The following is a 144179-nucleotide window of genomic DNA, read 5'->3' as shown; positions in this document are numbered from 1 at the left end:
CGTATTTTCAGGAAAGACTTAATATAAAACCTACTGTGTAATATGACATACTTAGAGAAAGTAGGGAGCTTGGCTTGCTAAGTTGCCCATAGACATCTTTGCTATTGTTGTTATTGTTGTTATATCCTCAAATATCCCCTGCTACCCTCTTCCTCCTGTCCCACCTCCTGGGCATACACTGAGGACAGAGCACAAAGGTATCTAGCTCTCCACAGCCAGGAGAGTGTCCTCACCAGAAAGCAATGCTGCTGGGCCTGACCTGTGACTTTTGCACTATAGAACTGTAAGGAATTACATTGTTCTCGTCTGACCTATGTGAATGGAAGTATCTATCTTTCGTGGCAGCCCACGCTGCCTATATCATGAATAATCGTGGAAGGGGCATACCAGGCAGGCTTGGCACATGGCTGTCATGTTTCATGAAGCCTCATGGCTGTCATGTTTCATGAAGCCTAGGTACCCTCAGCAGCTGCTGCTGTTCCATGGCTGGTCTCACCTCTTCCTCTGGGGAGAGCAGCTGGCTTGACTTATGAGTAATTCATACATATTTTCAGCCCAGCCTTGTTACCTCTGGCACATGTAAGTGGATTTTCCTCTTACTTGGCCACCATCACTGCAAAGGGTACTATTTTGGTCCCTCTGACTTGCTCTTTGTTTCTTTTCCCAATTTTAGTTTCTTTTCCCAATTTTATTACAGTAGGGATATCAGGAAGGATGCTATTTGTTGAGCCCATGTAACAATATACAGCATACAATAAAAATAGCAGCCAGAGTATAACACATTTGATACCCAGAAGGCCTTTCTTTCAGTAAAGATTCTGGTTATTCATCATCATTAGAGTCTAGCTAAATCTATTAGTTTTCTAAATTCAAATGACATTTTACTTTTTACATTTCCTTTATTTATTGTGGGGAGGGTACATGGGTCATTGCACATATGTAGGGCCAAAGGAAGACTTGCAGGAGTCTATTTCTCCTTCCATTATGTGGATCCCAAGGACTGAACTAAAGCTATTTGGCTCAATGGCAAGTACTATTACCCATAGGGCCACATCACTGGCTCTGTGAGTTATTTTTAAACACCATGTAGACTAGTATTAGCAGTTTTCTTTGTAAAAATATTTCAACTACAGAATGTTCTTTAAAAGTGATTTGAACTGGGCAGTGGTTAGTTCCAGCACTGAGGAGGCAGAGGCAGGTGGATCTCTGACTTCAAGGCCAATCTGTCCTACGAAGTGAGTTCCAGATTAGCCAAAAAAAAAAAAAAGGAAGGAAGGAAGGGAGAAATGTGATTTGAAAATAAATTTTAAAAATTTGCCAGGCAGTGGTGGCACACACCTTTAATCCCAGCATTTGGAAGGCAGAGACAAGGAGATGTCTGTGATTTCTAGGCCAGCCTAGTCCCCAGAGCTAGGTCCAGAACAGCTAGGGCTATACAGAAGAACTCTGTCTCAAAAAGCAAAACAAAACAAAATTAAAAATTCAATGGATATTGATTTTAATAGAAACAGTTCAGATGTAATTGTGAGGATGTGACCATGTGTCTGCCTTTAAAGTTATTTTTAAATATTTCTCGAAAATAATCTAAAAACAATAGTCAAAAGCATGTAACTTCACCCATACAAAGTAGAATAATAATCTTCTAAGCAATCTTTTTTGAAAAAAGTTGCTTTCTAAGCATTTTATTTCCTAATGGAAGCCACACAGTAATTTAATATTCATCTCAGAATGTGCATCTGCCATGACTACTTGTTATATATATATATATATATATATATATATATATATATATATATATATGTGTGTGTGTGTGCATGCGCACGTGTGTGTGTGTGGGGGGGTAGTGTAAAATCAGTCTTGCAGAGCCTTTGCTAAGATGTTTGTTTGAGGCAGGGTGTCATTATGAGTCTTGGCTAGCCTGGGATTCATTATGTAGATCAGTCTAGCCTCAAACACACAGAGATCCTCCTGCCTCTGCTTCCCAAATGCTGGGATTCAGTTGTGCACCACCACACCCAGCAGATGTCTTTTTTTTTTACAAAGAAGAGAAAGAAGAATTTGGGAAGTTCTGGACACAGTGCTCATGCCTTTAATCCCAGCAGTGGCAGAGGCAGGAGGGTCTAAGTTCGGCAGGACTAAAAAGTCAGTTACAGCCCAGCCATCCAAGACCACACAGTGAGAACCTAGCTCCAAGAATAATAATAATAGCAATAACTTGGGAACTCCTTTGGTTAAGTGAAAAGAACACAGGTCTCAAAGGTCTTATCCTCAACCCAGCCTCAGTACAGTTAACTAGCTACATGTGTTTAAAAACCCATTGATTTCATCTTTCTCTAAATAAATACATTAACAATGGGACCATCTTACCCCATTTAGTCTGCTGGAACAGCATACAGACTTGCTTTTCACTGTGTCCACTGCAATGAAAGCTTTGTTTGTGTGTGTGTGTGTGTGTGTGTGTGTGTGTGTGTGTGTGTGTGTGTGTGTGTGTAGTCTGCTGGAACAGCATACAGACTTGCTTTTCACTGTGTCCACTGCAATGAAAGCTTTGTTTGTGTGTGTGTGTGTGTGTGTGTGTGTGTGTGTGTGTGTGTGTGTGTGTGTGTGTGTGTGTGTTATCTGTAAAGTCCAGGGGACAACTTGCAGTGTTGTTCCTCAGGAGACATCTTCCTTTAGTTTTTGAGGCATGGTCTCGTCTCTCATTGGGACCTGGCCCTTGCTGATTAGGCTAGGCTGCCTGGCCAGTGAGACCTCTGTTGTTGGGAGTACAGACCTGCACACCATGGCCACCAAAGCTGGGTCCAGAGATATCTCACTGTGCCCTGGCTTGCTATTCCTGAAAGCTTGGAATTCTAAGCCAACCTAATGGAGACTTTCAAATTCCAGGCTTTGAGAGACACGCAGATGGGCCAGACTGACAAGTTCTTCTCCTGTGTTCTATATGCATTTATTCCTTTTCTGGTTCCCTATAGTGTGAGGCTGCCACAATCAAACTCTCACTCTGCACACACCTAACACAAGGGTAAACATTAGAAGACATGCCTGGAATTTTGTTAAGATTTAAATTCTTTACCTTCGTCAACAGAATCTGAAGTGCTGCTTTTGTCCAGAGAAAGGTACTCATTTTTATTCAAGTCCAGTGATTTGGAGGGCGTTCTACTTAACCTCTTTTCTGAAACTAGTGAAAGGCTTTTTTTCAAATGTTTCTCACTCTGGGACTCTTCTTTTCCTAATCCCTAAAAGACAAACAATTCAGTTAAAAAGTAAAAACAAACAAACAAAAATAACTTATTTAAGCTTAGGTCTCACAGTAAAAACTTTAATAGTAAATATTAAGAGTAAAGACATGAAATGATGTTTTTTGAAAAATATCTAAAGCATTCTGTTAAGATTGACTGCTACCCTTGACATAGAGATAATATAGGTCCTCCCTGAGGTGTTCTCATGCAGTATGAATGACACATTTATGAAGAGAACCATGTAAAAGGGATTCAAAGAAAGGTATTAGCTTGTGAGCAGCTAAAGCAGAAGGGAAGGGAAAGGAAGGGACAGAAGGCAAAAATAAGAAACAATCAGGCCTTTGGGGTGGGTAAGGGAGAGAGGTCAAACCCTGTTTGTTTATTTATCTGGTGTCCACTTCTCACCCATCTCTCAAAATCAATAACTAAAATAGAAATGGAAAGAAAATAGAGAGATAGAAGTAAGTCACCTAGGAGTGTGGTGGGGAGAGGAGTGAGTTCATAGCAAACTGGTCCTAGAGATAAAAATATTAAAATATACCAAAATTTGACATGTATACTTTCTGGGCATATTTAATAAGGACATGTCATTATTAAATGACAGACATTAAAAAAATGACAGACATTAAATAAAAGTGTTATTGCTATGTTATAACTCAAATAGAACTAACTATAATTAGTAAGATAAGTAAAGAATCTATATTAGAAAAAAAAGAATCTATATTAGCTATACAGAAAAATTCCGTTTTGTACTGTGTGTACACCGACAAAAGACAGCACAAAACATGCATCCAGCCCTTCTCCTTTCTGCCCTAGAAGATGCTTGCCTAGTCCTGAACTCAGCTCTAGGGAGGACACAGGTTTCCACTGGCCAATGGGGAAGCTGGGTGGTAAGTGGAACCCAGGATACATCTTACTAATGAGTTACACTACCCTACCCAGAGAACTGACTCTTCAAGCAGAGCAGACTACAGCTAAAATCAAGAGGTGATGCATTTGGGAGTTCCACAGGAGAAAGCATTATGGTTACTTAGCAGACCCAGGGCCTCTCAAACAGCTGAGCAGAGCTCCACACATATATTTCTCCCATTAACTAAATTGTATTTCCTATTATAGGAATAAAGATACCTACATGAAAGGTAACAAATGTTGGCATCTGTATTGATTTTATCTCCAGATATTTTCCTGTATTTTCCAAGGAATATTAATTTTATAATGAGCATGTTTCCATTGGAAAACAGTTGTTTCTGGGTTTTTTTTTGTTATTTTCAATTTGATGACAGTAAAACATCAAACAAAGTGAAAGATGGACACCATTTGCTGACCTCTGAAATCGGAGAGTCTCACCATAATGCTCCTGGGGAAAAGACCCAGCTTCCAAAGCCGAAAACCTCTGTCCTAAACATCAGCAAGTAAGTAATCAGTCTATTGCACTCTTTTACATCCCATTCACCATGAAGAGAACAGGCAACTTATTTTTGGACATAACTAAAGGTAAGATCCAACAGACTAAGTATTCCAAGAGGAGCCACAGAAGACTGAGGAAGTGGAAAGGACTAAGACAGACTAAAGTCCTGAGAACCCACTCCTCAAAGATGGACTTTGATAAATGGGTAATGAGACTGCAACAAGTCCCCCATCTTATTACCTCCCCTAACTGAGTGTTTCACATGTAAATATTAACTTCCAGAATGACAATCCTTGTGCAGTACTAGATCCCTAAGTGTCCATGTTTATAAAACTTATACTGAACAAGTTTTATAAAAGTAGGCTGACATAGAGGTATGATGAAGGATGATTGTCTAAAACAAGTGTAGAGTTCAGGGACCTTTCACATGAATAAATTCTATGTCAGTATTTTCCCAAAGGTGTCTTAAAAAAGAACCATTACTAACTACATGCAGGCTCACTTTCAATTACAACAGCCAATGGTTTTAGGACACTCAGTGAATGCTAGGAATTGTTCTCAGTACCTTAATAGCTTTCTTTCTTTCTTCCTTCCTTCCTTTCTTTTTCTCAAGACGGGGTTTCTTTGTGTAGCCGTGGCTGTTATAGAACTAGTGCTGTAGACCACTTAGACTTATGACACTTGAAAAAACTGAAGCTCACCAGCTAACTGAAAAGCCAGTCACTAGCTGGACTGTCATTTTTAATGTGTTACCTAAGGAGTTTCTACTAAAAAGAAATGGATGTGTCCTCTGTGACCCAGCTATGCTCAAAGGCCTGTCTCTCCCTATTTGAAACAGACTGTCTCCACCACATGCATTTCCTTCACATGGGGAAATTCTGCCAACTACAGATTTCTGGGTCCTGTTATATTTTAAGAAGTATTAGTAGTGTCTTAACATGTTGCTCAGGGGCCTGCACCTTAGCTATCTTTGAAGAATACCACATTCTTTCCCCACATAACGTCTGCTACTTAGAGATACATACTCTTTTTCTAAAACAAAGCAGCAGCTGGACAGTCTAAGCTTTTCAACATTTCTAATACATTGCATTTTTTTACTTGCTCTCATGTAGGTGTGGGTTTTAGGGAACAGCAGATACTAACTCTCTTCGGTGAGTTTCCATCCAGGGACTCGGTTTCTGAAACTCGGCTAATTGACTCCTGTGTAAAGCTGATGGCCTTGGAGAACTTTTCATCTCTTTCCCCAGAGTCATCCACACTGTTTCTTTCTGGACTTCTGTAGGAAACACAGCATTAGGGAAGCAGAAGGTCACATCCAGGCACACAATCCTCGGTGCTCCTCTCTGAGGTCTTTGCAAGTCTAACAAATCATCTCAACAAACAATAGATTGTTATGCTGTAACCAGCTCCTGTTATAACAAGCTATCCTCTTAGAAACATCAGCTGACTTCATTCTTGAAAATAAAACATATACTCCTATGCAAATCCACACATTTCAGAGACGACTAAAAGTATAATGAAATACAAGTTGCCCCAGCAGTAGCCAATCGGACGCTTGTTTAAGGTCGAGGTATAAAACCACAGAGCTCTGAAAGTTTAGGAAGATGTCTGGGTCAGATGCCACTTGGCACCTGAAGTCAGTCTTACAAGTCTTGCTTCTGATGTACTCTCAGTGGAGGCCGCCAGGCCCTCTAGGAGGCACAAGCTCCTCATGTCTGAATGCAATGGTCATCAGTCAGGCTAAGGCTAGATACAAAGACATTGGATACAAAAATGGGGGAAAGTGGGAAGGGAAATAGGCCCCTCATGCTGAGATCTAGTTTGTATTTCCTTCTAGCTGGGTGTCAAGAAACTTCAAAACAAATGGACAAAAGCAAAACTGCTGGCAAAGAGCCTCATGTAGTGGTGCACACCTTTAATTCCAGCACTCAGGAGGTAGAGGGGGGCAGATCTCTTTGAGTTCAGGGCCAGTCTAGTCTATGGAGCTGGCTGAATTCCAGGACAGCCAGGGCTACACAAATCTTGTCTCAAAAAACAAAACAAAACAAAAGACTGCCTGCAAAGAAAATACTAGTTTTCCTACAGACATCTCAAACAAGGCCGTTCAAACAAACAACCATCTATGTTTAGTTAGGATGAGAATGTTTATGGCCTGAGGCTTAATTGTGCCAACATTCCTCTCATCCCTGAGTCTAAGCAACACACCACATAAAGTCACATTAGAGTTTCTTTTAACAAAAGAAAATTCTTTAAGTGAAATAAGTAAACCAGCTCATATCTTCGCACTTGATCTCTAAAGCTTAGCTTTTACACTTTGTTCATCTTTAAGCTTTGTAATGAATTATATATGCCCTTTAAACAGTATAACTTTTTTAAATGACAGTATGAATACATGTATCCACTACAAAGAAGACTAAGCATGACTCTCTTGAGAAGCCCCACACCCATGTCTTAGATGTGTTCTTTTTTCCTAAAAGGTAGGTCTTTCTTTTTGCCCCCCACAACCCATGCTTCTATCTAAGCATGCACTTGCTCCTATCACCATATCTACTTAATAAACTTGTTTTATTCTGGTTTGTCCTGAAATTCTTCTCTGTGATGAGGATTCAGCTGGACCTGAGGTGAAGTCCCTAAGGGTACTGTGGGCTCCTCAGGCTACTGGCTGCTTAGAGGCGTTTTCTTAATTGAAGTTCCCTCCTATGGTGGTTTGAAAGAAAATGTCCCCCAAAGGGAATGGCACTGTTAGGAGTAGTGCCCTTGTTGGAGGATGAGTGAGTTGGTCAGCCGACTTCCTATTGCCTGAAAGATGTAGAACTCTCATCTGTGCCAGCATCACCATCATGATGATAATGGATTCAACCTCTAAACTGTAAGCCAACTCTGTGGCGGTGCATGCCTTTAATCTCAGGCAGATCTCCGTGAGTTTGAGGCCAGTCTGGTCTACAGGGCCAGTTCTAGGACAACCAGAGCTACACAGAGAAAACCTGTCTTGAAAAAAAAAAAGAAAGAAAAGAAAGAAGGAAGGAAGGAAGGAAGGAAGGAAGGAAGGAAGAAAGAAAGAAAGAAAGAAAGAAAGAAAGAAAGAAAGAGAAAAAAAGAAAGAACTGTTTTCTTTATAAGAGTTGCTGTGGTCCGGGCATTGGTGGCACATGCCTTCAAGTCCAGCACCCAGGAGTCAGACACAGGTGGATCTCTGTGAGTTCAAGGCCAGCCTGGTCTAAAAAGTAAGTCTCAGGATAGCCAGGACTGTTTCACAGAGAAACCCTGTCTCAAAAAACCAAACAAACCACCAACAAAAAGGAGTTGCTGTGGTCATGGTGTCTCTTCACAGCAATAAGCACCTTAACTAAAAACCCCCTCTCAGATAACTTTAGCTTGTGCCAAGTTGACAGAAAACTCATCAGCACAAACCCTATTTAACTCTGCCCAAACAATGGTTAGTAGACTGGCAGCCAGCTCACTCCTTGATAGGCAGAACAGTGGAGCTCAGTAGGGACCAAGAGAAAAAGGAAGTATGGATCCTTGAAATAGCTTACCATGTGAGTATAGCAATCTCCAGAGTTTAAGAAGGATGGATACAAGAACAGAGAGAGGAAAGGAACAGAGGGAAAGCAAATATGACACTAGAGAAAAGAATATGGAGAGCTGAGGAAATATAGGATTGAAACGGGTGTGCTGTTTTCAGACAAAGAGAGAACAAAGCATGAGGAACCTGCTACATGTTCTCTTAGAAAACGGTCACCAGGAGAATGCAGCTTTTGCTAGAAAGATCACAAGTTGGCAAAACTGTAAAGCCCCTGAATCTAACTGCCTCATGTTCACAGATGATTAAACCAAGCATCAGAAGTGTCCAAAGATTTGCATGAGATATCTCAGCTATAAGCCACAGCCCAGATCTTATTGACCACCATCCAAGGTTCTCTGCACTAGGAAGCTGCTTTTCATACAGTTTTGATACCCGAGACTAGTAAACTTTATGATGTCATTGCAGTGGGAAAAAATTAAACTTTATGGAAAAGTGATAAAATATGCATGTGCAATCATGTGAAAAAAAAGACTATAAAATATTGATATAAGCTGAGACAATATAGGTTGGAGCAGCAGAACAGAAGACTGCCCAGAGGAGGAAACATTTGTGTATGTATTAAGACTTTCAACATATTTACATAAGATTTGGAGGGCTGGAGAGATAGATGGCTCAGCCAATAAAGGCTAGACTCACAACCCGTCAAGATCTGGTCTTTGAGTCTTGGCTTCTAAAACTAAGCAGCATGTTTGTTATAGAAATTTTAATGTATTACCCTTGTTTTTATTGCTGTGGCCTCAATTAACATTGAATAAGGCACATTTTTACTTGCACAGTTTATAAAATGTTCACACTTCTTCATGAATATATGTCAACATGGTCTGCCTCTAATAATTTCTTCCTCACAGTGTAGCACCACCTGACCCCTGTATTATCACTGCTCTTGTCCCCACCGCACTGCCATCTCCTTTCACTAATGTGGTCAATGCTTACTGAGTGCCAAGCACAGGTCACTATGCTAGCCAGTCCTCGAGAAGTCATGAAACCACTCATACTCTGCACTTACAGTGTCTCCTATAGCTCAGAGACCTCCCCAGTTCCTACTCCAGATGCTTCATAAAAGGGATTTCTAAAATGAAGCAAGTCTTAAGAGTCATGGCTTCATCAATATGCCTTCACTTCTGCTTACCAATTTAGTACATGATTCTCTTCTCTCCTACCTGAAACCCTACTCCACCAACAAGGCAAACTGCACCAAAATGATAAATTAATAGAAACTCAAAATTAGGAGAACCTAAAATAATTCCATTTTAATGGTTCATAATGCACCTTGACATTTTAAGTCACCTCACTGTACCTTGGCTGCACATTTTCTTCTATTGATAATGACAAGTTTTCCATTTCTTCAGCATTTAAACCCAGTTCCGTGCCATAGTTCTGCTGCAGCAGTTGCCAGAACTCCTGTCTGGTCAGGCTCTAAGATAACAGAAACATTGCATGTGTATTGGAAAATACAACAGATAACATATAGCAATTCAAAGCACAAAGGGCAAAGTCAAAGCAAGCATGGCAAGAGCATTCAAGGTGTGGCTGTGGTAAATTTTTGGCCTATTTGTCCCTCTGTTTTCTGTTTTCTATAAAAATGGGTTGATAAGCGCTGGGCATATAGCTTAATAGTAAAGAGATGTGTAGCATCCACAAGGCTCTGAGGTTAATTCCCAGGGCTGCAAAAGAATTGTTAATTATGACCATCTAATAAGACTTGAAACAGGTGGTGGTGCACCCCTTTAATCTCAGCACTCTGGGAGGCAGAGACAGGCAGAGCTCTGTGAGTTCGTAGCCAGCTTGGTCTACAGAGTGAGTTCCAGGACAGCTAGGGCTGTTACACACAGGGAGCCTATCTCAAAAAACACAAATACAGTTGATACAGGAAGGCTGGAGAGATGGCTCCATAAGAGCACTGGTTGTTCTTCTGGAGGACCTGGGTTTGACTCCCAGCACCCACACGGTGGCTTACAACCATGTATAACTCCAGTTCCAGGGATCTTCTGACCATCTCAGGCAAACAAGTGGTGCATAGGCCTATATACAGACAAAAATTTAGTAAATAAAGAGTTAATACAAGAAATGGATAAACAGTTATAATGTTTCCCCTGAGATGGAGTTTAACCGTGCTGCCCAGACCGATCCTGGGCTCAAGCTATTCTCCAAACCAGTTGGGACTAAAAGGCACATGCCAATTAGAAAATGGAGGGTTTTCAAATTATGCAATAAAAATAGCTATTATCAACAGGAAGTAAAATGCTTAAAGTGTTCTTTTTATAAAAGTAGGTTATTTATCATTCCTAGCAATTACTGATCTAAAATCCACACAACCTATGATCACCATTCAGAGTTCTAAATGTCAGCTCAGAATCGAAACTTTTAATCAATACTGTATCTGAATATTTTAAGCATTTTTAGAACTTTGTACACCAATGAATTCTATATTTTCCTAAAATAGAGAATGCAAGAAAACCACCTTCAGAGTACTAATTTACTTTTAATAAGGTCCAGCTTGCATATAGATAGCATATCAGAGTTAAAATCACCAAATACAGCAGAGAAATGGCTACGTGGTTTCAAGGGCTGACTGCTCTATCAGAGGACCAAAGTTTAGATCCTAGCTCCAAATTAGGCGGCTCACAAACACCTGGAATTCCAGCTCCAAAGGGATCTGACACTCCCTTCTGGACTCCATGGGCAACAACACACACACACACACACACACACACACACACACACAGAGAGAGAGAGAGAGAGAGAGAGAGAGAGAGAGAGAGAGAGAGAGAGAGAGAAATTTTTTAAAAATCTTAATCATGGCAAGCTGTGGTGGCACACACCTTTAGTCACAGCACTCAGGAGGTAGAAGCAGGTGGACCTCTGTGAGTTGGAGGCCACCCTTGTCTACAGAATGAGATCCAGGACAGCTGGGTCTACATAGAGAAACCCTGTCTCAAGAAAACAAAACAAAACAAAACGAAAACAACTTAATCACCAAATATAGCAAGCTGTAAACTGTACAGCAAAACAAAAACATCACTTTCTAGTAACTAACAGACTGGATCCTAGAAGCATTACAGTTAATTATATGATTAAACAAGACAAGAGAGAGACAGCGTGGTACTTGAAGCAACTGTCAACAAGATCTTTCATCCATTCCACAGCTATTTATGGGGAACGGAATGTGTGGCACCGCACTAGATTCTACGGGTATAAAACAATCTCTGCATCAAGTCCTTCTAATATATTTCAAGTGACGTAGGGCACAATTAAAGAGGACACGAGTGATCATGGGCTAATGGGCTGGTAGATTCAATGGGATAGGGAAGAGAGAAAGAAGAAAATATTTCTGAGGACCAGGCTGGCCAGATGAAGCTCCATGGTGGAGAAGGGCTTCTGGGTAAGAGGAAGGAAAGATGGATGTGGGGAAGGAGAAAAGAAAAGAGATGGGGAGAAGGCAACCAACACGTAAATGGAGAGGCAATGCATGACTGTAAGTAATGTTTGTTACAAAGCTAGTGTTTCATTGGTTAGCCCAACTGGAGAACTGTTTTAAAGTTAGGAAATAGACTATAAAAATATTTAATGGGGTCAAATGTATGAATGCCCTAAATCCAGGCCTGATATTCCCTACAGCAAACACCACTTCCTTTCTCCGGGCGCCTCTGCCAGCAGCTGTACATCCTTGATTCACTAGATGAGCGTCATTACAGCTCATGGAACCAGGAGCTGAAAAGGAAACCTGTGCTTTCCACCGCTATTTGCTGAGTCCAGATGACCAGACGACCACAGAACGCTTTATGACAATTCAGATGTCATTATCCACATTTCAAAATGTCAAAAATTATCCTGCCAAATAACTACAATAAAGGAGTCGAGATAATTGAAAAAGGACAAGCCTCTTTGCTCGGAGCTGATCATATTAACACAGAGTGGAAATCTCAGGTTGGCCAACTCTAATTGAAAATAACACATCTAGAAAACAGAACATTTGTAATGTTCACTGTTTACTAAAGCTGTCTTCTTAGTGGATGAAGTCTTCTGAAGCAGAATATCCAGGGAAGAAAAATACAAAGGCCCATTGCTGACAGTTAAGGAACTACTGTCCTTGGTCCTAAAGGAACTTGACTTCTACCCCAGAGATTCTGGGTAGACTCTGTTTTCATAGCAATAATTCATACTGTGAATTAACTAAGTCTTTCAAAACATCATCTTTGAAACACTTTTCATGTCATAAAAGGGTGCTTAGTTTTACCAGAAGAAGATGATTTTTCTGCACACCTGTGTTCGATTATTAACCTGTCACAAAAACTTTTTTTTTTAAATAACAGACATTTCTAAAGATAAAAACTAAAGCAAACAACAAATCAACGGTGAACACTCGGCTTCCTAATGGTGAAAGAAAGGTAACTTTCGAGTAAAATACTAAGAACAAAATACTATTTAAGTTAATTAGAAAGGTAATTTCAACATATATTTTGATCCATTAGTTAAATGTAAATACATACTTGGTTAATGGAGAACAAAATAAGACTCATTTAACTCATGGTGATGTAGATTTGCTGTGTTTTTTTTTTTTTTAATGACTATTTTTGCAAGGTTGTCCAGCTGTCATAAAAGCGTGGCTATTGACAATCACACTGTTCAAACATACTCAGCCTGATAGTCACAACTTTTTCAGTATTTAGCAGCCAAACTTAGGCCAAAAAAAATGACCCAAATATTACACGAAAGCTGACCACCTACCGGCAAAGATGCGGATCCGGGGTCAGCCTGCAGATACTTGAGCAAAATAAAGATGAACCAAGCAGTAATGCGATAGGACTCAAAGTCAGCGGATCAATTTCTGGCCCAGAAAGCTTTGTATTCTAAGTATTCTCTGAAGTCTTTATCCACTGTAGAGCTTCAAAATTTCGATAACAGCTAAGCAAAATCGCTACTTCAGTTTTCTGTTCTGCTGTAAGGCACTTAGCCATGTAAAAGCCAAGTTCGAGTACAGTTGGAAGCCTCAGCTGTGGCTTCCGGGTTGGGAGCACCAGCCCTCTTTCGGAGGGGCTGGTCGGAATGCACAGCTGAAGTCACACCTCACTCCACAGGTTCCTAAGCCACGCCCACTAGAGGAGGCTAGGTAAACAGTGTTTTATTAAAGGGACAGTTCCTAATTTCTTCTGTTCCACACACAGATTGGAGGCAGGCTGCAAATGAAAAGATCTCACCTGTGCTGTAATGGGAAATACCTACTGCAATATTATTTTAACCCCACTTGAAAACAAACTATGTTAAAACTTAAACTTCCCCATGACAACACTTTTCAATTCAACTCAAGCAAGTCACTAATATCTGTTCATTTATCACTTACTGACCAGTATTCCCACCAGACTCTGCCTTTACAACTAGAGCAGATCCTACACTCCAGAGTCCATATAGATGGAATGTCAGGGAGGAACAGGAAGGGCCAGCTATTCGGGTAAAGCATTCAGCATGTCTTTCGACACTGAGAAGTTTAAGGTGACATCTTGCTTACTCAATAATTCCTTCCCCTGAAAATATTTCTGGCTATAGTTCACTCAGAATAACTTCCTGGCAGAGTTCTGGACTATAATAAATAGGGAAGAGAGTCTCATCTACCAATTCTAATTTCTACCAAGAAGAAATGTTTTAAATGAAAAATCAGAACTTGCCCTAATTTCTACCAATCCCCGCCATTAATTTAGTCACGCGTACAGACAGGTCAAATGTCACTTGATGAACTACGAAAACCAGCTTTTCAGAATACTTAAGTCTTATGGCTTTATCAGAATGACACTGAAGAATTCTACCCACTCCTGTCAGTCTGGTGTGGTAGTACACACACTTTCAAGCCCAGCATTCAGGAAGCAGAGGCAGGTGTATCTCCCAGTCTACATAGGACATGGTGAGTTCCAGAACAGCCAGAGCTACATAACAGAAAGGCCTTATCTAAAAATAAAATAAAATAATAACTCCTCTCCTTCCTGTGAAGGAGGAACACTGGAAACAAGCTTCCACTGTGAAATCTGGTTGTATTGTACTAGGTTCTCATTGGTTGAAACTGTAGGTATATATACTTCCTCTGCTGACCAAATAACTGTAAGAAAGTTTATCTGTAATTGGTATCTGTGTACCTCTCTCACTAACTACAAAACTCCCTAAAGAAAAACAAACTTACTGGTAGATAGAACATATCTAAATTTAATATGCTTAACGGAGAAAATAGAACCCCCCTCCCAGAAGTTGGACCCTTAAGGAAGCCCAGGATGCAACAGGTAGATAAGAGTAGACATCAAAAAGGTTCAGGGAAATAACAGCATTAAGAGAAAAATCCAGAAAGACTGACATCCTGGAGGTCAGGTGTTTTCTCACAGAGGAAGTGGACAAAGGTGCCAAACACTGTTCAAAGTCAAGTAAGATGAGCATGTGACAAGTAATGTGTGGCAAATGCCAGCATTCAGAGAGTGGGGCCACCTGGCACTCAGGTCACTGTGACAGAAGGATGTGTGCTCTGAAGCTGGAGCAACATCCAGGTCATGGAGAGCTCTGTGTGCCAGGCTGACTCGAGTGCCCTTTATACTGTGGAACATAATCGCGTGGTTTCCTGCTCCCAAAAAACACTTCTAAAACTCTGCTCAACAGCCCCAAGGATAGATCAGAGTGTTAGAGGGAGCCATGTGAGTAAACAGTGAGGACTTTAATGACAGTAGACATGATTAGCAAAGAAGATAAAAGAAACGAGGATTTGTCCAAGGTTCTGGCTGGGATGACTGGGCTGAAGATAGGTTCAGTTCTGCAACCAAAAAGGCCAAGATAGCAACAACAACAAAAACAACAACAACAATAATAATAATAAATAGTAGTAGTAGTAATAAAAGAAGGAACAATACAGGAATACACATTGTCTTAGTTAGGGTTTCTTTTGCTATAAAGAGATACCATGACCATGGCAACATTTAACTGGGGGCCATTTACAGTTCTGAGGTTTTTAGTCCATTATCATCATGGTAGGACATGGTAGTGTACAGACAAACATGGTGCTGGAGAAGGAGCTGAGAGTTCTCCATCTTGAGCAACAGGCCACAGAGGGAGACACTGTGTGCTACACTGGGCACAGCTTGAGCACAGGAGACCTCAAAGCTCACCCCAACAGTGACACAAGGTCACACCTCTAATAGACACTCCCTATGGGCCAGCATTCAAAACATGAGCCTATGGCAGCCATTCCTATTCAACCCACCACACATACTTTTACCCTGTAGGCTATCAATTTTGATTATTTTTTTTCTTGGTTTTTTGAGACAGGGTTACTCTGTGGCTTTGGAGGCTGTCCTAGAACTAGCTCTTGTAGACCAGGCTGGTCTTGAACTCACAGACATCCACCTGCCTCTGCCTCCCAAGTGGTGGGATTAAAGGCGTGTGCCACCAACGCCCCGCTTGATTTTTTTTTTTAATAAGGTAGGTTTAAGCTGGGCATGGTAGCATATGCCTTTAATCCCAGAACTCCGGAGGTGGAGACAGGCAGATCTCTGTGAGTTCAAGATCAGCCTGGTGTACAAAGCAAGTTCCAGGACAGTCAAAGCTGTTACACAAAAAAACCCTATCTCGAAAAACAAAACAAAAGAACATTTAAATGCTGTATTTTTAAGATTTAGACTACCACCAGTACCACCAGAAAAGTAACTTAAGTGCCACATAACTACCTGCAGAACAGCTTCAGCTCTGCCAACGTCCTGGGCTTGGGATCAGGCGGGCTGACCTTGGAGAGACAGGTTCACACACTGCAGATGCTCATCCAGCTGGAAATGACCACCTGTATCATGGGGACTCATGCCCTGCTAGAGATTAGAAATCTCCCTGCCTGCCACTCAGAGGGAGCCGAGCAGTCATCAGAAAGTCAATGATAAGCATGACTGAGCAAAGGGAGCTCTGGCTCTGAGGAACAACTTGCTGATAGTTCATCTCTGTCTTGCTTCCTTACATTTCTATAAGGATCAAAGTCTGCCTGGGCACCTGCTTTTCTGTCCTATGTGCCTGGCCTTTGTCTGATGAAGCATCCATCACGTTGATATGTTCTGTCTTTATTTTTTTATCTTATTCTTATTTTACTTATTTATTTAGCATTTTATTTTATTTTGGTTATTAAGACAGGGGTTCTCTGTGTAGCCCTGGCTGTCCTGGAACTCACTCTGTAGACCAGGGTGGCCTCAAACTCACAGATCTGCCTGCTTCTGCTTCCCAAGTGCTAGGAAATTATAAGGATTTAGCATCTAAACCAGAAGCATCCCTAATTAATAAAATATTGGAATTCTTTTTGTCCAGGGAAAAAGCCAAGGATTGAAAAAAACAATTGTTTCAGAACCATTCAGGGTTCAACCTAAATTAAGTATACAACTTATTACCCAATCTGTCATACTGTAGAGAGGAAGGAGATACAGTTGATATTGATTCTGACCGATAAATAGGGCCTGACAGGTGGAGACTGTGTGAAGTAAGTAGAGATGGATGTCACCAGCTATGTGGTAACACTGAGCTTTGTCACTGAATATATGACAGTGAACAAGATAGGCATGGCCTTTACCCTCTAGATGTTTATATCCCAAGCAAGGAGAATGAAAACCAAGAGTTGCAATTGCAGCGAGTGTTATAAAGGAGAAATGGAAAATGGAAAAATAGATGAAGGCTACTTCGGATTTATTAAGGACAGAGACTGCAAGTTGCAGGCAGAGCATGTGTGAAGATTATTGCACACTCAAAAAAAAAATAGAACATTTAAGAGGAGACATTTGAACCATAGCTGGAGGGGTGTCCTGGACTCAGATTGTGTAATCCCTATGTAAACTTTTGGGTATGGCAGGCATTGGTAGTGTACACCTTTAATCCCAGCACTTGGGAGGCAGAGACAGGCAAATCTCTGTGAGTTTGAGACCAGTCTGGTCTACAGAGCAAGTTCCAGGACAGGCTCCAAAAGCTACAGAGAAACCCTGTCTCAAAAAACAAAAACAAACAAACAAACAAAAAACTTTGGGGGCAGCAATTATTAAACAAGAAGCTAAAACTAGTCCCCATTACCACAAAATAAAATGAAACAAAAAAGTAACAAGAAACAAGCCAGTCTCAGGCACATATTTTAAAAGTACAACTTTGGCTATAGTATTGTTGAGGGTTGGACAAACTGTCTGGAAAGGGCCATATAGTAAATTATATGATTGGTGAGCTATATGGTCTCTGTTGCAAATGCTCAACTGCTGGTGTCATGTGAAAATATAAACAATTGAGAATGACTGTGTTCCAATAAAACTTTATTTATGGGTATTGAACTTAGAATTTCATGTGATTGACAAGTATCAAGAAGTGTTATTCTTTTGTGGTGTGTGTGTGTGTGTGTGTGTGTGTGTGTGTGTGTGTGTGTGTGTGTGTGTGTGTGTGTGTGTGTTTAGCCACTTAAAAATGTAAATCAACTGGGCATGGTGACATTTAGGAGGCAAAAGCAGGAGGACTACAAGTTCAAGGCCAACCTGGTCTTCAAGGTGAGCTACTGTCTCAAAAACCAAACCAAAAAGGCACAAGAGACAGGGCTGGCTGACTTGCTCCCATAAGGGAGATGAGCTGGTTTAAACAGGCAAATGAGTTGAGGATGGGGTGGAAAAGAGCCTGGGCCTTATCTTGAACTATGGTTGCATGGTTCATGACAAAAGTCTGAGAAAGCACTGATTGTATCACAGACAGGTGCTGCTACCATCATCTGCCCCCAGAGTCCCAGGAACTCAGTGTGCTGTTTAGACATGCTAAGCAGGGCTAAGGGCAAAGGCTGTAGAAACTGAAGTGCTATACATCACTTCAAAAAATATGAGCAGGCTGACAGATAAACATGCATATAGACATTGAAGACTCCTGTCGTGAGTTAATACTGGAAGTATACCATCATTTCAGATGTAGTGTAACAGTCTTGAGTTGGAAAAAAAATAGCTCTACTAAAAACATTTTCTTTCTTTCTTTCAATGAGATCTCATGTACTCAGGTTGATCTTGAATTTTCTATCTTGAATGTAGTTTAGGATGACCATGTACTTCTGACCCTCCTATTGGCATGTGCCCAGTGCTGGGATTACAGGGACTCAGTACACTGTACACGAGGCAAGCCTTCTACTAGCTGAGCTACACCCTCAGCTCTATAAACATTCTTTTTCAAAGGCACTAGTATGTGTCTAGCTCTTTCCCTCTTCTGTGGATTTTACTGAAAACAAAATAAATGAAACAAATGCTGCTTAAAACATAATTTGGTCAAATAAAAATGTTTCTTTAAGTCAAGTAAGGTGGTGCAAACATTTAATCCCAGCACTCAGGAGGCAGAGGTAGGTGGATCTCTGAGTTTGAGGCCAGTCTGGTCCACATAGTGAGTTCCAGGATAGCCAGGGCTATTCAAACAGACCCTGTCTCAAAACTTAGAACCAAAAAAAAAAAAAAAAAAAAAAAAAATCTTTCTTCCAAATCAATTTGTTTTTACAGTTTTCTCATTGAAAAAGCAAACAAAATCTATGTAATTATATTTAGGAATTCTTCTTTGTTTTTTTAGAGTATCACACAAGATCAAGAAATCGAGAGAGCCAGGTGTCATGGCACGCACCTTTTGTTTTTTTGGTTTTTTTGTTTTTGCTTTTTGAGACAGGGTTTCTCTGTGTAGCTTTGGAGCCTATCCTGGCACTTGCTCTGGAGACCAGGCTGGCCTCGAACTCACAGAGATCAGCCTGCCTCTACCTCCCAAGTGCTGGGATTAAAGGCGTGCGCCACCAACACCCCGCATGGCACTCACTTTTATTATCAGCACTTGGAAGGCAGAGGTAGAGGATCTCTGAGTTCTAGGCCAGCCTGGTCTATAGCGAGTTCCAAGCCAGATAAAACTACATAGTAAGTCCCTACCTCAATAAAAAGAAAATAAATCTAACTCATGGGTATTTTATCAATCTAAAAACAAAATTAAGAAAAAAACTGAAAGCAAGTTCTGACATTTTAGTTAGGGTTTCTATTGTTGTGATAATGACTGTGACCAAATCAGCTTGGGAAGGAAAGAGTTGATTTCACTGTAGAGCTCTCAAGTCACACTCAGTCACTGAGGTCTGTCAGGGCCAGTCAGTCTCTTCCGTCTTAGCTCCAGTTTTGTTTTGCTTTCCTTCTCTTTCTTTGGTTTGTTGAGACATGGTCTTTCATAACATACCCCAGGCTGGCCTTGAACTCTGGAATCTCCTACTCCAGCACCCTCAGTATCAGAATCATAGGCATGCACCACTACTCTATGGATGCCTTTTTGCTGTTCTCTATTTCACTCATTTCTGCTCCGATGTTTATATTTTTTGATTCTGCTCATATGGAGTTTATATGCTCTCCTTTTTCTAATTTCATAAAGCCTAAAGTAGGTTATTGATTCAAGATCATCCTTTTTAAATCTATAACAAGTGTTCACAGTTATAATTTCCCTTCTAAATGCTACTTTAGCTGTGTCCCGTGAGATTTGGTATAGTTTGTTTTCATTTAGCTTGTGAAAGGATTTTTTTCTTAATTTCCCTTGTGATTTCTTCTTTTCCCCAGTGGCTCTTTAGGAATGTTCTGTTTAACTTTCACTTTCTAGTGAACCTCTGGTTCCTAATTTCATTCCACTGTGATCAGAGAATACATTTTTCATTACTTTAGTCCTTTTGAGGCTTGTTTTATAATCCAATATTATGTCTGTTCTGTAGAATATTCACATGCCCTTGAATATTCTGTATATTCAAATGTATATCTGCTATTGTTGGATAACTCCATAGGTGTTCTTTGGTCCTAGTTAGTTTGTAGTGTTCTTCTGTTTACTGTGGAACTCTGACCAGTTGTTCCCATCATTGAACATGGAATTCTTTTTATTTCAGCTGTTATTTCTAAATTGTTTATTTCTTGCATCAATTCTGTAAATTTTTTCTTTATATACTTTAGGGCTCTGTTACTAGGTACATATGCCCTTATAACTTTTATGAATTCCTGATAATTTGACCCTTATACCAATGCAAACACACTCCTGTCTCTCCACTTTAGTCTTAAAGTCTACCTTGATGGGGGGATGTCTTTCTGTATATATGTTTCTCTTATTGGTTGATGAATAAAGCACTGATTGGCCAATAGCCAGACAGGAAGTATAGGCGAGGCTATGAGACAAGAAGAATTCTGGGGAGAGCAGATGGAGAGAGGTTGCCAAGAAGAGACTCCATTTTCTGGTAAGATAAGGCCATGTAGAAATGCATACATTAGTAGTTATGGGTTAATAATTAAAAGAGAGCTAGTCAGCAAGAAGCCTTTGGTCAACAGTTTTATAATTAATATAGCATTGTATGTTTATTTGGGGCAAGGTGGCTGCAGGACCAGATGAAACAGAAACCCCCATCTTCACTACCTTGTCAGGTATTACTTGTCAATACTGTTCTCTGTTTGCATGTAATATTATTTCCTTCTTTTACTTTAAAGGTATTTGTTCTTTGAATCTGTTCTGTCTCTAACATAACACATAATTGGAGTGTATATTTTTTTATTCCATCAATCTTTGGATCTTGACTGCACTGTTGGTTCCTTTATAGTTATATGAGGATTTATGTAATATCTAGTAAAATAATATTTTAGGAAGTGTACTGGAAAATTTTGTGTCAATTTAACACAAGCTAGAGTGATCAGAGAGGAAGGAGCCTCAGTTGAGAAAATGCCTTCATAAGATATAGTTGTAGATAAACCTGTAGAGCGTTGTCTTAATTAGTGACTGATGGGCAAGGGCCCAGCCGACTGTGGGTGGTGCCATCTCTGGACTGGTGGTCCTGAATCCTACAAGAAAGCAGGCTGAGCAAGCCATGAAGAGCAAGTCAGTAAGCAGCATCCCTCCAAAGCCTCTGCATCAGTTCTGCCTCCAAGTTCCTGCCCTGACTTTCTTTGATAATGAACTGTGATGTGGAAGCATAAGCTAAAGAAACCCTTTCCTCCCCAAGTTGCTTTGGTGATGGTGTTTCATCACAGAAGTAGAAACCCTAAGACAATGAGTGTATTTTATTTATCAAATGTATGTTTCCCTTTATGTTTCCAATTTTTTTTTTTTTTTTGGTTTTTCGAGGCAGGGTTTCTCTGTGGCTTTGGAGGCTGTACTGGAACTAGCTCTTGTAGACCAGGGTGGTCTCGAACTCACAGAGATCCGCCTGCTTCTGCCTCCCGAGTGCTGGGATTAAAGGCGTGTGCCACCAACGCCCGGCCCAATATTGACTCCTTATGTGTTAAATACGTATTTCTTTTTTAGCTATCATTTTACTTCCATTGGTGCTTCTTTTACTATTTTTTTTCTTGGTCAGTATTCTAGGGATTACAATTGGCACAGTAGCACAACTATAGGGATGAGGACGGAACTCAGTGGTACATAGGGGAGGCTCTGGATTTGGCCACCAGGACAACAGAGTCTGGGAAGACAGCTCAGAAGATAAAAATGCTTGCTGGACGAGTATGAGAACCAAAGTTTGAATCCCAAACACGCCCCATAAAATGCCAGGAATGGCTTCACATACCTACAGCTCCAGCCCTGGGAGATGGAGACAGACAGACAGACAGACAGGTCTTGCACTGATCAGCCAGCCTAACCACAACAGTCAACTTCTGGAGCAGTGAAAGCAGTAAGATGGAGAGTGGCCAAGGAAGACATCAGACATCCCCCTCAGGCCTCTCCACACATGTGCACCTCCACATACTTTCATGCATGCACCCACTACAAAACTCTTTTTAATAAAAATTTGTTAATTTGCCTTTTCATTGCACTTATTTATTTTTGAATTCAGGTCATCAGGCTTGGCGGCAAGTGCCCAATCCCTAAAGTGTTTAAATTTTCTTCCTTCCTTCCTTTCTTTACTTTTCTTTCTATTGGGAGTTGGGTAGGGTCATTTTGATCAAGTCTCACTATGTAGCTCTAGCTGTCCTGGAACTTGATCTGTAGACCAGGCTGGCCTCAAACTCACAGAGATCCACCACACCCAAATCGTCATTTTTTTTTTAGTTTAAGTTTAAGAAATAACTCAAAAATAACTATAGATCATTTGCTTTAAGAATTTGGATTGTTAGCTGGGCGGTGGTAGCACACACCCTTTATCCCAGCACTTAGGAGGCAGAGGCAGGCGGCTCTCTGTGAATTCGAGGCCAGCCTGGTCTATAGAGCTAGTTCCAGGACAGCCAGGGCTGTTACACAGAGAAACCCTGTCTTGAAGAACAAAAACAAAATAAAACAAAAAATTGAATTGTCATCAGAATTAGATTCATGGAAATAAGAAAGGCTCTACACAAATTCTACTTAGGCACACATTGGCCACTAGTGTGCCTTCTTACAACATGCCTCTGGAATGAATACCTTACCTTATCTACCTTATCTTACCTTATCTAATAATACATTCTGCCACAACCTAAATATGCTTAGATAACTTCTGTCTCTGGCACCGAAAGATGTAAAGAAGAACTACAAAGAAAAATAAGGAGAGAAATTAAGCACTGCAAAAACTAAGGACACACACACATTTGATAGACAAAACATACTTAGTATCTTAGGTTTTCTTTTGTTGTGATGAAACACCGTAACCAAAGCAACTTATCAAGGAAAGGGTTTATTCAGCTTGTGCTTCCATGTCACAGTTCTGTCATGAAGGATGTGGGGTCCTGCTGACCAAAGCCAACCACTACCAACTCACCATGATGTTTTCACTTACCTCTGTGTTAAAGGAAAAATAAATAATTGTTCCATAAATGAGATTTCTCTATAAACTGTACTCTGTAACAATAGTATAAAATACAATGTTGTTCCTCTTTTCTAGGGAGATGAGCTAAAACTAGACAGCTGTTTATATCTATCCTAACTTTCTCAAATTAATCTAAATAAATTTATAGAAAAAATGAAAGCTTTTTATTCTGAACTTTGCAATATGAGCCTGTCAATTGAGTCACATAGACTAAGAATACAAGTGGATTTCAGAAATGTATATATTAACAATATGAATTTTAAGTTATGCATTTTTTTCAAGTGTTAAAAATACTCCAAAAATATTGGATCGATGAGCATAAAACACTCAAGTTAAACTCCAAGGCCTCTGATGTTATAGAAAACAATAGAATGCTCCATCTATAATTCTACATCTGTTTTTAGCCTTATAGATTTCTCTACATTTACCTATTTTTGTAAAGTCATGTATTTAAAGTTGATTTCAATGAGAAAGTACAGCAAGAGGCATCCTTAGACAGAGTCCCAGTGTGTCATCTCTTCCACTGGCCTACTCAGTGACCACCTATCACACAGTGCTTATCTACAGGGAGGAGAAAGCTAGTTCTATGCTGGAGTGATTAAGAAAATTTCACACAATGATTAATATTTTCACAGACAGATTTTTCAATTCATTAAGCTGAGACCATATATATATATATATATATATATATATATATATATATATATTCCCTTGGGGTGGATGCTGTCAAGACATGGTTTCTCTGTGTTAGCCCTGGCTGTCCTGGAACTCCTACTGTAGACCAGGCTGCCCTTGAACTCAGAGATCCTCCTACCTGAAGATCAAAGGCATGGCCCACCATGCCCAGTTATCGATAGATTTTCTTTGTAGAGGGCACATGCGAGCAATCTTCAGACAGTGTTGCATACACAACGTGTGACCAAATGATTACTACTGTCTTTTTTGGATTTCTTTCTTTATTTTAATTAGCATGCAAAAGAAATGGATTTAATTGTGACAACTTTATATATGAATAATTATCTTTTGTCTTAGTCATCTCCCACTGTCCCTTTCTACCTCCCTGTTGCCCTCTTTCTCCTATGCAAATAGTAACCATTTAAACATACAGGAACCTGTTATTGAATATCTCATGTCTCCACAAGACCCTGTAGCTTCAAAAACTACCTACCCTCCTGGGGCTATCAGTGTGAGACAGGTCTCCCAGTTATTAATATGGCAAAGTCAGAAAAGTCCCTCACCTTTTCACCCTCTGTGATGATCTGGATAGCATTTGGGATGAGTCGAGCAGTTTTCTCCTTGGTCATAAAGGTTATATTCTTTAAAGCAATGGAAATCTAAACACACACACACAAAATACTTTTTAAGAACTGAAATGCGTATTTTCAGAAGCATATACAACCCCAAATACCAAGTGTTATCTCAATCTAATCCAGAGTATTAGCAGGCTGAAAGGCCTGCTTTAAGAGTTTACAAGCAAATGTGTTCTCTATGAAAATCAAGGTCAGCATTCGGAAACACTCCCCTCAGCATTCTGCCCATAGATCCCAGGATCTAATGTTAGGGCTGGGTGTCAAAGACACGTGGGAGTTCAGGCCCCACATTTAAACTCTACACAATGTAGACAGTCTGTCAAGTAACTGTGGCTTTGGCAGTCAAGCCCTTCCAACCAAACTGTAGTAAGTACAAATGGGGCCTGATGTATTGAAATTAGAAAAATACATTACACATTTACACATGCATAAATACATTATACTTACATAAACATAGATATACAAATACATATGATTTTACTTTGGAATCATCCTCAATACACTGCTTTTAAGAGTACTGTGTATATTTCTGACTATGCAATTATTTCTATCAACAAATCAAATGCAAACATATCTTACTGTAGTTTCCCATCTGAAGATGTTGCTATAGAAACACAGCCAGTTTTCTGAAAGGTACAGCCTCCCCTGAAGCAAAATATCTCTCTGAAGGGCACAAGCATAATCTATACAGACAAAAATGAGAAGGTTATTCACAAAAATCTGACAACTGAATAAACCTTATACTACTTTAGCCCATGGAAAGTCATCACTGTTCACTCACTCACTCATTCATATACTCTATGCCATCTGTTTTGTTATGCGCTAAGTTCACCAGAAGTATTTCTTAGCCTCATGGAATTTTGTAAATGAAAGGTATTTAGGTGTGATGGTTAATATTGGCAACCTGCTAGAACCTGGAGACAGGCCTCTGGGCATGCCTGTGAAGTAAGACCCACCCTGAATGAATGTGGGTGGTACCATTCCATGGGCTAGGGTACCAGACTGCATAAGATGGAGAAAACTCACTACTTTTTGAATGTGAGTGCAATGTAACCAGCTGCCACCAATGCCTGCCACTGTGCTTTCCTCCCTTCATGGACTGTGAACCAAGATGAAGCCGTTCTCCAAGTTGATTTTGCCAGGGCGTTTTACCGAAGCAAAGGAAAAGTAACTAATACAGTCAGGAAAGTAGTTCCTCATGTCAGGGAAGGCAGGTCGTGGTGGCAGATTGGTCAGGATAAAGAAGCAGAGAAAGGGGATGCCAGTGCTTAGCTGCCTTTCCCCATTTTCCCTTCTTGTCCAGTAGAGGACTCAGCTCATGGGATGGCGTGACCCATATATAGGGTCTCCACCCCCAGTTAAAACTCCTAGAAATTTACTCATTGACACATCCAGAGGTGTGTCTCCTAGGAGATTCCAAATCCAGTCAGGCTGACTATGAAGAGCAACCACCAACACATCCAAAAAACAAGTATGATGATGATCAAAGCACAGAGAAAATTACAAAACACATAGAACATTATCAGGAGTGACTTCCTTGAGTAAGTGTTCTTTAAAAAAAATAATCCAAATATTCAATTGGGGGGGTGACACATGCCTTTAATCCCAGTACTCAGGAGGCAGGGCAGACAGATCCCTGTGAGTACAAGGCCAGCCAGGGATATATAAGGAGACCCAGCCTCAGAAAAGAGAATGGGTGGAGGTGGGGGGGAGGGGGATACCAGTAGAATCTGGAGAAGATGGACTCATAGGTGGAAGGAACATAGTTAGATCTATCGTTTTTGGGAGAAGGTTTTTTGTTTGTTTCTTTGGTTTTTGGTTTTTTGAGACAGGGTTTCTCTATGTAGCTTTAGAGCCTATTCGATCTATGTGTTAAGTACCACTTCATTCAGGCTGTAAAAATGGGCTTTTGCAGTGACCTTGCACAACCTTAGAGATGGACCTAACTGGGAACAGGGAATGAAGAAACCACACACACACACACACACACACACACACACACACACACACACACAGAAAAGCTGAGGTCAGGAGGTGGGTCATGCACTCTGATGGAGATGCACCAGCAGGAGACTGGAAACATCTCTTCATTTTATGCACTGAATCAAGGCAGGGTTATTATATACAACTGAATAGGAGGCTGGTTTAGTTAATCTTGGGGGTTCTGTAGGGGACCAGTCTCATGTTACAGTCACTGAGGAAAGGATGCCGTGGTTGATTGTTTCTGCATATACTGTTTTAGCTAAAGGTCAATCTGCGGTCACCACTCTTCTTGGACCAGGGGAAGACTTTGCATTTCCCTGAGCCTGACCCAGAGAAGGCTTTGCCATTACCATGAATCTGAGACATTGGGAGCTATGCTCATGTCAACAATACACATTCATTCAGGACTCCCCTTCCCCCTCAGATTCTGCTAAGGCAACTACACGTCTTGGGAAAAGCTGATGGTGCCTCAGACCAGAAATATTAAGATTCAGAGACATTTAGAAAATAGTACTAGTGGTGATTGATCAGATGTTGGATAAGAATAAGAGAATGATCAGAAAGCTGTATGAAGCTAGAGAACATGCTAGTACATATGATTAGCATCCTGAAAGCCCTGGCTTGTATCCCCAGCACAAGCACACACACACACACACACACACACACACACACACACACACACGTATACAATTTAATTCAGTTTCAAGGCTGATCCTGTCCACATCAACATTAAAATCTTGTAAAATCAAATCTTCTGTTAAGAAGGAGAGGAAGGAAGAGGAAGAAACTATGGTATTGCCTACCAAACAAGTTAATGATACCACTGTGATAGTTTTAATTGCCAATTTACACCATCTAAGAAAAGAGTCTCAATGAGAGACTGTCTAGGTTGGATTGGCCTGTGGGTGTGTTTTGGGGGATTATCTTGTTGACATTAGTTAAGGTGAGAAGATTAGACCATTGTGGGTAGCACTGTTCCCTGGGTTTCAGTCCTAGCCTGAGCAAATGCAGGCATACATTCTCGACTCCTGGGATGTGATGTAACCAGCTCCCTCATTGTGACAGATAACAACCTGGAACTGTGAGTTGAAATTAATCCTTTCTTCTCTAGCTGTTTTTATCAAGCTATTTTGTCTTAGTAGCTGAAGACGAAACAAAGATTAGTTTGCTTTCAGTTGTTATAAACACTGTGACCCAAAGAAACTTGGGAGATGAGGAAGGGATTCTGAGGCTTACACTTCCCTCACAGTCATGGCAAAACCTGGGGCAGAAACCAGGCAAGAGTACTGTTTTCTGGCTCACTTTTTAACTGCTAAATTTTAAAACTGCATCAGGTAGTTTTTTATTTTAAATAAAAGTTGTCAGGTATGGTGTTATACATCTTTAATCCCAGCACTCAGGAGGCAGAGGCAGGTGGATCTCCATGAGTTCAAGACCAGTTTGACACGGGGAGCTCTAGGACAGCTAGGGCTATATAATGAGAGCCTGTCTTAAACAAAACAAACAAAATCCAACAAAAATGTTGAATAAGCTTCAAAATATTTAACCGTAGTTGTGTTAAAGTTCTAGGCAAACACTAAAACCTGAGCAAGGTAGTCAACCTTTTCACACTGCTTCCTTCAGGAAAAGTAAAATAAACACACAACCAACAAAACTGAGATGCCGCCAAACAAAAATTCCCAGTAAATAACTGAGCAGATCAGGTTGCTCATTTACCAGCATGTGTCTCCCAGATTGACTGGATTAAAGGTCATCTTCAGGTGCCATGACATTTTTATCCTAGCCACTGAAACATTTTTATCATCCAGTGCTTCTCAGACATGAGAAATACCTGTGATAACAGAGTGCCAGTCCTTTCCCACAGTTCTGATTAAATAGGTCTGGGGCAAGGTCAAGGGAATGTGTCACAGGCTGTCATTGGTGCCCACCTTGCTATGCTGTACATCACCTGCACTCTTTTATACTAACTACACTGAAAGCGACAGCACACACCTGCAGTATTTTAGCCAGAGAATACTTGGTATACATTGACAGACTTTTCAGTAACTTTAAAATGCAGCTTCCCTGAAATGTGAGTTATCATAATAAACACCGACCACAGTAAAATTGCTTAAAATTATGGCAAAGAAAAAATAGATAAACATAAAACATTGCAAAGGCATTACATTATATCACACACAAGAGATAAAGCATTTTCTTCTGCCTTTGTGGAGAGGTATTCAAGGTTGGAAAGAGAATTTGTACTGGATTATATGCCCTCAATACAACATTTTTTCTGTTTGTACCTCAATCTTGTTCACTTAGATAATCAGAGAACTCAAAAATAAATTTTGAGCAATAACATCACCTAGAAAAAGAATAGTCTCCAAAACAATTCTTTCAAAAGGGGTAAAAGTATGAATACCATTACTTAAAAAAAAAAAAAGAGCAGTGTGTAGAACTGGTAAAAGTTGGAAGGGATATTAGTTGACATGTGTTCATTTCCTTCCCCTTCTACAAACTTCTTTTGAGATGACAAACAAGACATTTAATCACTTAACTTCAAAACAGTGCTGAGGGTGGGGAGGTACCTTAGCAGGCTGAAAGATCATATACAGTTTAAGAAGAGAGGAAGCAGGTTCCGATGAATAAACCCTCAAATAAAATAAGTGAATAAAAGCAATGAATGGAGCTTTGGCTCCAAAGTGCACAGGAGAAGGCTGCAACAGAGGGTGTTCTCATTCCCTATGTCTGCACAGAGGTAAGTTTACAACAGGGACAGACACACAGTAACGGGCTGACAGGCTCCTACAGCAGACCTTAAGCCACACTCATCTCCTCTCCAAACACTGGCAGCACCAGTTGCCCAGGTTTTATATAAGAAAAACAGAAATTGCAGACCACATGAAGAGAGTGCAATGTTAGTGTCACAGGGTAGAAATCTTTTGACTTGCAAGAATGGGAGGATAGTGTATTTGAAATCTCACATGTCATCCAAAGGCCATGTATTCAAGGCTTGGTTCCCAGCCTGCAGCACTACTTGGAGGTGAAAGAACCCATGAACTGGGGGTGGGGGCTGGGGAATCTATTGGGAGGAAATTGGTTCACTGTGAAGTGGTAGCTTATGCTCTGTCACAAAGTCCCTGCAATAATTAACTGCTTCAACACAGCTCTAAAGCAGTGGTGACACAGACCATGGATGGGAACATGTGAAACCATGAGCCAAAGTGATGGGGGATGTCCTTCTGTATATATGTTTCTCTTATTGGTTGACCAATAAAACACTGACTGGTCAGGCAGGAAGTATGGGCGGGGTGATGAGAGGAAGGAGGAGGCAGAGAGAAGCGTCTAAGAGACGCCATGTAGCTGCCAAAGGAGTAACAGGTCTGGGCACTCTCCGGTAAGCCAAGACCATGTGGAAATACATCAATTTATAGAAATGGGGTTAATAGTCAAAACAAAGCTAGCCGATAAGAAGCCCTAGCCAGTCCAACACTTATAAAATTAATATAGCATCTGTGTGTTTATTTGGGGCTGAAGATAGGCAGGACCTGGTGGAAAATAAACTCCAGCAACACCAAAGTAAGTCTTCCTTTCTATTCCACATTATCTCGGTGTTTTGTCATGCATAGAAAATGGCCCACGATATTGGTCCGTCAGCATGCCTCTTGCCACCTTCCCACAAACAGCAAGAGTATATACCACCCCTGCTGTTTAAAGTCTAGTCCTTCATTCACAACCATAGACTACATAGTTCATATATTTCCTATATACAGTCTCCCCATACCAGCCTAGCCTGCCACTCAGACGAAAATCATTCCAAGACTAAAATAACAAAAACAAAAAAAAAAAAAAAAGATGGAGAGGGGAAAAAGGAAAGTTTTTCCATTGTGTTAATTTGGGCCATCTGTTACTTCAAAGTTGACTACAACTATCTGGGAAAACATCTGGGCAGACTGTACAGGCTTCTGACTAATAAAACCTAAAGAGTCAGGGGCTGGAGAGATGGCTAAGAGTGGTTAAGAGTACTTGCAAAGGACCTGGGTTCTATTCCTAGCACCCACAGAGCAATTCACAACCATCTGTAAATCCATTTGAGGGGATTTGATGCCCTTTTCTGACCTCTGTGGCACCAAGCACACACATGATGACATACATGCAAATAAAACCCACATACACATAAAACATAGGCTAGTTTCAATACATTTCCTTCTTTTCTTCCTTTTTTAAAATTATTTTTCAAGACAGAGTTTCTCTGTTTAACAGCCCTGGCTATACTGTAATTTACTTTGTAGACCAAGCTGGCCTCAAACTCACAGAGATCCTCCTGCATCTGCCTCCTCAGTGCTGGGACTGAAAATATGCATCACCACTGCCCAGTTTCAATACATTTCAATACATGCCCAGTTCTTTCTCTCTCTCTCTCTCTCTCTCTCTCTCTCTCTCTCTCTCTCTCTCTCTCTCTCTCTCTCCTTTTTCCTTTTTTGAGATAGGATCTGTGTAGCCCTGGCTGGCCTCAAACTCACAGAAAATCCACCTGCCTCTGCCTCCTGAGTGCTGGGATTAAAGGCTTATGCCACTACCGCCCAGCTGACTGTGGCTACTCTTATAAAGGAAAATATTTAATTGGGGTTATCTTACAGTTCAGAGGTTTAGTCCATTATCATCATGGCAACATGCGGACAGACATGGAGCTACACAAGAAGCTGAAAGGTCTATATCTTGATCCAAAGACAGCAGAAGGAGTCTGTGTACTAGATGTACCTTGAGCATATGAAACCACAAAGCCTGCACCCACAGTGACACATTTCCTCCAACAAGGCCACACCTACTCCAAAAGGCCACACTTCCTAATACTGCCACTTCTGATGGGCCAAGATTCCAAACCCAAGAGTCTATGAGGGCCATTCCTATTCAAACCACCACAGTGCTCGAGCAGTTTCTTCAGGAAGAGTGACTGCAGACATGTTCCTTGCTAGAGTCTCAGCAGTCAGAGATAGGGAATAGACAATTGGAGTCCGCCCTCCGTAGCCATGGGTTCTACCTCCTTAGATTAAATCACAAAGGTAATTTTAGATGTTTCTTTTTAAAAGAACTACATCTGTACTGAACAAGCACAATTTTTTTCAGTCACTATTTCCTGAACAACACATATAACAACCATTTGCATATCATTTACATTGTGTGAGCCATTAATAGCAATCCAAAGATGATTTAAAGCACACAAAAGAATGTGTTTGGATTCCATGTAAACGGCATACTATTTTACATAAGGGCTTGAGTGCTGTGGAACTACCTTTGTACATTGGAAATATGTATTGCTGTCATTGTTAATAAAAAGCTGATTAGCTAATGGCTAGGAAGGATGTTGGGACACAGAGAATGCTGGGAAGAAGGAGGGTGGAGTCGGAGTCAGAGGAGTCAATAGCCAGATGGAAAGGAAGCAGGAAATGCAGAAGAGGTCAAAGCAATGAGTCTCAGAACAGTACATAGATGAATAGGTTAATTTAAGTTGTAAGAGTTAGTAATAAGCCTGAGCTATTGGCCAAGAATTTATAGTTAATAATAGTCTCTGAGTGGTTATTTGAGAAGCAACTAGAGGAACAGAGGTGATTGTGGTCCCAATGAGAAACCGCCTACACTTGAGTATCTATGGACCTTGGTATCTGAGGGGACTTCCTAAACCCAATTTCCTGACATATCAAAGGGCAAACCACTCTTTTTTTTCTTCTCCTTTCTTTTCTTTCTTTTTTTTTGTTTTGTTTTTCAAGACAGGGTTTCTCTGTATTGCTTTGGAGGTTGTCCTGAACTTGCTCTGTAGACCAGGCTGGCCTCGAACTCACAGAGATCTGCCTGCCTCTGCCTCCTAAATGCTGGGATTAAAGGCCTGTACCACCAACGCCTGGCTCCAAGCCACTCTTGATGGAATCATTGCACTCATTTATGACACAATTAGTTTCATCGTTACAATTAGCATTCTATCCTGATACATTGGTTATTAAAATTTTTAAACAAGGGGTGGGGAGGACATGAGGGAGCTGGAAGGTTGAGTTGGGGGAAGAATAGAGGAGAGCAAGATAAGAGATACCAAAATAGAAGGAGCCATTATAGGTTTAAAGAGAAATCAGGCACTAGGGAAATGTCTGGAGATCTACAAGGATGACACCAACTAACAATGTAAGAGGAGAGGCTACCTTAAATGCCCTCCCCTGATAATGAGATTGATGACTAACTTATATGCCATTCTATAGCCTTCATCCAGCAGCTGATGGAAGTAGAAGCAGACACCCACAGCTAAACACTGAACTGAACTGAAATCCAGTTGCAGAGAAGGAGTGATGAGCAAAGGGGTCCAGACCAGGCTGGTGAAACCCACAGAAACAGCTGACATGAACAAGGGGGAGCTCTTGATCCTCAGACTGATAGCTGGGAAGCCAGCATGGGACTGATCCAGACCCCATGAACGTGGGTATCAGTGAGGAGGCCTCGGAAATCTATGGGGCCTCTTGTAATAGATCAGTACTTATCCCTAGCATAGGAATGGACTTTGGGAGCCCATTTCACATAGAGGGATACTCCCTCAGCCTAGATACATGGGAGTGGGCCTAAGCCCTATCCCAAATGATATGACAGAGTCTGGAGATTCCCCCATGGAAGGCCTCACCCTCCCTGGGGAGCAGAAAGGGTATGGAATAGGTAGGGGTTAGTTGAGGGGGAGCAAGTGAGGAGGAGATGAGAGGAAACTGGGATTGACATGTAAAACAATCTTGTTTCTATTTAAATTTTAAAAATGGAGAAAAAAATTTTTAAACAACCAAGTGCCTCAGAAAAGATGTGACCAATGAACAATCATGAACCACCACCCAAAAGCCATGTGACCAGTGAACAGTTATGTAACCACCACCCAAATACTATGTCACCAATAAACAGTCATGCAACCATTATCAAATACTATGTGACCAATGAACAGTCATGTTAACTACAACCCAAATACCATACAGTTCCAGCCCAACACCCCAAAAAGTTGCCTGTGTAGCCACTCTCCCCTGTGTAGCCTGTGTAGCCACTCTCCCCTTCATATCAGTTTCTGGAACATTAAACACGTTTACTTTACCAGTCAGAAAAAAATGCAAATATATAACTTCTTGAAAATAAACACACACACTGAAAAAAATGTATGAAAGACAAAATACTAGCAATGGGGAAGAAGACAGAAGGAATGTAGCAACTAGTGAACTTCAGGTTCAAAGAGAGAGTGAATTGATTTGAAGATGTCCAACATTGGTCCCTGGCCTCCACACACATGTGATGGGGTTTGTCCATATATGAATAAACCACTGATTGTCCAGTAGCCAGGCAAGATGTATAGGCAAGGGTACCAGACAAGGAGAATGCTGGGGAGAGGAAGGCAGAGAGAAGCCACCAGAGAGAGACGCCATGTAGCTGTTGGGAAGATAGGACACTGGACTTTCTCTAGTAAGATAAAACCATGTAGAAATACATAGATTAGCAGTTATGGGTTAATAATTAAGATAGAGATAACCAGTAAGAAGCCTGAGCCATTGGCCAAACAGTTATACTTAATATAAGTCTCTGTGTGTTTATTTGGGGCTAAATGGCTGTGGGACCAGGTGGGACAGAAATGCCACCTACACATAAGTACACCTATATGCCAATGAACCCACATATATGTAAGTACATACACAAATACACACAATAAAGCATTTCTGTTATGAAAATGACTAAATTTGCTACCCCAAAGCCTACTGCATACAAAAACTCTACATGGACTATAACATGAAGAATGGCTTATTCCCAAATGTATCCCTAGAATATTCTTATTAAACCTATCTATCAGTACACTTGTTGAAAAGTATATTTTCCTCAACAGAGTTATTATATGATGAATATCAAATCTAAATGTTCCTTACAAAGCCATATATGGAAGTACCAGAAGCCATAAGGGCATATTTCTTCTTAGTATGTAGTATCTCACAGGTAGGAAATCACTGTTGCCCTGTCTACACTCAGCTTAAGTTTGTCTGACTTAAGTTTAAAAGACGATACTGCTTTCCTTACAGTGTTGTAAGTAATAGTAGCGCTACATCTCCTTAATGCTGTCCCCCTCTGGGATGAAGCCCTAGTTGTCTCTCCATTTGTCATTCATCTGCATCTGAAGAGCTCTGAGTACCTGCTATCAACTTCTCCGAGTCCGGCAGGTGTGTGAACTGCTGTTTGTATTCCTCATTCCTGTCTTTGTAGGTGGAACTGGAGATCTGAAACAATAAAACGTTTACATTTCTGTTTACTGCCGCTTGTAACAGCTTAGAAACGAAACTTCAAAATCATGTACTTTCTGTCAACATTGTGCCCTTATATGAAAGAAGCACAAACATTTCAAAAGCCATTGGTGTGAGAGTTCTGAGGGTGTGGGACAGGCTGTTCAAGCTAGCAGCTATGTTGACAGAGGAGGCTGGGCTGATGTGGAGAAAGCAGAAAAGTTGTGTTAAAAGTAAAAGGGAAAACCCTAACATCATCTGGGCAGACTGAGGGTCTGGTCCCAACTGGAACAAGCCAGGTGGAGATTAGCAAGGTCCTGGACAAACAGACCTAGAAGGAAATGAGTGGGTTTGACACTGTCTGCTCAATCCTGATCAAACAAAGCCACAGATATGTGGAGGAGACACTAGAGAGAACCTGAGCAACACATTCCTGCCTAGCAACACAAGAGATGTGAGAATCCGTAGAAACAGGGACAAAAGAGAAGAGTTTGAACTTTGCCCACATTACCTAGTGTACACACCGGTCTGTCAGTAGGAGGAAAAGCCTTTGGATCTTTGTATTTGAGTATATCATTTAGTAAACACTGACCAATATATAGGGTGGCTCCTAGAAAGTCATCCTTAAAAAGAAAAGAAAATCAAGAATAAATACAGCAGAGATATTCGTTCTCACACACCGTAGGACAAACCCAGATTTACTCTAGTCAACAAACAAAATCAACAATGACAAGCCTTTGGGCAGGGAGAATTCAATCAGAATCCAGAGATGCTAATGAGGCAGGCAGTAGGGTGGAGGTTCAAGGCCCAGAAGGCCTTATGCAAAGCCTTACAAAACTGACATATGGAAAAAGCACTCTGGCAAAGAGGAAGGCTGGACTCCCCACCTGTTGCAAACCCAAACTGGCTCGCACAACTGACACAGGTGCAGAGGCACTCCAGAGGATCTAAAGACAATCCATGGCTCATAATACTACTAAATCTCATCCCAAGTAGTGGGTTAAGATAATAATGACATGTCTCACATGAAGTTCTATGTGTTGTGCTACCTATAACAGACAAATTGCACACAGAAAACCCCAGGCCCTTTGTAAAATGGCACCCTTGAGCCTGCTCCAGCCTGCCTCCTCCTTTGCACATTCATCTTAGTTCGCTTGCTACTGTCAAAATGTCTCTGGTGAATTCTTTGTAGCAGGACTCAAGAACCTGGACCTCACTGGACATACCCTTTAATTTCCGGTATCACTAACACTGTTAGAGTTATCTAACAAGCAGTGAAAATTATAAAACATGGGGAGCCACAGGAAAGAAAAGGTCAACAGGCAATACAATCTTTGATGGTTCCAGGAATTGGATTTAAGAGCCTAGGACATCAAAGAAATTATCAGCCAAATGTTCAAAGAACTAAAGAAAACCATGCTTGACGAACTTAGGGATTTTCCTAGTTTCAACTGCCAACTTGACAACTTAAAGCCACCTGAGATGAAAGCTTCAATTGAAGAATTGTGGAGATCAGATGACCTGTGGGCATGTCTGTGAGGGATTATCATGATTATCATGAATTGATGCAGGAGGGCCCAGCCCACTGTGGGCAGTGCTACTCCCCATCAGGTGTCTCTATGATTCTAAGAAAGTTGGCTGAGCCTGAGCCAGCCAGCAAGGCAGCAAACTGCTTTTTCATGGTTTCTGCTTTGAGTTCCTGACCTGACTTCCCACAATGATGAACTATTACCTGGAAGTAGAAGCCAAATAAGCCTTTTCTCCCTGAGTTGTTTTTTGTCATGGCGTTTGTCACAGCAACAGAGTAACACTAGAACAGCGTGTAAAGGTACTACTTGCTGCTAAGCCTGATGACCTGAGCTTAATATCCAGGACCCAAATGGTGGAAGGAGAAAAGAGACTCCCACAGGTTGTCCTCTGGCCTCCAGATGGAGACTAGAGGAGCAAATATAACAAGAAATGAGAAACAGACAACAAAATGTCTATTTGTAAATCCAACCATATCCTAGGTATTAATGTAATCAGACTACATGACAGAGGTTAGGATAAAAAAGGAAGAGGGGAAGGTCTGGAATGAGCTAAATGCCATGCTCAAGAACTCAGAAGAGGAAAAATTCAATTTAAAAAATAGGTAATAAAGAAAAGAATAAATTGTTTTTTAATTGAAACACACACAAAAAAACAATAGGACACATAAATGAGAGAGATCATTCTTTTAAAACAACCAAGTGGACAAACTTCTATCAAGACTAATGAAGAAAAGCAAAAAAGAGAATATATGGATTATTAATTATTAAAAAGAGAATAACGCTGTAGACACTACACACTCCGATACACATAAATGTATCACCTTGTAGGAACATCCTGGTTCCTCAAAATAGACTGACTACTACAGCTCATTTAGTAGGAAATAGTTCATTTAAGTTGGCCCACAACCTAAAACGAAACTGAATATATGATTTCAAATTTCCCAAGACAGAAATCTCCAGGCCTAGATAGTTTCACTGGAGAAATCTTGAATGTTTAAAAACTCAATTCAATTCTGAACAATCCTTCTCAAATATTAAATTAAAAAAGAGCAGATCTCAATTCCTTGTGTGTAGCAAGTATTACTCTAATATCAAAACTGGATAAGAGATATTACAAAACTGGAAAATGATAGAAAAATATCCTCAGGAGTACAGATGCAAAACTTCTTAAAGTGTGAACAAATACCCTTCAGCGATATGAAAATCCAATAATACAGCATGACCAGGGACCCATGGCTGACTTAATAGGCAAAAGTTAATCAATGTGATCCATATCATTAACCAGCTGAAAAAAGAAAAATCACAGCTTTTGCTTGATATGGACATAAGTCATTGTCCACTTGTCATTAAAACAAACAAACCTCCCACAAAGCACAAACACAAAGGAACTTCAACTTGAGAAAGAACATCTACAAATCACCTGTAGTTTATAAAACACTGTAGTGGTGAAAAACTTGATTCACACAATGAATTGAGATTTGCTCTTGTTAAATCTAAATGTTGGGAAAGATTATGCAGAATTAAAATTTAATTTTTAGATACTTTAAGATTTCTCAGTGAAACTGTCTTCAAGTCTCAAGACTTGGAGATTTCTGTCAGGTGTTTTGGGATGTTGGTGAGATGGTTTAAATTGGTACCTCAAGTTACATATTTTAGAAACAATCTGCAGCCTGGAGTGGAGCCTACACCTGTATTTCCAGTACCTGAGAGGTTGAAGCAGGAGGGTCACCACAAGTTTGAGTCTTGGGATATCTAGTGGGTTCCAGGCCAGATTGGGCTATAAATAAAACTACACACACACACACACACACACACACACACACACACACACACACACACACACTAATTTCCAGGACTGGGGATATAGTTTCATGGTATAGCATTTGTATCGACCTGGGTTCAATGTCTAGTACTAAACAAATAACTCTCCCTCTCTACTACAATAGTGTGTGAGAGATGGTGACACTGGTACTGTTGTCATTGGAAGTAGGTTAATTACAATACAGTTGACTTCTTATGAACAAATTTGGCACCATTTGCTCTCCTGTCCTTCTACTTGGTCCCAGGCTGCCATAGCAACAAGTGAGACACAAAATAAGCAAATGGGACTCCACACTGCAGGCTCACCGGCCACAGACCCTCAGCCTGTAGACCCTGCTAGTTTCTGGGACTAAGAGGCACTTTTCTTTTTCTTCTTTTTATGAATTAGCTTGTCCATGGTTTCATTATAGCTACATAAGGTAAGCTAACAGATGATTGCTTGTTAGCTATGTTTTTACCCAAAAGATGTTTCCCTATAAATTTTTTCATACAATATATTTCCATCTTATTCTTTCCCTTCCCCAAACTCGTTTCCTGCCCACCCAACTTCATGTTTTCTCTCTCTCAAAAAAACAAATAAACCCAAAAGAAAGTTGAAACAAAAAACCCAATAAAAATGTACCAAAACAAAATAAAACAAAACAGTGCCCCCCAAAAATATGGAGTCCGCTTTTTTTCTATCAGGCCCCCAGACCTTAGCATAACTGACTCTATGACAGAAGTACCATTCAAGCTGTAAAACTCAACATACAGACAGCACCACCTGCCAAAATTAAAACAAAGGCATAATTCATCAAAGTCCATAGTTCTGGGGATGTTTCTAAGTGCACTAACCTTGCTTTTTGGCTTCTGTAGTTATGCTTCTGTGGATAACCCACAACAGTTTTGTTTTGGCCAACTGCTCCTGAGCATGGGCCTGCTCTGGAGTGTGGTTGATATACCCAGTGACACTCCATTAGAGACAGCTGATTTTTCCTTTTCAAGCCGCCAAAAGGTAATTTTAGTTATAACACGGTCATCCTTACAGGGGCAAGGTTTTTAATAATTTATGAATTTTCCTCCCCCAGTCCTTTATTTCTTTGGAAAACTACATAACAAATTTTACACAGGAAAATCAGAACCACTATCCAAAACCCAGTGTGCCAGTCGGTTTCTGCCATCAAATTCTACTTTTGCAGGGGAAAGGATAAGACAGGGTTTCTACATAGCCTTGGCTATCCCGGAACTAACTATATTGACCAGGTTGGCTTTGAACTCACAGAGATCCATCTGCCTCTTGAATACTTGGATTAAAAGCATTAACCTCCATGACTAGTCAAATCATACTTTTTAAAAAAAGACTTATTTTTAATTATGGGAAGGGGAGTTGTACACATGAGTGTAGGTACCAATGGATTTCCTGAAGCTGGAGTTATAGGTGGTCATGAACAAGGATGTTGAGAACTGAACTTCAGAGCGTCTACAAGAGCAGCACACTCAATGCTGAGCCATCTCTCCAGCCCCAAACTGTATTCTTTAATGTCCTTAGCAACCCCATCTTCAAGTCCACAAGCTAGCTCTCCAGTCTTCCCTAACAGAAAATAGTGTGCTGCTTGTCCTTAACACGCTTCCTGTCCATACCTTTGTGAACACTGTGGTTTCCTCTTTTTTTCCTCATTAGCTAAATATCAGTTTCTTTTGTTAATTCCTATTCTTCCAAATCTGAGATTCTAAACATCTAAGTTCATTTCTTCCTGTCATATTGTGCCTTAAATGTCCCCATCCAGTCTACAAACCTTCTCTTCAATATCATTCTTCAAGTTTCACAAATTAATTTCATCTTTAACCTTTCCCAAGATGTAAGTCATTCATCCTATAGCTTACTAGATCTTTCTATTCGAGTGATAAATATGCATCCCTGTTTCTCCCAAAATCCCAAGATGTAAGTCATTCATCCCATAGCTTACTAGATCTTTCTATTCGAGTGATAAATATGCATCCCTGTTTCTCCCAAAATCCACTGCTCTGGTCTTTCCCCTTCCCTGAAGGTGCTCTCCTTTACGCAGTTGCACTGAAATATCCTAGGACCAGTCTCCTCAATCTTTCTGTTTCCCTCACTCACTATACCCACCTCCTCAGCAGGCTTCAAGTGAGCCTTCTGCATCAGGACCCTTCCACGGCCTGAAAACCATTCCCCTTTCTCCTGCAAATGATTCGGTCCTCTCCCCTGCCTCCAGCACTAGGGCCTTCCCAGTGCAACTTTGCTTGGGCCTCCTAACTAATGTTAATTCTCCTTCCTGTTGATATTCTGTGTTCTGTAAAATATCCACCTTGCACTCCGACTGTAACCTCTAGGGTGGTTGTCTGGTTCACTTAGAACATGATATAAATCAAAGCCAAAGACAATCTTCATCTTCACTCATTTGCTGTGTACATTTACCATGTTCTAGCTCTGTTCACATGTTCTTTAGGTTGTCCTGTTGGGAGGGTCACCGAGCCTCCTGGTTCTCCAGCCCCTTGCTCATTTACCATGTGCACCTTCTGAAACTCCCTTTGCGGCCTGTAGATGTCCACGGTCCCCTTACATCTATGCACCTTCTGAAACTCCCTTTGCGGCCTGTAGATGTCCACGGTCCCCTTACATCTATGCACCTTCTGAAACTCCCTTTGCGGCCTGTAGATGTCCACGGTCCCCTTACATCTATGCACCTTCTGAAACTCCCTTTGCGGCCTGTAGCTGTCCACGGTCCCCTTACATCTATAGCTGCTCTCTTGAGCACTCTTTCTCAGTGAACTTTGAGTTCCCACTTCACCACTTAATCATTGTTTCAATGAGCATGTATTTTCCATATAGCCCTTTGATTTGTTGTTTTTCAAATATGCCTGGTGCTTGAAAATTTGTTACCCATTCATATTTTTATCTATTTCTGTTAAGTCCTTGCTTGGAGGTTTTTTTTTTTAAGATTTTATTTATTTATTATGTATACAACGTTCTCCTTCCATGTCTATCTGCACACCAGAAGAGGGCACCAGATCTCATAACGGATGGTTGTGAGCCACCATGTGGTTGCTGGGAATTGAACTCAGGACCTCTGGAAGAGCAGTTGGTGCTTTTAACCTCTGAGCCATCTCTCCAGCCCTGGGTTTTTGTTTTTGGTTTTTGTTTGTTTGTTTGCTTTTTTCAGGTCTGTGTAGCAAAATCTGAGGCTATGTGCATGCAAGTCAGTCAGTGCTTTCTGCTGAGCTACAATCTCCCCCTGCTACTCCATTGCTGTAGCCTGTAAGTTTTGGAACCCCAGTATGTCATTATCAATGTTCCTTCTTCTCACTAATAGAGTATTATATGCAATTCCCAAACTCTTGGGAGAAACTTACTCCTACCTGTGCCTAAGCCCAGGCTTAGCTAGACAAGTTTCTTTGTCTTGAGTTTGAAGATGTAGGCAGATTTCTTTCCTTGCCAACATTTCCCAGAAGGAACAGCTCTTCAGGAGTCATGGCCCCAGGAAGCATTCTTGGTCCTAACCCATGTGAGGTCGAGGCATCATCTCCTATCCCGTGTCACGTTAAACTAGAAAATTGCTCAGGGCTGCCTTGACATTAACCCACATGCCTATAACTCCAGTATCATTTCATTCTTCATTTTAGCTCCTAAATAGTTTCTTTGTTATTTTGTAATCTCAGGTAAGCATTATAAACACGTTGTAACAGGACTGGGAAGATGCTGTGGGAAAGTGTGCTCTACAAGCATAGTACTTCAGATCACCTGCATCTAGATGTAAGAAGCCAGGCATAATAGCACACATGTGTAACCCCAACTCTGGGGCGCCGGGTGGGTGGGGTAGTCTGGCAAAAACAGGGAGCTCCAGGTTCAGAGAGAGACCCTGTCTCAAAAAATAAGGTAGGGGGCCAGCAAAATGGCTCAGGTCGTAAAGTCACTTGCCATCAGGCCTAGTGATCTGAATTTGATCCCTAAATCCCACAAAAATAGAACAAATTCACCCAAGTTATCCTCTGACTACACACACCATGGCACACATGCCCACACACATACATGTGCACACAGGCAAAGTAAATGAAATTTTAAAAATTAAATCTGGTTTAGAAAGGTGGCTCAGCAGTTAAGAGCAGTGGCTGGTTTTCTATCAAAGTAGGGTTTGATTCCCAGTACCCGCATGTGGCTCACAACCTTCTACAACTTTAGTTTCTGGGGTCTGATGCCCTCTTCTGGCCTCCTCCAGGCATTGCATAAACATGGTACACACACGCAGGCAAAGCACCTGTACACATAAAATAAAAACAGTAAGTAAATCTCAAAATATATAATTTAAATCTAAAAACATATACTAACATGGAAAATAGCCAAGGAAGTCACCCAGTATCACCCCCTGGTCTTCACACCTATATACTCAGGTGTGTGCAACCACACACATAGGCTCACACACAGAGTTTACAACACTGTAGCTAGCATTTCTAGATATTTTTACTATAATGATCATTTAAGTTAAACAGCCCTTCCTCCTATTGCCAGAAATATCAACTTATGTTTCTTTATAGTTAAATCTAAAAATACTAGTAGATACCTCAATTTATGAAATAGTGATTATATATATATATATATATATATATATATATATATATAGTAATTTTCAAATAGAATTAAGTTTCTTTTGGGGAGGGGGTTCGAGGCAGGGTTTTTCTGTGTAACTGTCCTGGCTGTTCTGGAACTTGCTCTGTAGACCAGGCTGGCCTCGAACTCACTGAGATCCACCTGCCTCTGCCTCCCAAGTGCTGGGATTAAAGGCATTCATCACCACTGCCCAGCTTAGAATCAAGTTTCTTAAAAAAACAATAAGATGTTATGCTATTCCTATCCCTGAGATACCATCTTACTCCTGTCAGAATGGCTAAAATCAAAAATACCAATGACAGTTTATGCTGGAGAGGATTCGGAAAAAAGAGGAATACTCCTCCACTGCTGGTGGGAGTGCCAACTTGTACAGCTACTGTGGAAATCAGTATGGCGACTCCTCAAGAAAATGGGAATGAGTCTACCACAAGATCCAGCAATTCCACTCCTAGGTATATACCCAAAAGAAGCACATTCATATAACAAGGACATCTGTTCAACCATGTTCATAGCAGCATTGTTTGTAATAGCCAGAAACTGGAAGCAGCCTAGATGCCCCTCAACTGAAGAATGGATAGAGAAAATTGTGGTACATTTACACAATGGAGTACTACTCAGCAGAAAAAAAACAATGGAATCTTGAAATTTGCAGGAAAATGGATGGAACTCGAAGAAACCATTCTGAGCGAGGTAACCCAATCACAAAAAGACAAACATGATATGTACTCACTCATATGTGGACCTGCTTTATGATACATAGTAGTGACCATGCTTTATCAGAGCTGTTTTTAATGATGTTGCTCAGAATGGTTTCTTCCCAGATGATGACTGAGAAGCTAATTAAAAAAAAAAATGGTGCCAAGTACCACAAGAGTAACAGAACTGAGCTGTTTTCTGGGATTTTGTTTTTTACGTTTTTGTTGTTGTTGTTTGTTTGTTTTTTTGTTTTTGTTTGTTTTTTGTTTTTTTTTTAAATGGAGTGTGCTGGATGTCTCTACAATTTTGTTCAAATGACTGCAGAACCTGGAAAAGCTGTTGCTGCTATTGATGCATAACATATTGCCATTATCGCTTTTATATAAATATAAATATATATACATATACATATAAGCTAAAAAAAATAAACTGAAAAGCAACCTCATTCTTTTTTTTTTATGTCATCCTAGTAAAACATAGCACAGACTTTATAGGTTTGAGTAAACATGGTCTGTGCTTGCCCTAGAAGACAACGTGACTGTAGGGCATCTTTTCTCCAAACTTGCCAAAGTATGTCACAGACACACTAATTAGTCCTCTGGGGCCTCCTTCAACAAAATAGATAGTACAGCATTAATTAATCCTATGTGTGCCACTACATCGGGCCTGCATTGACTTTCATCCCGACTTTTTAAGTAGGAAAACTTAGCTGTAAGTACTGTGAACATAACCACAAGTCAGTGAGCAAGACAGATCTAAGACGTGGTTCTTTGGACAATCAAAAATACACTGGACTGCGACCTAGAAGCTGGTTTCAAGCTTTTTCTATGCTAGTTAATATAGTGTTTCAAAATGCAAATGTTTATGTTTTAGAGCAAAAAGACATTATTAATTTGAATTCTAATCACTCTTAAAATTCTCCTGCTCTATCATTTTTCCTGTTTCTCTTTCTAAATCAAATATCTAGGATTTACATTACCTCTATTCTATGAATATTAGTTAGGATTATTAAAAATCAAAATTATTTAAAAACTATAACTTTAATTTTAGTTACAAATTTCAGAGAACTATAATTTTTCACTTTTAAAATAAAATCATCAATTAAACTAGCTAATAAGGAAATGAGACTACACAGTTGACAAACATTTCAAAGAGGAACGTAATGAAATACTGAAGAAAGAAAGAGTGCCTAATGATCATCACCATATCCGAAGAACTATTGCACCTAACAACCCCGTAAAGTCATGTCATTTTTTAAACATGCACAAAACAAAACCCCAGAGGCTCCTTCCTACTCCCGCTAGTCCCTAACTGCACATCACTAAGAGAACTAACTAAACAAACAGACCCATGAAGATCTGTCCACTTGTCCTCTGGGATTTTTAACCCACATAGGATGTATCATTATTTTAGCTGGTAAGGAAAAATAAAACTTTTGTTCCTTTTGCTATATACTTTTTACTAATAGATAAAAGAGAAAAATCATAACTACTTATTTGCCATTGACTTTATTTTCTATCTCATTTGTTATCACTTTTGTTCCATGGGGTATAAAAGTCAAAAATAAAAGTCATTTCTCATGTTCTAGGGCTAAACATTGTGGTTTCTAAAAACAAATAAATAAATACATATTAGAGTCCTAGCTTTGATAACTAGAGTTAAGTAGAAAATCTGGAGCTTTGGCTCTCGCTGTCATCTATGGAGATTTAATCATACCGGTACCCTGTCTTACAAGAAGAAAGACAAATATTAACCCCTCAGTTTAACCGAATGCCTGACTGACCTAAAACACACTGATGTTGTCAGATTGTGACTCAATCTCTATTTTACAAATGATGCAACCGAGGACAGGTGGGTGGTGGGAAATCCTAGGTCACCATACCTAGTAAAGTCACTAGGGTGGAACAGGCATTATTTCCTGTGTTCCATTTTCAATCTAATTCATTCCTTATATCACACTGCCCTCTAAGTTCACTACCTATATGAATTATTCTACATTACTGATTTCCCTTAGCTCTTGAAATATCAAATTTAAGTTTGTGACCAACATGTTTATCAGACACTTAGAGCTGTGCCACAGCTTTGGTAATGACAGCAGCTCCTCCCACGGGCATGAAGGGTGCCAACTAGCCTATCCCACTGGGGAACCAGCTCTAGTTGTACATCCCCTGTGGGACTGAAGGATGGAATCAGAACTGCAGATGTTGGGAAGAGATGCAGCAGGGCTGGAGACACGTTCACACACACTGAGAGCACCTAGCAGGCTGGGGATGTAGCACAGTGGGACAGAATTTACTTAGCATTGTTAAGTCCATGGGTTAGATCCCTGGAATTAAAAGGAGGAAGTAAGGGGGCTGGAGAAATGGCTCAGTGGTTAAGAATACCTTCATTCAATTCCCAGTCAACCACATGGTGGCTCACAGCCATCTATAATGGGATCTGATGCTGCCCTCTTCTGGCCTGCAGGCATACGTGTAACAAGAAGTACAGCCCCACCTAGCACTGCATTCTGGGAAGAAATTTTGGTAGCTATGTGTGTCACATGAAACCAGACCCTTCATCGACTTTTGCCTGAGTCAACTCGGAACGAAGGAATACAGCCTCAATTCCAAATTACAAGAGACTAAAAAAAATTCTAATCCTTCTTTATGTGTTTTCCAGAGCAAACTCTTGTACTAATTCACTGTGGTTAGATAGTCGTTAGCAAACCAGAATACATTTGTATTTTCTGTCCCATGCTTCTCAGCCCTGTGCTTTGTTCCTTTACAATTCATTCCTTTATCAAGCAAACCTGATGGATTGAGGTGTGGAGCCCAATGCTAAACCACTGACCTAATATGCCGTAGGGCCTAGGTTTTACTTCCATCCATGAAAATAAATAAATAATAAAATAAACTTTTTAGAGTTGTATTTTTAAAGAGACAAACAAATGTAACTTTCGTAAAATGAAAAGACACAGCTCTGGATCCTTTGAGTCTGAACATTTATGGCTGACATTCTTGATTTTGGTTAAATCAGGTCACATGCCTCAGGGGGACATTCCTGATATACTACCAGGACATCCTCGTGTTGAGTTTCAATTCTGTGGACTCAGCCTCCTTAATTTATTGTACCAATTCTGACTTTGTCAGCAGAAGAATGAAGAAAAGAAAAAACAGCAACATGGTAGAGTTCGTGGTAGAAATAGATGGATTTAAGATTGTTAGACCCCCAGAAAACTCAGGTATCCGGGGTCCCAGGCCATGACCGAGGTCACCCCAATCACCAGGCAGATTCGAGAGCTTGCTGCAAACTGCATGAGGCTTTATTGTTTTTTAACGAGCTAACCCCATGTTAGCACCACCGGCCATGGCAGATGGCTCTCAAAAGACAGTTTGAACCAGCTGCCTAGAGATCTCTAGGGCAGCGTAAGGGGAGTGTCTAGGGGTACGCACAGGCTCACAATTGGTGTTCCTCCAGGCTTGGAGGGCTTGCCCTGTGTTGAATGATCAACTGGTTGTTATGGCCCATAGGCCCTCCCAGGGTTGTTGCTATGCTCTGTGCGTCATTGCTGTGTGCTTGTCCGTAAAGTACACCCACGGTCGTAAAGCATAGCGCCACCAGCTAACATATGATTGGTTCCTTGTCACAAGGCAGGCACCTAACCTCTAGTGACTAAGACAAGGTCATAGCGAGCACGTGTTACTGTCATGGCTGCCGAAATGGGGAGCTGGTCCCTTCAAGATGACTGTAAATAAATTTTCTTTTTGGCCTCCTAAAAGTCATTTCTCTTGGTTACAGTACAGCTGTGTGCTGCATAGTGAGTTTCCTCACCAGTAGAATATTTAAGACACTATACGCCGAGGTGGTTCGTTCCATTAGATTATAGGGAGCCAAAAAATTACTACTCTAGTAATATTAAGCAGTCTTAATGTCACATTGAAACACATTTGTGGCAATGATACTGCAAACAAACCTGCTGAACTGCCCGTTGAATTAAGATATAACATGCTTATCTATGGATGGTGCATCATAATTGATGGTGCACCAACTACGTGGTGTGGGTCTGTGCACTAACCTTTATAACCGGTTAACACTATGTCCTTTTAAGTCTATTCTCAAGGATACAGAATACCCAAGAAATCGGGTTTCTGATAAACCAATACCGGAACTACGGGTGCCGTACAGTGCTCTTTAAACCCACTTCTGGTTGTAAGGCATTATATTTCTACCAAATACCAAAATCCTCATAGGAATTGCTGGCTTCAGAAAGAGCCCATTAAAATAACAAATGTTAGTATTCACACAGTGACAGACATGTTCTCCTAGAAGACTCTACAATCGCAATGTGTCTACCGGGAAGTCACAGTCTCCTTTTATGTGGGGAAACTGGAAGGATAACAGTTACACTTAAAATGGATCTGAAACTCCTAACTTAAAAACCCATCTTCCAGCCATTACAACTGCAGAGCATTCATTGTTAAGCCGCGTTTGCCACAGGAACTGATTCCTTAAATGAAAATTGCATAAAATAGCTTGTTTCTCAGTAAGACTTAGAAACATAGTTTATGCAATGTTAGCTTCTTGCCAGTTCGGCTGATAACACTAAGTACAATCCAATTGTGCCGCAGTGTTTTCGCAAGGAAACTGAACCTGACCATTACATGCCATCAACCAGGCAACAGCGCCTTCTAGTGGCCATATGAAAAAATAATGAGAACGATCAGTGGGTCTCTAAAGTCACAACATCTAACATCTAGAAGCTAATCAGGGAAGGATTATATAAACTGGTGAAGAATTTGTATTCAAGATTAAAATATACTACCCAGAAGCTCCAGTCACCGCTCCAATTATGTGTGCTCGGTCCCTGTTTTTTGGCCGATACTATATTATTCTCATCCACAACAGGGCTAGGATTTTCTTCAGCCTCTTCCTGTAGCTCCGTGGCAACGCTTGAGTCCCCTTCATTTACTGCCTGTGAATAAACGCCAACAATCTAAGTTATTTATTGACAAATGACATTTGGAAAGAAAAACATGTTCCAAATATATAAATTACTTTCAAAATTCATTTGTTGTTGTTTCGAGGCAGGGTTTCTCTATATAACTTCTCTGACTGTCTTGAAACCCGATTTGTAGACCAGGATAGCCTCAAACTCACAGAGATCAGTCTGCCTCTGCCTCCTGAGTGCTGGTGTGCAACACCTCTGCCCGGCGAAAATTCATTTAAGTTTTCTGTTTAAAAACATTTTAAATTAGTGTGTGTGTGTGTGTGTGTGTGTGTGTGTGTGTGTACAAGTGAGGGTCAGAAGACAACCTCCAGGGCTCAGTTCTCTCCATCCATCATGTGTGTCCCAGGGATCAAACTCACGTGGGCAGACTTGGGGGTAGGCACCTTTCTTTACCCACTAAATGATCCCACCAGGCCCATAAGTTATTTTCTTTTTTGGTGTTTTTTTTTTTTTTTTGAAACAGGGTTTCTCTGTGTAGCTTTGAACCTGTCCTGGAACTCGATGTAGACCAGGCTGGCCTTGAACGCACTGACATCCGCCTGCCTCTGCCTGCTGAGTGCTGTGACTATAGGCATGTGCTACCACCACCCGGCCCCATCTAAAGAAAAATGTTTAAACACTTAAAAGATGAAAATTAAGGCTGAAGAGATGGCTCAGTTGACAATATGCTTCCTGAACAAGAATGAGCCTCCCCCCTTAAGTCCCAGAACCCACATATAAGTTGGCCATGTGCTGGGACAGGGTACAAGTGGACCTCTGCTGTTGAAATGGTGATCTCTGTGTTCAGGGAGAGCCCTGTATCAAAAAGTAAGTTGGGGAGTGATTGAGGCAGACACTCCACATTGAACCTTAGATGTATGCACATACCACAAACACATGTATGCACACAAAAGACAAACAGATGTTTTGCTACTAGCATTCATCATTCATACATGTAGCAAATATCTTCCAACCACTACCATTTTCCAGGTAGGTTAGTTGGTACTAGAAACGCAAAAATAAGAATAAGTTCTTAGCCTCCGGAGGTTCATGGTCTGGGGAACAAACAACGAGACCATTTTAAAATATAATGTAATACAGGTGGTTGTGAGCCCTATGTGGGTGCTGAGAATTGATCCCCTGTCCTCTGTAATAGCAAGTACTCTTAACCAGACTCTGTCCTTAAAATAACTTAACAAAAAGGTTGACTTTTGTGTCTCTATAACATAGAAGTTGAAGTTCTGAATTAACGTCGACATCTACTGAAATACATCCACTAGCAAATCTTTGTGGCCGTAATCAATACCAACTAGGTATCACTCATGTTTGGGGAGTTACTCAACACAAAACAAACAACAAAGGTTACTGGACGTGCTTCACTTTGACTTTGGTCATCAAAATCACTGCCCTGGGTTAGTGAATGGTTCAGCAAGTGATGGCATTTCGTTGCTAAGTCTAAAGACTTCATTCAGTTCAATGCCCAGAACCCACGTGGTGGAAGAAGAGAACCAACTGCACAAGTTGTCCTCTTACGTCTACACATGCAACATGGCAAGGGCATGAGCTCATGTTTGCACGCGTGCATGCGCGAGCACACGTGTGCGCTCGCGCGTGCGCACACACACACACTAAAAATAAATAGTGACATTTAAATTCTTTGTGGTCATCTGAGTCCATGAAATGTTACTACCCACACTTTAGGTGGGTTTGTCTAGTCTAGCCTTTCACAGACATGCCCAGTGCCTTGTCTCTTTGGTACTTTAGATCTGTGAAGTTGACAATCAAATCAGCTGTAACACCATCAAATGAAGACTTTAAAGGCAAAATCCCAACTGAGCCAAATCTGGGCTTTGTGGCATAATTACTGCAAGAGGGCAGGGCCTCCCCTGACCTCACTGCTTACACAGAGCTCATAGTACTGGAAAAGGTCACTCCTCTCTTGGACTTTATCTTCCAGAGAAGCAACTTGGTTTCAATGGAGTGAGCAACAGCAGGCATTTGGACACTTTCTGAACAGCATTGAGCAATACTGCTACAAGTGTTAGCACTCTGTGGAGGACTATCACTTTCTCCCTTAGCCAGACATCACCCTGGTAAAGGGCAGACCCAAGGGTTTGTCCAATGGATTGAAACTTCAGGAAGTCCTCTTAACACTAACATGGAAATGCTCTGGCTAACAGCTGGCTGCATCTGTACATTTTTACAGATTATCAGGCCATTGCCTGAGTGGTGCCCCAGCAGTCGCACTGACCCCTAAAGTATGAAGCAAGCTCACACATGTGATATATATATATATATATATATATATATATATATATATATATATATACTAAATCTATAAAAACAAAGGCCTCACCAGTGACTCTTGACCCTCTTCAGGGTTCTAGATATACTCATCATGCCCAAGGCTTTGTTTATCAAAATAGGACTCTGAGCTCTTGAGCAAGGTTTTCCATGGAACATTCACTTTTCTCACTGCTTCCAGGCTTCAGGTCACTGAGGGAGCATAGTGGCTTTCTTACCATAAAATCCAGTTAAATAGTACTGGAGAGATGAGATACTAGGTTAGGTGCTTGCCAGCCAGGCTAACCTAATCTATAAGCCCCAGGTCAGTCAGAGGCCCTAGCTCAAAATGTCAAGGTGGTATCTATCACCTGTGGAACGGCATGTGAGGTTCACTTGTGACTTCCATAGTGACCGGGCAGCTGCATACATGTGCGTACTTGCATACACACACAATGAAAGTTCAATTTAAAAAATGGTACGTTTCGGTCACCCTCGAAGCCCTGGGTGACTTAGAGTAAAGTGATTCAATTTTTTTGTTTTCCTGGAAGCTAGTTTTAAACCTCACCTCTCCCTCTTCCTTTTCTGGACAACTCGATAAAGAAAGCCTGTGTCCTTTTCCTGTGGTGTGGGAGCCATAGTCACACAGAGCACCCCTGTTCAACTGCAGAAACTGTCACCGAGATGATCTCTTTCTGTAGTCTAGATAGTGGAGCCTCTCTTTACCTTGTGAGCCTTCCCTGCCCTTCCCAGATGGCCCCTCCCCACACATCACTTCACACAGGCTTGAGCTCTGTATTAGCTGTGTCACTCCCTCACATTCAACCTGTCTCCTTAACCCCACAGAAGGGATAACATCCCACAACCCACACCTCGGTTCAGTATCTTATCCCGACAGTTGACGGATAGAGTTCACCTGTATTCTATTTCATAGTAATGTTTGTGAATCTATTGTAATAATGCATCCATTCATTTGTTCATGCAACAACTGTATGAACTGCACGCTTCCCTACGCTAAAATACTTCTCTAAAAGAAAAATGTTTACACACAACCACCGTAATGCTGCGAGGACAGTGTTGAGCAAGTATCCTGCAACACAAGGCTTTCACCTCAAAGACCAATCACCAACTTCTTCCATGTGTCAGATCAAGTGGTAAACGACAGTACTGGTTGAAACCAAAAACTCGGTTGAGAGCCTGGGGATTAAAGTTTGTGAGTCCTTTTAACCGAGGGCTGAGGTTGAAGGGAGGCTGGTGACAGAGATTTCAAGTCAAAATCACAACAATGGAACCAGACTCACTGGGGTCTGGGATTGCGACATCTGGGGCTTTTCGGGTACCAAATTCAAGCACTTAACACTCGGTTCCCTCCGTCGCCCAGCCGGGAACTGGCTCGCGGGAGACACAGAAAACCGTTTCCTTGGTAACAACTTTTCGAATTACGCCAAAGAGTACAGGGGAAAGGGAAGGGAGGAATTCATTATCATAATCGGAGCCGGTTAAAACAACTATGCCGGGGAAACTGCCGGCGAAGCCACCTCTCGGGAGTCTGCCCCTCGAGGCCGCTTACCTGGCGGGCCCTCAGAGCGCCCTCCATCGCCGCACGCTCCCGCGGAACCCCGCACGCGCGTCCCTGCGAGCCCCCGTCGGGAGGGCCGGCCAGGCGCGTGCCCGCCGCGCGCTCCCGGCTCCGGCCCTCGGAATCCCACCTCCAAGTTCAGCCCGAGAGCTTTGCGTCCTCTGGCGGCAATTAGTGACTATTGCCTTTGGCCAACTCCTTAAAAGCTAATTGTTAGCCAGGACGTCAACCACATTTTAGAAGGGATCAGTGATGAGTCTTGACTCCTGACACAGAGTCCTGCATCTGTTGTGAAAGGCGGAGGGGTGTTATTCTTCTTGCTCTGGGACTGGAACTTCAGTTTGGGAAGCTATTGTCTTGCAGATAGAAGGGTTGTTTTCCTGTATGGATGTACTCGACGTCACTGAACTGTACGCTTAAAAATTAATAAAACAGGCAGGACAGGATAACACATGCCCATAAAAACCAAGCAGAAGGGAGGCGGTTAGACCATGAATTGGCCAGCAGCTTGGGCCACATTGTATGTAGTTCAAGGCCACATGAGACTCTGTCTCCCAAGAAAAAAGTAAAACAAACAAAAACCTAAAAAGCCTCTAGTAAAACTTTGTTTCTCTTGTATACCTACAAAACTCACCAAGCAAGCACCAACAAGTATTAGAAGAACCAGAACTATATACATTGAACCCTGTGGAGAGGCACAGCCTGACCTCTAGCGTTACCAGACTATATTAAAAACACGAGGGAGTTGGAGCGATAGTTCAGTCCTTGAGAGAGCGTTCATTTCCCAGAACTCTCATCAGGCAACTCACAGCCTCCTGTAACTCAAGCTCTGTGGCGTCCTCGGCAACACTGCACTCAAGTGCACAGCCCTGCATTCAGATTAGAATCTGAAAACGAGAATAGACATTCACCAACTCTTGTGGTTTCCCTTGGTCAGAAAAATGGAAACAGCACAGGTAGAAAGTTCTGGCTCATGGTCTCTCACAAGACTGCCCTAGGCGATCACGTGGCACTCCAGCCCTTAGACCACCTCGCTGAGCCTTACTTACAAAAAGCCTTACTTACAGTGCTGGCAGCCTGGTGCTGGTTATTGGTCTGGGGCCTTGGTTCCTCTCCGTTAGGGCTTCTCCGAAGGACAGCTTGAGTCCTCATGTTGTGGCCGTGGCTTTCCTTAGAATGTATGATCCGGGAGACCTAGGTGAAAGCTACAGAGCTTTCTATGACCTAACTTTAGAAGCTACTCACTGTTGCATTGCATTCTACTGGGGCCAGCCTGCTTTGTGTCACTAACAGGGTAAGTATACTGGACAGGAGCACAGCTACCCCGGGTGACACTGGGGAGAAAACAACCTGTGTGGCCTACAGAGAGACCAAGATCCTCAGAGGAATGCCAGGCAGAGGGACTTTAGAGAATTTTCATAGGAAATACAGAGAACTTGGAATTAAGGGGATTGTGTTAATGTTTCCCCTTGAATTTCATAGAACACTAATGAAAGAGGTTGGGCAGGAATTGTCGCAAAAATATGGGTTGAAAGAACATGTGTGCACTGCCAGGACTACACACAATCATGGGACTTCCCACTTACCTTATCCCAGAGGTCCATAGGTATTCTATATGCTGTAATTTTACTCTTTACTAAGTGACAGTTCCCTGAAGTACAGCTCTCTAGCAGACATTTAATTCTGTGAATAGTTTTAAGGAGTTTAGAAGCTTCACATTTATTTTAAATTTATCTTTATAAGACAGGTTGTCATTATGGAGCATGTAAGTCCTGGGAATCTTACCTCTACCTCCCAAGTGTTGGGATTACAAGTGTGCAGCACTATACCTAGCTTCAAAAATCCTTAATATTCTTCATTGTGATTAGCTTTGGTCCAAAGTTCTGAAGACATGACATATTTCTAGTTTTACTATCGAATCAAAAGTGAGCAAATGCATGGGGCTGGAGGGATAATTTACAGGTTAAGAGCACCAATATATTAGCTTCCAATGGTCTCTAATCCCATTTCCAGGACATCTAATACCCACTTCTGGCCTCTGAGGGTACCAGGCACACATGTGGTACACATATAAACATGTAGGCAAAACATTCACATACATAAATCATTTTAAAGTGAGAGAATACAATCTGTAGATTAGTTTTATTCTTAAAACATACCAAAACTAAAGAAGAATTGTACACAGACAGAAAGGACAAGAAAAGGTAAAGCAAGGAATTCTGTAAGCTGTGAAGTCATGAAACGAGTAGCAATGGTTTCATACAACCAAGAAAGCCGAGTCCCAAACTGAGCCAGGGGAAAGCTGAGGGCCCAGCTGACTTGTACCAGAGTGCTCTAAAGCCTGAGAAACAGCTGCATTAACACACCTCTGAAACTGGAGACAAATGACAAGAGTGTATTCCTGGTCATTTGCTCTCGCCTAGCTCCTAACAAACTATACTTTTATATGGACAGTGTCTCCTTCAAACCACTGAGAAATACAGCATTAGACAAACTGTTTATTGAGAAATAAATGAAAATAAAATGTGGAATGCAAACAATGGAAAACAGTGGCAGAGTGATGAAGACATTTGCCAAGAGGATGCTGAAGGCAGTCTCCAGAATGGCCAGTGTGGACTGGCCATGGAAGGTGACCAGTTCAGACTGGAGCAGGCCCACCCAAGAAAGAATCCAGATGAGCAGATCCTCTCTCCGATCCTGTTATCCTTTCCTGTCCTTTCACAGAGGACAGAATTCTCCCACGAGCCAGTACGGGGTCCTTTCATTTCTATTTCCTTCATGGTCTGCTTTACCCCACAGATTGCTTCCTGATTGCTCCTGAAAGCAGGAGGTAGCTGTAGAGGAGGAGGAGGCTTAGAAGTAGGAAACACCAGATAATCCATTCTCTGGCCATATTTTTGCCAAATATGCACATTTTTGTCAGTTGCTCCAAGTACCAGGGCCTTCTGCCTTCCAGGACAACTTCAGGCCCCACACACTTACTTTCTTGGAAAGACACATATGAACCCTCAAGTTACTGAAGTCAATTCAAGCCCACAGGCACTGGTAGGTGTTATTTTCTCTGAATGTCTCTAATGTTAGTGGCAATATCAGCCTTTTTTTTATTCAGTAAGATTGGTGCTTGCTATACAGTTCTGCTTTTTTTATACATGAATATACTTAGAGATACATGTGTGGATGACCTAGCTTTAAAACAACTACTGATTAATACAAACTTCATGTTTATCTTTGGGGGAAAAAAATTGGAAGCAATTGGGTAGGAACATAAAGAGGATTTCTATGTTATCCCAATGTTCTATTTCTCAAGCTGAGTAATGGGTGCATGCACTGTTTTTAAATTATTTGTGTAAAAATATGTCTTCTACTTTTTATGATATATCTCATATATTAAACAATTAGCAAAAGCAATGGTCTTTTAATTTAGCTATTGATTGGAGCTGTTTTATTTTTGTTTTGTTTTGTTTTGAGGCAGTTTCACCATGTAGCCCTGACTGGCCTAGAACTTTCTATGTAGCCCAGGCTGTCTTCCAATTCAGAGAGATTCACAGACCTCTGTCTCCCAAGTGCTAGGATCAAAGGCAAGTGCCATTATGCTTGGCCTAGATACTGCTTGTTGGACATTGATTGACAAAGTTTTCCTATGCTTTGGATTTTGTAAAATGACAGAACTTATTCATAATCTGATAGGAAAGGGTCAAGAAAGAAAAGAGGTTTAAAAGAAGTTGAGTGGGCAGAGGTAAGATTTCCTGGGGTAGGGGCCTGAGTGTCACTGGACAGAATTCAGAATGCTGAAATGAGGTATGCTTGTGTCCCATGGAGCTGAAGTTAGCATTTGAGTAAAAAGGAAAAGGGAAAACGCAAGCCATAGAGTTCCCAGGTCACTTGCTGTAGGTTTCTGGATTCATGTTTCATTAAACTGTGAATTATTCAAATCCATCCTGAGCCAGTTTCTAAAGTGAGATGCCTTATGCCATCTAATGCCGCACTATGACATCTGCTTCTAAATAAACAGGCTAACAGGTCAGCTAACCTGACCTGCCGTTTCTTTCAGCCCTCTCGGATCCTACTGCCTCAAGGGTTTCTATGAATCGTTTAAGAACTGCTTTGCTACTGCAGAGATATAAGCTAATGTTTCCTAATAAACTATAAACGGTATAATTACAGAGATCACTTAATGTGTTGAAAATGTTTTTTTCTAGTTTTATTCATTCTTTGAATTTTTCATACATGTGTACAATGTACCTTGATCATATCCACCCCTCATTCCAGCTTCCAGTGTCCCCCAGGACACCCCTCCTCTCACCCATCACATCTCCCTCCTAACTTCATGTTCTATTTATTTTAGCTCACTGAGACCCATTCGTGCTGACCATATTCACAGGGTGTGGGGTCGGTCACTTGCTGGGGAATGGGAAACCTACAGGTGGCCACATTCCTAAAGACAAGTGCCTGTCCCTTCCCCCAGAAGCCAGCAGCTGCAAACAGCTCCTTTAATTCAAGATTCTTCCTAGAGAATAACCATCCTCAGAAACCATGTGATCTATTTCATTGGCTCTAACATGCCATTGGAGTACTATTCAATAAAAACCTCTAGAGACACCATTAGCAATTTAGCAGTTAAAATTCATGGGTCAATGCTAATTCTGCCTAGGGAAGAATAGAAATCATGTCCACAAGAGTAGGAAGATGGCTCTGTGTGTAAAGAGCTTGTGGTACAAGCTTGAGGACCTGAACCCAATCAGTGGACCCCTCCTCTCTTTTTTGGTGTTAACGGAGAAAGAGAAACTTAAGGCAGACAATGGGATATGGAGACTGAATGTCCGTCTGTCCCATTTTCCCTCCCCCTCCTGCTTTCTTTCCCTGGGGTCTATGGATTTATTACCTGCCTGTCACCCAACCTCCCCTGCTATATTTTAAAGCAGGAATGTGCAGGTATTTGAAAGAATTCAGGGAAACTAGCGAAAGAGGAAGTTATCTGTCCTTTCCCAGCTCAGAAAACTGTGATTAAAATGGCTTGGGTTTTCTGAATTTCCTCCGAAGCAGGTTATCTGAGAGGCACCCTACTTGCACCTGGAGGAAAAGAGCACGTTTATTTTTTGAAGGCAAACTGTCCCAGAGAAGAGCCTGAACAGGTTTCGGAGCCTCCTCTGTCCAGAACAACTGGACCATAATCCAATTTTCCACTCTAGGAAGATACTTAGGTACTTAGGCCCACTTGTTTCTTCAGGTCCTCATGTACTTTTGAGGCCTCTTGCATTACATAAGACTTACATTAAATATCCTTGCTTGCTTCCCCATCAATCCATATTTTGTTTCCCTACAGCTTAACCTACACAATGAATAGACTATTTATTTCATAAAGGTAAAATTTAAAGAAAAACCAGTTTTGTTTTTATGTGTGTGTAAATAGATTTTTACACAGGCATGCAGTACCCACAGAGACCAGAAGTGGGCACCAGATTCCCTGGAGCTGGCAATACAAACCACCAGACATGGTTGCTGAGAAAGGAACCATACAAGAACAGAATGTACTCTTAACCAATGAGCCACCTCCTCAGCCTCTCCTAAAAGTCAATGTTGGGACACGGTACAGGTAATTCATGCTCACAGAACAGGCAATTGTCTTTCTTGTTTGCCCCTTCCTCCCTAACTTCTTAGTTACTTTTCTCCTGTCATAAGACACGGCGGCCAAGGCAACTTATAAATGAAAATGTTTATTGGGGCTCCTGGTTTGAGGGTTGGAATACATGATCACCATGGTAAGGAGCATGGCAGCAGGCAAGAGCACCAGCTGAGAGCTTGCATCTTAACCCAAAGGCACTAGGCAGAGAGAGCTAACTGGGAACCTCGTGGATTTTGGAAACCTCAAACTGCCCCTAGTAATACATCTCCTCCAATGAGGCCACACCCCCATCCTTCCCAAGCAGTTCCACCAACTGGGAATGAGGTATTCCTTTTTGTGTGTGACAAGGTCTCAGATAGTGCAGGCTGATTTGAACTACCTCTATAACCGAGTCCAACTTTGAATGCCACCTCCTGCCTTCACCTCCCAAGTGATACGATAGCAGACATGACACAATGACAGGCTACGGCCATTTTCTACATGAGCTCAAGTCCGCTGTCATTGAATCTGGACTGAGTATGACTTAATGCAAGCAATAGGGTTCATGCAACATTTCCTTCGGGAAGCTTAAGGTACCTCAAAGGGCAAAGCCAGAGCAGCAGGGGCAAGGGTGCATCTGAAGTTGTGTTAGTTCCTACCTAAGGACTGCTACATAATGGGGGTTTGTTCAATTCTAACTTAAAATTCTCTTGAGCCTGTGTGAGTAAATGGTCAAAGACTACTTAGCAACAGTCTAACCAAAGTCTTAGTAACACCCACAGGTGCTCCTACAAGAAAGAAATGGATCTGAAATGGTGTCTGTTTATTTTTACTTTTAAAAATTGTATCACTTTGACTAACAATCACATGATTCAAATATCAAGAAAAATATACTTAGTTTTGAAGTACCCTGTCTTAGGATTACTATTTCTAGAAAGAAACACCATGACCAAAAGGCAAGTTTGGGAGCACAGGGTTGGCTGGGCTTAACTTCCATATTGTAGTCCATCACAGAAGGAAGGCAGGGCAGGAACTCAAACAGGGCAGGAATCTGGAATCAGGAATAGCTGCAGAGTCCGTGGAGGGGTGCTGCTACTGGCTTGTTCCCCATGGCCTGCTTAGCCTGTTTTCTTTCTTTTCTTTTTTCTTTTCTTTCTTTCTTTTTTTTTTTTTTAAGATTTATTATGTATACTTGTATGCCTGCAGGCCAGAAGAGGGCACCAGATCCCATTACAGATGGTGTGAGCCACCAAGCCGTTTCTGGGAATTGAACTCAGGACCTCTGGAAGAGCAGTCAGTGCTTTTAACCTCTGAACCATCTCTCCAGCCCTTAGCCTGTTTTCTTCTAGAACCTAGAGCCACCATCCCAGGGATGGCACCACTCACAGTGGGCTGAGCCTTCCCCATTGATCATTAATTAAGAAAACATTCTACATCTGGATTTTATGGAGGAATTTTCTCAATTGAGGCTCCTGCCTTTCAGATAATGCTAGTTTGTGTCAAGTTGACATAAAACTAGCCAGGACATAACCACATCTGAAGTTTTTAAGATTTTTATTTGTGTGCATGCATATACTGGTCCTATAGAAGCCAGAAGAGGGCACTGGATCCCTGGAGCTGGAGTCCCAGGCAGCTGTGAGACTCCGTACCTAGGTGCTTGAAACTAAATTCTGGTCCGCTGCAAGAGCAGCAAGCACTTTTAACTGTTGACACATTTCTCTAACTCCACATCTGAAACTTGGGTCAATATTCATGTGGCAGCCTTTTAAATATATATTCAGAGTACTTTTACATTTTAACTGATGCTAACATAGTTAATCTGGATTTTAGTTTACAAGTACTATTGCTGAAATTCCTGTTTGGGGCCTTTTATGACTCTGGGCCTCTCCTCTTATGATTTCTGTAATCTGGGAATGAAGGGGTAAGGAAAAGCAGACCTGGCCACTTCAGGGTGAGTCTCAACTCTGGCAATACTTACCCCAGAGCTTGCACCGAAAGTGGCCACATATAAGTCAAGCTGCTTTGTATATTGACTTCTCTTCTGCCTCCGCTCCCTTCCTTCCTGAATTGTTGATTCCTATTGAGCAACTTGTACCCCAATTTCCATTTTAGTATTTGCTTCCAAAGAGCCAGCCTGCAATGTAATGCATGGGAAATACAGCACTAAATCACTTTTTAAGGGACTGCGACAAAGGGGGGTCCATAACGACTTTAAAATAAAGTGCTCGATTTGAAAATAAAGGCTGTGAGTATGGTTTTATGTGATTGAAGGCAATTTAGAGCTTTTACACAAGGTGTCCCAAAACTCTTACAGCAATTTTAAGTCATCAAGTAAATGCTAAATGTACTAGTTATTTGGGAGTCATAAAAATAGAAGAGCTATTCAGATGATGGTTAAAATCTGAACTAAAAATCATCATGATAGAGTAAAGAAAAAGGAATTTTAAATCCCGGACAAATTTTTAAAATGGGATTAAATTATACTCCGTGTAATTATATTCATGAACTAAGCCTTCAGAATTGTATCCTTTTGATCCCTTTTAAAATCTCTTGCTTCTACAGACGTGTGTGGAAGAGGAGCTGCTAACCCATTAAGTGTATTCCCGAAACAATCATGGAATCATTTGAAATCCATAGGTATAAAAACACTGCTCAACTTTCATGATTTCAGAAAACTCTGTCCCATTGCCAGACAGTTTTGAGTCTGAGCCAACACATGTGACTCAGCACAGAACTGTCGAGAGCTCATACCAACAAATGTCAAGATAAATGGTAAAAACGGTACAATACTGAGATTGTGATAAAACTAGCAAACGTTTGAGAGCATACTTTTTTCAATTCAAGTCTCTTGTGTTACCCTTTATAGCTAAGTATTGAAGCTACACATTGTCCCCAGACTTACCCCATTGTAAGAATTCCCTGAGGAGTGTATTAACATTGATTTTTCCCACCCCTTCCGGAATTGAAAAACACCTCCCCTCCCCCCAGTTGGTTTAGGGTAGGGCCTAGGTTATTAACACAATACTATATGCCTCTTATCTTTAGACAATTAGGAAAATATCTAATTAAAGCATATACTTAAGACATTAACCCTGTTTTTAACAATCCACTGTTACATTGAGCTCGGAAGGACACATTCATAGCACCCGAACTCGTACTTATGTGCAATTGCCTATACCACTGCAGGTGAGACAACTTAGCATGCCATGACTGTGTGGCCTGAATTCTCAAAGATGAGTTCTCAAAGTCTGAACAGTTACCCGACATAACAGGCTCCTAGTTGCAAAGAAAACAGAAGGCTCCCCAACGGTGACGTTAAGGGGTCTGGATAGAGCACTTGCCCACTATGCCAGGAAACGGAGTTTGATCCCCACCACTAAAATAAATGAGTAGATAAATAATTCAAATTTAATAAAGCTAAATTCTACCTCTGGTAGAAAAGAGCAAGGTAAAAGGCCAATCAAAAGTAAAACCATTTTATCAGGTAAACAATAGTATTTTTAAATGATTACTGTCTTTGTTAGTGTGTGTGGCTGTGGGCACGCCACATTGAGGATATGAGGTCTGTTAGACCCCCGAAAACTCAAGTATCCAGGGTCCCAGGCCAGGTTCGAGGTCACCCCAATCACCAGGTGGATTCGAGAGCTTGCTGCAAACTGCACGAGGCTTTATTGTAATTTAACGAGCTAACCCCATGTTAGCTCGGGTCTTTCACCCACCCGCCATGGCGGACAGCTAGAAAAGACGCTTGAAGCCGCTGCGCATAGATCTTTATAGGGCAGCATAAGGGGAGTGTCTAGGGGTACGCACAGGCTCACGATTGGTGTGCCTCCAGGCTTGGAGGGTTTGCCCTGTGTTGATTGGTCATAGGCCCTCCCAGGGTGGTTGCTATGCTCTCTACGTCATTGCTGTGCGCTAGTCCGTAAAGCACACCCAGGGTCGTAAAGCATAGCGCCACCAGCTAACTTCTGATTGGTTCCTTGTCACGAGGCAGGCATCTGACCTCTAAGTGACCAAGGCAGGTTTATGGCAAGCACGTGTTCAGCTGTTATGGCTGCCAAAAGGGGAGCAGATCCCTTCAAGGTCAATGCATACATAGTCAGTTCTCTTCCACCTTTATGTGGCTCTGTGGATCAAACTCAGACTGTCAGGTCTCCATGACAAGGGTCTTTTAATCTGCCTCTGATAGTATTTTCTGTTTTCTTCTTTTTAAACTAATTTCTGTGTCTGATTTCACCTGCATGTGTGATTGTGTACCACGTATGTGGCTGGTGCTTGCGCAAAGTCAGAAGAGAGTGTTGGATTCCTTGGAACTGGGATTGCAGATGATTATAAACCACCATATGGATGCTGGCTAGCAATCCCAGGCTCTCTGCAAGAGTAAAAGTTAACTGCTAAGCCATCTATTAAGGTTTTTTTTTTTTTTTTTGGTTTTTCCAGACAGGGTTTCTCTGTGTAGCTTTTATCCCCTTCCCTTTTATCCCCCCAAACACCCCTTCTTGCTCTTGCAAATTTATGGCCTTTTTTTTTTCATTAATTATTCTATACACATATGTATATACATATATTCCTAATTATATAAAATAAACAACCTGCTCAGTCTATCAATAATGTTACTAGTATGTATATTAATTGAGACAAACACAAAAACTATTAGGTCTCGGTACATGCAATACAAGAATATTTATTAAGTTAACATTCATTTGCTGGCAGTACCCGGAATATCACTAAAACCCTGAAACCCTCTTTGAGACATTTCTGTTATTTCCCTCTTTTCTCAGTGTGTGCAGCTGCTATCCTGACCTCAGATTTTGGCTTTGAATTTTATATAATAAATTGGGAATTTTTTTTGCTCTGCTTCTCTAAATATTATGGTTGTAAGAGTCATGCCTGTCATGTTGAGTCTCATTTATTTCTGTGTGACTATACACAACTGCATTTTATAGGCAGCGATTCTTTGTCTTTGAGGGAACAACACTCAGTGGAAGACTGGCAGGGACTGGCTGTCACCTCTAACTGATGTACTCGGCCTCCTTGCACACTTGGTGGATACCTGAGAAGTGTGTCTTCCTCTAGTTCCCTGAATTCCCCAGCAGTACTGTGTTGGCATAGGCTGAGGTTTGTTAACTTGCTTGACAATGACTAATTAGTTTTTTCTATTCTGTCCTCATTTTGGGCCCACTCCTCACTGGTGTTTCCTGGAAAAGCAAAACTCAAATACTCCTTTCAGAGCCAACTTCCAGGGGAAACGAACTCTCAAGTCAACTTCAGAATCATTTACCACTCACTTGAGAAAACTGGTTCCTTCATTTATACTCTAACAATTGTTGTGATACATTAAAATTAACACACTGAAGACATTGGGATATTATCTAGCTGACTAAAAATAACCCATTCTAATGAATAGGCCTGCCCATGAATTTTTAAGCATTCCTCTCTGTAAACTTGACAATCAGTAGCAATTCTGTGTTGTCCGATCCATGTTGCTTCGTTCCTTCAGAAACTGTTAAAAACTGACATGTTCAAGAAATAACATACATTCTAATCCGATGACTATTCTTGATTATCAACTTGACTACATCTGGAATTAACTAAAAGGCAAGTGGCTCGGTACCCCTGTCAGGGATTTTTCTGGGTTGGATCCTTTGAGGTGGGAAGACCCCCTTCCACGTGGGCCACACCTGGTGGCAGTCTATTGCATAAAGTGCATGGCTGAAGGAAGCGCTTGCTCTCTGCTTGCTCTCACTCTCTGTTCATTCCTTCACATGTATTCTGGTGTATCCGTAACACCAGCTGAGGCATCCAGCCTTGTGGACACACTTAACAGTCTACTGGAATCTTGGACTTTCCATTGGGAGACAGCCATGTTGAATAGTTGGACCATAACCTGTAAGCCACAGTAAGTCCTACATATATATGCTATCAGGTGTTTCCCCAGAAAACTCTAAAACACCTTGTGTGATGGTTAACTGTGGTTGCCAGTTTGACTGGCTTTAGGATCAATGAGTCAAGCATGTTAACATACCCGATGAGGTTTTTCTGGATTATATTAACTGATCTGGGCAGTACGTTCCAGTGGTGACCCAGGTGTGAGGCCCAAGGGGAAAGAGGTTTGCTTTTTTACATGCAAGTAATCTACAAAGTAGAATTTTCATGTTGTGCAGGCAAACTCATCTACTCTGCTGCTGCCATTGTCACTGTTGCTATCATTCTTCATGGACATGAGAATTCAGTCCCCTTGCCTTTCCACATGACTGAGGACTAGTGGACTCTTGAGCAACCTTTGGACCTTCAGCACCAGACTGTGATGAAAAAGCTGTAGCCTGTGGACTGAGCAGTTACCATATTCTAGGCATATCCAGTGTAAGACAGCCATTTTTGGACTACTCAGTGCATATTGTATAAGCCAAATCATTAGTGCCCCTCCCCCCACTTTTTTTTTTTTTTGGTTTTTCAAGACAGGGTTTCCCTATGTAGCTTTGGAGCCTAGAACTAGCTCTTGTAGACCAGGCTGGTCTCAAACTCATAGAGATCCGCCTGCCTCTGCCTCCCATGTGCTGGGATTTAAGGCGAGCGCCACCACAGCCCAGCTTCAATAATCTCCCTTTATGTACATTGTTCCCCTGAAGAACCCTGAGATGCCTATATTAGTAAAGCACATTTCTTGGTGTGACTGTGCAGCCATTTCCAGAGATGGATGGATACCAACTAAGGGAAAGGCCTCCCCTAAATGTGGTTGGCATCATCCAATAGGCTTGGGGTTTTGGTGCAACAAAGGCAGGGAGAAGCCAGTTAGTGCAAATTCCTCTCACCCTGAATGTCTGTTGCTGTTGCCATCACCCACAGACGCCAGACTCCAGCTTCCCCAGCCTTTCCACATGGACTCTCAAGGAAACTTCTCGGCTGTCAGCCTTGGCCTGGGTGTGCTTTCATCAGTCCCTCTTGGACTGAGGCTTCCAGGTTCCTGGGCTGAGTAGCTACTGGACATTGACTGTTGAGCATGCAGATGGCCACTGTTGGACTATGCAGTTCCAACCATGCAAGCCAATCTAATAAACCCACATATACACATCTAGATAACATACTGGAGAGCAGCAGAGGATCTAAAATTATTTGCATTGCACATTATAAGACTTAGTTCAAACTGAACAAAAACTAAAATGAGCACCATGGATCACTTTTAATTTTGAAAAAAAAAAAACAAAAAACCCACTCACTTAAGGCAGGTCAGAACGGGGTAAGATTCTGCAAACTGTACTTCCCACCCACCGTGAGCTATGATTGGAGGATGCTGTGGAGACTGTTGGGAATGCCACACTCCAACTTCACGATGCAAGTACTCTATAACGTAAAACATTTTCAAAAGGACATATTGTAACACTAAGTCAAAATATAAAGTGGAATGTTTTCTAGGAGAGCTTGTTCCTCCTCATCCTCCCACCCCCGAAAAAAGGAAAGTAAAGTTAATTTAAATCCACTTTTTATTTTTCATAGATTTTAATAATTATACATTACTCTTGACATAAAGACGGTGAAATCTTAAGGATAAGGAGGCAATTTATATGGCCTCTTCTATTTGTTGTCCAGCATGGAAGTTTCCAAAGGGTGTAGGTGTGAGATTTAACACTGGAAAAATACTTATGAAACTTGTTTAACTGGCTGCACTCATGTCCAGGCACAGCACAATAAATAGAACTGCATAATCTTTTTAAAAGATCACTGAATTTTAACATATCCTTACTAAAGAAACACTATCAGTGAACAATCCAAAACTCTACAATGTGGATAAAAGGAAAGTTACAGTGGAGATCTGAGCAACATTTCTCTAGCTTCTTCACACTCATACATCAATATTCTTAAAAGGAGAAATAATGCACATCCCAAATCCAGAACAACAAAAAACAAACTTGGTCAAGTAGTTTCTTTGGATCATTCACTCTGATCACAAACCTAGTTTGCTGGTAGGTCTAAGTAGAAAGGTTTTGAAATCTTTTTCATTTCCACTAGTCAGGGGCCTCTGGATACAAAGCCACATTGGAAGCAAACTGATTAAGCAGCACCATTAATCCATATCTCAACAAGTCATTGCATAATCCACATCTGTCAACATTGTTCAACAGTTTTTAAAATGTGACCTGGAAGAGCATCCTTCCGGAACAGCAGTCCACTGTGTAAAGACATGCACTGTGCAAGGATTTACACATTATGTCTGAACTGTAGACTGACTATGTCTACCCAAAAGACCAAAAGAAATGTACCACCTAATAATTTAAATAACATACCAAGGCTTAAAAGAAATACTTTGTTATCACACTTGTGTACTTGAGAGTGTCAGACATGTTCAATACCCTTCCCTGTCCTGAAGAGGAAGTATGGTGTCAGCATTATCAGCACAGAGAGTGATCAGGGGGCTAGCTCTCCAAGCTCTCAGAAATGGGCCTCATTATGCAAACATGGAAATTATTATTTAAACATACTGAAACAGTGAGACAAAATTGATCTTTTCCTTTTTTTATGACCCAGTTTTTGCTACCAGTCAAATACAAGAATAACTTCATCTCTGTCAACAGAATGGATACAGTCATGCTACTATGACCACAGACCCTTTGAGAAGCTTTCTGAGCCAGTGAATAAAAACATAGAAAAGTAATATTTTCTGCAATTGGTAGACTGTTTTTCAGAATTTCATCAAGCAAACAAACATATGACACATGTACCTTGTAAAAATAATGCCACTCTGGCCCCAAGAAATACCACAGCACAGCTGGTTCTTACAGGGGCAAACTGCCTGTAAGCACTACTACGTTATTTGTGACATGCCAGTTCCCACTGCCACTCTGAGAAGCTTGTCCACCTAAGTTTGAGGAAAAGAATGGCTATGATGTGGATCACATTTTCAATGATTTTTAAATTGTACTTAAAAAAAGATTTCTTGGTAATTGAGTATATAAAAGTCCTTGATATTGAATTTCTCTCAGTGAAATAAAATATGCTTTAACAAGATGATGTTAATTTAAGTTTGACCACCTGGCTCTTTTTTTCTTTCTTTCTTTCTTTCTTTCACACTTTCAGAGGGAACTGATTTATCTATTATGCTCAGCCTTGCAAACGCCTGTTATAAAGACAAAATAGTTCCCAAGTGCCCCATAATCTCTCCTGATTGATAATGGGGAAGCTATGCATAATTGGAACATTAATCTTTTATGTTTCTAAATGGAAATATTTCTTGCAAAACAGTTACTCAACAGTTACTCAACAAAACACTAAGTTGCAAGTGGTCTGACTCCAAATGCAGAGTCATTTCCTCAGTACCTATCCATAGGTACAGAGATCTGGCCTTCCATTCCCAATAGAGTCCATGCAGTAGTCCTGTTTACAGTTTAATGGAGATGAGGGAAGGGGTAGTCACCTTACATACAGGTTTACAGTAGCATAGCCATTGTGTACCATTGTGTACCATATGCACTACATTCACCACTCCAGATGAAGGTCAGGGAGCCCCTTCAAACACTGGCACAAAGGAATGTTTGTTTTAAAGACCTACCAAAGAAACAACAAAACAAATGATAACACACAGAGGCACTAGTCTCAAAGCTGCACAATAGGGAAGCAAAGGGTTTGAGATGAGAAATTCAGGGAAATATACACATGAGCTTGCTGAGGAGGAGGAAAGAGACACAGTCTAATCTTCAAGGCTACGGAATGCGTTCTGCATATCTTCAAGAAGTTGTGCGTAGTCAGCTTTGATCCTTGCCTCGCCATCTTTCACAGGATCCTGAGAAATAATACAAATTTAATTCACCTATTGGAAATAATTTTCAAGATGTAAGATAGGTTACTTATTAATACGGAGTACCAGGTTAGTTGAGGTACACTGGTAAATCACAGGTAGGAGTCAAAACTACCCTATTTTCTTTTACAGTGGAAATGTGCAAATAGACTGAAACAAAACAAAATCCATTATTTCATTTTTGAATCTTGCCTGTAGTTGATGCTCAATGATCAAACCTCAGCAATGTGTATGTTAGTGGGAACTTCGTAATATCATGTACTAGACACATGTGTGTATACAAGAACTGGAAGTTAAAATTCAGTGAATTTCCTGAAGGCCTGGAGCATCACTCGAAGACGGAAAAGTGAGACTAATAGAGCACATTTAACGGAATCCGGGTCATTAGGTTTAGTAGCAAGTACCATTACCCACTAAGCCATTTAGTGGCCTCCAGGTCTGTGCTTCTACAGTACAAGTATGCTCAAAGCATCGTTTTCAGTGGGTGATTACTACATGTGCCTATGCGTGACTTAGAAATAACACTATGTGCCGGGTGTTAGTGGCACACACTTTTAATCCCAGTACTTGGAAGGCAGAGGCAGGTGGATCTCTGTGAGTTTGAGGCCAGCCTGGTCTACAGAGTGAGTTCCAGGCTTCAAAGCAATAGAGAAACCCTGTCTCAAAGAACAAAAAAAAAAAAAAAAAAAAAAGAAGTAACACAATGTAATCCAACTCATCAAATATTTTAAAACACTCCTATATCTGGGTTTCTACTGGTAAGTTCACTTAACTGGTTAAACTTTGTTTATGAGAAAGTGGAGGCTAGATGAAATAATAGGCACTTTACTAAAGTAACTGCTGTCCAGCTAGGACGTTACTCTATGCTGACTAGTAGCTAAGACAGAGAGCAAACACATTAGAATTTATTTTAGACATGGCATACTATAATATTTTTTTAATGTGTATGTGTGTGTGCCTGAGTATATATCTGTACATCCTTTGTGTGCAGTAATCCTTGGGTGTCAGCAAACTCAGATCCTCAGAGTTTCGGTTGTATCCACCATATAGGTGCTAGGAGTTGAATCCAGGCTCTCTGCAAGAGCAGTAAGTGCTCTTAACTGCTGAGCCTTCTTTCCAACCCTACAAACATGACATAGTACAATCTTTACCACTGGAATTCCTGCTTGAACATAACTTGGAAGATTGTTCTGGTTTTATACAACCTAAGTATTATAAAATGAAAAATGCAAATTTCAGGAACATAGAGATGGCTCAGCAGTTAAACTTGCTGCTTTTCCAGAGGACCCAAGCTTAGTTCCCAGCACCCACACTGTGTGCAGGCACCAGCTCCAGGTAATCCAACAGCCACTCTGTACTCCACAGGTGACCACACACAAGTGGCACAATACTTACAACAAATGTATCTATACACATAAATCAAATGAAAATAGGTCTTCAAAAAGAAAAATGCAAATTTCATACCTCAGGTTTGGAACTCAAATAGGACAGGAAGGAAGGGAAAGTGAAGAAGGGAGGGAGAGAGGGAGGGAGGGAGGAAGGAAGGTTGGCTTCTTGCCAACAAAGGTCAGAGTAGAAAGAAACTATACCTTAAATTTCATGGAGGAAAGTTTATAGAGGATCTCCCCCATGTGCTCACGGATAATGGACCATGTGATTTTATTGTCACTCTGGGCAGTGGTCTCAACAGCTCTACGGGCCATATCATAAAATGAAATCATGTTGGACAGCATCCCCACTGTCTTATAGAATGGACAGAACCTAGGGAAAATGAACAACAAGGCAATTAGCAAAAACAACCTACAAAGCAAGTGCATATTTTTATTATATGAAACTTCATGAATTACCAGCCATTAGTTTCTTTAAACATATATTCTGCTTCCAATTATTGAACAGAAAACAATGAAGCAGTACTGCCACACTAATGACTTGTCAGCAGTCTGTTTGGGTACAAGAAGTTAAATATGTAACTCAAGTGGAAAAACAACTGAGTTGTAAGACTCCTTGTGGCCAGAGTCAAGGTTTAATGAATAATAGGAAAGCAGAGAATTGCAAACTTGCTAAAGTTACCTTGTTATCCCTCCCTCCTCCGTGTACTCAGAGCCTTGGGTATCCCAGGTAAGCTATCACCCCCTCCCCAAGCCCCAGCCTTCAGTTCTCTTTAGTATACTCATTTTTATCTGCCCATACCTTTTAAAAGCATACACACTCAAGCACATGCACGCTCGCAAGCAAACACAAACACACACACACACACACACTCAACTCCATGTATCTTATTATAGTCATTCTGAAGAATTCTACCCATTCTCTTTATGTGGTGTTTCAGTTCAGGACAAATCAGACTTCTGAGGCTAACTGACATATTGGCATTCTGGTCAATCCTATTTGCTCAGTTTTCACCGTGGGTATCAGTCCGTGCCTTCCTCCTCCTCTGAGACAGTCTCGGCAGTCTACCACTGTGTATGCCACACTAGCTTCCTAGAAGTCCTGTTTCCAGCATCCTAGGACACAGATGTGTGCTACTGTGCTTGGCTTTGTGTGGATTTGGAGGGCTTGAAATCAGGCACATCAAGCCGGTTCCCTAGCTCTTTTTAGTCTTGGATGGAGTCAAATAGGATTTAAGAGAGAGAAGGCTAGCTTAAGACAAAAGGATCAAATTCTCATGTTCCAAAGAAACAGGTTTTCTAAACAAGCTACATCAGCAGCAGAGAAAATGAAAACAGGCAAGCAGTGGGCAGAGAAGGAAGAAGGTGGGAGGGACTTTCAACAAGTCTTTTGTATCAAGAAACCTGGGACCCTTGTGAAATAAGGCAGGGAAGCACAGAATACTTAGGCAAGGACAGCAGAATGCAGCAGGAGATGCCCTGTAGGTCTGCGAACAATGCCATAATTCACTCTAATTATAGATGTTTGTGTGAGGGAAAACATGGTCAGAATTTCACTAACAAAGCAAATTCAGACAAAGGGGCATACTAGATGCCTGCTATAAACACACAGAACAAGCAATATACTGAGTCAGAATGCACTTGTATGGGAAAGTTTCCAACATGCAGGCAGCTTCTTTGCCAAAACACAACAAAAAGTCTTCAAACGCCTGTAACTCCCAAATTTGACCCCCTCACACAGACATACATGCAGGCAAAACACCAATCAATGCACACAAATCAGCCAAATAAAAATACATTATAAAAATAAGGTAATTAGGCCTGTTGTGGTGGTGCCCACCTTTATCCCAGGCACTCTAGACACAGAGGCAGGCAGATCTCTGAGAGCTAGAGGCCTGTCTGGTCTACAGAGTGAGTTTCAGGGCAGTCAGGGCTACAAAGAGAAACCCTGTCTCAAGGGGAAATAAAAAAAAAAAAAAGAAATTAGCATAGCATACCTGTCATAAGGAGTGTATCCATTTTGTTGCAGGAAGTCATCTTTGATAAGCTTTGCTACCTCCAGAGTGATTTTATCTGTCTCTGCTAAAGAAGCCTAGAAAACAAAAGGGTACTTTAAGAAATTTTATTTCATTGTGTGGGATCAATAGCAACAAATCAATTGGCAAGCAGACATCAACATACAATTACTTATCACTGATAAATGCAAAGGTTTTGGTTGTTTTTTAGTAGTGGTAAAACAGAACATGACACAAAATTTCGCATCTAGAAGTTATGCATGGTGACTCATGCCTATGATCTCAGCACTTGGCCAGCTGAGAGGGAGGACTGCAGTAGTTCCAAGGTAGGCCAGATGGCAAAGTGAGCTTTAGGCCGGTCTGAGTTGTACCCCTCAAGGTTCCTCTGTAATATAAAGCACTATCACGTTGTTATGAAACATTTTCTCTTGTACACCTGAAACTCTAAGCCCACAAACTCCATTGCTCTTCTCCCTACTTTAGACATCGGATATGAGTAGAACCATATACTATTTCCTTCATAACTAGCTTATCTCATTTAAAATGTCCTCATCATTCATCTATGCTGAAGCAGGTGACTAATGTATTTGTCCACTAGTTCACTAAAAGGTGGACATTTGAATCACTTTCACTCTTGGCTATATAGATAATACTACTATGAATATGAGTATGCAAGATAATTAATTTTTAAAAAAATCATTAATTTATGTGTATGAGTGCCTTGCCTGCGTGTATATGTATTATGAGTGTGCCTGACTCCCAGGGGTCAGAAGGCAATGGATATCCTGGAACTGGAGTTACAAATGGTTATGAACCATCATGTGAATACTGGGAACTGAACCCTGCAAGAACAAGTGCTCTTAGCCATTGAGTCACCTAACTAGCCCTGATTATTCTTTAAAGGCATCACGTGTATGTGTGTACGCCTGTGTGTGTGCCACCACACCACCTCCTGGCCTCACACCCATTTTATAAAGTACTTTTTTTACACCATACCTTGTTGCTATTATTTGAATTCAGTTTTTAAGCTTGATTGACAGAAACCTAAATAGTCCATAGTTACTTTGTTGTTAACATTACAGGATGTTTAGAACAATGATGGATAGGTAAGTATTTGCTTATCTGAGTGCTGTTTTTTTAGTAAGCTAAGTTACACAGCTGCCTCAACCTCTAAGTATCACTGCCTCAAACGCTCTGCTGTTGGCAGCTGCCAGGCCAGCCATGAGACAATACCATTGTTGCTGGGATGACTAACAGGAGGAGGAAGGACAAACAGGAAGTTCCAGGCACTCTGGGCTGACTAGGTGCATCAGCACCTCAGCTGAGGATCAAGCCTTTCACAGCTCTCTCTTTAAAAAGAAAAAAAAAAATCTCTTTCACCTCTATTTCTTTCTTCAACCACACTTAAATATTAAGCATCGTTGATGTGTTTTTGTTTTAAATTATGGAAAAATGTATATTTTGTTTTGTAAAAATACTTTTTCACTATTTGAAACATTCTCCAGTGTCTCTGACTAGCTGATTTTAAGATCCACCATGCTGTTCTGTACTATACAATTCACTTCTTGCAACTCCGGCAATTACATTCTGTATGCACAGCCTCCATTCTTTACCTTGTATCTCTGCCCCTGGTAGAGGGCACCAAACTTTCATCAAATTTTCTACTATTATAAACCCTAAGGACTCAAGGCACCCAGCTCATTCTGTCCACTATGGCCACTCCAAATGATATATCTATCAATGGTATTCCAGTACTTGGCAACCTCCAGCTGTATAACTTTTGCCATTCAAACTAGTATAGATTGGTATGTCCTTGCTGTTTGAAGGAGTATCCACAGGTCTGTAATATTTCTGGCTTCCTTCTCTCATCTGTCTGCTCTACCCTGTGGTTATCTTTTAAACAGTCGACCATTGATTTTATTTACTAAAAACTTCCTTTAAAATTTATTACATTTAATGCCATGTGCATCAGTGCTTTAAATGCATATATGTCTGTGGTACCCAGGGAGCCCAGAAGAGGGCACTGATCCCCTGGATCAGGAGTTAGAGCTATGAGCCCCTAGGTGGGTGCTGGGAACCTTTGAAAGAGGAGCAAGTGCTCTTAAACACTGAGCTATCTTATCTCTCCAGCTCCACTGCTGCTTTCTCTTGAGGAAAATTGCCTATAACTCTCTCCGGGGGACCAGACACCTCTGGCTCCCAACAGCACATGCACTTTCACGCACACATCCACACACACAGGCAGGCACACATACACAAAAAATCTTTTAAAAATTGTATTCTACTAACATGAAAGTGTTTCCTCTCATACCTAAATTTTTAACCTATTTGTAGTTTACCTTCATATGTGGAACTGGGAAGCAACCCAGTTTCATTTGCTTTAAACACCTAACAGTTTTTCCACTGCTGACTAAAACAATCCATACTTCTCCCATTTGATCTGTGAAGCGCTATGCAGTATCAAGGATCCATGTACATATAAATCTATCCCGGCTCTGTCCATTGGTTCGTTTGTCTGTTATCTCACCAATACCACACTGTTTTTACTATTAGAGTTTTCTGTCAATACCCAGGAGGAGAACATCCCCTCCCTATTTACTATTGTGTTTTGTTTCCTAAGAGCCAATCTCTAGGACAGTAAATGAACTTCAGAATGACTGCTGATTTACTCAGAAGATTCAGCTACGGTGGGCTGAGATGTAGCTCAGTAGCAGGGTGTTTGTTTAGCACGCCTGGGGTACCATCTCCAGCACTGAGAGATGCAATCAACTAGAAATGTGGTTGGTATTACACTGACTTTATAGTTCAAACAGAAGTGGTAATGCCAAAATTTTTACTTACTTGCTTATTGTGTGTGCACGGTGTGCATGTATGTGGTGTGCACGCACATGTAGGCACGCCACAGAGAGGTGTGGGGTTGGAGAACAACTCTGTGGCATTTCTTTTGTCCTCCCACCTCTATGTAGACTCTGGGGTTGAATTCAGGTTACCAGGCTTACGAGGCAAGCAGCATTACCTACAGAGTCATCTTTCTGACCCTTGAAATGCCTCCTTTTAATCCACTCCCAAGTGTGGACTGTTTTTCAATAATCTCCTATAATAGTTTTAAAATACTTTTGATAGAAAAAAAGTATGTCTTTTTACTTAGTTCACACACAACTTTTTTTTTTTTTTTTTTTTTTTGAGACCTTAGTGTAAAACATAGAAACATACAAACGCAGCTTTACCATGCAGTCTCTGGCTTGCCTGGAGCTATGTAGACTAGGCTAGCCTCTAACTCATGGATAAGTCAGCCTCTGTCTCACAAATGCTGGGATTAAAGGCATGCCACCATGCCTAGCTATGACCTCTACTGGGAACACTATATGTAATACATGCTATAAATGTTAGCTAATATTATCCTTTGTTGGAAAAAATTAGGAGGCTATTTTATCAGATATAATAAAAATAATAGGCCCTGGCATGGTGATACACACCAGTAATCTCAGTACTTGGGAGGTAGAAACAATTGAATTATGGGTATGAGCTAGCCTGAGCTACATAGGAATAATCTATCTAAAGAGAGGGAAGGGGTTAAGTCCTGGCTAGTCCTGTGGATGACCTGAGAAATCATTCACTTGTGAGATTTAGTTTGACTAAGTTTATTTACAACATCTTCCTTTGAATATCCAGACATAGGCTCTAGAATGTAAATGACTCGTTGAAGGTCACATAGCTAATTATTAGAGGAATTAAATCTGGCCCTTTGATTCCCAGTTCTAGTGCTCCTACAAAAATGATGTTAACGGGCCCTAATTTTATATCGAATTGACTGGTGATGGGTGTATTGTTTTCACCTCTCATGGCATGGAATTTTAAAGGTTCAGCTGGTTTGAAAACCACTGCACATTTAAGTTTTTTATTTGTTTTGAGACATGATCTCATACTCACAGCCCACAATAACCTGGAACTTACTATGCAGTGCACACTGGACTCATAATTGTGGCATTCTCCCTACCTCAGGCTTAGTGCCCAGATTAGTCATGAGCCGTTATACCAGCCAAGCAAGCACCTGCATACCTAAGTTTCGGAAACCAGTACGGTACCTTGGTACCCCAGGCGGCCCCTGCTCTAACTCACCTTCCCCACAAGCTGCACAATTTCTGCCAGGTCCTCTTCTTCCTGCAGAATCTCCTTGGCTTTGGTCCTCAGAGGAACAAACTCTGTGAAGTGTTTGTCATAGTACTCATCCAGGGCACGCATGTACTTGCTGTAGCTGATGAGCCAGTTGACAGAGGGGAAGTGCTTGCGTTGGGCTAGTTTTTTATCCAAGCCCCAGAACACCTGTTTAAAAAAAGAAAAATTAGACTTTTCTTTTTACTAAGTAGTGCAGTATATCTATTTGTCTCCAATAAGCACTTCTTAAACTCCTTGGGCCAATTATGTATCATATTAGCATATATAAATATAATTGAAATAGAATAAAATGTGCAAAAACCAAACTTAGCTAAAAAACACATTTCTCCATTTTGAGGGTGGGTAACATCTACAAATCAAACTTCTCTCAATTTCCTTAAAACTAACTACATCAAATGTGATGGCAAAAAGGAAAATGGGTGCAATTGAAGATTATTATGGTATAATAAGAACAGAAGAACAAGAAAGGCTGATTGAGATGGAACAGACATTTACTTTGATTAAAATCTTTAAAATGTTCTGATGAATTCAAGTCTCTATCATTGTGAGTCAATTAAATAATATTTGACATTCATTTTCTGAGGCCAAACACTCAGATGCTTTATGCATTAATAACTTTGCTCCATTTCCCCATACAAATTAAGATCCAAAATTTAGCAAATATTAAATACTTTGATGGGCTGGAGAAATGGCTCAGCAGTTAAGAGCACTAGCTCCTCTTCCAGAGGTCCTGAGTTCAATTCCCAGCAACCACCTGGTGGCTCACAACCAACCATAATAAGATCTGATATTGTCTTCTGGCATGCAGGTGTACATGCAGGAGGAACACTTTCTACCTAATAAATAAATAAATCTTCTTTATGGGGGTGGGGGAGGAGGGATGGGGGTGAGGAGAGGGAGAGGGAGAAGGGACTTACATGTGAAACAAGCTTGTTCCCTAACTTGAACTAATTAAAAAAAAAAAAAAACTTTGATAACTATAGATTTAGTCCCTACAATTTCATCTGGTACTGGCAGAAACCAAGAAAGACTTTTCTTACACACAGGCATACTTAGGGGCACTGTTTTGCACTATTGATCTGATTCACAGACACATTATTTAGGCTTCTTTAATGACTAGCTCTCTCCATTAAAATTTATGCCTTGATCCAGGCAGAAACTGTCCAGGCAGAAACCACATTTTCCAAGCTTGCTCTCACCTGGTAGAGTTAACAAAGGGAGCACAACGACCATCTCTCTCTGAAGCCCACAGCTGAGTGTGGCTGTGCCTTTCCGGCGGTTTTCCCTTGTGGAAGCCAGATGCAGGAGACTACCAAGAGCCAGGCTCCAGTTGTGACTGCAGATGCCCACTTTCTGATGGGACCATCTGCCACAGACTAGACCGTGATATTCTGTCATTATGAAGCGTGAGGCCTATTTAGTTCTATAGTTAAGAGTTAGTTTATGAGTACCGTAACTTTAACATAAAGAAAACTTTGGGACCTAGATGTATTTCTGGACTTCTGTTATGTTTATTATAAACTGTTAAGAACTAAGAAAAAACAGGATGAATTAAACTTTTATAATGTTAAGGATGCTATTAAAACATTTTTTTATTGCTACCAATTCTTTAGTGACTAAATTAAACACTTGATGATTACTTAGTTAAATTATAACTGCAGCATGACAGAGGGTAAAAACATACCTGAACAATACCCAGAGTAGCAGATGTGACTGGATCAGAAAAATCACCACCAGGTGGAGAAACTCTAGATTAAGAACAAATACAATCATTAGAAATGGTGGAGAGGATAACCTAAAAGCCCTTCCCCTAAAATGAGATCCATGACTTCTCTTTATGCCATCCTAGAGCCCTCACCCAGTGGCTGATGGAAACAGAGACAGACATCCACAGATATACTCTGAGCTGAAATAGGGAATTTAGTTGAAGAGAGGGAGGAAATGAAGAACGAAGGGGTCTGTACCAGGTTGGAGAAACCCACAGGAACAGTTGGCCTGAACAAGGGAGAGCACATCGACCCCAGATGCTGTCTGGGAGGCCAGTACAAGACTGATCCAGACCCCTGAACATGGATGTCAATAAGGAGGCCTCTGCACTCCAGGGAGCCTCTGGTGGTGGATTAGTATTTTTCCCTGGTGCAAGAAGGGACTTTGAGAGCCCATCCCATGTGAAGGGTTACACTCTGGCCCTGGACACATGGGGAAGGGCCCAGGACAGCACAGGAAGATTTGGTGGACTTTGCAGAGCCCCCATTGAGGGCCCTACCCTGCCTGGGGAGTGGTGGGTGGATGGGGTGGGGGGTAGGCTAGGGGTGAGGGAGGAGGGATGGGGGTGAGGGGAGGGAGAGGGAGAAGGGACTTACATGTGAAACAAGCTTGTTCCCTAACTAGAATAAATAAATAAAAACAAAAAAAAAGAAAAAGAAATGTTTATGACCAGGTGGTGGCTGCACATGCCTGTAATCCCAGCACTTGGGAGCTGTTATCTCTGACTTTGAGGTCAGCCTGGTTTACAAAGTGAGTTCCAGGATAGCCAGGGCTGCTAAACAACCTGGAAACATCCCCCCGCCCCCCCCCAAACCAAATGTTTATGAAAAATAATCAAACATTTGAAATACAAAGACATCTAAACACTCATAAAAATAATATTAACATCTTCCTTTGGTTTTGGTTTTGTTTTTTTTTTTTTTGAGTTGGGGTTTTCTCTGTGTAGCCTTGATTGTCCTGATCTTGTAGACTAGCTGGCCTCGAACTCAAGAGATTCAACTGCCTCTGCCTCCCGGTGCAGGGATTAAAGATGTGTGCCACTACTACCTGGCTGAAGGTCAACTTTTAAGAAAAGTTGATTTGGGCGCATGGGAGGAAAGAAGGGAGAGGGAACTGGGATTGATATGTAAAATACTAGATTGTTTTTAATTTTTTTTTAAAGTTGATTTTGTTTTTGTTGCTTCATGCTTAAGCACCTAAGCTAGAAGCACACCATACCCCACCCCTGTCTAAAAAAGACAAATAAAAAACACAGTTTTTGAGCATGCAGATTTGCAGAAGTGGGTGTTTATGTACAAGAGAACACACTTGGAGGTCCGAGGAACACGGGGTGTGTGTGTGGGGGGGGGGGTGTGGTGTCTGTCTTTGCCTTCTCCCTTGTTTGAGATAATTTTTGTTTGTTGTTGCATATGCCGTCTTGGGGGCTTCTAGATGCTCCTATCTCTGCCTTTCATATTGCTGTAGGGGTGCTAGGATTAAAAATGTGTCCTACTAACTAGGCATGATGGCACACACCTTTAATCCCAGCACTCAGGAGGCAGAGGCAGAACCATCTCAGTGAGTTCGAGGCCAGTGTGGTCTACAGAGTGAGTTCCAGAACAATCAGAGCTAATCAAAGAAACAAAGTCCCCTACTATGTCTTGTTTTAAGTGGGCTCTAGAAATTCAATGTGGCAAACATTTAACTTAGTGAGCCATTCCCCAGCTCCTAGTCTTAATGTTCGAATATATATATAACTTTAGAAGTAAATGACCCTTGGGAAGAAAAATTTTGTTGAAAATAAAAATGACAATTATTGAATGTCACCCAGTATGAGAAATGAAACTGTCACTAATTATAATTAGTTTCATATTCTAATCAACAAGATGAACTAGGAAAGTTTTGAGAATAAAGTATAGCTTTATGGAGTAATCATAAATCTATATTTTGTCTTCAGCTTGATATAACCTCATCTTAACATGTCTACAATTTTTAAAGTTACTCCTAAGATACAGTGATTTGGCTCTACTAAATCAGGAAAGTTACACCAATGAACCCAAAGATACAGAGCCAGCCTGAGTCAGGTCACAAAGTGCCCTGAAGCTCTTCCTGCAACTCTACTTAAGAACTGCCACTCCCAGAGGAAGGAAAACATACTCCCCCTCCCTTGCCTCTGCTCCTGTGGGGACAGGTGGATGTGCATGGGAAGGCCAGGGGATGACTTAAGCCATTGTTTCCTGGGAGCCACCCACCCTGGTGTTTGAGACAGACTCTCACTAAGCCTGTGGCTTACAAAGTAGGCAGGGCTGGCTGGCCAGAAAACTCCAGGGAGTCACCTTTTTCCACTCCCTAACGCCAGTTTTGGGATTAGAAGCATGTGCCAACATGCCTAGCTTTTTTCTTTTTAGTGTAGATTCTCAGGATCAATCTCAGGTCCTCTTGCTTGTGTGGTAAACACTTTACTGACTGAACAATTTTCCTAGCTGGTCTCTTTACTTTTGAGAAGTAAACAGCATCATCTGGGCATGGTAGTATATGTCTATACTGAGCCCACACCCCCTCTGAATAAATAAACAAACAAATAAATAAAGGACAAACAGTTCGGCTGCTTACGCTCCTACAATGCTGACACTTCCTTCTCTCTCAGGGTTTCCTAGACATTTCACTCTGCCTGCTCGTTCATAGAAAGAGGCCAGCCGGGCACCAAGATATGCAGGATATCCACTATCTGAAAGACAAAAAGAAAAGTTTAAAAGGGAGTTCTAAGCTAGCCCCTAAATTCTATCAGTGACAACCAACACAAGACTTACCTGCAGGCATTTCTGCTAAGCGACCAGAGATTTCTCTGAGGGCCTCAGCCCACCTAGAGGTAGAGTCAGCCATCATACTGACGTGGTAGCCCATGTCACGGAAATATTCTGATAGTGTGATTCCTAAATTGAGAAGAACACTGTTGAATTACACCGGCAGAATACAAACTACTGACTGTTTTGTCTCTAAGAATGTTAAAACAATGAGCATATTAAGTATCTCATTAGCCATTTCCCCAAGTTTGTTCTAGGTACACAACTTAGCCATATTTTCAAACATCTTCTCCAGTTAAATAATACCATGTAACTGATCTCAAGCTAACAGAATGTGACTAAAAATTATACATTCCATGGCCAGGCAAGTTATGCATTTTTCTAGACTTCCCAAGGCCCCAAAACATGGGTGAAGACCAAACAGGCACTTTGGGCCCAGGTTTCAGCACAGAATGAAAGGAGTCCCCAGACACTGGAAATAGCATAACTTGAGGACTTTTTGATACCATAACCAACCCCTCTCTATACATTCTAAAGACCAAGAAAAGGATTTATGCCCTGTTCTCTTTTATATAGTTAATTGAAGTAAATTTCTAAGTATAACTTGTCTGTACCATACACCAGGCTATTTAACTAAGCTTGTTGACACGAGAAATATCTCAAGTCTCTAAATCTCTGATGGGCAGACCCAGCCTGTCCTAGAAAATAAAACATCAAGAAAAAGAAGTGTCTTTGCTATTATTTATCTCAGCCAAACCTTTCTAATCTAATCTATTAAGATGGAATAAAGCCTTCCCTATATACTTATATACATTAAAGGAAATAAAATACATATAAACAATTTCCAAAAATATATACTATATACAACTCTAAGGTAATAGAAATGTACAGCTATGGTTATATTGTCAGCGTCTCCAAACTCCAAGCCCTGATCTTTGTTTTAGCAAGGAAAAAAAAGGCTTATGTAACCAAAGAGAAAACGTGGCTGTAAATCAGTTCTTTATTGTGCGCCACAGTGCATGATTCAGAATAAAAAACACTAAGGAAAGATTACTTATTAATATTAGGCTTAAAATCATATCAGCTATTCCGACCTAATGTTTAGAACAGACTTTTATGTAGGCACAGATGTGTTGTAGGCCTGTGATGAAATGCTACTAACACTTGCATGTTTATATCAGATACTTCATAGAGAAGACAAACAGACACAAGTAATCAAGACCTCTCTCATGACCTACATACGAATTTCAGAGCCTACAAAGAAAAACCAAAGGGTGAAGCTGGGGTAGTGCTGAGGTAATACAGTTTGGACCCTAGCACCGGGAGGGAGAAAGGGGGGGTAAAAAAAAAAAAAAAACAAAAACAAAAACAGAGTTGCATTAATAGATTTAGAAAAAAAAAAGCAATATCTTCCTTGATCAAAGAGCTTTCATAAATCAATATGAAAGACAACCACCATCCAAAAGGAAAACCGACAGCAGGCAGTTTTTAAATGGTTAGCATGCATGGCAAAAGAGGTTAGTTCATTTTATATTATAGGCTGACTAGGATGTAATAAAGCAGCAATTGGTAAAATGTCAACCATCAATTCCAGGTGCTAAGTACTTAAGTGTTCACTGTACTAATGCTTCATGTTTTCTCTCTGTTTCCTAACCAAATTAAAATTAGCATTGGTGAAGTTGAGAAACAGGATCCTTCTCTTATTTATTGCACCACTTGGATGGCTATCAGAATTAAACTATAACCCAGTGTTCACCACAAGATGCTGGTTAGGTTAGAGCACTGAGGCTAGAGAGACAGTGCAAGGTTAAGAGCACTTACTGCTCTCGCAAAGCATGCTGTTTCAGTTGCCAGCACCCAGCTGGATGGTCTAACTCCACTTCCAGGGGATCTGGTGCCCTCTTCTGGCCTCTTCAGGCACTGCACCCAAGCACTACCATCCCATAATTTAAAATACCAGTATCTTTTAAAAAGGATTATGCTTATGATCTATTCATATAAAGGGGAACTGCAGACATATAAAAGAATAAAGTATATTTCCTGTCTTAAAATGGGGAAAAATAGTATTACAAATTCAGAGGCTAAGGCAAAGACACATTTAATCCTGTGCTGAAATAACAAGGAATCAGACAAAAACAAGTAAACAACAAATACAGATGTGAGGGAGTACCAAGGATTCACCTGAAGCCACACAAACTCAAGATGGCCAATGGCAGAAGTTCCTTGGGCCCATTTTGGCATGGAGAAGTAGAAAGATGGAGATAAAATCCAACACATGCAGGCACTCCCTATTTCCATTACATAAGATGGGCGAGGCAGGGTAGAGAAGAAAGAATTCACTATCAATGCTAGCTGTTCACTGAAGAGAAATAGTAGTTACACAACTGCATGCCGTAACAAACTTCACAGGGAACCGTGAAGAATTCCTGCTCTCCTGCACCAGTCACTGTCAGTTCCACCCATCTCTTCCCAAGATGAGTAATGGTAGTAAGTGTCAGTTCAGGACACTTACGGAAGTACAGTGATGGCAAAAGAACCTGCCCAGGAACAGATGACAAGTGTGACCACAGTGAGCTATGAAGAAAGCCTTAACCATCCATCCTTCTTTCCGCAGCGTAAGATCTCAGGGATACCTAACAAGATGAGCTGCTTTATAGGCCGACAGAACTCAACAAAGAAAAATAAAACTACCTACTATAGAAATGAAGGTGTCGTTAGAAGCAACACTAAGAACAAGCACCATTTATTTGTGTACATATGGAAGTCTAAATAAAAGGACTGGATGGGAATGGTAGAGCCAGAAAACAGAGGAAGGAGGCCCAGGATGTCTAATGGAAGAAAAGGTTTCAGATGCAATTCTCAAAAGTCTTTCAAAATAAAAAAAAAATACATTCAGAGACTGACAGGGTCCACGGCTTAGGAAGAAGTCTCAAAGCTATCAGTACTGCTGATGTCCCAAGAAAGCCATGAGACTTCAAATTTATGGAGAAATTCCTTGAACCAAGAAAAAAGTCACCTCTACAAGGGGGAGAATCAGTCTTAGATTTTGTCCTCAATATTAATGCTTGAATAAGTGTTATCAGGAAAAATAATATTGATCCATTTTTTTTTTGAGACTGGCTTTGGAGGCTGTCCTGGAACTAGCTCTTGTACACCAGGCTAGTCTCGAACTCACAGAGATCCACCTGCCTCTGCCTCCCGAGAACTGGGATTAAAGGTGTGCACCACCACGGCCCGGCTGATCCAAAAATTTTATGCTTAGCCAAACCACTGTTAACATTTGGATAGGTATTCCCTCTACTTTAGAAATGAAGCCCACTTTTCCATGAAGAAGATAAATGTTACTACATTAACCCAGTAGATAATAAATCATGAAGTATATGAAAGTAAACATATATTGGTAAAAACTACCAGGCCACAAAAAATACTGGTCCAATAATTTTAATTCAGAAAACAACTGTTAAAGTTTAAAAGCAACAGAAAGAAAATCTGGAGACTTAAGAAGGAAGAGTTTAAAGAAAATAAAGATTTACATGAGTGTTTCTTGCAAAATCTTTCAAAAGACAGGTTTAGTCAAACAAGAAATAAGGAAAGAAACTAGCCACAGAATAGCTAGATCTATTGTTTTAGAACAAAATGGAAAGCTAATAATTCCTGAAAATGGAGGATTGAAGGCGCTAAACAGTAAGGTTGAAAGAGCAAAGGTGAAAGGTTAGTGCACAAGTATGACAAATTTCTTATCTTTTTATGTCCCCTAAAATAGTTATAGAGGCATAAATATATCTAAATATAGCACAATAAAGCTAAAGTGAATATAAATGAATCGTTAAAAAGAAGACACATGGCTGCTGGTGGTGGTGCACACCTTTAATCTCAGCACTTGAAAGGCAGAGGCAGGTGGATGTCTGTGAGTTTGAGACCAGCCTGGTCTACAAAGTGAGTTCCAGGACAGCCAGGATTGTTACACAGAGAAACCATGTCTGGGGAGAGGGGAGGGAGGGAGAAAAAAGAAAAGAAAAGGAAAGAAAAGGAAAGAAAAGGAAAGAAAAGAAAAGAAAAGAAAAGAAAAGAAAAGAAAAGAAAAGAAAAGGGCACATGTATTGTTTTATTGTTAAGAGAACTGGAAGCTTGGATGTAGCTCATGAGTGCTTCTTGTCTGGTATGTGCAAGGCCCTGGGCATGCTGAACAACAAAAAGGCAGGGGTAGGGGTGCCAAGGGGTGAGGGAGAGGAGGAGGTAAAGAAGTCAACAAAGATGCCACTGGGGCAGCTCTACAACTAACTGTCTTCTGTTTGGGACTGAGAGATAATGCGAAGATTAAGAGCTCCCCCTGCTGCTGCACAGGACCTGAGTTCTGTCCCAGAACTCAGCAGCGGGGCAGCTAACAACTGCCTGTAACTCTAGCTCCAGGGGAACTGACACCCTCCTCTGTCCACACACACACAACCACACACACACATACACATCTTTTAAAAAAAATATGTTCAATTATTCTCACGACACATATAATAAATTAGGTATTTCTTCAAAGCTAGCAATGTGACTATACGGGAGTTTTATAGAATGAAGTTGTAAAAAAGGAAAGGAAAATTGGGTGCTAGTGCTTTAAATATAGGTGCTAAGTTCTTTTATTCCAACTCCTAACTCACCAGTGTAAATAGAGGCTTCTCTCGCAGCCACAGGCATATTGGAGGTATTGGCCACCAGTGCTGTCCTCTTCATGATGGATTCTACTTTACCATCAACTTCCATAGTGAGCTAAAAGCATAAAACCCATTAGTGATCCTCCAGTTTCTAAGTATAACATTTTAACATTTTAAATTCTCCCCACTTTAAAAATTTATGGCTTGCTCATGTTTAATCAGTCAGAATTCCCAAAGAATATCCCCCATTGTGCCAACACCTCTTGCCTGGTTCACAGCACTGTTTGACAAATGGACAGTTTCATCAAGTGAACAAAGGAAACCCATTATTTTGTGAAAAAGGAAACATTACTACAGTAACCCTAGATCACAAAGCCCATTTATATGTCTGGTTTCTTATTTAGACACTATCTTGTGTAGTCCAGGCCAGCCCTGAACTACTGACCCTCCTGGCTCTGTCTCCCAAAATACAGGAATTGGCGGCATGTGCCACCACACCTAGCTAAATATAAATGTTCTATTGTTTTATCCATCTCATTTTTCTCAAGTGAGAACAAAGATGAGAAATTTTAGGTGTTTGACTTTGAAGAATTCATTTCATTTTTTTAAAAATATACAAATTGATCACAAATAGCTATTTAAAATTCTTCAAAAATATCTTGACAACTGAAAGCACTTTTTGTTTTTTTAACCCAGCCTAAAACTATTAATTGCCAACGACAGCTAACATGCTGTATTTTCTCTAGAAGATTATTGACATTCTCTACAGACAGACCTCGGGGAAGTCCCGGAGAACTTCGGACATCTCATTTCCTCTTTCTCCACATCCTACATAGATGATCACGTCACTGTTGGAATACTTGGACAGCGACTGTGAAATCACTGTCTTTCCACAGCCAAAAGCACCTGGAATAGCAGTAGTTCCTCCCTGAACACACCTAAAAGACAATAACAACAACAACAACAACAAATCAAAACAAACACCACCAAAAAGATGGGTGTTGCAGTTCATGCCAGTAGCCCCAGCATTTGGGAGATTGAGGCAGTAGGATCATCATGACTGGATGTTGCAGGCAAGTCTGAGGTACAGAGTGAGACACTGTCTCAAAACAACAAAAAACAAATTAGCAAATATTTTATTATCATTAATCTTCTCTACCATTTACAGTTACATTATAGATGGAAAGTGAAAATGTATTCCATAAGGCACCCCGAGGAAGAGCTATATGGAAATAGCGAGGTAAGCAAAATAGCACTAATGACATTCATGTTTATATAAGTGTGATCATGAAAAGAACACCTGGATTAAAAGTATAAGCAACATTTGAAGCATATTTCCTGAGGAAATAGGAAAGTAGGAAGCCCAAGACATACTGAAGCTTACAGGAGTTGTGTCCACATGAGAGCAGGAACTTCACAGAAGGCAATGTTCAAAGTTGTGAGGAATTAAAAATACTGACATTTGTTTTTCTTTCTTTTTTTTTTTTTTCCTTTTAATTTTTCAAGTCAGGGTTTCTCCACGGAGATCTGTCTGCCCTGGAACTCACTCTATAGACCAGGCTGGCCTCTCACTCAGAGATCCGCCTGCCTCTGCCTCCCTGAGGCTTGATATTTATTTCTTAGGTTGATCAAATATGGGAACAATGATGACAGAAGTGAGACTAGTTAAAGGGAATAACAATGCCAAGGGCAGGGTAGAGTGGATTTACATGGGAGAGAGGAGAAGAGGTAGTATCATGTGTATTCTTTCTAATTTGGCCATGAAGATGAGGGGGAAAGTAGCTGACAGGTGAACAGGATCAATAAGGAAAGCCTACCTTTTTTCTCCTCCCCCTTCCTCTCTTTTTCACTAACCAGGACCTTTATAAGAAAGCATAAGGGCACTAGGGGTGGGAAACGGAAGGAGCGGCAAATTCAGTCTCCAGTTTCTCAGTGAAGGAGAAAGGAGAAGAAGGAAGGATGGAGTTGAATATTGGAAATATGTAGAGCAGCATGAACAGCTTCAGAGAAAAGCAGAGAATCACAAGCAGAGGACTGCCATGCAGCAGTGTGTGTGGAGAGCCGGTCTTTCTCAGGGGTATGTGCAAAGCAGGAGGAAACAGCTGGACTGACTTATACCTGGGATTTTGTCAGGTGAGTCTGACAGAATACAAAGTTTTCCTACACCACTAGGAAGCATTCATAGGAATCAGTATGTGGGGTCTAACCTGAATAATGAAGGACATAGGACCATGAAGAAAGAGATCTTCTCAGGAAAAAGTAATAAATAGTACAATAGACTTTGAAGAGTAAGAGACTCTGAGGTCAGTGGCAGACTGTAGGGAGGGCTGGGGACTGAGGTCAGTGGCAGAGTGCCTGCTTAGCCACTGTGAGGTTGAGGGAGAAACCAGTCTTTTTTTGGAAATTAAACGATGAGGGCCTTATAGAAAGCACAGCAGAATACAGTGAAGCCCATGTCTAGCAAAAGAAAATAAAAGAGCACACTATAAATCACTACTCCTGGCAGCATACAGAGTCCATCTGGTTTCAGAGATTAACAATCTATAGTAATCCAATCTACTAATTCAAGGACAATTTAAGAAAGACAGTTATATTCTTTTTTCCCAGAGTCTTTTGGAAATTTTATTTTTCAGTAAGTTTTCAAAAATAATGCTATTTGTCACTGCAGAGTAAAAAACTTTGACTCAATTATTGGCAGCAGATGTACCTAACTCATCATTGTTACCCTATCACAGTATTAAATACAAAGAATTCATAACTGCAAAGATTATGAAAAGACAGGGACTTATACTAACTCAAGGGTAAATGGTGGAACACATCAAACTTACGGGAAAAGTGCATCCAGAACTCTCTGACCAGTAAGCAAAGGATGGTTTGCTGGTAGCTTTTCAGTGACAGGACGAACCTGACGCACAGGCCATACTTGGACCATGCTGAACTTCTCCTTTATACCTTCAAATTCAAGTTCCAGGACGACATCCTGTAAAAGCAAATGAAAACAGCAGAATTTTAAGGGTGGCTAAATCTGTGAATCCTTCTTCCAAAATGTAAGCAACCCTGGGTTCCTCATGTGGCTAGAATGTGGAAACAGCAGAATTTTAAGGGTGGCTAAATCTGTGAATCCTTCTTCCAAAATGTAAGCAACCCTGGGTTCCTCGTGTGGCTAGAATGTGGAAACAGCAGAATTTTAAGGGTGGCTAAATCTGTGAATCCTTCTTCCAAAATGTAAGCAACCCTGGGTTCCTCGTGTGGCTAGAATGTGGCTGTTAAACAAGAAGGGAGATGTGCACTTTCTATGGCCATGCTTTTTATACCAGGTGCACTACCAGCTCATTGAGTAATAAAAAGTATCGAAAGAGGCTTTTGGAAAGCAGCTACATAAATTGTACATACATGTTCTTAAAGGACACATGTTCCTCGGATTGGGGAAAAGATGGAGGTTTCACATTTACTTTTCATCACATTTTATTATAGCAATCTTATAATGCTTTAATGAAAAATACATGTTAAAAGCCCCCAAAATAAAGCTAGACAGTGGTGGCACACACCTTTAATGCCAGCACTTGGGAGGCAAGAGGCAGACGGATCTCTGGGAGTTTGAGGCCAGCCTGGTCTACAGAGTGAGTTCCAGGACAGCCAGGACTTCACGGAGAAACCCACTGTCATAAAACAAAAGGAAAAAAAAAGAAAAAAAAGCTCCTCCAAATTTAATACTAATTTTTATTAGTATACTTAAAAAAGAAAGTGATAATATGACAGCATCTATGAACACCGAGTCTGTTTCAATTATTCTCAGATTATTCCAAATTTCACGAGAAGCCTATAGTTCGGTTAACAAATGAAGGTCTGTGCTAGGGCAATTCTTCCACTGGGAATGGGTGAGTCTCTGAGTCAGTGAACAACTCCAGACAGCTGTCCCAGAATCCCAAACCAATTGTGCTCTCTGTATTATCTTTCACAAATACTTTTTGAAAAACTGCTTACTGCATTTTTCTAGTGGGACATTACATGCTATCATGGTTTTCTCAATAAAATTATCTTCAGATTCAAAGACTGCTATGAGTCTATCGTGTCTGACAGTATGTGACATAAATAAAATTAATAAACTAAGTTACAAATGGTGCACTGTTGCAGGATATTTGATTGTGCTATGAAACCCTGAGACTGTGTTAATGAAATTAACCTTGGATCGGGAGTGGAGCCAGTGACTAGCTGACAAGAACTAGCCATAGAGAGTATGGAGGACCCAGAAATACAGATAGCTAGACACAGGAAGGAGGAGGGAAGGACTTAAGAGTTTCATGGTCTTTTTTGTTTGGGATGGTGTGGGGAGGCTTGCTCTCTGGCTGGGTCAGCTGGTTGCTTTTTGGCTTCTCTGATCTATCAGGTTTTCACTCCAACATCTGATTTCCAAGTCTTCATTGGTAAATAGAACAACTTAGATAAAAACGACAGTCACTCTGGTTCTGGTGGGACTGGAAATGCCACCGGGCTGAGGTCTGGGCAGTGTGGTAAGACTGAGGACCTTGGGGTGCAGACAGTAGTTAAAATATCAATAGATTTAGGTGTGGCCGCTAAGCACAAATAAAACAACAGCACACTTAAAGTAATAATTCACATAATCTATTATGTAATTATTACGTAAATACTGATTGACAGTTAATTTCAAAGTCTATTCTAATTCTAATGACTATGAGATTTAGGCAAATTCATCAGGTATATTCTGCTTCTTGTATCCTCAAGTCCAGGTCAAAACAAAATCACCCTTAAAAACTTACATAGCTCAGTGGTAGAGTGATTATTTAGCATATGAGAGGCTCTGGACTTGCTCCCTATCATCACAAAAATAAATAAAATAAATGAATAAACAAATAAAAAACTTAAATTATTAAAAATGGTTTAATGGTTTTAGGACACGGAACTGGTAACCACCATATATTAACAGGCTGCTGTGTAGAACAAAACCTACACAGTACTTACAGAGGCGTCGTAATTCCCAGGTGGTGCGATGTAGGTCACACTTCCTCTGTTGCGTGGGGGTAACATGATTTTGTGTCTGATGAGTGAGTTCTCATTGACAATCCCATAAATATCTCCACCAGTGATATGACTACCAACCTAAGGAACAAATGCATTCATTCTTTAGTGCTTGAATAAACCAAGTGGACTTACCCTTATTTTGTAATTTAAATCATTTGCCTAGCTTACAAATAAAGCATTAGTTCAATAGTACAGTAAGTGCATAAAAACTAGACAGTATATCCATGGTTTATGCTTATTTGGACTAAGAGTATAAAACAGTTCACTAAATACACATTTCAGTCTTACACCAACATTAGGAATTCCTGGTTACACAGACATACCCGTAGGTTTTTGCTTGGTGTAAACTCCCATTTGATATCTCTGCTAAGAGCAGACACATTTACTCCTCTGGGAATGTAGATACTTTGGGTCTGATTGCTGATATCCGACAGGGGTCTCTGAATACCATCAAAAATGGCTCCCATAATGCCAGGACCGAGCTCTACTGAAAGGGGCTTCCCAGTGCGAAGTACAGGGTCTCCAACAGAGACACCAGCTAGAAACAGCAGTTGAGGAAAAGGTAAAACAAAGTTTGAAGATACTATTAATAGGAAGCACCAGTTTAAAAGGGGCATGACACTTAAGGAGATAAATTATAAGTTCCCAAGTTTCCGATAACCTTGATTTCAGTAATATTTTGCAGTGTCCAAGGATGAAAGATATACTTAACATGTCTAGTTATTAAGTAATCATATCCAAAGAATTTAATAAATATGTGTATCCTAACAACTGAGTATCAATGAGAGACTAATGTGTAAACTGGAAACAAAAAAAATCAATTTCAGTCCTAATAACCACAATTCTAATAAACAGAATGGTGTAGATAGTTTTTGGATACTGTATATCTTTCAGTAAGATGGAAACCTACTGCATATTTATGTCTACCTCCTTGGATTTTTAGCCCAGTAAGCACCAAAAGCTCAGCCTCCCAAACATTCATAAAACCAGTGACAAGAATATAACACAACCAAATACTAAATGACTAGTCATGTCTGATGAAGTGTCTGTTATTCCTGTGTGAATCTCAGGATGTTCTGGGCACTGCCTGAGTCTGCTGCAGCTCCCCAAGTGCCTCTGCAGTTAGGAGTCACAGGTTTAAGAACAAGACACAAAAGCCTCTCATTAATTCATCATGTTGAACACACTGCTGAAGAACAGTAGTCTTCTATAAAGAATAGTGATACTTAGACAAAAAGATCAAAAATTTTGAGAACTAAGGAAATGTGTTAGAAAGAGCAGAAGCCTAAAATTGAGCATAGATAGTGAATCTGCCTTGTTGTACAGTATTTATTGACAGAACAATCAAGAAAACTTTCATTGAGATTAACTTAGGAATATCTCTCAAAATTAAAAATGGTTAGAGCACTGTTTAAAAGACTACAAATCATCAAAATGTATACTATTAAATGCAAAGTCATGATAATCCTATGTTATGGAATTATATATAGCTATAAAAAAGGAGTAAGAACATCTACAAATTATAGTAAAAAGGTCATTATTTGTATCTGATAGGAATTTTATTAAACCTACAATGAAGTTCAAAGAATTTTTCAAAAAAAAAAAAAACCTTCCTTTCTCTAGATTACATCATTAGCATTTTACCATATTTATCTCATTATCCTCATCTTCTACGATCCAAGTATCTTAAAATGGTAAACAGATAAAGACTAGTCTACACAAAATGCTATCTTATGGGAAGAAAGGACAAAGACTTGTTTGCATTTGTAAAGATATATGATTTAAATTAGAACAAAATATAATGATATATGTGTATAAAAATGCCTTAATGAATCCCATTATGTTATATGCTAAGGCAAAACAAGAGAAACCTAGAAGTACAGAAGGATACACAATAATTATAAGTAACTATCAAAGTAGTGCTATGTGTCTTGAAATTGGCCAGATAGAGGCCAAAACATTTAGGGAGTATTGTCACTTCATACATTTTCATTAACTTTAAGTCAACAAACCCTGTGAAAAAGAGAATAACTATGGGGTGAGGTACAACTCAGTATTAGTATGTGTGCTTGCCATGTATTCGGGTCTGTGTTAAATTCCATCTGTCTTTCAACTAACTAGATAAGAGATAAAGGTTATCAATAAACACATACACTCCCAAAACTGTTTTAGCCAGGACTTCATGCCGACAGAGACTTCTAACTGGTTCTGGGGCGATAGCTCAGTTATTAAAGTGCTTGCCTTGCAAGCATGAGGCTCTGACCCAATCTTCAGAAATGTGTTAAAATGTACATCTTCCGATCTCAGCCCTGGAGAGGCTGAATGGGATTCTTGGGGCAGGAGAGCCAGCAAGTCTAGACTCTTTGGCAAGCTCCATGCAAAGTGTTGGGTGGTACTTGCGGTTATCTTCTGGTCTTCACCCACGTGCGTCCTCACATACATGTGGACCTGCACGCACGCATGCAAACACAGAGACTTCCAAACTTTCTTAGCATTCCTTTACTGTGTGTGCATGATGCAGGCATGGAAAGGAGAGGACAGCTTTGTGCCGTCAATTTTCTCCTTCCACCTTTGCTTGAGTCCAGGGACCAGAATCATCTTGTGAGGATTGGCACCATGACCTTCACAGGCTCCACTATCTTACCAGCCCCTCCTCTATTTTTACAGAAAATTGGAAATAGGTATTATGCATAAAAGTCAATTTTGTAGTAACCCAATAGTAAGGATTTCTTAGTGATAAAGCTATAAATATTATTCAATGAAGATTGAGAATGGTCAATGATCTATACTTATTATTTTAAATAAAAATCATGACTGGGTAATTTTAACCAAGTAAGACAATATTATTATTGTATTTATGCTTTCTTTTGCAGTAAAAAACCTTCTGAACAAATTTCCAACTGTATTCCCCAAGTTTGTGACACCAAACGTTAAGAACAATGAAAATTCAGAATGTAATTCCAATTTCTTAATTAAGAGCACTAATTCCCAGTAGCTCTTTCTTGAATATATTCCTTTATGGTATGCACATTTCTCATGCACTGCCATTGGTTATCATTGCTGCTTCTTTGCCTTAAATCCTTAAGCCCTGTCACACAGCAAGTGGCAGGAAACTGAACAGAAAAAGGATACAAGTTTCTTCATACACCTGAATGGTAGCCATGTCACCTTCCAATCGAATAATCTCTCCCACCAGCTCGCTGTGACCCACTCTCACCAGCTCATACATGGCTGCACCTGCCATGTTACAGGCCGTAACCACTGCAAAGAACAAGAGATTGTTGACCCAAAGTTCTGTGAATAATTAGTTAATTTCAACATCCAATAAACCCAATAGCATGCCTTCTCATTTATTCATATGGAAGAAGACTCCCACTATGGAGTAATCTTTACAGTTTCACATAAAGATATATTTTTAGTAAATGATACAAAGAAGGAAACAAAACAGACTTTTAAGCTAAGGTTATTGACTAATGCAACACAAAAGCAAACTATTTAAAGCACTTGAAGTCCCACAGGAAAACTCTTACCTTGTAGTATTGAAGTACGTTCTGAACAGCCCAAGTTACTTTAATATATGTAATGAAGGGTTTTGAAACCATAAGCAAGCAAGCAAACAAACAAGCAAACAAGCACCTAACATTGGCATTAAGAGCTTTAGGATGTCATACAGTAACTAGTTTATTATGCTGTTATCCCTTGAGAGATAACAATAAAGCAAGATTCTTGCCTCTCATTACGTTAAACCAGTGATTCTAAAGTTTCCTTAGATGTGGACCTTTAGGACCTTTAATAAACTGATAATTCTAGAATTAAAAAAAAAATTCTTATACCTAGCCAGATGGTATGTATAAGAGAAAGATAAAGGTACATGGGCTAGGAATGTCATTGGTTAATTTTATTGAGGGAAATCATTTACATGTGAAACCAATAACCCAGGTCAGCTATGAACATCCAGTCTCAGCAGCTCTCCGAGCCCGACCAAAACCCGGAGAGAGCTGCACTTCCTTTGCCCAGACCTATATCCCACATGTCCTGTATGCACCTGTGACCACGCCAGACAGGTACCTAGTAAGATCTCTCCCTACAGGTACGCATTTGGGAAGCAGAGACATGAAGATCAGGGTTTCAAGGTTGGCCTTCCCTATATTTAGCAAGTTCTAGGCCAGCTCAGGTTACTTGAAGCCTCACATATGCATAAACCATTCCTTTCATTAAACAATAGGATGTTTATAGTCAGTCTCTCATCACTGGATAAACTTTCAGTTAAGAAAGGACCTCTATTTTTAAACTTTCTTTCACAAGCAGGAGTCAGAATTAAAACTTGCTATTTTGGATCATGCTGTCTAGCAAGCAAAAATTATTTTCCTGGAAGGAAGAGACATTTGTAGAAATGTATAAGAATGAACCCATTCTTAATACTTAGCCCGTGATACAACTGATTGCAACTACATGAGAGGGATTATTGCAGTGGGAAAGGATAAATGTTTAATTAACCTGATCTAGAAAACTGAAGATTTATTCATTTTCTACTTACTTCCAAATCTAAAATGTAAGAAGAATTACAATGCCTTGAAATATCAGATAATGAATTTAAAAATCCCATTTCATAAAACCCAAAGGTTTTCTATTACAGAGGTTCTCAACCTGTGGTTTACGACCCCCTTTGGGGTCACACATCAGATACCCTTCATATCAGGTATTTACAGTTTTATTCTGGAATAACTTTTGGTTGGGGGTTCCCACAGCATGAGGAACTGTACTAAAGGGTGGCAGCATTAGGAAGGGTGAGAACCACTGCTCTACTAAGACGTACTTAGGAATTAAAAAAGGGATCAACAACAATGAAATGTGTACTCTTTACTTCTTGCCAATGAGCCCAAGCTCATTTAATTCTTGGAGAGATAAAGGGGGGTACATTAACTAAGTCTTCATTTGAGAAACACCAAAAAGATGCCATCACGTTCACTGTGATTAGAAGAAAACACTGCAGCATGAAACTTAAAGGAAAGATTTTTTTTTTGGGGGGGGGGATGTTTTGAGACAGGGTTTCTCTGTGGCTTTGGTGGCGGGCATTGGTGGCGCATGCCTTTAATCCCAGCATTTGGAAGGCAGAGGCAGGAGGATCTCTGTGAGTTCGAGGCCAGCCTGGTCTCCAGAGCCAGTACCAGAATAGCCTCCAAAGCCTCCCTGTCTCGAAAAACCAAAAAACAAAACAAAACAAAACAAAACAAAACAAAAACAATGAGCAGGTTGTACCTAGGGAACTATAATTCATATTTTTAGTGATATTAAAAAAACTCAAATACTAAAATGAGATGATTATCTTAAAATACAAGGTTTGACAAAATGGATATAAAACTACTTTCTATCTCAGTATCAGGCCATCAGACTTCTTTCTCTCAAATAGCCAGTTGTGAAATACCTGGAATAATCATTCAGATAGATGTATAAACACAAAGAGGACAGGTTAACATTACTAAGAAATGCTCTGAAGATCATTAGAGCATTTAATGCTCTAAATAAGCAAGAATACTTATTTTACATAAGGTGCTGTGTATTAAAAGCTATAAACCAGGCTGGAGAGATGGCTCAGTGGTTAAAAGCAGACTGTTTCTCCAGAGGCCCCAAGTTCAATTCTCAGCACCCATATGGCAGCTCACAACTGTCTTATCTATACGCAGGCAAAACACCAATGCCTATCAAATAAAAATAAAAAAAAAATTAAAAGCTATAAACCTTAAAGCTTTTTAAATTTCAAATTTAACAAAAAAAAATTAAGTTATATTTCCTTAACAAGCATGGTATCACAAAGTTGTGTATCAATGACAGACTTTCAGATGTGTATATGACTAGTGCTTGATGAACCATTACAATGGCTACATTACTTCATTCCCATAGTCACTACAAGATCTTAAAGTGACAAACAACTTTTGTGGGTCAGCAAGAACCTGTGTTTCTCCCCAAGGCACCTTGGAAAGATCACAGTGAGTCATCCTTGCTCTTAGATAACCATATATTACATACCAGGCCCCGAGACTCCATGTACATAACCAAATGTGCTTTCTTTATCTTCGTCACATACTTTGGGGAGCTTGGAGAAATCCATTGTGTTGATTTCCCTAAGACAAAAAAAAGAAAATCATAATTACAAATTCTAAAACAATAGAATTAACATAGATGGTATATTCTCAAATTATAATACCATTTCAGAATAAAATGTAGCATAAAATTCTTAAAATTTGGTTAAAAGTACCTCATTATTTGTTATAATAACCAAACTGCATTTTTACATTTCATATTCCATAGAAAATGTTAAAAATCTCCAGTGATTTATTTAGCCCTTTAAAGCTCATTCCCCTCCAATTACTCAATTACTCATTCCATAACGTCTCAGAAATCTGTGGAGGCTGCTGCCTTTGTCTCAGAGCTTTTCTGCTAGGTTACCTAGTCCAGTAACTCTTTAGGCCTCTATCAAAATGTCATCTTTTTCATCAGGTTGCTCTAAGCATCAATTTCAATTGTGACATATTGCCCCCTCCTTTATTTCTCTATACTTTATGCATCTTTTAAAAATCTTATGAGTGTTTTCCCTTAATGTATGTATATATGTGTACTACATGCATACCTAGTGCCTGCAGAGGCCAGAAGGGGTGTCAGATCTCTTGGAACTGGAGTTATAAGCTGTTGTGAGTCACTGTGTAGGTGCTAGGAACCGAATCCAGGTCTCCTGCAAGAGCAACACAAGCTTGTAACTACTAAGCCACCTCTCTAGGACAAACCTTGTTTTATTTATTTTCTTAAATAATACTTCTCATAGTGTAATGAAACAAACTAAGTATTTCACATTAAAATCTATCTTTAAAAATGCCTAGGGGCATTTTTCCTTTTTTCTTTTAGTAGAACACAGAACCTGTAAACACTAGTACAGGGACCAGCCTGTGCTACACAGAAAGAGATCCTGTCTAAAAACAACAAAGGACACATAAAACAACACCAAAAAGGAAAATCGGTGATGGATTCTGGAGCTAAGAGTTTATTTTGGGGCTGCTGATTTAACTTAATAATTATTAATGATTATATCAGGGCAATGGAACAAATACTTAAATGTGTGAAAAGCTAAACAATGCCCTCCAATCAACCACAAACTTAGTCTTAAATCATTCGGCAACAAAGTGCCACGTCATATGCATTTAGTAAATGTTCAAAGACTACAGTGTTTAGTGAAGCTATCTTGAAGGCCAGGTAGTATTGTGTACAAAGTAGGAAAGCATTCCAGATGGGGGCAATAATAGAAGAATGGAAATAAAATATTCAAGAACAGCAAACAGACCAGTCTCGCTGGTATAAAAGCTTAAGTTAGGGCAACAATAGGGAATAAGTATGCAAAGATATATGATACTAATTTATGGGTCTCTAACCGAATGTCTTCATCCTGTGAACAAAAGGAAATGAGTGAAGACTGAAGGAAGAATGGTGTTCTGTTGCTGTAACACATTAAATCAGAAAAGAGACTGCAAGTAGGATGAGAGACTGAAAACTATGTACTGAATATTTACTGCGTTCCTCCCAAGACAAAGGTCCTGTGTTAAAGCTAGAGAATAAAAGCTGCAATGAAAACATGTGACTATTTTCAAGGAGCTTTTGCTGGTTTACCCAACTGTACTATACAGAAAGCTATAAACACTGTATTGGGAACAGAAGAGATGTGGACGCTACCATAGAGAATGTGGGTCAAGTGTAGATCAATATGGGTAAACCATATATACCAAAAAAGGTAGCCAGGAAGCAAGTTTTGAGAGAGTTGAGTCCAGATAAAAAGAACACAGACAGGAAAACCAACTCCTGAGCTTTGCTGAGTATGGCAATACTGAGGAGTGATTCTCATTATTTTTGGAAATGCTACATCACTTTTATATCATATACAACCTGTAATCCTTTAACTAGATAAAAAAGCTATGTGTAGACCAGAGGTAAATATTGGGTGTTACTCCTCAGGAGTGTCTCCCTTGCTTCTTTGAGAAAGGGTCTTTCTCTAGGGTCTGGGGTTTGCAGATTTGCTCAGACTAGCCAGCCAGTGAGGCCTAGGTATCCACCTGTCTCAACCTCCATAAGCAGACGCTAGGCACTTGACTATCAGTGGGTGGGTGCTGAGAACTGAACTCAAGTCCTCATCCATAAAACTGTAAGCACTTTACGAATTGAACTATCTTCCCAGACCTGCAAATAAGGTTTTCAATAAAATACCAGATAAAGAAAACAAATAAACAAAAAACCTTCGAGACAACCTATGTAGTTAGGAAACAGGTTATCAAAATCTTCAAAACAAGAGGACCGAATGGCTCAGCTAAGAGTCTTGCTGCTCTTACCAGGGATCAGATAACACCCGCCATCTCAAGCAGGTCACAACTGTCTGCATCTCCAGCTCAGGGGGGTCTGATATCCTCTTTTGGCCTCTACAGGTATCCACGGACATCTAAATATATACATAAAGATTCTTCAGGGGCTGGAGAGATGGCTCTTGTGGAGGAGCTGAGTTCAGTTCCCAGCACCCACGTGGTAGCTTCCAATTGTCTATTAAGTCCAGTTCCAGGCGATCCAATGTCTTTTCTGACCTCTGTGGGGTCTTGCATGTATGTGAGGTGCATGCACACATACACATGTACACCTTCAGAGAAGGGGAAATGGTAATGAGGTCACCATCCAGACTAAGCTCTTCCCCAGTGCGGGTATTCCCTGTACCGTGTTTATGATACATGATCATTTGCCCAGTAAAGTGGAAACAGCATGGGACCTTGAGTCAGCTGACTTGGGATCACTTTTAGGTTCCTCTAATGATATGCCGCAGGAAAACTTAGACAAAGCAAAATCTCGTATCTTTAACTGAAAAAACAAGAATTATGCTACCATCTACCTGAGAATTGTGATTTAATTACAGATTTGATCAAATGTTCCTCGTGAAAATGAGAAATGCCACAAACATTCCCTTAGCAATGCTACTTGAGTAGTATCTCAATTTTGAAAAATGTCATTTATTTCCCCCAAATGCCTTCTTTCGCAATGGGTATGTCTGGTTGCCTGTGCATCCTCCTGAGTGCTTTCTGTTGTTCCCTGCTCTAAGGCAGTCTTTTCTACAGCCCCTCACTCCTTGGGCTATCCCTTCAGAAAGTATTTCATCATATTGCCTGAGAAAAGGGATATGAAGAATAACTAACTTAATTTTATTAATCCAAGCCAATATTACCTAATATGTAAAAGGTATGTTTAATGTAGCAGCAGCTGCTATTTCTGCTTTTTAAATAAGATTTTTTTTAGGGTGTGTGTGTGTGTATGTATTTATATGTGTATTGGTGCCTATGAAGTTGGGGGTGGATGAATGTTTGGCCTGCATGTACATATGTGTACCACATGCATGCCTGATGCCTGAGGTCAAAAGAGGGCATCAGAGCCCCTGGGACTAGGGTTAGAGATGGTTGTGAGTCTCTATGTGAGTGCTGGAACCCACATCTTCTGCAATAGCAACAAATGATTTTATCCTCAGAACCATCTTTCCAGGCTCTTAAATGTATTATCTCCCTATTATTTAAGTAAAACATAATTACCTGACTAGTTTTTTTATTATACTGTGTAATTTATCATAATTTTATTTACTAAACAATAGAATTTTAAGCACCAATGATGTGCCAGCTGCTGTATTACAGGCAGAAAATATGGCATGATACCCAATCTTCCTTTTATCATCCTCTAATCATCTTCTGGCATAGTGAGATACAAGCCAGCTAGCCAGTTAAAATTAGGAGATGTGCGTATTCTCTGAAGCAGCATATGCTGATTTTACAAGAATGCAAAGCAAACATGTGTGCATGGAGGCTTACGGGAAGAGAAGCTGAAGCTAGAACAACATCAAAATGCACAGTAGTGACAAGGAGGCATCAGACTAGTAGGTAGTGTTTTCCTGTAGACAGCTCAATTCTCCTGGGGTGCAGAAAGGCCTTCGAAGAACTTCATGAGACCAAACAGTATCTTTTGTAACTGTTAAACTAGGTAATTATAGTATGAGTCCTTTGAACATACGAACAATGATTAATGGAAAGAAGTCAAACGGATTTGTTCATTAGTCAGCTGTTTGTGGGTTTATCAGTCAGCTGGATAAGTATGGCCACCATGGGAATTTCCATGACCTATACTTTTAAACATCTTTTTGTTTTTTTAAAACATTTGAGGCATATACTAGGCATTAGAAGCAATGACATTAAGACAGTAAGACAGTGGGTGCTGGTGGCACATGCCTTTAATCCCAGTACTCAGGGGGCAGAGGCAGGTAGATCACTGTGAGTTCAAGGCCAGCCTGGTCTACATAGTGAGTTCCAGGACAGTCAGGGTTACACAAAGAAACTCTGCCTCAAAATAAAAAAGAGAGAGAGAGAATCAAGAGCCTAAGTGACAACACTACATATTTATATTTACCTCTAAACAACTCGTCACCAGATGTACATCTTTGTTTATATCTGATAAAGGCCTTTTTTTTATTTTTTTATTTTTCCCTAGACAGTTTCAATCCAGGACAGCCAGGACTGTTAAACAGAGAAACCCTGTCTCTAAAAAACCAAAACCAACCAACCAACCAACCAACCAAATAAATAAATAAATAAATCAAATATGCTATGATTTCATGCTGCATGAAACTCCTTCCTGACACGGTTATCCCTGCTGCTCTTAATTATACAAAAAAGAAATGGAGGACTAGAAGTGCTGGGGGGGGGGGCATGACAGGGATATAGCACTTGCTAAGCAGGCTGGAGTCCCTGGGTTAGAGCTCCAGCTACCACCCAGAAAATGTGGGGGAAAAAAATCAGGAAGGAAAATGTGGCATACATAGCTACATTCACACACACACACAAACACACACACACAGACACACACACACAAACCAAAACACAACTCAATGATTATGCTAAGATTTACCTTTAGGTACTAGGCTCCTACTTTACCTAAGGATAAAAAGCAAATTTACAACTAAGAGACCCTTAAACATAAATTCTAGCCCCCACCATATTTGTGAAAAAAGAAAAAGAATCTGTGCTATAGAAAAGGGAACAATCCAGAAGGCAGCAGAGGCCACCATCTGACTACTGAGTCATCAGTCTCTCCCCCACAAGCACTGCGGAACACTGCAGTGACGAGTAACACCAGAGGCCGCTTTCCAACCTCTGTCTTACAACACACACTCCAAACTGTCACAGGTTAGTGCACTGTACCCAGTAGTCTTTTTTTCTAGAACCAATTCTTTGTACTATCATAGTTTGGGCTGGAGTCAAGAAGGTGACATAACAGATAATGTTATCGCCCCAAGGCAATTCATATACAACTTGACTCACTTCACTGAAGTGTTATTTAGTGTAACATTTAAAAAAGAACTAACATATTAAAAAACTACCTTTGGAAAGCACAGGGGTTTTTGTTGTTATTTTATTTATAAAGAAAATCCAGGAGATTTCAACCAAATGCTTAGTTTCTTTTATTATTAATTGTACCAAACGGCATACAATGTGACAAGGCAGTAACTGTATGCAGTATGTAACAATCAAATCAGGACAGGCAGGTAGCCGTCCACCACTCCATTTCTTATTTATTGATTTACTCCACAGACAGGATCTCATTGTGTATACAGCTCTTCTTGGCTTCAAATTCATACTCCCACTGTCTCAGCCTCCTGAGACTATAGGCATGTGTCACCTAGACCGATCCTCCATCTCCTTATTTTCATCTGCAATTTTCTTGCATAGAGAAAGAAAAGCACCCTAACCTGTTTAGTATTTTTATGCTTGCTCAAAGTTACAGAATAGATAAAATTCCAGTAAAAAACAAAACAAAACTCATTAGTTTGACGGGGTGTAGGGGTGCACACCTTTAATCCCAGAACTTCGGAGGCAGAGGCAGGTGGATCTCTATGAATTCCAAGCCAGCCCAGTCTACAGATTGAGTTTCAGGACAGCCAGGACTTATGGAGAGAATGATGACTCAGTAGTCAGATGGTGGCCTCTGCTGCCTTCTGAATTGTTCCCTTTTCTATAGCACATTCTTTTTCTTTTTCATTTTTTACAAATATGGTGGAGGCTAGAATTTATGATTAAGGGTATCTTAGTTGTAAATTCTATTTGCTTTTTATCCTCTGTATCGTTTTGGAGCCTATCCTGGCACTCGCTCTGGAGACCAGGCTGGCCTCCAACTCATAAGAGATCCACCTGCCTCTGCCTCCTGAGTGCTGGGATTACAGGCGTGCACCACCAACACCCGCTACTTTGGTCATTTCCAATGCAAACTATTACTGCAAGCTAGTCATCTTGTGAAGTTCTTTCTTATTCATCTATTTTTATCTACTCAGCAGATCTATCAGAAACAGTATATGGTAAGTGATAGTGGCACACACCTTTCATCCCAGCACTTGGGAGGCTGAGGCAGGTGGATCTCAGTGAGTTGGAGTCCAGCCTGGTCTACAGAAGAGTTCCAGGGAAGCCAGAGCTACACACAGAAAAATGAAAAAGGCAAGATTTATTTCACTGTGCATACCTAGGTCCCTCTTTGTTCAAATTTTGGGATGTCTATCATGGTAATTCCAGGTCCTTTAGAAATGACTTCCTTAGAAATAGCTTGTTTGGGAATAGTTTGACTAATAAAAGGCAAGGGAAATCTTTTAGGAGTTTCTGAGAATAATTTCTTTTCTCTTTTAGAAAACACAGCCTATGAGAAACAACACCCTCCTTTGGCAGCTGGTCATCTGCACAACATGTCTGAAATGTAGGGACTTTGAAGGGAGTTAATTTGGGCAGTCAGGTTACCTCGCTACAGATGACAATACAGAAGGACAAAATGTCATTGTTGCCTTTTTTGATCCACTTCATTGGTCAAAATAACAATAAGAGAAAGTTTTGGGAATGTTTTACATGTATATACATTTCATAATATCATTAAAAAAGAATGAATAGAAGGTCATTAGTGAAATAGTTTATGAAAATTGCTAAAAATTCTAAGGAAATGTATAGAAAAAGCTGGGAGTCAAAAAGTAGAGAAGCACAACAAAATTACAGGAGGCAAGCTGGTCTAATGGAATCAGGGAACATGATGACACGTTAAGTGCATGCACACTTAACCCTCTACACGCACGCACGCACGCACACACGCACACCTTGTATCAAAAATGAGAGCATTTCTGAAAATGAAGACATAAGCTGGGAACAGAATTTCAATTTTACCAGTTAAACGGGTTCAAGCTTAGTTATTAGCCTTGCCCACAATCATTTTTAAAGCATTTCTAGAAATGGTCATAAATTCCTTTTCTTTTTGCCTATTGAAACTATAGCCACATGGACTTAAATTATGCACAACTAAAAAGTATTATGTAATATTGCAGGACAATGGAGATTTAATGCAGCAAATCCCTTGAAGAGCTACCTTAGAAGGTACAGGAATGAGGTTCTGAATTAATGGTCAAAAAATAACCCATAATCAGATGCAGTTAAGCCCTTCAAGAGGTTTAATTTTGTTGTGATATAACACTCTGCACAAAGGTACCTTAGGGAAGAAAGGGCTTGCTTATTAGACTTATAATTCCATCATCATTGAGAAGACATCAAGGCAGAAATTCAAGCAACTAGTCAAACTACATTCATAGTGTGTGTGTGGGGGGGGGAGGGGTGGATCACACATGTGGCTAGCTTGCTTGTATTTACCTAGCTTTCTCGTCTTACATAGTTCAGAACCCCTGTCTTAGAGAACAGGCAGCCCACAATTGTCTACTTTAACAATAAAGACGATCTCCCACAGTCATGCCTACTGCCCACCTGATCTAGATAAGTCCTCATTAGGAAGGGCCATAGTCCTGGTGATTTCAGGTTGTGCCAACTCAACAGTAAAAACTAACTAGCACAGTGTCTAATATGGATAAAAGAATTTCCATAACCTAAATTGAACTACATGACTATGGCAAAAAGGCCACAGACATTTTTCAATTCAGTGGGCAAGAAATCTGAATTTCTAATGGTTTGCCCAAGTATATGTCAATTAGTAACAGCTACAGCTTATTCATTAAGTTGACGTGGTTGAGAAAGACTTGGCCATTCAAAGAGGTTTTAAATGGTGTGGTCTGCTAAGGAATTAACATGGTATGCAGCACTTAATTAACCATTAATATAATTATAAATCTGTGAAACAAATCAAGGTGTGGTAGCACACTTCTCTAATTCTTGAACTAGGACAACGGGCAGGAGGAGCTCAAGTTTAATGCTAGCCTGGGCTATGTAGTGAGATCCTATCTCAAGAAACTAAAAAGCAGACCTCAGAGGGTAAGGGTTTGTGCCTCCAAACCTGATGAGCTGAATTCAATCCCTACCATTGACATGGTAAAGGAGAAAACTGACTCCCATGAGTTGTCCTCTAACTTACACATGCTCGCTGGGACATGTATGCATTCACCATCCACATGCATATGACACACACACACACACACACACACACACACACACACACACACACACACACACAGAGTAATTTAAAAAATTTAAAAGGAAACAAAAAAACAGCTGTTCAACAATGCCCATCTTAACTGCTGGACTGTAACTGCCAGGAAAACACAGGCACCTGCTTCTGTCAAAAAGCAGTCAAGCTGCTCACATAGGGCACAAACACTGTCTATTATTTAGTTACAGTCTTGGCTGGGGCATGAGTGAAACAGGAATTCCTATTCACTGAGTGGAAACTGATAGCCCTTAGAAATGGACTGAATACAGCCTGGCTGAATGCCCAATGCCCAAGATTTTTAAAATCAGCACTTCCCTGAGGCCAAGGCTGAAGCCAAATATTATCACAGAATAAATGACTGAAATAAGAGTATTATTAAACATTTTAAAATATTAGGAAAGTCCCTTTTATTAAGTATATTATTAAAAACTTAAATGTAATATTTTTACTAATAATTTTAGTGGTTTAAACTATTAGCCAGAACACAAATAATTCTATAATAAATACACAGACTCTAAAGTCTATTACTTGGGCTACTATTATTTAAAAATTCACAATCAACTCAAAAGGCAACGTATATATAGATGGAAAAATGAACAAGTGACTTTTGACAAAAGTACAAATAGATTAATACTATCTCCATAAGTGACAGTAGAATAAAAAAAAATACAAAAACAAAAGTCACCGCCCAAATTCTTCAACCCATACCTGCACACATACAATAATCAACTGAAACTAGGTATGGTGGTGCAAGCATTTAATCCCAGCACTCGTGAGGCAGAGGTAGGTGGATCTGAGTTCGAGGCCAGCCGGGTCTACAGAGTGAGTTCCAGGACAGTCAGGACGACACAGAGAAACCCTGTCTCGAAAAACCAAAACAATAATATCTTGGTTGAGGATTTAGGAAGATCCTATCCTAAGTCTCAATGAGGCTTAAGTTATGGTCTTAAGACCCAGGTCATGATGTAATACTTTAGATATAACACTGTATAGTTCAGTGGTTCTAAAAGGCAAAGACAGAGTGAGAACTACTTCTTCTCGCAAGGTAATCTTGACTGTAACTTTTACCCACAGCCTAATTATCTCTATTTCTGGCTGTTTCCTCAACCCTTCATATTCCCAGTACAATATCTTGGGAAGGATGAGATCATATTTAAAACAAACACAAACACACATCAATGAACAATAGCAGGTTCTGTAAATGTACATTCCCTCCCTTAGGTATACTGTCTCAGACCTGAGCAGATTTGTAGCTTTAAGTTTCTGCTCTGGAGGGCAATGGTGGAGCACACCTTTGATCCCAGTGCTCAGGAGGCAGAGGCAAGCAGATATCTGAGTTTGAAGCCAGCGTGGTCTATGAAGTGAGCTCTGTGACAGCCACAGCTTCATAGAGAAATCCTGTCTTGGAAAAACAAAACAAAACAAAACAGAAAAACAAAGAACCCTCTCCCCCTAAAAAAGATAAAGAGTTTCTGCTTTGGATCAAATCAAAGAATTTGGTGTTCATCAGCCTATCTACCTCTTAGACTCTTAAAATGTGCTACATTTCAAAAAATTTTATGGAGTTTGTATTTAATGTGAATGTGTGAATGAAGTCCCTCACTGGCTCATTGTATTTATTACCTCAAGCTGGGACTCAAGGACTGCTGAAAACACAAGCTATCATGCTTAGCTGTTTACAATATGCAGCTGAAGAGTCTTACATAATTCCTTTGATTCATAAATCAGCACCTTTCACAGTTATTAAGAACTATAGATTTTTACTCTTTGGGTAATATATATCCCAATTTAAAATAATGAAACTCTACTATATAAAGTCAAACAAGTAGCATTTTAAGTTGTAACCAGAATACTTAATGTTATTTAAAAGTCATAAGCGCAAATGTCTTATTCTCAAGTTATCATACTGTTTCTGTACAACTAAATGTGTGCCACCATGATGGTAGCTTACACATAATTCAGGAAAGTCAAAATCATTCAGCAATTCAGTCTTCTAAATACTCAAGCTAAATGGCAGATTCAAGCAAATCGCTGAGGACAAAGCTGAACTTCTGTGCATCATCCCTAAGTTGGAGAACAACATGGTGATAACTACTAAAACTAAAAAACACCATTCTGTTTTTCATGCAGCCATTCCATTCAAGGAACTTAGTCTATGTGCACAACTGTCTTAATTAGAGCACTCTTCTAGGTAAAGATTGGGATGCCCATTGATATGGAGACTAGTGGCCAGTGAGATGGCTCAGGCCTTGCAAAGTTAGTGATCTGGGTTTGATTCCCAGAGCCTGCATAAATGTGGAAGTAAAAGAACAAACTCCATAAAGTTGTCCTCTGACCTCCACAAACCACCCTCCATAACACACACACACACACACACACACACACACACACACACACACACACACACACACAGTAAAAAATATAGAGACTAAATAACGTGTGACAGAATTTGTATACTTAATGGCATTAAAACAGTAACACCTGGAAAGATAGTCCCTGAGTTCAAATCCCAAGTTCTACTATTTCTCAGCCTTCTTTGTATTATTGAACATTTAACCATCACAGGCATAATTTTCCACATTGGTGGTAAGTGGGGACAAAAATAAGCATCACGTTAGAAGGTTTCTGTGAAGTGTCCATGAGTCATCATAATTAAAGTATTAAAAAAAGGCCTTGCCACTTGTGGTGGCACATGCTGGTAGGATCTGCTGAAGAGGCGGAGGTAGAAGGATCCAGAAAGGGCCTGGATCAGGAACAAGCTCCTAGAGATGTTCCATATAACAACGAAGATTCATCAGAGTAATTAAATACACAACTAGCATTTAAAAGGAAGCTTTAAGCGATCAATGTGAAAAGTCTCCAGGATAACACTGTTAAGTGAAAAGAGGGAGGCTCAGAATACTATCAAATACTCAGGGAAGGAGGGCTAGTAAAGGACAACAGAAATGTCTTCATATGTAATTTTCACCATGCTTATACACGTATTACCCATTTAATTTAAAAGAATTGCAGAGTTTTGTACAGTTTGTGATACAAAACATACACATATATAAAATCAACACAACAATTTTTTTCCTAACAAAAAGAAAAAAAAATAAAAAGCAGCAGCATGAGATATAAAAACTGGTATTTTAAGCGTGAGACAAACTCAACTCCAAACCATCTACCATTTTCTATTTCGGTTTTAAACAATGTATCAACTTCTAGTTCTTAGAAGAGAATTGAAGCCAAGCTGTGTGCAGTGGCATTCGTCTTTAAACACTATACAATATAGTTTGGGTCACACATCTAGATTCTGTCTCAAGATAAATAAATCAACAAACAAAATCGAGTATTAATTAACTGCTAGTTTAAACTTTGCTTTTTAGAGATTTAAAATTTTCTTTTTACATATGTGTCTGTATGGGAGTATGTGCTTGTGTACGGCAGGGCTGGTGAAGACTACAAGTGGACTGTCCTTACAGTGATTAGGTCATATGATGAAGTCAGGTGACAGAAAGTATACTTGTGCAATATACTTTACATTTCCAAGGCATAAAACATTTTGGAGCTTTTAATACCAACACCAAAAAGAACATGTCGATTTGATCCTTATCTGCTAATATCTATCATTTTTTGGCACATTTACATGACAATTTCTTTCTTCTTTTTTTGATGCAAACTGCATGAGGCTTTATTGTTGTTTAACGAGCTAACCCCATGTTAGCTCGGGTCTTTCATCCACCCGCCAGGGCGGATGGCTAGCAAAGACAGTTCAAAGCGGCTGCATAGAGATCTTATAGGGCAGCGTAAGGGGAGTGTCTAGGGGTATGCACAGGCTCAGGATTGCTGTGCCTCGAGGCTTGGAGGGTTTGCCCTGTGTTGATTGGTCAACTGGTTTGTTATGGCCCATAGGCCCTCCCAGGGTGGTTGCTATGCTCTTCGTGTCATTGCTGTGGGCTTGAACATGACATACATGTTCAATGGTTATCACAAATAAAATTAAGAATTTACGGAGCACCGGGTGTTGGTGGCACACTCCTTTAATCCCAGCACTCGGGAGGCAGAGGCAGGAGGATCTCTGTGAGTTCAAGACCAGCCTGGTCTCCAGAGCGAGTGCCAGGATAGGCTCCAAGCTTTTTGTTTCTTTTTAAAAATATAAATAGTTTTGTTTTTTAGTACTTAGAGAAATACTGGGTTCATTGTCAAAATAATAGAATGTTTATCTAGCCATTCTGAGGCAACCACTAAACATTTGATTATCATCCTTTCCCATGATTCACTGTATATACAGACATGTGCAAACGTGTGCATATCTTATTGTGGATACTCTCTACTTCTTCCTCCTTTGCAGTGTTGACAAAACACACAAAACACATAATGGCTTACAAACAGTTTTGTAAAAAAAAACTTTTATTATATGCACTTCCTTATATTTTGCCTTTATCACTTAGGGTAAATGTTGGAAATCCTCTCAGGATATATTTAGAAATCCTTCCAAGTTATCAGGAGAGATTCAGCTCCTACCATTGAATGACTTCACAACATTTCTGAATAAGACTAGTGCCATAATTTACATAATACTTCTACTACTAGGTGTTCCCCTATTCCCAGGATTTTGGCACTGTCAACATTGTAGCAATCAACATCCATACAAACATGTTCTTGCTTGCTTACTGGTGATCTTATTTGCAAGGAAAAGATTTCATGGAGACTGATGGGAGAATACATATATTTCTAATACTCTTTGCTTACTAAACAAAACCAAACCAACAAAGAACAATTCATTTCTCTACTAGCATTTATGAGACAGTCTTTCTCCACACATCCCTGCTATTATGGTTTGCCATTTAATTTTTCCTAGAGACATAATATTTCACTGTTAATGTATCAATTATTAGTAAGGTTATGGTTGTCACGTTAGTTGAATGTTAAGCTTTTTCTTCTGGGAACTGTATAGTCCTATCAGGTGGATATTTTAATATTAGTAACATTTCTTAACAAATGTTAACTCTTCATTTGTTGTATGTATTTCAAGTGTTTTCTTTCAATCATTTGTTTCCATTTTTGCTACAAAATTTATCTGTGTAGTTTCATATGTCTATTTTTTCCTTTCATAACTTGGAGGTATTCCTCCTTGGTTTATGTTCTATAAATAAATAAAACTTGACTAGTATTTAAAATACCTCATTTACATTTAAGTCATTAGACAAACTGAATTAGTTAATGTATACCATAAAAATGTGCCTCTCCACTTTTAAGTATCATTTTGTCATGATGGAAATTTCCTTAGACACACACACACACACACACACACACACACACACACACACACACACACACACACGAACGAGACAGAATCTCAGGTACCCCAAGTTGACCTTGACATCAGGTGAGGATGACATTGAATTGCTGATTTTGCTACCACTACCAGATGCAGATGCATCCCTACTTTACGTGGTGCTGGGGATCAGACCATAGATTTGTGCATGTTATTCGACCACTCAGCGCTTTACTTCTATTTCTTAGAAAAAAAAATGTCAGTACTTACACACTTATGCCTAAAAGTACATATACAAATAAATAAACTACTTTGCTATGAGTAAGTCAAAGCATTTTCATATAAGATATTCATGATATTTTAAGATGAAAGAATTATTTCAATGTTTAAATTTAGGTAAAATTTTAAAAATTATAGCTGGACCTAGTAGCACAGGTCTGTAATGTCACCTGCTTGGGAGGATGAGGTAGGAATCTAACAAGTCCAAGGGTTCCCTACATATGGAGCATATTCAAGGTCAGTCTGGACAATTTAAGTGGAATCCTGTCTAAAGATAAAAAAAGTGAGACCAGGTGTCACATGTGGTGGTGGTGTATGCCTTTATTTCCAGCAGAGGCAGGTGGATCTCTGTGAGTTCAAGGCCAACCTGGTCTACAAAGTTAAGTCCTAGGACAGCTAGGGCTGTTACACAGAGAAACTCTGTCTTGAAATCCCTTGCACCCCACCCACCCACCCCATCCCAGACCAAAAAAAAAAAAAAAAAAAAAGTGAAATTTAAAACTGTTCAGAAATTAAATGGAAAACATTTTTATTGATCACATATTACTTATCAATACACAAAAATGCATAAACATATACTTATTATATCCCAGTTACCCTATAGTGAACTGACATTAATGTAAATATTCAATTATCTCTTAGTAAACCACTTTCCTTAAAGTAAATGAGTAGTTTTTGTTATTTTCTGTCATGATTAAAAGCTATGTTTCAACCATTATTTTATTTACTGATACTTTCCATTGCAAACCCACTAATCCTATGACTCTCTAAAGAACTGAAAAACTCTTACTCTAGTTCATGCCCATACTGTACCTTATATTGTAATATAGGAATAAAACTTTAAAAGTGGAAAAATTGTTTCTGAAAATCAATTCCACACTTTAATGATTATAAGCATTAGAAAACTTTTAAATATAAAAAAATACTAAACTATATCGAATCCCCCTCAAAAGGAGGGGGATTATGTTGATATTTCTCAGCACCTACTACAAAGAAGTTTAGAGTCTTTTGGAACCACATGTGGTGGCACTTGAGCTTGCAGTCCAGTGAATTGGGAGGCTGGGGCAGACTGACTAGCCTTAGACCTGGGGTTTTAAAGCAATCTGAATAACATAGCCTGTCTCAAAGAATAAAGCTACAAGAGTTTTTTTCAGCTCTATTGTTCATGATAGACCCACTTCTAATTCTAGTCTACTCACTGTGACACAAACCTTTTGTTGCATATCTGAGTCTCCCTAGAAGTTCAATATATACAACTGAAACTTATGACAATATAATTAGTAAGAATTTCTGCTGGTGTGGTGGCATAACGCCAGCACTTAGGAGTGAGACAGGAGAATGACCATGTTGAAGGCCAGTCTTGGCCTCCATTAAAAAAAAAAAGTTTATAAAGTGTGTACTAGACACAGTATACTCATGATCTACTTTAATAATACCTATGGGCTAGATTTAAACATAAGGAGACTTGATTTTCAGTGCCCAAGGTCAGACAGCTAATAACAGGGGAGGCTAAAACCTAATTCCAGGTTTCTGTGATTGGGCCATCTACTCAGGTAACATTTGAATTGTATTGTTTTACTCTCACATCTAGTTTTAAAACTGCTTTCAAATAGAATATGTAAGGTTATCTCATTCAACTTACAATACCCTGGGGAGGAAAGTTTCTGGGTACAGAACCCTGAAACTGCCAGCATGAGCTGCACTCAAAAGGTCATGTGACTAAGACAGAGCCGCTGAATGAAGATCCTCTAACTTTAGTGTTAAACCACTTGTAGTTTATGTAGAGCCATTTTTCCCCATTTAGGACAACTATCTCTGTCCTCTCCTACTGAATGATAACCACAGATCTTATCAGTAAACATAACACATTGTGGAAGTAAGTTAGTAACTGTATTAATAAAGTCCATGCATGGTTTATGTCTATTCCATTTAGTGTTTGGAAACTTGCATTAAAAAGTCAATACTTAATAAACAACCTCAGAAGGAACTACAATCTGTGAGGCTTGAAGTGGTTTTATTTCCTTGTTAATTGCTCAACACTTATTCAGTAAACAACCTATCAGGGACCTCACTCAGCATTTTGTGTGCTTGGACAAGTCCTTATCCACGTCAGCATCCTTGTGGAGAAGACACAATAAGGACACTATCCTTTAACTGAAGGGAGGTTTACAGCTTACTGAGGAATACACCAGCTAATAGAAATAATCTGTAAGTAAAAATAAAGGAAATAATAGAAAATATTGTGTAGTAGCCTAAGGGACAGACTGGCTACCTTGGCCCAAAGGGGAAGAATACTTTTCCAATGTCGATGATACCCTATAAAGACAGTGAAACTAAGAAAGACCTCATAGTGGAAAAAAAAATCAAAGGATGTTGGGGCCCCAACCTTTACATATTACTTAATGGAGGACTTATTCCCCAAATAAATTTCTGCATATAAATCTCTCCCTCCCTTTTGAAACATGGTCTCACTGCTCTAGCTGGCCTAGAACTCTTTATAGACCAGGCTGGCCTTCAAGTCACAGAGATCCGCCAGGCTCTGCCTCCCATTGCTGGGATTGCAGGCATGCACCACCACACCCAGAGACACACAAAAATGTGATATACTATACAGTATCAGAAATACCTTCCAATGCTCAAATCATCTATTTGTATACATATAATGTCAAACATTTTTTTCACATTTATTCTTCATTGTCACTGATTTCCTGCTGCTAATCTTCCACGTTTCATCAGTAGTCTAAGTTACTACTTTCACGAGTTCCCTAAAATTGAAGCAATTAATTGTGACATAAAACTGCAGACTCATCCAATCTCTTTCTTATGAATTTCTCCTCCTGTAGTACTCAGTACTTTTAAACTGGTTTCCTCTAGTCCATTTTGGTGCACCTGCACAGAACTGGTTTGGACTTCCAAAGCACTTAGGAATTCTGTTTATTTGGTGGAATGTCACATGGGCAGGAAACCAAAACCATTTTTTCCCTCTCCTCAAGAGATCAGGGAAGCTCACTCTTGAGAAAAACAACGGCTAATACTGTATTTCAGGAGATGGCTCAGTCATTAAAGTGCTTGCTTTGCAAGCATGAAAATCCAGGTTTGGCTCCCCAGCATGCATTCAAAAGTCAAGTATGTTGGTGCTCCTTTATCCTCATTGCTCAGGGGCAAATGGAGACAGAAGGATGCCTGGGGCTTGCTGAATCAGTGAGCTAACCTACCTTTAAAAAAAAGGAGTGGGGGAGAATGGAGGAAGACACTTCTGGGAGGCACACACATGCAAATAAAAATGACAACAAGTGAATGGCTGAGCCAACTGTGGTGTTATCCATACCACAGAATAATGATTAGCAATGAAAAGGAACAAACTATTTAAGAACCTATATTTATGCTTGTTATATAAACCTATCAATAGCTATTGTGGATCACAAAATGGTAAAATTGTAAATATGAATACAAAAACCAGTATGATTTTTCTGGGCAGTGCAAGATATTTTTTGTAAGAAGTTATCAAATAGGCCAACCTTTCTATTTTGTTAAATTGCTATCATTACTTTAGCTTGCAGCTCTCATTAACAAATAAGATCATGTAATTTCAGAAAACGTGGGAGGGGAAAAATTCAGTCTGACAAATCACTAGAAGATAATCATTCCATCTTTTTCCTTTTAACTTTCAAGTTCAGAAGACTAGATCTAAAGCCTCAAGCATTCATGGAGGTAAGAACCATATTCCCAGTCCTCAGCAGATTTTAAAAAGTAAATTCTTCAATTACATTGCTTAGAACTAAGATTTAACTAAAAACATGAAACCATATAAGAAAATGTATAAAAGTCAAATGTGTAATTTAAAACAAGGAACTTTCTAAGTTTGCAGAATAAATAAATGAGTTTAGCCACAAACTGAAAAACATTCCTTTCCTAAAGCTCATTGTTTGATATCAAAACAGTGGCTACTACAGTGCATATAAAATGGGAGTACAAAGGGTTGGGCAACTCTACGGCAAAAGAATTCCTGTATTTTCACAATATATTATACACCCAAATCAGAAGAGGTCACTTCATTTTTTTTTTTTTGCAAATGCAAAAGCTAATTAAAAACACACTCCACAAATTTAAACTGGCCAAGGAATTGACTGGGAGGGACAATTATGTAGGATTTAAAGAAAAAAAAAATGCCCAAAAGGGGAAGGATGCCACAGACATCACAGAAAATACCAAGTCAGTAATATCTAGGCTTAACCTTCCTGCTTTTAAATTATAGCCAAATGAATTTGGATTAATTATATTTTCAGCTTGATCAATTTCGGAAGAATTACTTCCCTTTCGGGAAAACCTCGTCACTTTCCCATAAGCTAGCCTAGGTCTCCAGCCCAACCAGGCAACACCATCTTTCATTGCCTTCTCATTCAACTGTCGCATTACCAAACACCCTGTTCTGAAGACAGTACCACGGCCTTCTCTCCGAAAAGAAAAGGCTGTAAGCCCTGCTCTTGCCCTTCCAGTCTCATCCGGAGCAAGTGAACACTCATTGAACCTCTCTGCAGGGATGTCCGATAAGACCCTTAGAATCACCGAGAATGCACATTCGTAGGGCAGTTCTTCAGTGACTCTGCAGTGAGGGCCGTATCAGTGACATTCCCTCCCAAGCCCGTCTCACCGGAGACGCCTCTGCCTCCAGGGGGTTCTCCTATCTTCCTGCTCATCCGGACGAAGGCCTTTGCCAGGGGAAGGAGCTCTGGGGAATGGGACCTGGAGGTGGTTGCAAACCCGGAGTAATGGCTAAAGCAATCCTACCACCTGAAGCCCCAACGACTCCAAATAGGGAACCGTAATGGCCGCACTCGCTCTCAACCCAGGCAAAGGTGGGCATCTTAATCCCTCGCCAGTGGACTTCGGGGACGAGCCAGGGGTCCAGAATGTAGATCTGGAGAAAAGAGCTACCAACCAGCCAGTGCAGGATGACAACGGGGAAGGAGCCCCAGCACCGCAGGCCGCCGCTCGCACTCCCCAGTCCCCATCTCCTCTCTCCCCGTCAATCGTCCCCACCAGTCGCCGGTTACCTGTCGCACCTGACCCGCCGGGGCGCGAAGAGCAGAATCAGTACCTACACGGGACCCAGAGGCTCTGTCACTGAGGGAGGGGAAGACTTCAGCTGCAAGGGGCGGGTCGTCCTGGTCATGTGACCTCAAGCTCCACCCTGCTTCTCCTCCCCAGCCACGCCGCCTCTCGCCAGTCTTGAATCCTAGCAGGTCGCTTGGATGTGAATGGTTGCGTGGCTAATGAACGAGTTAGGTCCTTTTTTCGCTATGACTGGGTTATAAACTGCAGCACAGAAAACGAGGACGGCAAGGGTTAAAGTGCATTGCTAAGGAAGTGACGTTAAGTCACGCTCTAGGGGCCGGAAGTGGCGATGGAGTCCCGCCTCTCTCAGTCCCGAGTTAAAATCCTGGCTGGAAAGCTTCAGCCTATCACGTGATTAAAAAAAAAAAACAAAACCGTGGTTTGCCTGCTGGAAGATAGCCAAGTTATCCGGGCCCCTCGTTACCTTTTGGTTTTTAAAACACATTTACTGCAGGTCTCCACAGGCTTCTCCTACATCGAGAAGAACCCGTTTTATAAAAGCCTATCGGGCGACAAGAGCGTTTGAAGGTCACTGGAGAGGGGCGCGGGAAAGACCGATCTTGCAGATCTGAGAGCAGTGAGGGAAGGGCGGAAGGATCCGGATTTTACCGCCGGAGCCTACCGGGCAAGCTCGGCGGGAGTGTCGCAAAGGGTGGGCGGAGCTAGCCCCCCGGAGGCCCAGCCCAGGGCAAAGGGGGGGAAGTCCTGGGGGGGAGGGGCGCGCGGCACGGAGCACTGCGGCTGCGCGCGACGCGGCGGCCGCGCCGGCGCGCTGAGGGGGCGGGGTGAAAGGTCACAGCGCGGCGGCGGGTCTGGCTGGCGGCAGCTGCGGGCGGGAGCGGAGTGTCCCGTGTGCACGTGTGGAGGAGCGGCGGCGGCGGCGGCAGCAGCGCGGCGGCGACAGATCTTCCCGCGTCTCCCCGGAGCTTCGGGGCCCGGCTCGGCTTTCGTGGCCTCCTTGGCCCCTCGGCGCCCTTCCCTCAGCCAAGAGGCCGGCGTGTGGGGTTGAGTGGCCTGAGCTCAGGGCGCGGAGAGCTCCCGGCGGCGAGGACGACGGCGTTGGTCGCGGCTGTAACGACGGCCTCAGCAGGCGGGGAAGATGAAAGGGTGAGGAAGGAAGGAAGGGAGGGAGGGAGGGAGGGCAGCCGGCGGGGGCCCGGCGGGCAGGGGAGAGGGGCGTGGGCCGGTGGACCCGGAGAGCGCCGCGAGGAGAGACTCGCGCCAAGACCGGGCCTCCGGAGGGACCTTGCCAGGCTCCTCGGTCACCCCACTCCGGGAGGGGGGCGGAGGCTAGGCCGGCTGTTGGCGGGCTGAAGGGCCTGCGGAGGCAGGGGCGCGAGTCCACGAATCCAGCCCAGAGAACGAGTGTGCACCGAGTGGGACAGCCGGGAGGAGGTATGGTAGGCGCCCGGGGCCTTTTCCCGGGAGCGCACGGCCGAGCCGCCTCAGGTGCTCATCGGTCTCCAGGATCCACGCTGTGGCTGCGAGCTTTGACACGTTTCTGGTTTCTTCCTACTTGTGGACTGTGCAGAACCTTCTGGAGGGAAAAGGAATTGGAATAAAGAGCATGGGGATGAGTGTTAGGAGCTAGTGACTCAACGAGATTTGGGTTGGGTCAGAGCGAGTGGAGGAGGGAGGGGGAACGAACTCAAGCCGCGTAGACTTTGGGGTGCCAAAATGTTTAAGGAAGTATCCGGGATCAGTAGGTGGAGCTATTGCTTCAAGAGAGTTTTGCCCCCTGAGTGCAAAGAGGAGTGTTTTGGCTGCTCGTTCGAAAAGTTGAGGTTTGGTCTTTGAAATCTTGGGTAGCATTAGACGTTATTTTTGTTTAACTGTTCCCGTTTGGGAAAAAGTATTTCCCTTCCATGGATTTATAAACTGTTACAGTATTAACACCGCGCTAACACATTGCTTAGGCAAGCTGTTTTTGAGGTTGCCTTTACAGTCCTTTAGAAAAAGAAATGGAAGCTTAAGCTTGCAAAACTTTTTTGAAATACCGTAAGGATTTTTCTAAGTCAGCTGAAAATTTGAACTATTGTTTCAGTTAGTTAAACTATTTATTCAGCATCCTTTTTGGAGAACGAAATATATCGTCTTGTGTAAAAGAAAGGTCACATTATCTTTAACTCCATGTTCTGAGAAAGCTTAATTTGATTCTAAGTCTACATATAAAATACTTTTTTACTCTGGTTTTGCTTTAGATGTTGGTTATTTGTTGGATTTTTGGGGATGTTTACAGCACTCTAGAGTCACGATGCAGAACGTTTGGCTAATTTTTAAAAATGTGATCCAGTTATCTTTAGGAGGTTTTATTTTTCTAGTAGAGTATGGCTTTGATACTGTCTTTCTCTTTTCTTTTTCTTACTCATTGATACTCAATACATTTTTGTCATGTTCTGTTATAGTAATAGCAATAAAGATAATGCATCTAAGAATTTATTCTGGTTTAGATTTAAAAAATCTTGGATCTAGTTCAGTTCTTAGGTGTAGGATGCAATCTTTCTGATACTTAATTTGACAGAAATGTAGAACACTGGCATTATTGGCAATCTATTCGAACTCGCATTTAGTATATTGTTGAAGCAGCTGTATCCTATTAAGTTCTGGGAACTGAAGGAAAGCACTCTGCCACTGAGGTATATATAACCCTAGCACTTTATTTTGAGATAGGGTCCCACTAAGTTAGTCAGGCTGGCCTTGCACTTGGCAACAATACTTTTGGCCTCATGCAGCCTTTTAGTATTGCAAACTTGAGCCACCAGTACCAGCTGGTTCTGTTTACTTAAACAGATACTCTGTGTAACATAATTAATGGAGGCAAATGCCTAAAGGTGAGGAAATGGGCAAATTTAGAGAAAACTTACAGCTGACTCCATAGTTTGGGCAAGTAAGCATGCTCAAAATTAAGATTCTTTAAGTAAGGTTTTTATTTCTTAGAATTGGGAGCTTAGACAATTTCAAGGTGATTTCACAGGTGTGAGTCTTTAATTTTCCACAACTAACTCCCAGTAAACATGGAACTTTATTTTCCTCTTTCTTCCTTTAAAGGTACTAAAGAAATGAAATCAGAGTGTAGTGCACTTTTGGTTTTTAAATGTTTGTTTTAAGGTGTTAAATGTCCTTGAGATGCAAAACCACTATATGTTCAGTCTCCTGACTTCATTGGAAAGGCCTGTGAAAAGAAGTGGTCCTGTTTCATAGTTTTTGGACTTTGCTGTTGTTGTTGTTTTTTCTTTTATTTCATAGGGTTGTTTTTTGTTGTTGTTGTTGTTGTTGTTCATTTGTTTATTTTGGGGTTCCCCATCCCCACCCCGAGACAGGTCTCTCTGTGTATCTTTGGGGCCTGTCTCACCATAGACAAAGGTGGCCTCGAACTCAGAGATCCAACTGCCTCTGCCTCTTGAGTGCTGGGATCAATCAAAGGCGTTCACCACCACTGCCCAGTATTTCATAGTTCTGATGTGGAATTTTATTTGGTAATTTTTAAATTTTTTTCAGTTAAGTAGATGACTGAAGTTGGAAGCCAAAAAACCCCTTCTGTGATGTAATCTATGATTTAAATTTTCGGTGTTGAAACTTCTTAAAATTACTATTTTAAATATTTTATTTCATATTTTTTACTGTTAGTAGTTTTATTGATAACAGCAGTAGGAGGGTATCCTGTTAAATCATGTGTTTTCATTATTTCTATAGTAGATAAATTTGCGATTAATAACTATTTTTAAATGCATGTGACAAGTATATTAAGTTATTGGCTATTTCAACTGAGGTTTCCTTTTTTATTTTTTTAATGGTTTCTTTTTATTTCTTATATGCATTGGTGTTTTTCCTTGCATGAATGTCTGTGTGAGGGTGTTGAATCTCATGGAACCACAGTTACAGACAGTTGTGAGCTGGCGTGTGAGTCTTGGGGATAGAACTAGGGTCCTCTGGAAGAGCAACCAGTGCTTTTAACCTCTGGACCATCTCTCCAGCCCCTCAACTGAGGTTTCTTGTTTTTATGAACAAAGGGCATTGTGGCTTGAATTTGTGGTTGGTAAGGTAATTGCGATTATCTGTTATTCCTCCCCAGGGAAAATGATATTTAGGCAAGAAGAATGCCATAGATAGCAATGGCTGGAGTGGCAGTGCAATTAGTTATCTGTAATCGAAAATAATAATAATTTCATTTATCCTTTAATTATAATAAAAGATGCAAATTAGTTCTAATAAAACTGCCTTTGAACAAGATAGGAATACTGAAGTGACCAAAGGTAGGTAGGAATAATATTAAATACAGACCAGTGTGGTTACTAATTCAAACTTGGCCAAATGTTAGTTACTGAGTGGAACAAAAGATTCTGCAGTTAGAAGTGAAACCATGTTAACAAGTATGGAATAATGGTTATCTTCAATAGTATATGGACTGGGAACAGGCCCAGGAAGTTTCTGTATCTTTAGGTGTTGATTACATGGAAAATAGGTATGTTCTTTTTTTTTTTTTTTTTAACTAAATTGTAAACAAGATTTGTGCTTTGTTTTTTTGTGGGTTTTTTTGTTTGTTTGTTTGTTTTGATTTGATTTGATTTTTCGAGACAGGGTTCCTCTGTGGCTTTGGAGGCTATCCTGCAGACCAAGCTGGTCTCCAACTCACAGAGATCCGCCTGCCTCTGCCTCCTAAGTGCTGGGTTTGAAGGTGTGCTCTCCACCACCATCTGGCAATTTGAGATGGTTTTGGTCCCTAACCTTCACATCCATCTGCCTCCTCCTCTCCTATAGCTGTTTGGTACTAAGCCTGCTTACAAAATGTATCTTGTATACCAATAAAATTGGCTGTAGAATCCAACTAGAAACAATGCAATACATGTTTCGCTTTTTGTGTAAAACCAGTAATTTGTGACTTATTAAGATAGTGAATTTTAATAAGTACTGTGTAATGTCTCCTTTGCTATGCTGAGAGTTTTGAAATGTCTGAAGTATAATTGTGACTTTGAATTGGCATGGTATTGCTGTAGTGATCTCTTCTTTCCCAAATTTGTGGACAACTTTTACTAAAGCTGCTACAAATAAATAAATAAATAAATAAATAAGCAAGCAAACATAAGTAGATAAATAAAGGTTTCTATGAGTTTAGGGGTTATGTTCAGTTGATATAGTACTTGCCTAGTATGCATGAAATGCCAGCACTGAATAAACTGGACATGGTGGTGCACACTGTTTTTCCAGCACTAGGAGGCAGAGACCAAGTATCAGAAGTTCAAGGTTACATAGTAAGTTCAATGCCAGCTTGGGATACATGAGACACTGTCTTGAAAAGTTTCTATGTTTAAGAATTGTTAAGGGTCATCCAGGAGACTAAGTGCTTACATGCTTTTCCTGTTTTATCATAATACTTTGAATAAATTATATGTTCTTGTTCTCAAAATTTGTAGCCAAACTTTAATTATTACATCTTGTCAGTGCTCTTTCCAGATAAAAGTAATTAATACTTATTTAAGTTTCACCTTGCTGTATTGCCCTTTAGAAATCTTGATTTTTGTTCTTCAGGCATTAATTATAGCTTTCAATTTTTGTGGCATTTGAGGAGGCATTTTTTTTTAAGATTTTATTTATTTATTATGTATACAACATTCTGCTTCTATATATATCTGCACACCAGAAGAGGGCCACCATGTGGTTGCTGGGAATTGAACTCAGGACCTCTGGAAGAGCAGTTGGTGCTCTTAACCTCTGAGCCATCTCTCCAGCCCCCGAAGAGGCATTTTCAATTATTCAAATTTCCTTCATCTTTGTTTTGAGCCTAGTCTTCAGTAACCAGTAGAATACTCATGTAACTATAGAGCACTTTTTATTCTAAAATTGTGGTTTAAACTACAGAATTATAACATAGTAGTGCTATTATTCCTCCTTTTGATTTTCTTTTTTGTTGTTGTTTTTGTTTTTCGAGACAGGGTTTCTCTGTGGCTTTTGGAGGCTGTCCTCGAACTCAACAAAGATCCACCTGCCTCTGCCTCCCGAGTGCTGGGGTTAAAGGCGTGTGCCACCACATCCTAGTATAAGTCCATTATTTTAATAAATAAAATTTACTGTAACAAATCGCATTTAATTAGAAGCAACTAAGTACCACAAATGATAGGTAGCAATAGAGTATTTTAAAATACATTTCCTGTCTTTCTTGTGGTTTTGTTGACTGTCTGTAGGAATAGCTTGAGCCTTATGAATGATAGCAGTCCTGGATGCAAATTCTAAATTATGTTGGTAGCTGATGGATTTTCTTGTTACAAAAAGATTATTCAGACATACTGTGACTGCAATAGCATAAAATTCCATTTGCCGTTTCTGCTCATGATCAGCACTCTATGATCCCAAGAAATAAAGTAGTAGAATCACATTTCAATTATTGTCTTTGAATTTAATGTCTTCAGTTTGTTGTTTGGCCTGTCCTCTCTTCTGTCTCCTCAGGATACTCTATATTTAATAACACTCACTAGGCCAAACAAGAAATTCTAATTTAATCTTCGCACTGTTTCAGTAAGGTTGTTGTATCTGTACTTGATTGTTGAAAAAAAGGTACATAAGCCAAGAAGGGAAGGGCTTACTTGTTTCTGAGATTTTAAACAGTTTTGTAGAGCAAGAAGTTGGAGGCTGAGGCTAGATCAGTGGCCATCAATCACCAGGAATGGCTTTATTGTATTCATGTAATGCCAGGATGTTTTAATTTCACTTGTAAGACTTAAGTACAACTGAGGTTTTTGTTTGTTTGTTTGTTTGTTTGTTTGTTTGTGTTGGGATTTCTATAGCCCAGGCTGGACTTGTACTTATTCAGTGGCTGGGAATGACCCTGCACCTTTACCCACAAGTGCTAGGATTACCATTCCCCCACCTGCCAAAGGATTTTTAAGCAGAATAGTCATCAAACTTTTTTTTAAAATTCTGATTTCATTGCAATGGCATTATCTCCTTGGCTCATATTATCTCCTTCCATTATATTTTCAGAAACAATGGCTTGAACTAGCATGCTAAGAAAAAGTATGGGAATCGTTTATAAAGTTGAAGAAATGGATTTGATAGGTATTAAAATAGGGATAGTGCTGGGCCGTGGTGGTGCATGCCTTTAATCCCAGCACTCAGGAGTCAGAGGCAGGCGGATGGATCTCTGTGAGTTTGAGGCCATCCTGGTCTTCAAAGAGAGTTCCAGGATGGTCTCCAAAACCTACAGAGAAACCCTGTCTCGAAAAACCAATAATAATAATAATAATAATAATAATAATAATAATAATAATAATAGGGCATAGTGTGTGAGTTTCCATCTGTGGTCAGCTTGCTTTACTGCTGTGGCAGAACATCATGATGTTGGAGCATAAAGCAGAGAGGCTGTTCACCTCATGATCATATCTCAGGGAAGCAGACAGAAAAGGTCTGTCTGCAGTGAGATAAACTCTCCAGAGTTAGAACTTGAAGCACTGCTTCCTCCAGTTGGACCTACTTTCTAATCATCCATTTGGTGTGAATCCATTGATGAAGCTAGCATCCTTGTAGTCCAGTTACCTTTCAGGGCCTTACTACTTGTGGACCAGCTCTTGAACATGTTAAAACATGACACAGAAGGATACCACAACTAAATTTCTTTATTGGACAAATCAGGTGAAGCTACTCATGAAGATAGAGAAAAGAGATAACACCTAGTGAATAAAAGCTAGTTATCAATCCAATTAAATATCTTAAGCTGTGAAACCCCAACCCCCAAGTAGTATCCAATCCTATGTGTCAGTATGAGGTTCTGGATGAGAAGCCCAAACCTAGCAACCAATTCTTGGATTTACTGAAAGTACTGTCCTACAGTTTTGGAATTTGGTGTGAAGTAAGTATAAAAGTAAATGCCTAGCCAGGGCTTGTTGGTGCACTTGGGAAGAGGTTTGGGATTTCAGGGTCATGCTCAGCTGCAAAAAAAAAGTTCTGATCTAGCTTGGGTTACATGAAACCCTGTCTTTAAGGGGCTTGGGAGTGGGGAGGACAAATAGTAATATGTGAGGTAGAAATTTCAGTAAAGAAAAGCCTTTTGAGCAGTTAGTGTTTTCTTAGGGTTTCTATTGCTGTGAAGAGACCGTGACCATGGCAACTCCTATAAAGGAAAACATTTAATTGAGGTTTAGTCCATCACCACGATGGCAGGACATGGTGGCATGCCTACAGACATGGTGTTGGAGAAGGAGCTGAGAATTCTACATCTTGATCTGCGGGCAGTATAAGGAGTCTGTCCCAGTAGGCAGGCTTGAGTTTATAAAACCTCAAAGCCAGCTTCCACACTGACACTTCTAACAAGGCCACTACTACTCCACATGACCACACCTAATAGTGCCATTCCCTGTGGGCAAAGCAATCAAATACACGAGTCTATGGGGGCCATACCTATTCAAACCACCATAGTATTTAAGGTGTGATTTTGAAGGAAAGGGTTTATATTAAGATTTTTACTAATCAGGATAAAAATGATCTACTTTAATGTCTTGAATTTTTTTTAACTGATCTTAGTCATTCTTTGACCTCTGTAAAATATATGAGTTTGATTTGAGTGGACCCTTATCAGAGCATATCACATCCTTCTCTTTAGCCTTAAGGAATAAAGATGATTCCTTCGAGGGAAAATGATAGGACTGATCTTACTATCATGAAAATTCTTAGAAATGCCTGATTGTAGTTTTGTAGCTGCTCACTACAAGCATATTCTCTGTTGGAGCTTTAGTTTTATCTCTGTGAAGGAAAGTGGGATGAGCCAGTGTATTCTAAGGCACCTTCAACCTGAAATGCTGAACAAAAAAATTACTGACTTGTTAAAATTTTGTGTGCTAAGGTATGTTGTGCCCATTGAGCAAATAAGCAAGTAATAGGGAGTTTCTGTGCATTTTATTTTTGCTGTGAAACTTAAGTCAGACCTGGGGGGGGGGGCACCAACATTTTTTATGGAGTCATACCTCCATCTTGTGGTCTTTAAGAAAATTGCCAGTAAATTTGTTTCAGAGTTTCGAGGATAAAGAATTAGTGGAAACACTTTGGATTTAATTTCTATCACAAATAGCCATACCAAGTATACATACACAAAATAGTATCTGTTGCACAAATATATACCAAAGGCAGACTTAACAACTGGAGGGCTCCATAGAGTTGGAGGAGAAAAGTTAAGATGTGAAGGTTTTTGTTTTGAAAATACTATAGTGAAAAAAAAAATGCAACGAAGTAATTTTTAAATGATGGAATCAGTATAAGTAGTCAGTGTACACTGTTATAATTACTTCACCCAATTGTGGCATTCGTGTAAAAGAGCAACAAGTATAGGCAAGATGTAAGCTACATGTGAGTTTCTGTGTTTTACAGGATAATGCTACCTTCAGGTTTCTTTTGGTTTGTGAGGGATAGACAGTCTGGGAGTAAATCCAGTAGATTTTAGTAATGGACTTTAAGAGCTAGTGATTCGGCAGGTTTTCCTGATGCCACAGAGGCCCTAGGTTCAATCGTTAGCACTGTGAAACAACAACAAAGTTTTAAGTAAATTTCAACCTTAAAGAAGGGAAAACTTGGAGCTCTGTGACCTACTTAGAGAAGATATGAGTGATTCTTACACAATGGAATTTCGTTATAGCTGTGAAACACTTGGGAACAGATTGTATTCACTTAAGTGGCTAGAAGTGGGGGAAAAAATGAACATACCAGTGTGGCTGCTCAGTAGATTCATATATTCATATTTAAAATAATATATGGAGAGTATACAATAAACACAATTGACATAACAGAAAATGAAACAAATGGCTAAAGTAAATCTAAGCTTTTCATGATTCTCACAAATGACTATAAAAGAAGAAAACTTTATACTGTATTTTATGTTCTCCAGAACATAATGCAAATTTCTTTACATTAGGGAGCAAAGTGTTACCCAATTTTGACATTACAGGGTAAAATACCTTAAAGGAGTCTAAACTAAGATGAGGTACTGATCATATTTACTCATGCCTGAGTATATCAGTTTTTTTTGTTTTGTTTTTATTTAAATTGGAAACAAGCTTGTTTTACATGTCAATCCCAGTTCCCCCTCCCTCCCCTCCTCAACTGCCCCCCATTGACTCCCCTATCCCATCTGATTTCTGCTCCCCGTGGAGGGTGAGGCTTTCCATGAGGGATCTTCAAAGTCTGTCATATCATTTGGATGGGTATGTCAGATTTTTAAGAATCCCCCACCTCGGGAGGCAGAGGCAGGCAGATCTCTCTGAGTTCGAGGCTACCCTGGTCTATAGAGCAAGTTCCAGGAAACCTCCAAAGCCACAGAGAAACCCTGCTTCAAGAAAAAAAAACAAAAAAACAAAACAAAAAAAAGAATTTTTTTTCCTAAAGGTCCTGTTAAAATTTCAGTTGCTATTTTTGTTGAGCATTTCCGAAATTAAACTTGTCTACAATTTTTTCTTTTAAATATTTTTATCCATATTTACTGAGGGTGGGTTGCTATATATAAAGTTGGGGTGTCATTCTTAATAAAATGATCTGTGATACCATAGTTTTTACTAATACAGATCAAGTGTGTTTTATTTAAAATTCCCATATCAGTAAATGTTTTATGTTCATTATTTCTTGTTTAGCATTTTCCTTTAACAGTTTTCATACTCCAAATATGGAATATACTTGCATATATTGCATTTCACTGCTGTTTACTATAATTCTCTGGTTTCCAACTGCTGCCAAATAGGAACTACATTCCTTTTTCTGACTTATTGGTTGTCTTAATTTTTATTTTGTCTTAGTACTTTTTGTTTTTGCCATCCGCTGTGAACAATTTCTAAGAGGATAAGGGCCTGAAGAGATGGCTTAGCAGTTAAGGACACCTAACTACTGGTTCCCAGTACCCACATGGCAGTTTTAGTGATTTGACACGAGGCACAAATATATGTATATTCATACACAAAATACTCATAGACATAAATAAAAACTCACCTTAAACAAAAAAAGAAGGAAAATAGGCTGTGGTTGTAGCTCCTGAAAGAATGCTTAACTAGCATGCAGGAGGCCCTGAGCTTGATCTCCAGCACACAATAAGATGTGATGGGAAAATGTCCCTCTGTATACTGTGAATATATTTTTCTCTTATTGGCTGATGAATAAAGCTGTTTCAGCCAATGGACAAGTGGGGCTACCAGACTAGGAGAAAGCTGGGGAGAGGGATGCAGAGAGGGAATCTCAGGTGATATGCTGTGTAGCTGCCAAGGAAGCAAGTGGTCAGAGTATCATTCGTAAGCCAAGACCATGTGGAGATACACAATTAATAGAAATGGATTAATAATTAGGAGAGAGATAGCCAATAAGAAGCCTGAGCCATTGGCCAGTTTATAATTAATACAAGACTCTGTTTATTTGGAACTGAACAGCCGCAGAACTGGGCAGGACAGAAAATTCCGCCTACAAAGATACATTGAAATGTCCACTGATAGTGCTGTTAGCTTTAGGAATGAACTGTTGTGCAAATTTCCAGCAGGATTTGCTTTAACAGGTTTGTTTTTAGTATGTAGTAAAACTTAATTTGAGTTATTAAAAGTTGATATTGTGGACCACTTTTCAAGGCAAAACAATTTCATTGCCAGTTAATCTTGAGCTCTCATTTAATCCCTTATTCCCATAGAATGATTTGCTTTGATTGATGTGGTTTCTTAAAAATGCTACTGTTGCCATTATTCACAGGTGATTTTCAAACTGGCATTTTCAAAGTTCCCAGATACTTGCTCTGTTTTCTGAAATTCTCATGCTTGAAACAGTGAGGTATCCTGGAATATGAATTCTTATATCACTTCTATAACTGATATTGTTACTCAGTCAACGTTCTCAACAAATAAGTGCAAATTACTTTTATAACTGGCTTACTTTCTACTTACACAGGCAAAGGAGATGGGCAGGTTTCTCAATGTTTAATGCTAGGTTATTCTCAGCAAATAGTGAAGCGGGCTAGAGAGATGGCCCAGAGGTTAAGATCAACGACTGCTCTTCTAGAGGTTCTGAGTTCAAATTCCAGGAACCATATGGTGACTTACAACCATTTATAATGAAATCTGGTGCCCTCTTCTGGCCTGCAGGCATACATGGAGGCAGAATGTTGTATTCATAATAAATCTTTAAAAAAGAACTGGTGAAGCAATTTACAATCTCATCTGCAGTGTATATGAGTACCATTTGCTAAGGATAATATTCTTACCTTCTTGGTAAATGTGTGCTTTATTTGTCCCTAAATATGTACAGTTGTTCATTTGTCAAAATTTGCTTGTAAGTGGCAGTGTTTTAAGAATATAAAGTCATAGCAAAAGGGTTGAATTTGTCAATCATGCAAAAAATGACTGGTACCCTTTTAATATTATCTTAGCAAATGAAGTTAATTATCTTTTATTGAGTACATTTTGGTTTGTTCCAGTAGCCGGATCGAGCTGGGGGATGTGACACCACACAATATTAAACAGTTGAAGAGATTGAACCAGGTCATCTTTCCAGTCAGCTATAATGATAAATTCTACAAGGATGTGCTAGAGGTTGGCGAGCTAGCAAAACTTGGTACGTTTTTTTCTCCTTTTCAAAATTTGTATTCTTAAACTGTATTTGTTAATATTAGAGCAAATAATACAGGCTCCTTATTTTATAAGCAAGTTGGAATGTTACAGAGTTTTGAGAAAGATCAACATTGAATATTTGACTTTAGAAGCAAATACTAAATGTCCTTTTTTAAAAAAGTCTGGGCAGCCAGTCGGCAGTGGCACATGCCTTTAATCCCAGCAGTTGGAGGGCAGAGGCCAGCCTGGTTTACAGAGCAAAAGTGCCAGGACAGGCTTCAAAAGCTACACAGAGAAACCCTCCAATAAAAAGAAAAAAAAAGTGGGGGGTGGTGGTATGTGTGTGTACCGGCACACACACAATACAGTGACCACATAGGGACATTAGAGAACAACTTAAGGGGGTTGGTTCTAGCCTTCCACCATTGTAAGTTCCAACAGTTGAACTTAGGTTTCCAGACTTGGTGGCAAGAACCTTATCTACTGAGCTATCTCCCTGGCTCCTAGATGTTTTCTGTTATTTACTGTGAGCCTGTGTGTTTATCACTAATTTCACTATTACTGAGAAAACTTAATCTTCCTCGGAAGATGTAAGTCTTGAGGGCATTGATATTCTCAGAAGAGTAGCTAGTTAAAATCTAATGCCTATAACAACTTTTGTTTTTAAAAGGAGCCGATTAAATAAAATGTTGACATTTACATCTTTGTTTTTTCTTTGGTAGCATATTTCAATGATATAGCTGTAGGTGCAGTGTGCTGCAGAGTGGATCATTCACAGAATCAAAAGAGACTTTACATCATGACACTAGGATGCCTTGCACCTTACCGAAGACTAGGAATAGGTAAAAATTATGTGTTTTGTTCTGTTGTTTAAAGAAAACTTGGGAAGCCAGGAGTTGGTGGAGCATGCCTTTAAAGAGGGATCTTTGAGTGTGATGACATCCAGAGCTAAACAGAGAAATCCTGTCCCAAAAAAGAAAATAAGAAAAGAAACTGGGAAGGGAATACTGAATTTTGAAAAGTAAAATGAAAACTATTGCTTAGTGTTCATTTGGAAGTCCCATAAATTTGTTCACATCAGCCTGGAATTATTTGCAATAAAAAGTCATCACTGGGCCATGGTGGCACATGCCTTTAATTCCAGCACTTGGGAGGCAGAGGCAGGCAGATCTGAGTGAGTTCCAGGACAGCCAGGTCTGTTATACAGAGAAACTTTAACACAGTGAGAACAAAAATTGGGGAAATAATGGGTGTCTAGTTATCATTCTAATTCTATGTCAGTACCTAGTAAAGATGGCAAGTAGATGGCAAATTTCAAGGTTGATTTGTAAAGTTATTTGTTGTTTGTCTTATTAATAGGAACTAAAATGCTAAATCATGTCCTAAACATCTGTGAGAAAGATGGCACTTTTGACAACATCTATCTGTAAGTACCTAATGTTCATCTAAGTGTCTGATAAATTATCTCTCTAAATCCCAATCAGAAACATTGAGATCTGTCCACTCTCTGTACATTTGATTGAAAACAGCATGAAGGTATGCTTGTCCCTTGATATCCATAGAGATATAAAAGGGAGATTATAGAGCGCTCATTTGATGAGAGCATTGGCTGTTCTTCCAGAGAACCCCAGATGGTGTCTCAAAAACATTTGTATAACTCCAATTCCAGGGGACCCTGCACCCTCCTAAGTGGTACACAGGTATATTTGCAGATGGAAATGTCCATGCCCATAAAATAATTTTTAGAAAAAAAATTGAGTGCATTTATTTAAGATGTCACAAATTCATATAAAAGTGCGTACTATTTACAGATGACCTATTCCTATCCTCCCATTCTTTAAAGTGACGTAATTTACTTAGGATACCTAGAAAAAAGAAAATGATACAGAAGTTTTTAGACAACTTTATATTTCAGGATTTATTGAATTGTGGTTGGAAATTGTGGGTGATGAGTATTCTTGTTATATTTGGTTTTAGTTATATATAAGGTACCTAAAATGAAACCAAGATTGCAATCTAGGTATTCAGAAGTTTGAAATCATTAATACCAGTAATAGTTGATATATTTTATTCAAGGTTATCAGTAACTTGCTCATTTGTAATAGTTTAATAATCAAAGTTAGAGATAACCTAGTTGAGATTATACTTGAGTCTCAGAAGGCTTCAGTATGAAGAGCCAAGACAGCTTGGCATGGTGGCTCATGTCTTTAATCCTAGCACTTGCACTCAGGTGGCAGAGGCAGGTGGATTACTGTGAGTTTTAGGCCAGCCAGAGAGAGACCCTGTTTCAAAATCAACTAACAAACATAAAGAGCTAAGATAAAAATCACAACAACAGATTGTTTCATATTCATATTGGGGGAGATTAAATTATGCAGTGTCATTCTGGAGCGTAATGAAAGAAGCTCAAGAAGATATATTTAGGCAATTGAGACTGAAATGTATTTTTGCTGTTGTTTTTAGTGTCTATCTTTTCTGGGAGGGGCATGTGCACGAGGTTACAGGTATCTAAGGAGGCTAGAGACGTCAGCAATCTCGAGCTGAAGTTACAGGTGGTTGTGAGCTGCCTGGTGGCAGTGTTGGGTCAGACAGAACTCTGATCCTCTGGTAGACTGAGCCTCATCTCATGATAGTTTAACCTTTGTTATATATAAAAATAGGCACTGATCCTCCTAATCTCAGCCTTCTGCCTTGCAAGTGGGGGAATTAGGTTAAAACTGTAAAATTGTTGTCAGGTTTACTGATAACGAATTGACTAACCTTTGTTAAATATTGGTCATTATAAAGAAAGTGTACAAAATGTAATAGTCTACCTCTGACCAATTTGAAGCTATGTGTGGTTAAGAGTTGAAAGTTGATGAAACTGTCTTATATATGTATCTATGTCTCAGGCATGTCCAGATCAGCAATGAGTCAGCGATTGACTTCTACAGGAAGTTTGGCTTTGAGATTATTGAGACGAAGAAGAACTACTATAAGAGGATAGAGCCTGCAGATGCTCATGTGCTTCAGAAAAACCTCAAAGTCCCATCTGGTCAGAATGCAGAGACACAAAAGACAGACAACTGAACAAATTACAAAAGAACTTTCTTGCACTTGCTTGTCGCCAAATAAAAGAAAGACCCATTGATTCCCCTCCCCCTTTCTTCAGCTTTTCTCCCTTGATATTCCTCCTTTCTTTCCTCTTAAAGTTTGTAATACTTTCAAGGACTCTTAAAAATGATCATGTTTGGATTGTTTCAGTTCTCTTATTTTTGTGAGGTGGTTGGGTTGAAGGAAAGAGAAAATAGGTCTGTATAGTTTCACAGTTAAGATGTCCTCTCAAATTGGGTATCAGATGATTTCAATTTTTTTTAACATCCTGCTTTCACATTGAAGGGCAGAGCCTACAATATTGTTTATTTCAAAAAAAGCCACAGCAATATCTTATTCTCTAATTCATAGACAAGCTTAGTGTATTTGTGGTACTTTGAGTTTTAAAGACTATCTGTGGGATGTTAATCCCTGACATTGCCTTCACTCTACCTTTAGTCCTTTGAGTACTCTCAGGAGTTGGACCATTGTTATCCTTGTGAGAAAATACTAAGCTGATTTAGGGTTTTAAAGCAGTTTTTCTCTATTTGCTGATTGCTGGGGCTGTTTGTGTAGTTAGTATTAGACTTTGATCAAAGTATTTCAGTTAAACTGCTATTTAGCTGATGAGTGGGTTGCTTGTTGGCAGGTGTTTTTTTGTTTTGTTTTTGGTGTTTGTTTTGGTTTGGGGTTTTTTTTTTTTTTTTCTTCCTGCTGTTAATCTTGTTGCTAGAGGCATTAACTTGTAGAGTATGAGCTGGTGAAATTAACTGTTTTAATATCCCAGCTAGAGATACGGCCTTTAACTGACCTAAAGAAGATTGTTACAATTGATTTTTTTCTCTTGTTTTTCAGTAAGCCCAATAATAGTGTAACCTTAAATGGAGTTATATCCTTATAAGCCAATACCCCTAAATAAACCCGAAGCAAGTGTTTTCTCTTGGACATATAAAATTACATATAAAGCTTAGATGGACTTGTAACACATTAAGTGTTACCTAATGTCAACTAATACAGATTGTTAGAACTGTGGTCATTGAGTGTTTGATAATATATGAAAGAATTTCTAGACAGTATTTTTGAAAATAACATTGTTATGCTATTGCTTATCTGTTGGAGAACATCCCAGATTTGCTTACACTCTGTGCCTACAATGTTGAGTTTAAAGAGTTGGAATAAGAGGAATTGACAAATTCCTTCTATTCTTGGAACAATAGAAGTATGAAGTGTTAATACAAATATCACTGTGACCTCCAGTTGACAGGTTTGGTTAAGGCCAGATCATTTACAGGCACATTGGTAGTGGCTCTGATGGGTTGAGAACTATAATGTGGAGACATGTGAGATACTCATATTTTCCTCACATAGCCTCATCTCAAAATACATGGCATTTCTTAGATTGTCAGTAGTCATCAGTGGCTCGAGAAATGTTCTTACTAGACTTTAAAACAGAACATAGTATGTTTTCTCTCATTTGACTTTAAAAGGAAGTTTAATATATCTTCTTTGGAAAATTGTGGTATGAAAGTCTTATTTCCAAATAGGTTAAAAAAATGCTTATGCACACTTTATAACTCTTAAGTTTTTTGCTTGTTTTGTTTTGTTTTGAGAATGTGAAAGTACATTAAGTGGACTTCAGTAGTCTTGAGTGCCAAGAAAATACAGACAAGGGGTGTGATTGATGGATGGACGGACGGATGGATGGATGAATAGGGTAGTGAAATTGTAGAAATACCATGCTTGTTTCTTGGGTATCAGTTTTCTAGACAGTCCAAATCTAAGCTCAAAAGAAAAGTTTAGTGTTAAGCACCTTTATTTCCATGGATAAGCTTCAGCTTACTCTTGCCAAGAGAAGAAGGCATAAATGATAGAGTGGAATTAGTTTGAAGAAGTCAGCCATTTTGTAAACTTCCAGATAGCAAATAGATTTTGATATATAAAAAGTTTTCTGAGATGACACTGCCTCTATTTCTATAACCATTTCACTTGGACTATTTGAGTAGTCCTATGAATGTATCCCTAAATGTGTTTATTGAAACCGAATAGCTGCCTCACAACAATTAAGTACATGTTATTTAAAGAGGAGGAACAAATAATAAAGTTTGAATTGAGTGTGTAGGCTCCCTATTATTATTTCCTTTTTCACACTAGTCGGTGATTTAACCTAAATTTTAATTGTATGTAAAGGGTCAATTGTCCTGTATCAAAGTTGCATTAAATAATTCCATCCACTTACATAAGGGGAAGATGTGAAAGAGGTAGAAACTGGGGCTAGTCCATATGCCTGTGAGTCAAGAAATGCTAAAGTAACACCCCATGTTAAGTTTGTGATTTTTGGTTTGGGTTTGTTTGTTTTGGATTCTTTTGTTTTGTTTTGTTTGTTTTTCGAGACAGGGTTTCTCTGTGTAGCTTTGGAGCCTATCCTGGCACTCGGCTCTGGAGACCAGGCTGGCCTCAAACTCACAGAGACCCACCTGCCTCTGCCTCCCAGGTGCTGGGATTAAAGGCAGGCGGTACCAATGCCTGGCTCTTTGTTTTTAATATATGATAAAAAGAAAAATAGCCTTTGAGGTAAAGCAGTAATTCTGTTAACTGGAAATCTCCATCATTTTTCAGGACAGATAATTTTTACTGTGGGGTAAATAGGTTAAAATTATTATGTATGCTATTTGAATTTAAGTTCTAAAGTAATCTGTAGAGAAATCTATGCAATATATAATTTGTCAAGATTAATTTTCATCTGGGGAAAGGAGTTTCTAAGTGTCTCCAAAGCAGGTCACTCATTAATTGAAAGTCCTCCAAAAAGAGAACTATTGGGAAGCATGGTGTGTGGTGGTGGAAAAGAAAAACTCCCTCAGTTTTTGGAGGGAATATCTTTAAGATACTTAAGTGGCTGCGTTTACTTGGTGCAGTTAAGAATTAAACTTGTCAATTTTAAAGTTGCTGTTACATCTGAAATAAACTTACGTGATGTTCTGGTAGTGATCTGTCTGTAAATGTCATGAAACTCATTGTTGTGCTGAGTTTTACAGTCTGCAACTGTAAGTCGTTGTGTACTGTGACCCATACTGTTTTCTATTTCTTTAAGACCTAATTTAAAACTTACTAAAATAGTTCAGGTATACTTAGGGCTTAGCTAATTCAGACCTTGATAAAAACTGTCCAACAGGTGGGCAGCAGGCAACGTAGCCAGACCAGCTCCATCCCACAGAAGCCCCAGACCAACAAGTCTGCCTATAACAACTGCAGTTGTGGGGGTGGGGGTGCAGCTGAGGACCTGACTCTCTTCTGGTCCCATTTTCTGAGAGGCCCTCTCACCCTGTAAACTGGATGGAAATAGCATCGAAGAGAAAAAAGAATGTGGGGCAGTTATCTGCTGCATACCTCAACTTCAGTCCCATACCACCCTGCTACATGTGTTACAGGATTTGTATTTTCTCCCCTCCCTCCTTCCTCTTCCTTGCAGTCAAGATTATGAAGCTTCACTTCTTCCTGTTTACCCTGGTTGTATATGGATGAGGTGGGGAGGTTAACCCCCTCCCCAATATATAACAGCCCTAAATCTTTATTATTAGTGAGGTAAACCAAATAACAAAAAAAAAATGGCATAAATATGAATAGCATTGTCAGATTGAGGGGAGGAAAAAAAAATCCCTGACCAATGTGTCTGTTTACTCAGAGAAAGAAAAGTAAGATCCACAGAGGTGAATGTAATTATTTAACATTTTAGGCTTTGTTCTAGTGTGTATGGCCTGTAAATATGCATATTCTGATTTATTCTCCCCCTCTTTGTTATGAAGATTTTAGTAGTTGAGTGAGACAGATTTTTTTTTCTTAACAAATGTTTAATATTTCTAATCAGGATGGTCTGAATTAGCACTTCACTTATTCTACAAGAAACAATGGATGATTGTGTGTCTTGGATACTATATCACTCCAAAATCCAGCAGTTTCAGACCACGGATTTGTTGGATCCCGTTATATACCAATCAAGCAATGTGTGACTTTTTCAGTTCTGATATAAGATCTTATGCCATCAATTATCCAGGGCTGTATTTTCTTGAAGGGTTGATAATGGCTATAGGAGCTACTTCATCGAACTTACATGGCTGTTAGACCTCAGTTCTCACTATGTTAGTGTATCCATTGGACTGCCTAACCTCATAATCCTAAATCTGATCTAGGAATCATTTGGAACATAAAATTAATACGAAATACCTGCTACTTAACAAAGCCTAGTGTTGGTCTTTAAAAATTACGGTCTTTCTGTATTATGATGAAAGCTTAAATCTTAACATTTGGGAAGGTGTACTATTGGATAGAATATGTTGGAATTTCTGTACATTGAATTAGGAGCTCATTTATAGTCCTCAACAATTCAAGACATGAGTTAAGTATGAATTAAAAACATACATGTTAAAATAGCTATAACCTTAACACAATACTGACTGAAAAAAATTTATTCTGTCAACCTAACTTCCTGAGCTTATCTATTTAGCTGGTTTGAGAAACCATATTGGCCATCAGGAGTCATTTCGAAAGATTTGAGCAGTCTTGAATTTTGGTTGTCATTAGCAATCTATACTGAAGAAAGCAATCTCCTACACTAAAGAAAACTATCTGTGTCTACTTGATGCTCACTTAAATAATTGCGACAGGTTTTCTCTGTATGTAGACCAAACTGGCCTTTACAGAGATTTAACTGCTGAGCCATCTCTCTAGGCCCATATTATAGATTTGGATTCATGATCCTACCTCCTACGTGTTGGTGTCATGAGTATACCACCACTTTGGCTAGCTGAAGATTTCCTTTACAAGTGGAAAATAAAAGTTCTGTCATCAATCTTGAGTTTGTTTTAAAATTATAAAGCAATATTGAGAGGAATATTTTTTACACTGAATTGTTTTAAACATTGCTTCCAATATAAACAAGGCCCAAGGCTGGTGAGTTGAAAGTCAAAGAAGTCCGGGATTTATGAATCAAGCTACGTATGATTATATCAAAGCTAATTTTTGGATCAGGAGAGGAGGCTGAAGCAGTAAAAGCTTGAATTTAAGTCCAAATTGGGTCACATAGATTCATTTAAAAGAGAAATCCTAAACACAACACCATCTCTAGTTGTTGCATTCATGTGTTTTTAATTTTTCAAGTGTGTGTGTGTGTTACCTCATGCATGCATGAGGTCAGAAGTTTTCAGATCCTCTGAAACTGGAGGTACAGGTGGTTGTGAGCTGCCATATGGACACTGGGAACCAGTGGTTAAGTGCTCTTAATTGCTGAGCTATCTTTCCAGCATGTTTTCATTATTTTGCTGCCTAATCACAACTTCCACGAACAGATGACAGTTGACCTCAAGAATGACTTAATATTTCATGTATAAGCAAGTCTACGCATTTACCTATTCAAGTGATACATCTTACTTTTACACTTAAACATGGGTAAGTCCTAAAACATGATTGCTGAACTACCACCAGTTCTTGGTTTTGTAATGTAACAGAGTAGCATACTGACTTAGATACTGACGTAGGTCATGGGGTATGCTCAGACTGGTTCTGGCAGTGACTGAAATTGTGAGAAGAGGGTGTGGCCCTGGCCTAGGGATACCCTAGCACTAATAAGAAGCCATACTCCTTTTTCTTTTGCATGCCAGGGATTGAACTGAGTGCCTTGCAATGTTAGGGTAAAGACTGATCTGTAAATAACATTCCCAGGCTACCCTCAGATTTGCTAATTCTGCCCCCACCTTTTCAACACCACCCCAACAGATAGTTTACAGGTGGTAAAGTGTTTTGGTAAGGGTACTAGGAACTGGACTGGAGTCCTTCAAGAGCAGTAAATGCTCTTAACTGCTGAGCCATCTCCAACTTCTGTTTTGTTTTGTTTTGTTTTGTTTTTCTTTGCCTGAGAAAATTTTACATGGTCCCAGAAAACACATTTTTCAAGTTTCTGCATACCATAAAGCATGGTGTAAGTAGCTTATTTCTTATAAATCACAAGAAATTTTAAGTATAGTGGACAGAAAAGCTATAGGATACAGTTGTAGATACTGCTTAAAGTATATGTGGTGGTGAATGTAAAAAATTTGAATCTAGTTTATTAGTCTATATATTAAGAAATGGGGAGAGGAGCGATAAAGAAATAAAATGAAATTATAGCAGACATCTGTTAATATGGAAGTAAAGCCATATTTTTAAAGGATTTATTTATTATGCATACAGTATTCTGCCTGCATGCTGGCCAGAAGAGGGCACCAGATCTCATAAATGGTTGTAAGCCACCATGTGGTTGCTGGGAATTGAACTCAGAACCTTTGGAAGAACAGTCAGTGCTCTTAACTTCTGAGCCATCTCTCCAGTCCAAAGTAAAGCCATATTAAGGAAGTGGAACCAAAAAAGTGACCAAAGATGCAAGTGAAAGAAGGGTCATTTGAGTTGTGGCTTATTTGTAAATTTTGTGAAATGTCACAAGATGGCTCAGTAGGTAATGGTGCTTTGGCTGTCAATTCTTACAACCTGAGTTCAATCCTTGGAGCCCACATGCTGGAAATAGAGCTGACTTCTACTGTCTGACCTCCATAAATGAATTCAACACACATGCATGAATGAGTGATTAAGAAATACAGAACCAGTTTTACATACTCTAGATTATGAAGTTTAGAAGTATTGCCCAACCTATTTTATGAGGAGAGCTTTATAATGGTAAGAATAAGGTCGAGAAAACTAGATCGCTATCATGATTAAAAGAAGGAGAATCATTAAAACATGAGCAAGTTATGTGAAAATGTAGAATTTATCCCAGGAATTGAAAATGAATTTGTGTACATTATATTCCATCTTAACAGATGATGAAGGTCTCCTGTCTGGATCAGACCTAGGCCCTTGGTTTGTTTCCAGTTTTCAGCTTTCATTGGCAAATAATCCATGTTTCCTGGTGTCTCCAACATACCTGGGTCTTAGACTTTCCTAGCTTCATGAAATGGCCTTTCAAGACCTTGCAGATTGGAATCTGACCCTGCTGCACATTGCTTATCCTCAGTGGCCTTCTGGAACTGTGGCATAAACCTCTATGACAAATCGTTCTTGTCTCCTAAATTAGCCCCACTTAGATGCTGCTGCCAAATTCTGGGGACAGCTCAAGATACAGATAGTCTTGTCTTACAGTTGTGTTGGCCTCTACTGACCCTGAGAAAACTTTCTAGACAGTTGATTTAAGTATAAGTGACATTCTCAGTTTTGTTTTTTTCCTTAAGATGAACTTGCATTGTTGTAAAATGGAGCCTTTGTTGGGTGAGCTCTTGCACACAGTACTTTATCTATTGCCCCAGTCTGAAGTTTTCTTTTAATGGCATTAATCTATTAACAATTATAAATGCTTAGACTTTATCCTATTTTCCACTTGCAACTTATTAATTTTTCATTCCTTTCTGCTCCCTCACTATACATTTAGTCAAGAGCAGTGAGCAATACCTGTACCACAGGTATTTCTGTTCCATCTTGAAATTTCCTCTATCAAAAAAGAGCTGTGGGGCTGGAGAGATGGCTCAGAGGTTAAGAGCACTGGCTGCTCTTCCAGAGGTCCTGAGTTTCCAACAACCATATGTTAGCTCACAACTATCTGTAATGAGATCTGGTGTCCTCTTCTGGCCTGAGGGGTATATTCAGGGAGAACACTGTATGCATAATAAATAATCTTTAGAAAGAAAGAAAGAAAGAAAGAAAGAAAGAAAGAAAGAAAGAAAGAAAGAAAGAAAGAAAAAGAGCCTGAGTGTGAGGCATCTGATTATAATGCCTCTGTAGTCACAAAGAGGGATGAATGCTAATGCTCAACTTGCTTTCTCTTTTTAATTTTTTCTGCTGCCCCTGCTCCACAGGGCACTCTGCCCCATTGGTATATTTACCCTGAGTGTAAAAGATTTACACTCAGGGTAAATCTTCCCTCTTTGGTTAAAATTTTCAGGGAACTCCCTTCCTCATAGGTACATCCAGAGTGTGATATTGACAATGAAAGTTAACTATCACCACAAAATTTGAATGATAAAGGAATTAAATAGAGGCTGAAAAGCTATAAAAGCCTGCAGCTACCATACTTACTGATGAGATCTTGTCTTTTTTATATGTAAGATTGGGAAGAAGGTGAAAGCTGCTCTCAGCACTTGCATAGTATTCTGTACTGTTGTAGTCCAGTGATTAAAAAGCTTTAAGCGTTTGGGAAGAAGTAAAACAGTTTTTACTTGCAAGTGAAATGATTAAACAAAATGCAGATGGGTTTTGGAGAACTTCACTACTTGAGTTCACATAAAGTTAAAGTGGTGTCAGTGTCAACATAAACCAACCAGTGCTCTAGAATTGAGTATATAAATACATCTCTACTTACATGATCACTTGACTTTGTCAAGGCACATGAAAAAACAGTCTTTCCAACATTCGTGTAGGGAAAATTGTATTTATTAATACCCAAATACCGAACGGTGCTCTAATCCTAGCACTTGAGAAGCTGAGGCAGGTGGATCTCTGTGAGTTCTAAGCCAGCCCGGTCTACAGAGCAAGTGCCAGGACAGGCTCCAAAGCTACACAGAGAAACCCTGTCTCGAAAAACAAACAAAAAAGCTACCCAAATATCTTCAGAGTATACAAAAAAAGTAATTTTAAAAACAAGGTGCCTCGAACCGGGCGTTGGTGGCACACACCTTTAATCCCAGCACTCGGGAGGCAGAGGCAGGTGGATCTCTGTGAGTTCGAGACCAGCCTGGTCTACAAGAGCTAGTTCCAGCTCTTCAAAGCCACAGAGAAACCCTGTCTCAAAAAAAAAACCAATAAACAAAAAACAAACAAAAAACATGGTGGCTCAGTCCTCTAGTCCTAACCATTCATAGCTGAGCAACACCAACCTGAACAACAGTGAGAAAAGGTCATCAGAAGGAATGAAAGCCAGCTGTAGAGGTTGTAGAACTCCAGGCCTACATAGAGAGACCTGTTTAAAAGAAAATGCTAGAGAGATGGCTCAGTGGATAAGTGCACTGGCTGTTCTTCCATAGGATCCAGGTTCAATTCCCAGCATCTGCATTGCAGCTCACAATTGTCTGTATCTCTAGTTCCAGGGGATATGACACTTTCACACCAGTTCATGTAAAGTTCAATTATTTTTTTTTAAGAATGAACTGTTAAAATGTCCCTTGGACCTAAGGGGAACAACACTAAAACTATGTAGAAGACAAAAATGTGTGTGACCTTGTATAATTAGTGAAAGTTCTGTTTTCTTTGAGTCAGGGTCTCTCCCAGCCCTGGACCAGGCTGGCCTCAAAGTCACAGAGCTCTGCCTGCCTCTCCCTTCCTTCCTTCCTTCCTTCCTTCCTTCCTTCCTTCCTTCCTTCCTTCCTTCCTTTCTTTTATAAATATAGAACCTAGAGCATGATCTGTAAGATGGACTTTAGTGATAGTATTTTCTGGCCTTGAACTCAGAGATTCTCCTGCCTGCTTCCCAATTGCCAGCATTGAAGGCAAGTCCAATGCAGGGCCAGGCTGTGCTTTTAAAGACATTAAGCAACACAAAACCCAACAAGTGGTGGTAGTATACACCTTTAATTCCAGCATTTGGGAGACAGAGGCAGGCAGATCTCTGAGTTTGAGGACAGCCTGGTTACAGAGTGCGTTCCAGTACAGGCTGCACACAGAAACCCTGTCTTGAACAAAACAAAACAAACCACAAAACCTAGAGGATTTTGTTTTACCATGTAAAACTGGCATTCAGTCCATGAGGTAACAAACTTCAATGTCCTTAACACTTTGAGGAAGACTGGAGGCAGGGTGGTGAATTGCTTTCAGTTAGAAATTTACATCCATACTTTGTGTGTGTGTGTGTGTGTGTGTGTGTGTGTGTGTGTGTGTGTGTGTACAACATGAGGTAACAAACTTGAATGCCCTTGACATTGAGGAAAGACTGAAGGCAGGGTTGTGGATTTGTTTTCAGTTAGAAATTCACTTCCATACATTGTGTGTGTGTCTCCAACATAAGACTTATAACCTGGCCAAACTGGTATTTCATGAGCTAATTCAGAGAGAGATCGATGGGCTTCTGGAACAATAAAGCTTTTATTTTGACATTCTAAGAACAGATTTTCTAAATGAATAGACTATTGTCTCAGTTGCATCAAGGACTTAACAGGCTAAGATTCGGATCTCACCTCTTCATTTCTGGAGAACAGACACCACAATGCCATAATTAGACTGATAGACTCATAATAAATGGAGAAAAGATAGACTATGATGACATGGAGAAATGCCAACTGAGTTGGCATCTCTATTGTGACCTTTGCTCTTTCAGGATGGCCACCTAGCTGTGTGACACCGGGGCAGTGGTTGCTTTCTCAGGTCCTGACTTTCTTCATAAGTGATGACAACAGCTATATTGCAGGGTGGTTATGTGGATGAAACAGGTTAGTAAACAAGCCATTCTTATAAAATGCAAAACCCAAGCTGCACAATTGTTGAAAACATTAGCACAACATATACAGAAATTTTATAAGTGAGAGATGCTTCCAGAGATTAAAATAAACTATAATGTATGAAAATAAGATCCACTGTAGTAAAACCAATATGATACAAAATATGCTCAGTACCACCATGTAGGGGACACCTTAGCCACACCTCCTGGGGCTGGTTACAGGTGTACCTGGCCATGCCCCCTAGGGCATGGGCAGGGTGACCTGAGACAGGTTTTAAGAATGAGGGTCAGACAAGCAGAGCCCTTCTTTTTCCCTGCTTCATAGGCTTGCACTGCTTACTACATTTCCTGCCAGCTGGTTAGGTTGCTCTGTAAGTAAGACATATCCCAATATACCCTAATCTCACCTGGATATGTATTTATTGTTGTACAACCATTTATTAGAAAAAGTGCTGCTCATCTGTGACACCTGTAATCCCAGCACCAGGGAGGCTAGTAGGTTCACCAGTTTAATGATGTCCCAAAATATTTAGGGGGTCTGTCTCAAAAGGTAAGGAATGACAACAGCTCAGTGTCAGTGGTGGTGTGGACTATCTGGACCCTTCATATACTGCTGTTGAGAATGCAAAATAAAAATTACAATCTCTGGAAAAGCTGGGGTATTCCAGAAACATGGAAATAAACACTTATACTACTCCAATTCAGAAAGAAAAAGAAAGGGTTCTAAAACAAGACAGAAAGCCTAACTCTCAAAGTTACAAAAGCAAGTTTTTATTTGGGACTAAAAGGCTGTGGGACCTGGTAGGACAGAAACTTCTGTTGACAGACGACAACTTGGAGTCTGTTCTCTCTCTCCACCACATAGTTTCTGGAGATCAAACTCAGGTCATCAGGTTTGTTGGCAGGTGGCACCTTTACTCTGAGCCACTTCACCATTTCACCATTTTAGGACTTTGACTTCAATTAGGAAATGAGGATTAAAATTAAAAGTTAATGTTCTGACCTTTATGGATCAGTTTTTTAAATCAATTCTAAATGGTATTAATAATAGTTCAAAACACTCTTCAATTCTGTTTTCTGAATCATCAAAACTTTGTTTTGCATCTGGGTGTAGTGGTGCACCCTTTTAATTCCAGCATTCATATTCAAAATGCAGAGACAGCTGGATGTCTGTGAGTTCAAAGACAGCCTAGTCTCAAAATAAACCCCAACATATTTGGTTTTAATTAATTTATTGTAGTTCAGGAAGTTATGTGTTCCCTGGATTTGATATTTGTTACCCATAGAACCTTAAATTTTTACTAAGATGGAAATCATGTAGCTGGAAATATATTATAGTTTCATGGGTGTGTTATTAGTGTTACTGTTACAGCTCTGACTCAAGCTCTTTGCTGCTTGGGATTGGGAATGACAAATCCATTCAAAGGCTAATTAAAACTCACTGCCCTGGCCCACATGGGACAAGGAAGTGGAAAAAAAATTAGACTGCTTATTAGCACCAGTTTTGAAGTAACGTTAAAGGTCTACTTCATCACGGATTTTCAAAACGCGGAGTAAAGATAAAACGTCCTTACTGTATACCTTCTTCTCAGCACACCGTGTGTTTATTGCTATAGATATGACTGTATCTGGTTGTGAAGAGCTCATAAATCTTTCACTACCACTAGGTGGAGGACACCTGTCACAGGGAGACAGGCTTGTGAAATGAAACTAGGAAAAGGTCCTTGGGACCACAGTTCGAGATCTCCAAAAGTCTCTGAGGTCTCGGGTACCAGATACAAGTGTCGAGTAACCTACAAGTTTAGGTTTCCAATCCCCCTCCCCTAAAGTCACACACTGCCTCCCGTAGCTGGGGGACCCGGGGCATTTCTGAAAATGGCCTTCATACTTTCTGGCAAATAAAGGACCCCAGGAGTCAACAGTTTACGAATCCCAGCAGCCTTGGGTCTGCAAAGATCTTGCACTGAAGTCCGGACAGGACTGAAACTCTCCACCACGTTTCCCGCCTTCTGATCCTGCAGGCTAAAAGGACTTGTCTATCTCCGAAAGCCTCTGGCGCCCTTCACCTCTTCACTTTCTCCCCTTCTAAGCTCACCCTGAAATGTGCCAGGAGCACGGTGTAGCACGGGATGCAAGGAAGTTTCTTAGAACAGCGTTTCTAGCTTCTCCAAGCGTCCCCTTTAAGGAAGCAGGCCCTACGTCTATCTCACTCACCTACTGGCTTTCCTTTCTGCCCGTCACTCTACCTTTAAGAATATTTCCTGTTCTTTCAACCCAACTTGCACACCTCCGCCCCCCGGCCGTGTTCATTGGGCCGCCTGAGGCCTGTTCCCTCCTAGCTGTTCCCTCCACCTCCTCCCGCCCTCTAGCCTAGCGCAGCGGAATTCCGGCTACTGATTGGCTACCACGGCAGCCTCCCCGGCACCGGATTGGCGGACCGGCCAGCCGGGGCGGACGCAAGGCGCATCCAGGCTAGGCTGTGCGCGTGCGGAGCGGCGACCGCGGAGGGGGCGGGAGGGGCGGGGGAGGGGGGCTGGGAAAGTTGAGGCCGTGCTGCCGCCGGGTCTCCGGCCTCGAGGGCTCGGGCTCGCTGCGGCGGCGGTGGCCGCGAGCAGAGGCGACCGGGGCGGGGGAGAGGAGGGCCCGGCCCGCGCTCCCCCAGCCCCCGAAGCAGGCGGCGGCTGCGGACCCAGAGGCTCGCTGGCCGGCCAGACACCGCTGCCTTCCGCTCCTGGGACATGACCCAGGCGGGGGTTGCCGCCACCGCGGCCGGGAGCGCGTCGCCGGCGGGTGAGTGGCCGCGGGAGGGGGCGCTGACAGCCTGGGCCGCGGCTGCGGGGGCGGCTCCGGGGGGCGGCCCCGGGCTCAGCTCCACCCACCCCCTCCTAGCCGCGCGAGGTGAGGGCTAAGCTGAGTGTCCCTCGTTCCTGGGGACCCCGGAGCTCCCACCTGCCCCAGGGCAAGCGCCCTCTTCACCCCGGCCTGCCCGCACCCTCGGTGCCAGGCCCGCGGGGGTTCGCTCTGCTCCGGTGCGCGCCGGCGGACGGAGGCCCCATGCTGTCCTGGGTGCATAAAGAACTGGGCAGCCAGGTCCTCACCGGGTGGCCTTTGCCCGCCTCCTTCACCTTTTGCCATCTCTTCCATGTCTCTCCTTGTCTTCTGACTTTCCTTCTGACCTACTCGTCAAACTCGTGCTTTTGTAACTTTCACCCCTGTGTGGGAGAGTTAGGCTGGCGTTTTCGCCTTAGAAGCCCATCGTTTTTTCTTTTTTCTTTTGCTTCGGAACAGCATACTGGTCCAAGCGAATGATTAGCTCTCCTGATTTCTTATTTCCTGAAGAAGCATGAGGTTTGTGGGCTCTTGCTGAGGTTGGACATTTTGACTATTGAGTTCTCTCTGGAGGGTCTTTTTGCTTTTATTGACCTCGTTTGCAGATAAGAGATCACATAAAACTAACTGCCAAACCCTAACTAATGTTAGAATAACGTTTTACCAGTAAGTAGAGTGAAGTATCATACAGGATAGTTCTGGCTAACTTTACAGGTAATGGTGGGCAGATTTCTTAAGGAAACTTCATGATGAGTGGACCCTGATGGCCAGCCAGACATGCTTGCTGCCGGCTCAACAGTCACCTTAGTGAAGTTTTCCTTTCACCCAGGACTCTTGATTTGCTGTGTAGATACTGAGTTTCCATTTATTTGGGAAG

At 40.3% G+C, this 144179-nt stretch overlaps 4 protein-coding genes across 11 annotated transcripts in view; 2 read left to right on the top strand and 2 right to left on the bottom strand.

Moving 5' to 3' along the window:
* Gramd1c (GRAM domain containing 1C) overlaps positions 1-52165 on the bottom strand; it is a 72579-nt gene extending 20414 nt beyond the window's left edge. For 2 of the 3 annotated variants that reach the window (XM_027412644.2, XM_027412642.2), the window contains exons 1-9: positions 52026-52165; positions 48008-48157; positions 34464-34548; positions 24890-24993; positions 24239-24334; positions 22643-22723; positions 9531-9649; positions 5791-5923; positions 3074-3236 (exon numbers count right to left, since the gene is read on the bottom strand). In XM_027412644.2, coding sequence (XP_027268445.1) covers positions 3074-3236; positions 5791-5923; positions 9531-9649; positions 22643-22723; positions 24239-24334; positions 24890-24993; positions 34464-34548; positions 48008-48157; positions 52026-52052 — 958 coding nt within the window. In that variant the 5' untranslated portion in view covers positions 52053-52165. The remainder of the gene's footprint in view (positions 1-3073; positions 3237-5790; positions 5924-9530; positions 9650-22642; positions 22724-24238; positions 24335-24889; positions 24994-34463; positions 34549-48007; positions 48158-52025) is intronic. The other variant, XM_027412641.2, reaches the window with a different exon arrangement.
* A 14925-nt stretch (positions 52166-67090) lies between these two features.
* On the bottom strand, positions 67091-115038 carry Atp6v1a (ATPase H+ transporting V1 subunit A). 3 transcript variants are annotated; one of them, XM_035444541.1, is made up of 16 exons: positions 114349-115038; positions 95867-95968; positions 95266-95360; positions 92371-92499; positions 89562-89776; positions 89179-89316; positions 87027-87178; positions 84974-85136; positions 84205-84313; positions 79562-79684; positions 79365-79479; positions 76690-76753; positions 74949-75152; positions 70812-70906; positions 69016-69187; positions 67091-67411 (listed from the first exon to the last, which is right to left on the bottom strand). In XM_035444541.1, the coding sequence occupies exons 3-16, from the start codon at positions 95345-95347 to the stop codon at positions 67319-67321; spliced, it is 1854 nt and encodes a 617-aa protein (XP_035300432.1). In that variant the 5' UTR covers positions 95348-95360; positions 95867-95968; positions 114349-115038; the 3' UTR covers positions 67091-67318. The 3 variants fall into 3 exon arrangements, with proteins under 3 accessions (XP_035300432.1, XP_035300433.1, XP_027268439.1); XM_035444542.1 differs by having other exon boundaries at positions 114358-115038; XM_027412638.2 differs by lacking the exon at positions 95867-95968.
* A 162-nt stretch (positions 115039-115200) lies between these two features.
* On the top strand, positions 115201-133013 carry Naa50 (N-alpha-acetyltransferase 50, NatE catalytic subunit). Of its 2 annotated transcripts, XM_035444543.1 has the most exons (6): positions 115201-115387; positions 115491-115516; positions 126828-126964; positions 127683-127802; positions 128320-128386; positions 129852-133013. In XM_035444543.1, exons 2-6 carry the CDS (start codon positions 115509-115511, stop codon positions 130027-130029), a joined length of 510 nt encoding a protein of 169 aa, XP_035300434.1. In that variant the 5' UTR covers positions 115201-115387; positions 115491-115508; the 3' UTR covers positions 130030-133013. The 2 variants fall into 2 exon arrangements, with proteins under 2 accessions (XP_035300434.1, XP_027268441.1); XM_027412640.2 differs by having other exon boundaries at positions 115214-115516; positions 126831-126964.
* Positions 133014-142983: 9970 nt separating this feature from the next.
* Positions 142984-144179, top strand: part of Usf3 (upstream transcription factor family member 3) — a 56405-nt gene continuing 55209 nt past the window's right edge. For all 3 annotated transcript variants that reach the window (XR_004769921.1, XM_027412636.2, XM_027412635.2), the window contains exon 1: positions 142984-143263. The gene's annotated coding sequence lies outside the window, so the exon portion shown is untranslated. The remainder of the gene's footprint in view (positions 143264-144179) is intronic.

Source organism: Cricetulus griseus, chromosome 4 (assembly GCF_003668045.3).
Source record: "Cricetulus griseus strain 17A/GY chromosome 4, alternate assembly CriGri-PICRH-1.0, whole genome shotgun sequence".
Taxonomy (NCBI): Eukaryota; Metazoa; Chordata; class Mammalia; order Rodentia; family Cricetidae; genus Cricetulus; species Cricetulus griseus.
This window is presented reverse-complemented; position numbering and strand designations above follow the sequence as displayed.

Bases quoted from the DNA above. Each gene is read 5' to 3' on its own strand.
- Atp6v1a (XM_035444541.1), bottom strand. From the start codon at position 95,347: ATGGATTTCTCCAAGCTCCCCAAAGTATGTGACGAAGATAAAGAAAGC. The intron at 79,480-79,561 runs GTAAGTCTTGTG...TTTGTCTTTCAG, and splicing joins CTTAGCAGAAATGCCTGCAG to ATAGTGGATATCCTGCATAT. The intron at 69,188-70,811 runs GTATGCTATGCT...CATTTTCCCTAG, and splicing joins GGATACACTCCTTATGACAG to GTTCTGTCCATTCTATAAGA.
- Naa50 (XM_035444543.1), top strand. The intron at 127,803-128,319 runs GTAAAAATTATG...TCTTATTAATAG, and splicing joins TTACCGAAGACTAGGAATAG to GAACTAAAATGCTAAATCAT. The intron at 128,387-129,851 runs GTAAGTACCTAA...TCTATGTCTCAG, and splicing joins ACTTTTGACAACATCTATCT to GCATGTCCAGATCAGCAATG.